This window comes from Camelus bactrianus, chromosome 30 (genome assembly GCF_048773025.1).
Source record: "Camelus bactrianus isolate YW-2024 breed Bactrian camel chromosome 30, ASM4877302v1, whole genome shotgun sequence".
Taxonomy (NCBI): Eukaryota; Metazoa; Chordata; class Mammalia; order Artiodactyla; family Camelidae; genus Camelus; species Camelus bactrianus.
The window spans coordinates 9,627,401-9,766,496 of NC_133568.1; the positions used below are offsets into that span (position 1 = coordinate 9,627,401).

At 40.3% G+C, this 139,096-nt stretch overlaps 1 protein-coding gene and 1 long non-coding RNA gene across 7 annotated transcripts; one reads left to right on the forward strand and one right to left on the reverse strand.

The window, feature by feature from the left end:
• Window positions 1–39,872: 39,872 nt before the first annotated feature.
• On the reverse strand, window positions 39,873–112,231 carry SMAD2 (SMAD family member 2). 3 transcript variants are annotated; one of them, XM_074355381.1, is made up of 11 exons: window positions 112,094–112,231; window positions 88,317–88,605; window positions 66,987–67,076; window positions 65,762–65,955; window positions 64,799–64,933; window positions 62,051–62,125; window positions 56,053–56,106; window positions 54,636–54,848; window positions 51,740–51,877; window positions 51,436–51,580; window positions 39,873–48,232 (listed from the first exon to the last, which is right to left on the reverse strand). In XM_074355381.1, exons 2-11 carry the CDS (start codon window positions 88,550–88,552, stop codon window positions 48,109–48,111), a joined length of 1,404 nt encoding a protein of 467 aa, XP_074211482.1. In that variant the 5' UTR covers window positions 88,553–88,605; window positions 112,094–112,231; the 3' UTR covers window positions 39,873–48,108. The 3 variants fall into 3 exon arrangements, with proteins under 3 accessions (XP_074211482.1, XP_074211483.1, XP_074211481.1); XM_074355382.1 differs by having other exon boundaries at window positions 112,039–112,155; XM_074355380.1 differs by lacking the exon at window positions 112,094–112,231 and adding an exon at window positions 111,679–111,896.
• A 208-nt stretch (window positions 112,232–112,439) lies between these two features.
• Window positions 112,440–115,544, forward strand: LOC105073965 (uncharacterized). Of its 4 annotated transcripts, XR_012503348.1 has the most exons (5): window positions 112,440–112,567; window positions 112,783–112,948; window positions 113,660–113,734; window positions 115,113–115,214; window positions 115,326–115,544. It is a non-coding gene; the product is annotated as an uncharacterized LOC105073965 (long non-coding RNA). The 4 variants fall into 4 exon arrangements; XR_012503347.1 differs by having other exon boundaries at window positions 113,660–115,214; XR_012503346.1 differs by having other exon boundaries at window positions 115,113–115,544.
• Window positions 115,545–139,096: the final 23,552 nt, after the last annotated feature.

Below are 139,096 nucleotides of genomic sequence, written 5' to 3' on the forward strand. Positions count from 1 at the left end.
GAGGCAGTGAGGCTGTTTGATTCCTGATGTCAGGTTAGAAAAGGTGACAGACCTTCCATCTGTGTGTGTGTGTGTGTGTGTGTTTGTGTGTGTGTCACCTCCTTGGAACTCAGCTTCCTTGTTACAAAGAAGCCCAGGCCACATACATGTTCCAGGCAACAACAAGCTAAGGTCTCAGCCCACAGCCAGAGTCAACCTCCAGACAAGTGAGGGAGGGAGGCGGAGAGAGGAGGGAGCTATCACATAATTTCAGGTCCCAGTTTCCACACCCAACCAGCTGACAAGTCAAAGAGAGATGAATTTTCCCTGCTAAGTCCTCCCCTAATTGCAGATTCCTGAGATATTAGTTATCTACTTCTGCACAGCAAATTACCCCATAACTTTGTGGCTTGAAACATTTCTTTTCCCACAGTGTCTGTAGATCAGGAATCTGGGCATGGCTTGGCTGGGTTCTCTGTGTCAGTCTTTCAAGGGCTATAATCAAAGTGTCGACTGGGACGTTAATCATCTCAAGGTGCCCCGGGGGAAGGCCACACATCCAAGCTCATTAACGTAGTTGCCGACAAGACTCCGTTCCTTGAAGCCTGTTAAGTTATCGCCTTCAGCTTCTTGTCACGTGGGCCTCACGTCACGTGGTGGCTTACTTCATGCAAGCCAGGAAGGCAATAGATTGAAAATGTAGCAAGATGGAAGTCACCGTGTTATCACCTAATCACAGAAGGGACATCCCATCACCAATTCTGTTCTATAGAAACAAATCACTAGGACCAGCCATCTAAGTGATGATTGTATAAGGGAGAAAAAACCAGGAGCCATATCAGGAAATGCTTTTGCACTGAGCAAAACTAATGGCTCGTTATTTCAATCCACTAAGTCTTGGGATGGTGGTTATGCAGTGTTGGAGAACCAGGAAACGCCAGAACACAGGAGAGGGAAGAACTGGGTAGAAAAAGCGTCTTCATTGACTATTTACCACGTACCAGGATCATTTGGCAAAACTGAGGCTTCGAGAGGTTCAGTGACTGGCCAAAGCTATTAGTGGCAGAATGAAGATGGAAATAATTCTATCAGATTCCACAGCCCACGACCTTTTCACTTCTCCACTCGACTTCCTGTCCTTTGAAGAGAAATAAACCCAAACCATTTGAATATCAAATAGTGTTTCTCTGATGGCTTTTAGTTTTTCCAAATTCTTAAGTTTAACCAGCAGAGATGATTTCTAGGTGGGGTCTCCCCGCCCTCACCCTTTCAACTCTCAGTTATGAAGAACTTTCCTCTTAATCTGTATTTTCATCAACTTCTGTATTTTATAAAGCTGGCAGGACCAGTCCACCATGCTTAGCTGGATTTTCCTCCATAAAAGCAAGCTTTCTGGAATATTATTGCTTGCCCATGGTGAGGACATAGATTCCAGGAAGTTAGTTGCAAATGCTAAAAAAAGAACATGAGGCAGACATCGGCTTGAACAGAGAAGAATGAAAACTCCAGCTGCTGGTGCCTCTACTCGGCACCCAGAATCCCCACCAGTCCCTCAAGAGGAGGTTCAGGCTGGACACACAAAAACTTTGTGCTCATTGTTTCAAGGGTCCAGGATAGGAGGGAGACTGACTTTTCACTACAAATCTTTTTGTACGGTGTTTGAAATAGAGAATATGCATGTTAATTACCTTAAAAAATCTGTTTAAAAACTAATCTCAGATGAGAGATCTCTATTAAGGGAAACTGAGGCATCTGTCAGGATGGATCCTGTGATCACCAGACCTCTCTCAGGGGCTGATTCTGGGCTGTCCCACATGTGGTTAGGACCGTGTTCTAAGCATCCAAGGTGAGCTCTGACCTGGGAACTCAGCAGAGGCAGAAAGAGCAGAGAGATGCTTTCCTTAGGAGCACCTTGACTGCTGGGGAGACAAAGATCATTTTTCTGAAAACAGCAGATAATTCAAAGCCAAATCTTAGATGCTCAGCGGTTGAATGATATTCTAAAATATGAAGCAAATCAAAGGATGGCCCCACTCTTCTGCAGTCTGCAATGACAATGATGGTGATAGTAATGAGAATTACTATTATGGGTGTTAGTCCATTAATATTTAATTAAATCAACGATATGATTGGAATTAGGTTTACCATCGTATTATTTTTCATCTGTTTCTTGGGGTTTTTTGTTGTTGTTATTGTTCTTCTGTTTCTCTTTCCTTCCTAATTTAATCTATTCAAATATATCTAGAATTCCTTAACGTATGTATTATTTTTAAACGTTGCACTAGGGATTACATTCTACACCCTTGATTTTTATTATTAATATTGTACCATTTCATATGAAATGTAGAAAATTTACATTGCATTGCTCCATTTATCCATCCTACTCCTCCACCCACTTCAGTGCTATAGTCACCATGTGTATTACATCTATATATACTGTAATCTGCAAGAAATATTATAATTTCTTTTTTAAATAGTCATGTGTATTTTAAGGAAATTGAGAGGAAAAAACAGTTTTATGTATTTGCCTAGATATTTACCATTACGAATGTTCTTTATTCCTTCCAGGAAGTCCAAGTTTTCCTCTGGTATAATTTCCCTTCAGCCTGAAGAATTTTCTTTGCCTTTCTTCCAGTGAAACCCTGCTGGTAAAGTAAAAGAATATCTATTTTGCCTTCTTTTTTGGATATATTTGGATGTAGAATTCTGGGTTGACAATTCTTTCTCTTGGCACTTTAAAGATGTTCCATTATTTTCTAGCATCCATGTTTTTCTCATGAGAAGTTGGTGGATGTTAAAATTATTGTTGTCCACTATGTCATGTGTTGTTTCTCTCTGGCTTCTTTCAAATATTCTCTTTTATGTCTAGTTTTTAGTGTTTTGACTATAATATACCTAGTTGTGGCTTTCTTTGCATTTATCCTACTTCGAATACCCTAGGTTTCTTGAATCTATACATTTATGTCTTTCACTAAATTTGGAAAAATTTCAGTTATCTCTTCAAACTGTTTTTCTGATCCATTCTTTCTTTCCTCTTCCTCTGAAATTTCAATTACATTTATATGAGAACTTCTGATATTGCCCTACAGGTCCTGGAGGCTTTGTTCATTTTAAAAAAAAATTTTTCTCTTTCTCTTTCAGATTGGATAATTTCTATTGATGTATGTTTACATTCACTGATTCTTTTTTCTGTCATCTTCATTTGCTGTCAGTCCTGAGAGTCAGGCCTTTCACTATTGGAGAAAGAAGTCACAAATAAGCAAGAGAAGAAGGCTAGAATAAACCCTGTTGCATTGGAAATAGTGTTGGAAATCAGTAGAAACTCATTTATGATGATGATGATGATGATGAGAGAGAGAGAAATAGATGGGTTCCCATGAGTTAGTATACGTACCTACATTCCTAACTGTTCACTGAGAGGATTTAGAAACAATAACATCCTTGTAGCAATGAACGCACCTAATGCCCAAATCTTGGTTTCTAAGTACCATTCTCTAATGAAAGGAACAGGGCTCCTTGGAGAAATGGTTGATTCCAGGGCTATGGCTGAGAAAATGCAAGATGAACTTTGAGCATCTTGTGTTACTAAAAAGTAAGGAGGGGAGTGCTCAAAAAAAAAAAAAAAATTATGGGGGCTTGCCAAAGGACACAAGCCACTCTGAAAGGGCTCCTAATATATTATATTACATCCCAGATAATAAATAAATATTTATTGTTCCATACTGATATAAATTAATTGTTGAATAAATGGGGAAGGTGAGACAATTCCTCCTTCATAAGGATTCCAACTAATAAATGTAGAACAAAAGAGGAAAACAGAAAACCACTATGAAAACATCACAGTAACAATGGAGCAGGCAAGATTACCCAAAGAATGTTAAAAGTAGCAGGTGAAAGTTGAGGAAAAAACAAGGTATGGCTTCAAAACGTCTTCCTCAAAATATATATTAATTACTGTGGTGGAATATGTTCACAAATTCCTTGGCACGTCTCTCTCCAGGAAGGGGAATTTAATTTTTCTCCCTGTAAGTGTGGGCTGGATTTAGACTCTCATCTAAGAAGTAGAGTATCTGAAGAGAAAAATATTAATTGTACAGAAGCCTGGCAGACACCCTCTGAACCAAGTGTGCAAGGTGGACATCACCAGTGGGAAGACATGTGGACACCATGTACCCTCTGATAGGATGCAATGGGGACATGTCACCTCTGTGATAGTCCTCCCCCAAATCATCACTCTAATTCTAAAAAAGCACTCGATCAACCCAAATTGCAGGAAATTCTCCAAAATATCAGAACAGTAATCCTTAAAAGTGCCAAGGTCAAGAAAGACAAGGAAAGATTAAGGAGCTATCACATATTGGAGGTAAATAAAGTAAATGTGAAGATTCGTGCAACATGATGTCTTGAATTGAATCCTGGAACAGAAAAAAATTAACAGAAAAACTGAGATAAACCTTCCCTTTAAGATGTAAAACTTCTTGAGCATCAGGACAGAGTTATTCCAGTCCCAAGGGCTTAATGTAAAGCCTTCAGCACTGACTTCTTGATGTATTCAAGTCAGACATCATCATCATCATCATCATCAAAACACCTGCCATTTTTTGTCTACTGAATATAGGCCAGATACTCAGCTCTGGATTTTACTTACAGTTTGTCATTTAATCCTCCCCACAGCATCATCAACTCCATTCTACAGGTGAAATGTTGAGCACAGAGAAGGACAGTAATTTGCCCAGTGGCACACAGCTAATAATTGCAAAAGCCAAGAATTGAACCCAGAGAATTTGGCTTCAGGACTCAGACTCTCTTAACTTCTATGCTCGGTCTGTGGGAGCATCTGCTGAATTATTGCCTTGAGGAATTAGGAAACTCCATTACAAGAATATTTTGAATCATCCAAAACAAGAACCATAAAAGATTGGAGGAAGAGATGTTTGTGTAATTCTTTCTGAAGCAGCAAAATCTATACCCTTGTTCTCCAAGCTTTAGTCATCCTCTAGGCACCTCCTTGATTCTTGCCATCGCTGACATAACCTGTTTATTCTTAGTCACTTAATATCCTTGAAATCAACTCAATTGTTTTTGCTTAAGTAAATTATTTTAAAAGGAAAGTGACCTCATGTCACTATTGTAAATGGAAAAGCAGTATCATTTACCTTAAGTAAATGGTAACCTAAAAATAAATACCATAGAAACAAAACAATGTCAATAGATTACAGTTAGATGCAGGTGCCTGCCAAGGGCCTGAGCCCGAGTGAGCTCTGTTCTCTCTTTGCTAAAACAGGGAAGATTTCACAAATATCAGAGAGCTGTCCATGACAGACCAGCACCACAAGGTAATCAGAAGAATTACCAAAAAGCTAAAAAAGTCTTCTTTGTAATTTGGGACTAGGTGACAGAAACCCCATAGGAACAGTGGCTTAAACATAATAGAAACGATTTCTATCTCACACAAAAGACCACAGGTAGGTGGACTGGCTGGTATCACACACCTAAGTGCTGTGAAGAAGCGCCTTCTAGCTTGTGGCCCCATCAGCACAGCTTACAAGATCGCTTCAAAGCCCAAGGTTGCTGCTCCAACACCAGCCATCACATCTGCTTTCCAAGGAGCATCAAGAAGGAGAAAGGAAGGAAAGGAACACCTCCCTCTTTAAGAACATTTCCCCACTTTTGCTTACATCTCACTTAGTCACATAGCCAGAGAGACAGGGAAATGTAGTTTTTAATGTCAGGGCATTCAAGTGCCTAACTTAAAAGAAGGAAGGGGGTTTTCTATTATCAGAGGAATAGGCAACAGCAATCTCTGTGATTTTATGATTCTCCATGCTCCAACAGTCTTCTAGGATTCATCTTAGGTGAACCACCTAAGTCAGTCCCAGCCCAGACCTTGAGCTGATCCCTCCACCTGCCCCTGAAGTTGGCCTTGAGCCCGCTGCTCCTCTGCACCCCTTCCAAGCTCAGGAAAGCACTTCTCTCTCCACACTAAGGTTACATTTTATTTTTAGGCCCCTTAAACCTGCTCTGGGCCGTGGAGTGGTGGGGAACCGCTCCGGAGGGTGGAGCACTGCTCAGGGAGCTCATCAGACCCGGGTGAGCTTTCCGACTCCGCACCTCTCTGGCCGAGCCGGTTGTCAACTGATGCACTCTCTTGTGACTTCAGACTCTTCCTCTTATGAATCCAGACTCTCGAACCTGACACCGCAGGAAGAATCCATGGCCCCAGATCAAGTTAGGGGCTCTAACAGCCCTGCCCTGGTACTTGAGGGGCTTCACATCTTCAAGGAAAGGTACACCACATCCAACAAAAGACAGATACAAAAGGCATTCTCAACCTAAAGATATATGCAAAAATTGCCGAGGATGGTCTTGGCACTAGCAGCAAATTGGAGATGGAAACCCTCCAACAACAAATGACCTTGAATTATAATCTGAAGAGGGAAGATGTGACGTGCCCAGGGAGGGAGGGAAGTTATGTGGCACCGCTGTTGACAACCTCAGAGGTGGATCACAAATGCTGGGGTTACCACCCACCTGGACCATCGAGACTGGGGGCTCCACTCCAGGGTAGGTCTGGCAAAACAGGCTTTTAGAGCAGCGGGCAACCTGGAGGCCCCCCTGGCCCAGTAGGTCTCCACGTTTCTAAAATCAAAGGCATCTTTTAATAAGCATCACCCCAATAGACTTCTTTTTTAAGATCGCTTGCCAATTACATTGTACAAATAAAGAATTAATTCATGTTTCCTGTATTTTTTACCCAAGAAGTGTCTCTGCTAGTCAGAAGGTCTGGTGAGCATGGGCAGAGAAACAGGATCAAGCTGAGCTGCTGGACGCTGGACACTTGCCTCCCACTCAGGCTCATGCTAGAGAAAAACCCATCACTTTAGAGGGGAGGTTGAAAAACGCCAGAAAAAGCTGGTGATCCAGCCCCACTTTGGGCATCTTTGCTGGTCTCCAGGTTCCTCCCAGTTTGGAAAGAGCTAAACTTCCCATCCAGTCTGCTCAATTTACTGGTGGAAAAACTGGGATCCTGGAGGGAAAAATGGCTCAGCCAAGGCCACACAGCTACAGACGGAGAGACATGGTACAGACCTCCTGATTGGTGGCCACCGCCCTTCCCACTTCTGCACCCTCCCAATTGCCCAGCTCCAGAACTCCAGCCAGCAGTCTGACAGCACAGTGTGGGAACCAGCTCAGCAGAGTCACAGGGAAGAGAGGGGTTGCTCCCAAAGACAGGAGAACCAGCCACACCCAAGGATATAAAGTCGAAAGGACGTGCAGGAAGCCAAGCCGATGCCAAAATGCCACAGGTGTCACACACGAAGCAGCCAAGACTGGTTATAATTACCCAGCAAGCTGACGGCGTGTCTGAAGGCTGCAGTCTCGTGACAGGTCCCAGGACGTTTATCTGGCTTGGTAGATGATCTTGTATGTGTGATAAGGGAAAGTATGGTTTTCCCCAAACACGATCTAGATCTAACTCAGGCACAGACCACCCTGTCACGCTCAAGAGAAGAGTAAATTGCAATACGTTTTTATTCCCAGCCTCTGATGAGATCACTGACTCACTAATAAAGTGTCAAACCAGCTTGTGACACTGTCAGAGAAACCAAGTGTTAACTCAGCTTTCTTAGCAGCCGTGTGACCTTGAGCAAGCCCTGGCTCTCAGCGGTCCTCGGTGCCTCAGTCGCCGAGTGGTAACATGAGCCCCCGCCTTGGTTTGCTGGGGCTGCCGATGCAAAGTGCCACAGACTGGGGACTTCAACAACAGAAATGCATTGTCTCTCAGTTCTGGAGGCTGGAAGTCCAAGATCAAGGTGTCGACAGAGTCGGTCCCTTTAAAGGGCTGTGAGAGAGATTCTGCTCCGTGCCTCTCTCCCAGCTTCTGGTGGCTGGATGGCCATGTTTGGTATTTCTTGCCTTACAAATGCATCGCCCTGATTCTGCCTTCGTCTTCATATGGTCTTCTCTCTCTGTGTGCGAATCTGTCTCCAATTTCCTTTTTTAATAAGGGCACCAGTCAAATTGGATGAGAGCCCACCCTAATGACCTCAGCTTAACTCATTACATCAGCCATGACCCCATTTCCAAATAAGGTCACATTCTAAGGTGCTGGGGATTAGGACTTCAACATATGAATTTTGGGAGGACACAGTTCAACCCATAACTGTCCCCGTCCCTGCCATCTCGCAGGGCCTGTAAGGTCACAGAAGACTGCACGTGAAAGTACGTAGAGGCGTATGAGGCAGACAGGATGGAGAGAGCTGTGTGGTCTCTTCAGACGAGGGGGACCACTGAAATGTGGCTGTAACTCTGGAGGCCCAACGGGTTCATGGCTATTCTAGGGCAGTCAGCAGAGAACCTGGGTGGCCAGGTTCCCCATGTTTCCCTAAAATGCTTGGTATGAAAAGGCAGACCCAGGGAAGGATTTCCACGGAGGTGGAGCCTCTTGGCTGGTGTGTGACTGGCTGAGGAACCTTTGGTTCCCATCCAAGGGTCTGCTGAAATCTACAGCAGCTTTGCTTTAAGTGGCTATTGTTGGGTGCCCCCCACAACTACATGCATGTTAGAATTGAAGAAGAAAGAACTGATTCTAAAATTCAATCCCCCACGTGGCTTGGTGCATGGACAGAGGTTTGCCATTTCCCGCACCACGGATAAATAAGATTTGATCAAGCTGCGGGAGGTAGCCTATTTCCACATGGGACGAGGGTCCCAGTCCCCTGAGCTGCCCCTGCTGACCTCACCAGCCACAGGAGCCACCCTCTCCTCTGCCCGTGCTCCCTCCATCCTACGGCACAAAGGATTGAAGTAACTCCCAGGTCCTGCAGTCAAGGGGCAGGGCCAGCACTGAGACCTCAAACAGTCTGGCTTCTGAACACGTTTCCTCATGTCAGACTGAGGCTGGACCACTACCCAGAACAGAGGCTCAGATGTCTGCTGTGGTGCTGAGGAAGGAGTTCTGGGAGAGATGCTCGGCCTGGGGCAAGGGTAGAATTTTCCACTTTGTGCTTTAGCGTTTTCCATCCAAGTGCCCTGAAGAAGGGAGGCCAGTGCGGGGAGCAAAGACTCAAGCCTGGGACAGGTGAACCATTTGGAGCAGGAGGGAGCCTTCATGCCCCCTCGCTTTCGGGAGGCCTAAATAGCTTTTTTCATTAATTGATTGATTCTATTGGAAAACATGTCAAACCTACAGAGAAGGATGGAAAATTAAAATGTCCCAAACTTTGTCCCAGTGCAATTATACTGGATCCTTCTCCTGTGCATGCCTTCTCCACTCAGCATTGTATCTTTGTTTGTATCCATGTTAACATATGTGGCTGCAGTTTATTTGTTCTGACGGCTCTGTAAGTAGGCCACAATTTTTTGAATTTATTTTCTGGTTGCTTTCCATTTTTTTATGTTAGAAATGCCTCGCAAGAAGATTCTTGCACCAACGAGGCCCTCATGCTCCTCTGCAGCGTAGACCTAGAAGTGGGATGCCTCGGTCATAGGTCAGAAGCGTCTTCAATTCTGCTAACTGTTGCCAAACTTCTCTCTCAAGTGGCTCTACCGATTGAGACCCCCACCTGTAGAACTTTGAACTGTCCGTGAACTTGCCGACGTGGCATTATCAGACTTGAAATTTTTGCCAAGCAAAATGAAACGGTGTCTCTCTGAGACTGTAATTTGCAAGCTCCTTTATTAGCAGCGACGTTGAGCATCTTTTCATGGCTTTCTTCTATTGGCCTGAGTCGTCAAGTATCTCCACCAGTGAGGTTCAAGGGGAAGGGCAGAGCTCAGAGCGGAGATCTTTGTCCTGGCTCTCAGCGACTCCGCAAACTCCGGGACTCCCTCCTAACCCCTGGGGGAGAAATGCACTGTTGCCTAACTGCCTGGAGGAGTTGATCTTGTGGAGGCTGAAGGGAGAGGCACAGGGGAGAAGAGGCCTGTTCCACGCTGTTCACCCACCCAACGGTCAGAGTTTGGCACAGTGCCCCCAGTGGTGACCTACGGCATGACTCCTGAGGGCACCGGAGCCGACTTCCCTGCAGGAGCCTTCTGGAGGCGATGTGAGCAATAAAAAACAGTAAGATCAAGAAACAGCTGCCCCCTTGAGCAGAAACCATAGAAAAATTCTGTGTGACATATTTTAAGTAAACTCTATTGAAATATAACAGATAGAAAAGCTCACAGATCCTAAGTGCTCAGCTCGGTTGAAGTTTCACAAAGTGAACATATCTATATAATCACCGCCCAGATCTAGAACAGAGTATTACCGACCCCCCAAAGTCCCTCTCATCTCCCATCCCGGCCACTACCCCTCTGCCGCTCAGAGGTAGGTTCACATTTTTTAAAAATATATTATCCCGTTTTAAATGAAAGTTGCCTGGAGGCAGCCCAGGCATCCTCTGTCATGTCTTGGGTGATGCCCTTTGGCTCCTATTGGGCTACTGAAGTTGCCCCTAAGTAAGTACGCCTGAATCCCGGAGCAGCTGGGAAACAGCAGAACACTCCTGCTCTCAGTTAAACATGTTCACCTCCAGATATGTACCTCTGTGACCAGCCTCTGTACCTGGTCAACTCCACTTAATGGATCCTGTCAGACACCTTTGTGAGCAGGGAAAAGCCCAGATTCCTTAGTCTGACCCTTTATGGCCTCCATTCCCCCAAAGTGAAGCCTCCACGGCAAGGCTGCCCAATTCACTGTTTCCCAATGCATATACCACACACAATAGGAGCGGCCTGTGAACCCAGCGTGCACATACAGAAAGCACTTCCTCGCTTCATGCCCACACCTGCTGTCTGGCATGAAAAGGCATCCAGGACGGATCTGAGTCATTTCCTAATCGTAGTAGATTTAGTCTCGCTTCAGGTCTTCCCCCATTCTCTCTTGGTTCTGTGTGTCTGTGTAAATTCTTATGCTTAATGAATTGTGGTGCACCCTGCTGGTCTCTGAAGAAGTCAGCTGGATACTGGGACAAGCACTGGGCTAGGAGTCTGGAGGAACAACTTCTAGATGTATGCTGACATGACTTTATCAAACACGGTCCTACTGTACAGCACAGGGAAGTATATTCAATACCTTGTAATGGTCTATAATGAGAAAGAATATGAAAAGGAACACACACATGTATGTATATATATGTATGTATGTGTGTGTATATACATATATATGTGCGTATATATATATGAGTCACTATGCTGTACACCAGAAATTAACACATTGTAAACTGACTATACTTCAATTAAGAAAAAATTTAAATTATATATATATATATTATATATATATATATATATATATTATATATATATATATATATGTGTGTCTGTGTAAATTCTTATGCTTAATGAATTGTGGTGCACCCTGCTGGTCTCTGAAGAAGTCAGCTGGATACTGGGACAAGCAGTATATATATATATATATATATATATATATATATATATATATATCCCAGGTTCTCTGGATTTTCCTTTAAATCTCACTAGGGAAGTACCTGAAGTCTTCGGTCATCACAATGTGGTATGAATGTTTTAATACTTGACCACGTAGACCCAAACTAGAGCGAGGTCTCTGAGGCCCGTTGCTTGGCCAGGCTTGGTCTGCTGGATCAAGGGGGGGGGGTTGGTTGGGGTCAGGAGGAGCCCTGGGGTGGGGTGTGGCCTGGAAGAGTGGTTACTTACTAACCAGCAGGGAAGTGTTCTGATACGTCACTGTCCAGCCTGGACTTGCCGGTGTGTGGCTGAGTGTCAGCAGAGGGCGGAAGTGAGGGACACAGACCGTTGAGAGCCCTCTCGGTGCAGGCAAGAGCAGGTGACGGCTTAGATTGGCTGTGGAGATAGAAAGAAATGGACTCTTAGCCTATTTTGAGCATATATAGGGGGAATAACTCACAGGGCCTGGTGATGGGCTGGATGAGGGGGTGAGGTGGAAGGAGGTGTGAATGACGATCAGGGCGTCTGGGCGGAGACCAATGCCATTTACCAAGATGGGGTCACCCAGGGCAGGGGTGGGGTTGGGATGGAAATCTTGAGTTTGGTATTGGTATTGGACGTTAAGTCAGGTGCCTCTGAGCCCAGCATGTGGAAATGCCAAACAGAGAATTAGAAATAGGATTTTGGAGCTGAGAGAATGGTCTAGATTGAAGATTTAAACCGGAAATCATTGGCCGATGGAGGCTATTTAAACCCATGGAGTCAATGAAATTTCTGAGGAGACAGAACCAAAAAGGACTAACCAGTTACTGCTAAACAGTCTTTAAGTGTGTTAGTGATGCTGAGGCTTTGATTTTTAAGAGAGTCCTTGTCTTTTAGACAAATACACTGAAATGTTTACATATAAAATAATACGAAGTGTGGAATTTGCCTGAAAAATAAAGCAGGGGAGGGAGGTGAATATTTATGAATATTATGAATATTTAGGCCGCAAATTGGTAATTGTTGAAGATGGATGATGATTATATAGAGGCTCATTTGACTATTCTCTCTATTTTTAATGTATGTTTGAAATGTTCTACACTAAAAGGATTTAAAGGAAAAAAGGACGCAACATGGAGCCCAGAAGACCTCCGGTCTTTAGCAGCCAGGTGGAGGAGGCTGTGAAGGAAACAGAAGTGGGCAGAGGGGCAGGGAAGGAGGGCGGCCAGCAGAGTGGGGGTCTCTGAAGCAAACCGGAGAGAGGAGCTGAAGAAGGAGCAAGATGGCCACGGGCCTGTTGGAGACTCGGAGGGCAAGTCAGATGAATGTTCAGTTGTGCCCGATGGGCTTGGCAACATGGAGGTCCTCGGTGATCTTTGCAAGGCAGTGCCAAGGGAGCAGGTTGAGTGTCAGAACTCGCCCCGAGAGAATGGAGGGAGGGGGAAGGCTGTGTAGACCCCTCCTTGGATAGGCTTGACAGCGAGTGAGAGCAGAAGGGGGAGGAGTTGAGAGAAGGTTTTCTTTCACAAAGGGAGAGACAGAGCAGTTAGATCCAAGAGAGAGAGCTCAAGATGCAAGGGTGGGCCGTGAACCACCAAGCGAGTCTCCAAGCGACCCCGTCCCTGTCACAGGATGGAAGGGGGAAGCTGGTGCAGATGAGCTGAAGGCTTGGAGACCATCGCTCACCTGATGGCCATGCCTCCCTCTTCTTGGGGCAGGACTCTTGGTCATCAGATGCCCAGGAGGAGGGGGTCATGTAGAAGAGTTGAGGAGACTGAAGCCGGCTGGAAACAGTCATGGAGAACCAGAGGGTGGGCTTGTGAAAGACGGCTGCCTCTGCATCACCACTTTGTGGATGCATATTTTAATTCTGTTTTAGACTCTGCAGTCCTGACTGTTCTTCAGGAGGTTCCCCGGATGAGGAAGCCGTGAGGTAAGGCATCACTGCACTCAAGCTGGAAGTCACTGTGACACTGAAGAGAGGGAACTCCTCTCCCTCAGAGCTGGAGGCCACCTCTGAATAAGAGATGGGGTCAGAAGGACTCAAGACAAGGACCCAGGAGTGACAAATGTTCCTGAGCTTGGCAATGGCTGTGTGAAATGCTTTAATTCCATGGAGAAGACAGGGGCCAGTAAAGCGGCAACAATGATATGCTTGATTCAATAGTTCAATGATTTGCTTTCTGTTGATTCCATAAATAAACATTTTTACCATATTCTCTTATTCCATCAGCTGAGTATTTAAGTAATATGGCAGAAGAAAAAAAAATTGGTGATGTTTTTTGGTTAACTATTACTTATCTCCTGATTTTTTTTCTTTATTTTGTAAGAAAATTCATCTTGACTTAAATATTTTTCATTACTTCTCCTTTTAAAGGTTTGTAATCCTCTCACCGACTGTCTCTCCCCAGTGCTGGTATTGCCCAGAGAGGGCCAGGGCTTCAATGTTCAAAATAAAATAGTCACCAGCTTGGATCCGCAGAGTATCTGCCCTGTATCTGCCCCGCCCTTTCTAAGCCCTGTCCTCAGCCTGGCTAACTGGAACTTCCCACAGGCACCTACTCTGTAAGTGAGGTGGCCAAGACAGAGTGGTAGTTTTTAATTTTTTTTTTAAATTCCCTTTTAACAGACAAAGCAGCTGGGGGCCCTGGAGAAGAGGTGACTTGCAAAGACCACCCAGCTTGTTAAAGGTGGGGACTCGTGGTGGCGACAGGACACCAGGATGAGAGCTGTCTTGGGGGCGCACCAGCGACTCCTTGGGCGCCCTCTCCTGGCATCCAGCTTATGAACAGGAAATCTTCTCCAAAGACAGTGGCCCTCCCAGGGCAGAAAGCTGTGGAAAGCACGTCTGACGCCAGAGAAAACCAGAGGCCTGCCAAACTCGGGCCTCTGCTTAGACGGCTCCAGGCCAGAACAGAACTTGGCTTTTACTGAGCCACCAGCAGAGGGCCAAAGAAAACAATTAGGGGACCCCCACCCCTAGAAGCCAGCCCCTAGCCCCTCTGCAAATGGACGCCAGTGACTTAGTGACTCACTCCTCCCCAGGGAGCGGCCTTGGAGGAAGCAGCCCTGGAGCGCCCGGCAGGAGCTCTGTATGGACAGCCCTCGGGCCGGTCCTGGTCTCCAGGAAGGAAAAACAGGATTGAGATCACCGCGGTTGGCAAGGGCGCTGCTCCCCAAGGTACGGGGGGGTGCCGGGTGAGTGGCGTGCAGGAAGGACAGTGAGGGCAGGGGCGCAGGCTCAGCTGCACTCGGGAGCCAGTTTCCTGGCTGTGGCTGGACAAGGATGGAGCTGGATCCAAAGACGCCTGTCTGCTGCTTTAATACAAGATCGTGGACCAACTGATCGCCACTGGGCCAGGAGTGTTTAACCCATCACATCCGCAGGTGTGATACTGTGGCAAGAATCATTCAGATTTTGCCTGCCGTAGGTTAACATTTTTAAGGACTATTTTGGACCCTTTTTTTTTTTAATTGAAGTGTAGTCGATTTACAGTGTTAGTTTCAGATGTACAGCAAAGCAATTCAGTTCTGCATAGATATACACACATTATTTTTTTCTCAGATAATTTTCCATTACAGCTCATTATTTTGGACTTCTTACCAAAACAAAAGCCTGAGGCCTGATTCTCCTCTGGATGAAACGCCATCTTTGCAGAAAAAAACACACAAGGTAATGAGTCAAACAAGGAAATAATGCAGACGTTCAAACCCGTGCTCTCTTAGTGCCGGAGTCCCCCCGAGCCTCAGTCCCAGACCCTCAGAGTTTTACCTAAACACATGTTCGGCTTCTCGGCTTCAGCACAGCCAGGAAAGAGCAATGATGCCTTCAGCATCCCCCCCACTCCGGAAGCTCCAGAGAGTCAGCCTCTGGCTTGAGAGATGGGAGTCCGTGGGTGGAGCTCTTGGGCCACAGAGCACTGTGGCTGGAACTTAAGGCTCTGTCTACCTTCATGGGGCCCCTGGGGACACTGTACAGTGCCTGGTGCAAGTCCAGGAACTCATTCATTTCTTCCTTGGTTTGTGCATTCACTCCCTCTGCCATCCCACAAGCATGTGCCAATGGCCCGCTGGTGCCCACACAAGCTGGGCTCGTGGGGAAAGCCAGAGAGAAACGAGACAGTCCTTGCCTTGAGTAACTGCAGTGGTGGCCATACGACGCCACTCATGGAGCATCTCCCACCCTGGCCCCAGGCCCCTCTGCTGGGATGTCCACTTCCTTGGTTCTTTCAGGTCTCTGCTCCAGCTCCTCTGTCCTGGAGGCCTTCCCAGGCCACATCCAGTCACTTCCTGTCTCCTGACCCTTCTTTCAGTTTCTTCGTGGCACGTACCTCCTCCAAATCACACAGGTATTGACTGTCTTGCCCAAAATGCTAGTTCTATGAAGGCAGAGACGTTGTCCTGATCCCTTTGGAGTGTCTGGCTCCTATACGGAGCTTTTCACAGACGCTGGGATTAAATATTTGTTGAAAGAAGGAAGGGAGGGAAAGAAACTGCTGTGACTCACCAACCATGGCAGATCTGAGAAGGCTTCCAGGTGGAGGTGGCCTAGGGCCGGACTTAGTGCACAGTAGGGTATCCCCAGGTGGAGAAGAGAGGACCAGGCAGCCAGGCAAAGGGAGTGGCACCTATAGAGTTAAGGAGGCTGGAAGGAGGGGAAGCCAGAGAGGTAGGTGGGAACAGCTCCTAAGGGCCTTGAGGCCACAAGGGGTCAGGGCCTTGTCCCTGGGCTGCAGAGAACTGGCCAGAGTGGTTAAGCAGAGCACAAGGAAGGGCGGGGTGTGCTGGAGCTTGGAGAGATGGAGCCTGGTAGGGCGGCTTGACGGCCTTGAACTACTTGATTTAGCAGCTTTCAGACAGTGCCAGCAAAGCAGGGAGGCAAGTTCCAGAGGGAGCCAGAAGGTCCCTGAGCACAGAGGTGAAGCCCAGGTAGGGCCTGGGAGGCATCGTGGAGGACGTGAGCCCTGTGCAGGCCTCTGGAGATGGCAGGGTGACAGGAAGGGGAAGAGCGAGCAAGGGGCCAAGGGCCAGATCTCAGTGGCTGACAGCGCCCACTCCTCCCGCCTGTCTCCCCATGAGCACAACACGCTCACCCAAACAGTCTGATGGACTTCTCAGGCTAATTGTCTAGCCAGGAAATGCCTGTGCAGTCAAGGCCAGGTCTCCCGACAGCCCCCCACCCTGCCCGGGGCGGCCTTGAGTGTTCTCTGCCTGCCCTCCTCGCCTGGTGCCAGCCCAAGGCCACGGACTCGCCCCAGACACAACTCAGCCCTTCACCCTGCTCTGGGCCTTCTTGGCTCCCCCCTCCCCCCCCCACCCCTCCAACCCCCCACTACTTGGAGGAGGCCTGGGGTTTGGGTCTAAGGGGTGCCAGGGCTGGGTCTCCTGCCGGCTGTTGTCTTTTGTGGGCCCCCTCAGCTCCCTTGCCCTCTCCACCCCCTCTCCCACAGCCATACAACGGAGGAGGGCAGGATGCACCCCACATAGGGCCCCCCCTCCGGACCTACCAATAAGCGACGTCAGGAGGAGGGAGACAAACTCCGAAAACTTAGCAAGTCCAGGGGTGCCACCCACTCTCCTTGGTGGGGAGGGGAGACACATCATACTTAGACAGCACTGCAAAGGCAGACTTTGCACCAAAGTCACTTTTTGGTGCAAAAACATAAAAAAAATGTATTATGTATGACTTGGTATCACATTGGATATATTTAGATAATTTTTCAGAAAAGAAAACCAGCAAAACCTCTCTGGGAAAGAAATCCCCTGTCCCCAAAACTTGCAAGTTATTTTCGGTGCCTCCCCGGCCCTGCTCTAGGGAGGGAGGAGGTGGAGACCCCAGCCCCGCCCTGGAGCCCACCCCCGGGAGAGAGGCGATGTGCAGCCAGCTCCTCCCCGGGCGCGCCGCCCCACCAGGGATGTCAAATTGATTAACTTCATCATGGTAGTGAGCTCCCTAATGTTTTTCTTTGCAGTGTCTCGGCTCTAAACGATCGTGACCCAAGGCAATTTACAGTTACTTCCATTTTTTTTAATGAAGTCTGATTTAATAGTCGGAATGGTTAATGGCCTCGTCTGTCACACATAATAAAACAGGGCCTAATTGTATTTTAAAAAGGCCCTTTTGGTATGAACAGAAGCAACAACTTGATTGCATCTGAGAGAGGGCTTTGCTGTGTGCTAAGATGGCTTCCCAAGGGCGCCAGACACTTTCTTCCTAGGTCGTCACTTCATCCTCCCCCACAGCTCTTTCTTCTAAAGGAATTTCCTAATTCCCCAGCCGGTTAAAACCCGTGGCTATCCTGCTGGCTTCCTCAAGGCTGCTGCATCCTCAGGCTCCCAGGGTTTTACACCCCCTTCCATAATTACAGCCCTTCAGGTCCTCCCAAGGAAACAAACGGCCTGACACCCATTTTATACCTGGGAATACTGAGGCTGGCTTGCCCTACTTGCCTAGAGCCCCAGGGCGGTGAATCAGTGCCTCTGGTCGGCCCTGCTGTCGGCTGTAACCACTGCCCTTCCTGCCCAGCCAGACACCGCGCAGGTGCTCCTCCCCTGTGACAGAATAGGGCCCTTGCAAACAGGCCAGATGTCCTGTCCTCTCAGACCCTGTGCTTGACCACTGAATCCCAAAGCCATGGGGAAAATGAGGCAAGGACAAGTGATTCTCCCAAGGGCCCAGAGCTTGTTCAGAGAGACTGAGGTTAAGTTTTGGTTGTTGAGCAAATAACACACTTGCCTTCTATAAAATATGGAAGCTGGGCCCCTCCTTTAGGAGAGCCTGGGAATCCCCACAGAAGCCTGGCCGGGGCTGGCCCTCCCCGATGCCGGGACTCTCCTGCTCTGCCCTCCTCTCCTCAGCAGCCTCCCTCCAGGGCACTGCCCACCCCTGCCCAGCACGCCCTGAATCAGCTCACCCTGGACCCTTGGGCGAGGTTTACCAGTTGGCCCAGCAGGTGTCACAGGGAAGAACCAGGTGATCTAGTTAATGCTATACTGGATGCATAGTGGCCTTCCCCTGGAGGGGAGGGACAGTGAAAACAGAGCCATGGACTTGACACCATGAGCCATGTGACCTTGAGCATGGGCTCCCTCTCCGAGTGCCAGCCCACCAACTCTGAAATGCATCTTAGCTCTCCATGCCCTGCCCTGCACACCCCCTGGCTGTGGGGTCACCTCCATGCCCCTGCCTTCAGCAGGCGCTCGGCCAAGGGCAGATGTGGCCCACAGAGCCCGCCTGGAGAAAGACCAGAGTCCTGTGGAGGAAGTGCCGGGCCAAGGGGGTGGCTCGGCATAGTAGAGGCACGCACCCTGAGGGCTGGGGAGACGGGGCCTGTCCGGACACCCCTGCCCCTTCGTCACGTAGTCTCTTCCAAGTGCTGGTGCCCAAGCAGAGGCTGACGAGCAAATAGCGTGTGGGCGCTCGTCCAGCGTTTGGGCTGGAGGGGTGGGCGGCTGCCCCCCTGAGCTTGGCTGGGCAGAGGGCCTGCAGGCGGGGGCCAGGCCCTGCCTGTTGTCTCTGGGGGCAGAGCCCATGGCTGGGCAGGCCTGCTTGGCTTCTCTAATAAGGAGAAGGAGGTTATGAGAATGGGGAGCCTTCTAGCCCACTGAAGTCAGGTGCAGGGAAAGGTGGGCTTGGAGAGGACAGACTGGGTTCCAGCCTGCTCAGCTTCCAAGATGGGTGATTTGGACCCTGTCCCTGTCTGGAATGGACAGCCAGTGATTAGAACCCAGAGGATGTGGGCCGACCACCCAGGAACATCCTCCCCCGAGCACACTGAGAGTCTGTAAGAAGTCGGGAGAATGGGGAGGGAGCTTGCGTTCTCTCTCTCTCTCTCTCTCTCTCCAGCTCCAAGTGGAAAGGGATGAAAAAAAAAAAAAAGAAAAAAAAAAGCAGGTACCTAGAATAGCTGTGGCAGAGGCTCCGCTGGGGAAAAAAAAAAAAAAAAAAGACTAAAATGAGCCCTTGCAGAAAGAAAGCTCGGTGGCTCTCACCATGGCCAGAGGCTCCACCTGGATACAGAGGCTCATTCTCCACCGGGATGTGAGAGAAGCATTATGTGCTGACTGCCTCTGGCAACCCTCTCCTAACTGCCAGGCAAGGAGCCTCAGGATGAATCTAGCACCCTGCTCACCTCCCTCCTCATCCAGCTCAGGCTTCATTAAATACTGTCCCCTGCTCCCTGTGTCATGTGTCTCCAGCAAAGCACCAGTGCTGGTTAAATCAAGAGTCCATCCTCTCTGGACCCGCACTGAGGAAAGGGCATACAGTTGGAGAATATGCAAGCTGTATTGGGCTGTATCGGTCAGCATAGGTTATGCCACAGTAACGAACAACCCCAGGTCTCAGGGGTACCCCTTCAAAGGCCCAAGAGAGCAGGTCCACTGCAAGGTGGTGTGGCTCTGGTCGCCAGCAGCACTCGACACAGACAGTCACTCTGTCCTCCCTGAAATTTGCTCTCAGGGAGATCGCTACTCCTTTGTTCCTCTCCTATTTCACTGGTCATTTTCTCTCAATCTTCGTAGTAGTTTCAGCTCATCTTTCTGACTCTTAAACTTTGGAGAATCCAGGAATTACTCCTATACCTCCTTCTTACCCACACTCACTTCCTCGGTGGGTCCGTCGGGAACATGGCGTTGAGTACCACCTGCAACCCAATATCTCCTCTTACGCCTTTGGCCCCTGAACTTCAGACTTGTACATCCAGCTGCCAAATCATTAGCTCCCCTTGGATAAATTAAATGTGTCCAAAACTGAACTCTTGATTTTAATCCCCCAAAACTACTACCCCAATCCCTAGTCTCCTGTCCCCATTATTGGCAACTCCATTCGTCTGGTTATTCAGGTCAAAAATGTTGGATGTTCCTTGATGCACACTCAATTCATACCTTCAGAATACGTCTAGAATCTGAAAATTTCTCATCACTTCTGCCACCACCCTGATCCAAGACAACCATCTTCTCTCACTTGAACTATTACTGCAAGAGCCCTTTGGCTGGGCTCTCTGCTTCTGCCTTTGCCCTCCTCCTGGTTGGAGCGATTCCTTAAGACTCACCATGGCCGACGAAGGCCTGCGTGATCTGGCCCATCACTCCCACCTCTCTGTCCTCGTCTCCCAGCACGCCTGTGTCCTCAAACTCCCTAGGCAACTTCCGCATCAGAACTTTGCGCTCGCCCTTCCCACAGGCTGGACTGTTTTTCTCCCAGATACTCACACGGCCTCCTTCTGCGGGTCTCTGCTCAGATGGCACTTTATCGGAGGGGTCTTCCCTGACCCTCTAGATAAAATAGGCTCCTTACAATTTCTGTCACTTTACACTCCCTTGTCCAGCTTGATTCATTTATCACCATGTGCCCTTTGTCGGTCTCTCTCCCCGAAACAGAACGTAAACAGCAAGAGAAGCGATCTTATTTGTTCTGTTCATTGATGCAGCTCCAGCCCCTAGAGCAGGGCCTGGCATGGAGCAGGCACCCAATACATATCTGCTGAATGAATGAACATGTGCATGAATAAATGGGGGAGATAACAGAGCACAGAGACAGGAAGTAACTCACTCCCTGGCAACACAGAGTCTACACTATTTTGAGAATTGTATTTTGTGAGACATTAAGCTTCTTCACTATTTAGGCCATTTTAAATTGGGTTTCTGTTCTTTTCAGCCAAGAGCATCCTAAATGAATCACTGCCACTCAGGCCAATGAACCTGGGGTAAGGGTGCCTGGTTCCCCTGGCAGGAGACCTACCAGAAGGTCTTTCCGCCGCAGCCTGGGGTTGGGGAGCTGCCCCTGCTGGTACGGCTTCCTGGGCCTCTCCTCCAGGTTCACATCTAATATGGTGGGACAACGCCTCAGAATATACCCCCAAGATGGCTGTGCAAGTACAAAACCTGTGGCCACCAGGACTCTGGGTCCCCGGGTAAGGAGCTCGGAGAGGGGGAAAAGATCACAATAGAACTCTGGTACTTTCCCCTTGAACCCTCAAGAGCATCCCCCTCAACCCTGGCCCATTCTATTCTAGGGACCAGGTCAGTGCTAGCTTCCCTCTGGAGAGAGACAGAGGAAGAACCGGGCAACAGCAGGCCATTGCTATGAGCTAAGCACGCTATGTGCATTTTACCTAGAAGGGGGTCTGGCACAGAGTGCCGGTTATCTCCTAACATCTAACCCTCTTTTTTAAATTTTTCCATTGTTAAACTTCTCTTTAACTCACTCTGATCAGGCTTTCACTCCCAACCCTTCACCTTCTGTCACTGTCATCAATAACTTCCAGGATGCTTAACCCAGCTTCAGTCTCATCCAACTTGACCTGTCAGCATCAGTGGTATGTGACAGGTTGACCATTCCCCAAAACGCCACATTCACCTGGTTCCCCTTCTTCCTCTCTGGCGCTTACCCCTCAGTCTTCTTTGTTGGTTCCTCCTCACTTTCCTAATCTCTTGATATAAGGGTACGCAGAAGTTCAGTCTTTGTACCTCTTCTGTCTCGTCTGTAACCAGTGCCTTGAAGATCTCATCTCACGACTTTATATTTACTCACTCCTATGGATTGAACATATGTGTTCCCCTAAAATTCACATGTTGAAGCCTTCATTCCCAGTGTGATGGTATCTGGAGGTGGGGCCTTTGGGAGGTGATTAGGTCATGAGGGTGGAGCCCCCAGGAATGGATTAGTGCCCTTATAAGAAGAGGAAGAGACCAGAGCCCTCTCTCACTCTGCCTCATGAGGATACAACAAGAAGGTGGCCATCTGCAAACCAGGAAGGGAGCCCTCACTAGACCTTAACCCTGCTAGAACCTTAATCTCAGACTTTCCAGCTTCCAGAACTGTGAGAAAGAAATTTTTGTGTTTAAACCGTCTATTTTGTTACAGCGGCCCCAGCTGACTAAGACATCCTCATACTTACCAGTTCCAATGTTCTTCATCCCTTCTACCTGGTATCACTTCTTTTCAGCCTCAAGAACTCCCCTGAGCATCTTTTCTTGTGTGGGTCTGCTGGCAAAATTCTCTAAGCTTTTTTTTTAATCTGAAAATGTTATTATTTCACATTCATTTTTGAGATACATGTTTGCAGGATATAGACTTCTTTGTTGACAGATTTTTTTTTTCTTTCAACTCTTCAAAGATTTATTCACTGTATGTTAACTTTTATTTTTCTGATGAGTCAGCCATCATTCTTACTGTTTTGTCCCTAAATGTAATATGTCTTTTTCCTCTTGCTATATTTAATATTTTTTCTTTATTTTTGGTATGCCGGTGTAGCAGTTAAACTATGTGTAATTAGTACTGGTTTTCTTTGTATTTATCCTGCTTAGGATGCACTGATATTCCTGGATCTGTGGGTTGCTATTTTTGAGGAAACTTGGAAATTTTGGGCTAATATTTTTTCAAATATTTTTCAGTCTGATTCTCTCTCTTTTTCTTCCAGAATCCCAGGCCACACAATCTGATACAAGTCATTGAGGCTGTATCCATTTTTTTCCAATATCTTTCCCTTTGGGTGTTTAGTCTGGACAATGACTTGTCTTCAAGTTCACTGATGCAGTCTTTGGTTGTAACCAATCTTCTGAATTTTTCATTGCATGTATTGTATTCCCCAAGTCTAAGGTTCCCATTTAGTTCTTTTTAGAGTTTCCATATTTCCCCTGAAGTTTCCTACCTCTTTACCAATTAATGCATTATTCCTACTGATTCTTCAAAAGACTTACCAGATTTTATCTTAGAGTCTTTGTCTGCTGTCTGCTGACTGCAACATCTCTGTTATCTGTGTGTCTTCTTCTGTTGACTAATTTGTCTTTGACTGTGACCCACTGTAACTGACTGTATGAGTCATACAGGAATTTTGGACTGTCTTTAGGACATTATAGATGACTTCTTATCGAGACTCGAGATTCTGTTATCTTCCTCTAAAAAGTATCGTGTGTTGCGCTAGCAAACTGTTAAATTACTGACAGATCATCTCAGCCCTAATATAGCTTAATTTTAGGTTCTGTTGTGGCGGGTCTCTTTCGGTTCTGTCCTTAGTCATAGGGTGAGTCCCTTAGTGCTGGGACGCTGCTTTACTCCTAGAGTGGGGGCTTTCTGGAGTTTCAGTGGGAAGCCAGAGACCAAGTCCCTCTACCTTGGAAGGACTTGAGCTGCAGTGGGACGCAGCATCCTTTGCTCAGTTCTTTCCGCCTTTCAGTCACTGTTTTCCTCTGGGCACCTTAGAGTTTTGACCATCACATGCATAGTTAAGGAGTCAGGCAAGGGTTTGAGAAGAATTTATACATAGTTTATGGGGTCCCTTGCTCTGTGACTCCTTTTTGCCTCAATTTCCAGCTTCTCTAGGAACCTCAGTCCTGTATGACTTGTTTTTTGCTTTAGTTCTATTCACTGTGTATTGCACGGGCCACTGAGTACCCTCAGGAAATAACCTGTATAAACATGAATCTCACCCAGTGTGGTTGCCTTCTCTCAAGCATTGAATCTCCTCTAGTGTCTGTCTGTTTTAGGTCACTCTCCCATGCCTCCAGAGTTTATAATTATTATCAGCACAAGAGTTAGTCTGATGCAGTCTACTCTGTGATTATCAGAGGCTGGAGGTTCAGCCTTCTGGCTTTGGACACCCTCTATCACCTGACGACTCTCAAATTTATACCTACAGGATCAGCCTCTCCCTGATATCCAGACTTGTCTATCCAACATCTCCTGGAATGTCAACTAGGCATTTCAAACTATACAGAAAGTAATATCTTGACCGTTTCCCCCACAAGATTACTCCCCCTGCAGTCATCCCCATCTCAGTAAAGGGTACCTCTATCCTCCATGGCAAATTTTGGACACATCCTTGGCTCCCTCTTTTTCCACATCCAGGCAGACACTCAGGCACATGAGCACAGGGCTAAGCTCTCTCAAGAAACACCATTGCAGCATCTTCACCCAAATGGCTTCCCAAGGTGACCCTTCAGACCCTAGTTTCTCTCCCATTCACCCACCAGCATCCTCTTCCACCCACCAGGTTCAAAGCTTGCCCATCCTATTTTCCTCGCTTTGAGTCCGTTTCAGTAACTGATCTAATTGATAACAATTCTACCTGCCATGGGTAACAGGGTGTTTCTTTCCTCATGGCCCTGGGTGAGAAGCACAAAGGGCAGACATTTCAGGCTGCTTCCTTTCAGATCCCCTGAGCACGGGGCTGGGGTGCTCCCTTCCATACTGCCACTGCCCCGATGCATGCCCAGAACGGGACACAGGCCCCCAAACCCTGTGCTGTTTATGCTCCCCATTCTATCATTCTTATTCTTACATTCAAACTAAGAAGTCAATGGATTAATCCTGATCTGGTTTATAAATACCTGCATGTGAACCAGAGACTCTGGGAGCTGCTAACGAGAATAACTAATTATGGGAATGACAGTCACTTGGCAGGCCAACTGGAGTGTTTTTCTGGGACAGGCTCTTACTTAGTTCCAAAGACACTGAACACAACGTCGCTCCACTCTTTTCCTGGAATGTTACTGAGCTAGAGGGGTCTATGGCTTGGTTACGACGTGCACTCCGGAAGTTGCCCAGTACAGACTCTCTTGTTCTTGCACAGACAACACTTTGACCCCATGACGCCAAACACAACCATGAAGAAAAGTAGAATGGACAGGCTTCAGTGCAGGTGAAGGAGAAGCCACAGACCTCAAGGTGGAAATAACTCCCTCGTGCTCACAAGGGCCTGGGCTCTGGATCCTATTGCCAGCTTCCCTGGTTCAGGGCTTACTTATGCAGGGTGACCACAAAGTACACAGACAACTACACATAATAAATGCTTTGCTGATACTTGCTGTGGTCAATGCCATTCCCTGATAGGCTTCACGTGCTGTCCTTCATTAGCAACGCACGGTCCGGCGTGCTGGGCAAAACCACAGCCAACACGTGCACCCCTGCAGCATTTCCCAGCAGCCCTCACCACGCGTCTGGGACACATCGCCTCACACAGTTTGTATCTCTGTTTTTCACTGAAGAAATTTGTGCCCGTAACACATCTAGAAGAGGTCATCGAGAGGGCTCAATCTGGGAAAATAAATGAATGAATGAACAAATGAACGAATGAATACCATTATCTACCTTTTAAAACTGTATGGCCCCTGTCAAGTCTGTGAGGCACTTTTGCAAACATTGTTACTCCTGGAGTTACCCTCCTACCAACTACGGCTCGGAAAGAGAACCTGAGACTCTCACAGACCATGCCCTGAAGACACCAGCCCAAAGGACTCTTCTGTCCAAAAGGACTAGAAATCATTGCTCCTTCTTCTGAGACAGGAGGGAAGGGGGCAGGGCATAACCACTGAAGGAATGACACAGCAGCTGAAAGCAGGACAAACTGGTTACAACCAAGATGGTGGAAGATTCGACTTCTAGTAGACCTTGAGCCTCATGGCGCACCCACAGGTGCCATGACAGTTCCTAGGCTGACCTTAAAATGTCAGATAGTAGGTGGGGGCGGGGGTGGAGCAATTCCTTGAAATCCCTGCGCCTTCCCCAAAGTAGTTGGAATAATCCTCCAACTCATTAGCCTATGAAATTACCAAGCCCATAAAAACTCACAACTCTGCACCTTGTGGTCATCCTCTCTCTTGTCTTCTGAGCCCGCCCACACTCTGTGGAGTGTGTATTTACTTTTACTTTAAACTAAACACCCCCACACCTTTCACTGTCTCTCCCTCTCACCTTCTGAGACGGCCTGCATTCTGTTGATGGAATGTGTGTCCCCTAAGTCGCTTTCCCTTCTGAGTGAGATGGACCGCGCTCTGTCCATGGAGCGTGTCTCTCTCTAAATAAACTTGCTTTCACTTTACTGTGCCTCGCTCTTTAATTCTTTCCTGTGCGAGGCAAGAACTTATTCTCTGACAACACTTCCTCTGTACAAAACCATGTCCCCTCCACCCTGAGCCTGGAGGCTGTTCTGATTACCACCGAGCCCCACCTCCTCCAGGCAGAGGGAACCATGGAGCCAGAGAAGGAAGCTCAGTGGAGCAGTGGGCATAGCTAAGGAGATGAGAGAAGGGGCTGCTACATCGGATGGCTGGGAAAACTCCGCTTCTGATCCTTCCTCTTTCCCATGGCAAACAGGAACCAAACCACCAAAGATGGAGATGAAAGGGCTAAGCAGAGCCAGGCAGCTTCTAGTTCAAATCCCAGTGAGACAGGAGAGAAGGGGACAGGGCACAGCCACACAAGGAATGACAGCAATTTAACACCAAAATGGTGGAAGATTCAACCCCCAGTTGGCCTTGAGGATTAAGATGGCGGGAGGTTTGACTTCTAGTAGACCTTGAGCTTCACTATATGTTCATTGTAACGTATTAGCATGACAAATAACATGCCCACGGGCACCAGGACAGCCCCAAGGCTAACCGCAAACCTAGGAATCCCAGCCCCTTCCCCAGGGTAGTTGGAATGGTCCCACCTGTAGGCGTGTGAAGCCCATAAAAACTGGCAACACCACACCTAGCGGCCCTTTTTCGTTCCCTCCCCTTCAGAGAAGGCCCGCACTCTGTCTATGGAGTGTGTACCTACTTTTGCTCTAACCTGAGCACCCAACTCCCACACCTCTTTCCTTACCTTTCTCTTGCCTTATACTCTATGCAGTATGTCTCTCTCTAAATAAATCTACCTTTACTCAATGGTGGCTTGCACTTGAATTCTTTCCTGCGCGAAACCAAGGACCCACACTTGGTGGGGCACGTCCCACGGGCTCAACTGAGACCTGAGACACGGCCCTCCTTGCGCCCCACATCTGTTTTCCTGCATCACCAGGTCTGCCACTTAAGAGTAAGTGAACTTCGGAGAGTTACTCAGCACGGCTGGGCTTCTGCTTCCTCACTGGGGAACCAAGGACAAACCATAGGTGCTGTACGCACCTTCCACATCGCAGTGCACAGCTCTGTAGAGATGCAGATTGGAAGACAGAGCCCCTGCCTTCGTGGAGCACTGGAATGTGACTAAAAAATACAGTAGTCCCCCCTTATCCGTGGGGGATACATTCTAAGACCCCCAGTGGATGCCTGGAACAAGGGATAGTACCAAACCCCACATACACTATGTTTTTTCCTATAACACATACCTATGACAAAGTTTAATATATGAATTAGGCACAGCTAGAGAATATCTGAATTGCCAGCATCACCGTTCTTGCACTTTGCGGCCACTAAGTAAAATAAAGGACTGTGATATAGCAATGGTTGATCTGATAACTGAGACGGCTACGAAGTTACTAATGGGTGGGATACGCTGGACAAAGGGAGGATTCATGTCCCGGGCAGGATGGAGCTGGACGGTGCAAGATTTCATCAAGATCACAGAATAGGTGCAATTTAAAACTTATGAATTGCTTATTTCTGGGATTTTCCATTTAATATGTTCGGACCATGGTTGACATGGTTAACTGAAACTGTAGTAAGCAACACTACAGAAAGGGGGGATCACTGTAACGTAAACATTCTTAAATCAGTGGAGCTGTTCTATTCCTATGAGAAATGCCCTTCTGGTTAAAAGCTCAAGCTCTGCCCCCACAGGCCTGGATTCAAATTCCATTACATCACATACCAGCTAAGTGACCTGGGCAAGACACTTAATCTGCGTGTGCTTCAGTTTCCCCGTCTGTGAAATGGGGATGTTACTAGGAATGTGTAAAGATTAAGAGAGATAATATGCATAGAGCCCTTACCATAGCGCACTGGCTGCACCTAAGACTACCTACACACCCCAGGGAGCCTTTCTTCCCTTAAAATACTTCTAGACTTTAAGAAGTGATATGAAAGTTCACTTACAAACCACAGAGAAAAGCAGTTTCCTTGCTTCGTTTCCACCTTTCTTGCTAACACCGAACAGCCCCTTAGATGATCATCAGCTGAGTAATCCTTGGCTGTTTCCAACAACGTGCCCACTGACCAGGCCACAGTAAAGCACCACTAAAGGTGTCTCAGGCAGAGCTCAAGGAATAATTCTCAGTAACATTCTCAACAACAGCATTACAGGAACAAGTCTGTCCTCCGGCATCTTTGTGGGAGTGGGTGGCCGGTGGGAGGGAGATGCTCTGTGCTGCCATGGAAACAGGCAGCCTCCAGACTGCAGGTCAGGCCTGAAGCCCTCTGGCTTCTCCAGTCACCATCCCTCTTCCTCTTCCTCTTTATTCAGTCCCCTAAAGCATCTAGCAGATGTCAGTTGGTGGTAAAGGGATGTCACCCTTCTCCAGGCCAGAAGCAGGCAGGGTCGGAGGTGAGGGCGTGGCGGCACACTCCAATCTGGAAACTGAACCAGAAAGAGGCTAAGAAAACCCACGGGGGTTTCAAAGCTGACTAGCCGGTCTAGCTGTGTGCAGTCATGAAGAACGGCCCACCCCTGCCCCCTCTTCCCAGGGGGGTAAGAGGACCCAGAACCAGAAAGACAATGAAGCACTCTTGAGTCTGTGCCAGGTCTCCCAACGGCCCCCACCCCGTCTAGGTCAGAGCTCAAGAACGGGGCGGTGACTCCAATCTTTTAAGAGCTTTGTTGGATGACATCCAACGTTCAGCCTTGTCTGTCTGTAACTCTCTTTAACTCTTCTGAGGGTTCCCCATGCTGAGCACTCCCCTGCCCCTCTCCTTGCCTGATGATCAAGCCGCTAGGCAGATGTCTTTTCTTCCCATCACATACCTGGTATTTGGGTGGAGGGTTCTTCTTAATTCTCAGTCCAAAAGAACAAACTCCTTACTTCCTTTTGCTTCCTGGTCTGAGACATATTTGGATGTGGAGTGGAGTGGACTTGCTACAGAAAACCTTCTAAAGAGAAGACTGAGTCTAATTGAAATGCACGATAGATTTCTATCCCCTTTGCCAAAAGCCATTCTAAAGAGGGCTGATAAAAGAATGTTACATGCTGGTAATTATATAGCGAAAACATGTGACCGTGCAGACATGAAGTCAGAGGGCTCCTGCCATCCTGACTGCCTAGACCAGCTCATCTGAGCACGTCCCAGGGGAGCCACTGCAAAATATCACAGCCAGGTACACAGGACCCATCCTAGGAAGAAGTAACCCGACCCAGGAATTCTAGGAAGCAAACAAATCCCAAATTGTACACATATGAGTATAAACTAAGTGGCCACCAAACAAGTCATTCCCCTGTTCCAAAACCTCCTGGGCTTTCTCTCCGCCCACTCCCCTACCACTCATCCCCCCGCACCTCCCTTTCTCCACACTCACCATCCCCGCTGCGCCTCTGCTCAGGTGATGTTCTCAGAGTCAGATGCTACCCGCCGTCTGTCCCCATCTTGACCCACCCTAATTGCTCCCTCTGGGACCCTGCAGCACTTTACATGAATAGACTGTGCTTTTGATCTGATTTCATACTGCCTTATAATCGGAACTGGTTACATCCACGACAGCATATCAAAGTCCTCCCAAACAGGGACTCTTTCTTCTACAGGACCCACAGTGTAAGGCACAACATCTATGTTTAAAAAGGCTGGTTGATCAACCAACACATTTGATTTAGAAATGTAAATAAAATGGCCCCACGCGCCAGCAGGCGCAGCCCTGGCTGAGCCCTCACGCTCTCGCATTGCCTTTCAGATTCAGTGTCCCCCTCCTTCCCTTGATTTGGGGGATGCCAATCCTGGTTTTCTCACGCTGAAACAACTTTTGTGGCTGTCTGGTGCTCTAAAGACATAATTATTGACTTAGAGGTTGAAATGAGCACTCCTGCGCCCAAGGATTGAAGTGCCATGGGGTGTTCATTGTGCCTACAGCTCTGACTGAGACCAGTCTAACTTCTAGCCCCCAGCCCCGAATGGAAGGTAAGAACTGGTTGCTGTCCACTTGACTTCCAGGGACAGAGTGAGAACCACAAGGCTCATGGCCTTTGCTGCTTTGAAAAAAGCTACCTCTAAAACCCACAGAAGCACCTTAGTCCCTCCAGGTACCACTTACTTCTGTGAGTTGGATTAGGTTGGTCCCCAATCCCACCTGCCCAGACCCCTGTTCTCACCGCAAACTCACATACATTTCAGGGTTTGCAGAGACCTCTGATCACAAAATGAGAGCAGCTGAACAAGAGGGGACCTCATGGAAGCCAAAAATATATATATAAATAAAATTTTTAAAAGGAGGGTGGGAAGAAGCATACCAAGAATTTCAGGGAAAACAACTTAAAAATTAATGAGCTCTCAGGAAAGGAAGACATCACAAGACGATCAATCAGGGTAGGTTTTCTGAGTCCTTGTCAGTCAATCAAGAAACATTTACTACATACTTGCTATGCATAAGGCACTGCTGGAAATATTGAAGTGGACACAAAGACGTAACATATATAAAAAAGAAATGTTTGGGGAAAACTGATTTTAGTCTCTGATCTCAAGGAGGTTATAACCTAAATGGTGCTAATCAGATTTAAACCTCTCTTCCTGAAGGCCCCTGTACCTACAAAGTCGCTATTAAGGTCTCTTTCAGGAGTGCGTGTGTCACTGGCCCCCGGTACACCCATGTGAGTTTTTGTGTGTGTATCTCATGAATGTCCCAATGCTGCTGCCGGCTATTGCTATGGTGGGGAGGAGGTAATTTTCCATCCGATGGTTAGGGAAGTCTTTGCAGAGGAGATTGAATTTAAACTGGGTCAAGAAGAATGGATAAATTTGGAAGCGCAGAGCGAAGACTGGAGAGCTTTCCAAGGCAAAAAGGAGCTCACGAATTCAGCAAGGAAGTTAAGTGTACAGAGGCCTCATTATAATATAATAAATGCTCTCTCACCAGTATAAACAAATTACAAGGGGAGTGCTCAGAAGGGACAATGACATTTGGAGACTATAAAGAAAGGCCTGTGATGGAGGTGATATCTGAACAGGACTTTGAGAATGACTGGTGTTACACCTGGCTGTCAAGAGAAGGACATTCAAGGTACTAGGGTCAGAATAGGCAAACACTGAAGCCAGAAAGAGCAAGTCTGGGGGAAGAATGTCGATGTAGGGCCAACCCTTTGATCATATTAAGGACTCCATCTTCCTTGTACACGCCCCCTCGTACTCTTTCCAACAAAGTCAGGCAATTACATTTAATAACAGCAGGACAGAAAAGGACATACAGCAAAATAATAGCCAAGTCACCACTTGGCTGTGACCTTTACAATCTTTATTTTATCATTTGATTTTTCTTTGGCATCTCTAGGATGATGACAAGGAGTCTTGGAAGTCAGGTTTTATTAAGAATGAAAAGGGAGTTCTAAATTCTGAGAGCTCTACTCTCATACCAAAAGCAAAGCTTGGACAACTGACCATGGAGTTTTACTCTAAGATGTTGAGAGAAGGAACTTGGGATATGATGTAAGGAGAGCCGTTTCCTTAGGGAGAAAGCGGAATGACTACTAGGGCAGAGAGAGAGAAAGATTCGGAAGGGAAGGGTAGGTTGTAAAGCAGTAAGAACACCTGTGCCTGCACCTTCCTTCCTCTCAGGGTTGAACCTCGGATGTGTGTGATGGGGGCAGCATGGAGATGGAGAGTGAGACAGAAATTGCATGATGGGTAAATGGACCACTTTCCCAGGCATAGTCTGGGGAAGACCGCGAGCCACCCAGAGAAGTCTTTCTTGTGACTCAGAGGCGTATGTGATACATCGTGGAGGCGCTGGCTCAGGACTGGTGGAGGGAGCTGTCTAGGTACTCGGAAAATATTCTATTGGCTTCCCAAAGCTTGAGCAAGGTGCTCAGGACATCCCAAAGTTCCAATCTCCTCCTTTCCCAGAACTCAAGCAGGTAAACAGTCCTAAAGTTGGAAAATGAGGGTTGTTAAAAGTGGAGACCTTGAAAAGGCAATGGCAGAGTTGTGGTCAGCGGAGGGACATGCCGACATGTGAACAAAAGCCAAGGAGTCACTCACATCCACCAGCAGATTAGCAAGGATGGTGGCGAACGAACAGAGGTAGCAGGACGGAACCCCAGCAGCAAGACTGTCCAAGGACCTGAGAACATGCACTGGAGAACCCTTCCCCCGTCACCCCTAGGGGACTTCGACTCCCCCATTCGCTAGAGCCACCTGGGGGGAGAAAAATAGGACAATGCTTTGAAAAGCTGAGCATTTATTCCAAAGAGGCCATTTGAAGCCTGAGACGAACTGTTGGAATAAGAGAATGAGTTATCTTTGATTGGCAAGTTTAAGGTCCTCTACCTCTTCCCACACCCTCCTAAATAAAGCCAGATGGGGTTCATGAGGAATTTTAAATTAATGATATGATATGAAGAAAATGCAACTTTCTTTTGCACAGTCTGAGATTCAGTGTGTGGGAGGTGGGAATAGGAAAGAACCTCATTGGGGAAAAGGCTGAAAGCCCACAGGGAATGCAGCCTAAGGCAGGGGTTTGCTGGCTGACAGTCACTTTGGGCCAAAAATGCAGCTCCCAGCGCTCCCCTTCCAGCCCTGCTAAATCAGAATCCCTCAGGGAAGGCCAGGAAAGATGCAGTTTAAAAGCTCTCCTGTGACTCCATTTTGGAAACCAGTTATCTAAGCACTGGTCCAAGAATTAGCTTTGGACAAGACATCGCTTCCTGCCTGAGGGAAAGGACGGGTGAAGCCGCCCAAGGGCTAGTGCAGCAACTGGGGAGGTGACTTCAATGGGTAAGGGGATAGGACAGAAAATCGAGATGGCTGGTACAAACTGGTCTCCACACGCTTGGTGGTGAACTGCAGGACAGAAAGTAATTATGGGGTTGCAAGGAAGTTTGCCTTAATTTTCTCGTTGTCTTTTGAAGTGGGGAGTACTGAGTATGTACGGGCTCTAGGAAGGGGCAAGTGGCAGCTGAGAATTGAAAATCTGAGATGGAATGACTGAGAAGGAACGAATTCTGGAGAAACCAGGCAGAACCAGCTGGGCTCAGAGTCCCTGGCTTAGTCCCGACATAAGACAATTGTCCCTCTGCCACTGGGCTGAGGAGGGGAGGAGGGGCTGGTGGCTAGGAGAATGGAAGTTTCAGAGAGTTGCTGTGGGACCAGCAGGGAGGTCACCTAAGGGATGGTAAAGACACATCTCACCTCTCAGAACCTGGAGATTAGATCAACTTCCCTTGCAAATTTAACTCCCACTCCATATTTAGTAAAGACAAAAATACCCAAAGGCTTTCTTCAGGGAGGGCTGTGAAAGTGGATTGGAATGGAAAGAAATTCAATTTTTTTTTTTTTTTACCGTATCTATGTATTGTTCAGAAGCTTTGGTTTTTATGAAAATAATGTTCTTATGTAACTGTGTAGCTTAAAAAATAAAACTACCAAAAATACCTAAGTGTATTATGACATTTTTGGATTGTATGTAAAACATGTAATACTTTTGGATAATACATTTATAAGTTGGGAAATAAGAAGATAGAACTTGATTTACTAACTGCCTGAACAATTGACCAAAACATTAACAAGGCAAAATGGTTTAATATAGTATTACTAATTGATTAATTATGTTTAATACGTGTGTCCAGTATATTGTCTATGCTCATTGTATCTGAACACAATGCTAGCTGGTCAATAAAATTCTTTGGTACAACTGCACACTTTTATTTTAGGACACTTGCAACAGACAAGACAAATGTTTGGTTCAAAATACGCTAATCAAATTACATAGTCAGTTGAAGGCACATAAAAAATCATGCCTCCAAAAGAATGTCTAAAATCTTTGTATTTAATTTCAAACACCAAATCTTTTGTGTTGCTCAAAGCAAGTAAAAAAAAAAAACATTACATGTCCTTTATGGCTTGCTGAATGGCTTAATGCATTTTAGAGATTTTTCTTATGATTTGTAATAGCTTTCACTAACTGAATGCACTGTTAGAGAAACTTCAAATAGTTCCTGTTGACAATACACATACATCCAAAGTAAGGAGGAGAGGAAAAAATATACACCAAACAGTGGTTTCCTCTGGTGGTTGTAATCTGGGTGATTTTTTTTGTGGGTGTTTTTGTATTTTACAAAAATAACAGGTTTAAGTAAAAAAAGTTCCATCCACTGTGCTGCCAGTAAAAGACCACAACATATTTTTGTGTATTTACATGAATATGATGATCAAAAGGAGTTGTGTGAGCACTGAAGAGGTGTGGGGGGGAGGGGAACTCATTTAAACTCAAATTCGAGGAGAAATAGACTCAGTTCTCTGACAAACGTGGTAGAGTCATTGGGCGCACAGAAGCTGAAGGCTGAAGCCTACTCCAGTTTCTAGAGCTACTGAGCCAGATCCCCAAGGAGACACTCACTTCCTAACTTCTCCAACAGTAGAGACTCAGACTCTCAGACAACTTTGATACCTATAGTAAAGAAACAGGCCCCAGATAATTGTGGGCTTTCCTTTTGGAAAATTTGTGTCAGTTACAACGTACTGGGCTCAGTCACCCGGATCGGTGCTAAAGCATGGTTACTGGTGGCGTTTCCCTGAAGCACTCCATGCACCGGAAGGCGCCAGCAGAAGGCAGGCAGGCCTACAGCTTCTTTGCATATAAGAAGCCCCAGAAAAGCTTTGGAAGTGGCACTGACGAACGTGAAGTCCATCACTGAGAAAAGGTTTCTCTGAATTGGATGCTTCCTTTCACCTCATTTGTGAGGTGGGCTCTTCTGGTTCTAGTTCTGTACAAGCCAGGCTCAGAGCTTAGAGGGTGCTAATTCCGGTCAGGTGACAATGGCCTGGGGCAACCGCAATGACGGACCTAAAGAGTAGACAGAAAATACATCGCTTTGGTTCTGACTCACCTTCATGGCGTATTTACCAGAGGCTTCTGCTTACTGCTCCACGGACTGAAAACGCTCAAACCAGTCAGATCCCAGCACGGGGTCCCCTCAGCTTCTCCCCGCATTTCCCACTCTTCACTGGCAAACAGCACAACTGTCAGACAACACAGTGTGGGGGCCTGCTGGGTGGATTGCAGTCAGGGCCCCGATTTGTCACCCCCTCCTGGGATCTCCTCCTTTGCCACTTCACTGCGAGCATCCTTCCACTCTGAGCTTAGCCACGGGGCTTGCAGCCGGGGGGCAGGAAGCAACCATACAGACTTGAAAGGAGCTTGTGAAAACATGCCTGGGGGTAGCTGAGGGAGGACAGGACACAGAAAAGGCCCAGGGCGCTGCAGTCAAGGCCACATCCCCAGTGAGCCAGGCAAAACTAGAGCTACCCAGAGCTGCGCCATCTAGATCACGGCTCTAACTCGTAAACTAAATGAGCGTTTCTAATTGCATGCCACTGGGCTTTTATGGTTGCTATGCATTACTTTTGTGGCACCAGATAATTGCTACGGTGGGTTTTCATTTATTTGGCTTCTGAGTGTAGATCTCTCGCAGCTTTTCCGAGGCAGGTTTGGTAGCAATGACCTTCGCTGCACCGACTGCGGATTCAGGCACCCACCGCTGAATCTCCGCCCCGTGTGAACTGCTCTCATCTGCTCCTCACAGCCACCCTGAAAGTAACTTCCTTATTTTGTGGAATTTGAGGCAATGAGGAACTTGAAGCAGACTGATGAAATTATCTATCTAAAGTCACTGCAAATTGGCAGAATCAGGGCCCAAAACCAAGACTTCTGATTCTGAGTTCACTTGTACTTCCCATTGCGTCAGAAAAGGTAAGGGCTTCAAACCAGCAGAATGTTATTCTGTCCGAAGTCATCAAAAACAGAAAGTTTGTTTAAAGAAGGCAGTTAAAGTTTTATTCCATTATCCAAGGTAACTGAAGTATCTGACAGGGCTGTTTTCAAGCATTCCACCCTTAGCATTCTCTTTGCTTAAATATCCTTTAAGACATCGCTATTCCCAGTTGAGAAGCAGCCAGACAACCAAAGAGACTAAATTATATAGATCTTCCACCATATCTCAGTTTTATTTTAAAGGATTTTATGTTCAATACGCCTCTTCAGCCAATCACTAATTATGTCAATTGTAAATGTGAAGATTAATTGTTCCCTGGTGGCAATACTGATAATAATAAAAGTATATACGTGAAAATATAGAGTGGATACACAAAATATGCACCCATTTTCAAAGGTGATCTTCTGAAGAATAACAAGCCAGATTCTTAGACATCTCTCGCTTTTGTGATTTTGTCTCTTAAAAAACAGAAACAAGGTGGGAGGGTGTAGCTCAAGTGGTAGAGCGCACGCTTAACATGTATGAGGTCCTGCGTTCAATCCCCAGTGCCTCCTCTAAAGATAAACCTAATTACCACCTCCAACATTTTTTTTTTTAATTTAAAAATGCAACATAGAAACAAATCAATTATTCTAAAATAAGGCAGTTTTCTAAGGGTTACTTTAATTGCAGGAGGTTATAGGGGCAGGCTGGAAATAGGGGGAAGCAGAACACAGAGAATTAAGTGACATTTTGGTGAATGAAAATTGCACCATATGAGATGCTATACAAACGCGGCTACAAACTTTACTCCAAACTTAGTTTTTTACCAGACCTAGCTTGACTTTATTAACATATTTGACTTTCTACTTATGTTAAATTTAAGCACCTGGATCCGGGACTGAAAAAAAAAGACAAGAAAACAATTGTTTCATTAAAAAGTAGTTCAACTTTTAGATGATAACATTTTGTCAGTGGTCGTTGCTTTAGAATCTAAACACTGAGTTTTCCTTTGCATCACACTTCCTTTACGCATGTAATTTGGAGCAGAAAATTCCCCCTTTAACAACTTCAGAGCAAAGCAAGAAACCACAGTGGTTTGTAGGCCACTAATTCTGTTACAGATGAAAGCATTCAATTATCTCTGTAAAATTCAATTCCTTAGAAAATGTGTTTGTGATTGACTAAGAACATTTTAAAAATGTGGTGATACCGCATGCTATTAGCCAAGATCTTGATTTAAAAGTTGGAATGAAGTAGCTTGTGGTTCTTGGGTAAAACAAAGACACTAATCTGTTTTTTTTTTTTCAATATAAAAATATTTTCAATATAAAAAGGCAACCTAGAATACTCTTATTCCAGATGTTAAACTAGCCTTATGTAAATCTTCATTTTTCCCACTGCAGCCCAAACATATTTAAAAACTGCGAACAATCATTTAGAAGTGGGCTATCAGTTATAATAAAATCTTATTTACAAGGCATTTATATTTAAAATAGTGTGATCAAATACTGCCAATGGCAAGTCAATATAATTTAGAGAGAAGATCTCTCATGAAAACCTTAACAAGATTTAAAATCGGAGTTAAATCTGGCTTAAGTTCAAGATGGGTGGTCTCAATGGAGACCGCTGGCAGTGGTTAAGCCTCTCTGATGACTGCTGCTTCTCACCATAGAAGCCCACATATACACTACATTACAGAGTTCTGCATAAAATTTCAAAGGGTTCTCCAATAATCTCCAGCTGTGAGCAGAAAGCTAAATTTCCCTTAATACATACACACCTGCATACGTACATGTTTAAACTCCCGCTGCCACCCCAGACAAGCACCCCATCCTCGGCTGGCATCATGACTGGCATTCTCAGGTCCTTGGCCCCCGCCTGCCAGCTCAGTAGTGCAACCTCTACGCAGAAACCCCAGGTGTAGAGCTATCTGTGGCTTTTACCCCCAGCAATCTAGGTTCTGTTGTTAGATGTGGGGTTCACAGTCGCATCTACGTAGCTTCTGGTTGTCAGTCTTCTGCTCACCATACACAGCAGCTCAGCAATGTTGTCCAGCTTTCACACACATTCAGAGCCACAAGCCAAGAGTTATTTCAAGATCTCATTTTGACTGGCTTCAAAAGTCCTCTCCACCTACCCAAATTCAATGCATCCTTGAACACTGTGCTTAAATGGTATTTTGTCCTTCCTTGTCTTGCACCACATTGTTCAGAAGCAACTTCTCCTTCCTCTGTGATCTCATCTCTTTCCTAAACCACTTCTTAAACTTTTTAAGCAAACTTATTGCCACATAGAGTTAAGGTAGGTGCAGAGGAAGCCAACAATTGATAATTGTAAAAATTATGGCAAATCCATAAACTCCATTTACTCTGTAACAAACAGTAAGGTCATGTAGCTTGGACTGGAGCACAGTAACATATCCTGCGTATCTTCCTAAAGATCACGCTTCAGTCTGTTGTTGGCTTATCACAGTACTTGTTACCCATAACCTGATTCAGTGTTCTTGCCTGCAGTTAATGTGGTTGATTTTAAGAACACAATTGTGACGTCTATCTGCAAACTAGCATCACTTAAACCAATTCTACAAGTATTTCCGTATCTATTCATGGTAGCAGAAGATAGCTTTTACGTATAACTTTGACTTTTTTTTTTTTGGATTCCTGCATTTGCAAACTTTTGATTTTTAGGTTGGGCTCATCTTACATTATTTTAATGAAAAAGATGAGTGTTAAAAAGGAAGCTGGGTAACTGCTTGGTGCAAATATATTCTTGAGCAGCAGATGAACCATCTTCACCCTAGTTCCTGGACACACCTGGTGCCTGAAACAAGTGCACTGGAGACATTCGTTTGAAAGCCCTAGTGTGAGAAGGGTGCCTATTAATATCAATCTATTTTGAAGCAAGAAAAAAAAAGGACTTGGCAAGTGGGGAGAAAACCCAAACATACAAACAATACTTCTCTCCTACTCTTCAGCCCCATGATGAATATGGACAATTATGGACACCAGGGTTGTTATAAAAGTCCCCCGGTGCAGATAACCAGGGTTGCCAACAGCAGGAATGTGCCCAAGGTGAAGTGACAATGGAGAAGGATCTCTTCTAGTCATCTGTCAACTGAAGTGATGTAGTTCAATGTTGGAAGGCTCCTTTTAGATTGTTTATAGTTGTGGTGTAGCAATTTACGTAGGATTTAAGAAGGTTTTCTACCGATACAAAATTGTTAATGAGATTATGCCAGTCCCTGGGCTGTTCAGTGCTGAGTGTGCTTCTGTATTTTAGCTTTTGAGGTCCTGTTTGTTGCATCCTACAGCACGTGTGTTTTAAATGGTTTGGAGGAAGCAGTCTGCTAACCAGAGAAGTACTGATACATCCTAGGAAGTGAGGTCTCGTAAGGCACAAAGTCTGGTTGATCTAAAAAGTTTGTTTTTCAATTATTTCAGGACAATGAGAAAACAAATTACATCTTATATAATGTTTTTCAGTGGAGTCTTTCAAAAAATAGCTTTTGTTTTTTTTGCTAAGAGTACATCTTGAGAGTAAATGTGACTTCCACCTTCTAGTCTGTTGTTTATAGCATAGATTGTACGTATTAGATCATTATTTTGGCATAGGCAAGCTCTGAAATAAACTAAAACGCCTAACTTACTAGCACTGTGAGGTGTTGGGTGTGTATATTAAGCAGTGCATATCTGTGTGCCAGGGGAGTGGGATAAACTTTTTATGTAACACCAAGCTTAAAAAGTAAAAGGATACACTCTTAATATTGTAATTCCATTATGTGAAATACACACAATAAATTTTTTCGTTTCTGTATAATTTAGGGTGTGGTCAGCAAAATATAATCCCCTCTAAAAGATCAGTTTAAATCAAAATCAATGAAAACAATTAAAAATTAGTCTCATAATAACATGGTAAACAACTCAAATGGCTTTTTTTTTTAATGCTAGGAAAAATGTTCACCTTTTCAATGGTGAAAGTACTGTTAACACAGGCAGAGCAAACAAGGTAAAAAGTGAGAGCACATACAGACACACACAAATATATATAAAAATTGACCAGAAATCACAGGACATTTAAGCGATGTTTTCTTAAGTAGAACTATTTCTTTTTTTTTTTCTTTTGTACTTTAAATAGACTAAAATATTTGGTGTGGGTGGAGGGAAGGAAATCAGTATTTCACAATCTTAACTTGAAAACCAGCTGACATAAAGCCTCAGCTCATTGTTTAATTTTTTTTTTAAATGGAACCACATATTTCGACAATCATAGAATTAAAGCTTACAAAGAACACATCTACCATCTACATCACAGTGCACAGAGGATGCGGTCTCTGAGGACTACCACAGGGGAACAGTAACAGACTCTGCATCCATCATATTGCATTACAAAATTAATGCCGTCTGAGAGAAGTCTCACCTCCCGTGGCTGCTGTTGTAGCTGGTTAGAGCACCTGAGGGGTAGGAGGCTGTCAGAACTGAGGGCACTGCTCGGTTTGGGTCAGCACACTCAGTTCCTTCACCCGCCATTGGCTGATGCATTTAGTAATCTCAACATGACATTCACTGAGAAGAAACATAGTAATACCACATTCTGGCTTCTTGGGCAGGATAGTCTGGGGAATGTAGTAGAGAATAGAGCATCAAAAGCCAGATTTTTCCCTCAAGAGAGAAGAAATCCACAACGCTGTTCAGTTTTAAAATTTAAACCATGAAAATTTAAATTTCAGGTTAAATTTAACCCCATTAAGACATGATCTGTGCTTACGAATACACACAGGTTCTGAAGAATTTTGCTATCTAGTGGCCTCTTCTGTTTCATTAGGCTCCCAGTTACCTTCCCTAGATCACTAAGTGTTAGTCTCACTGTAACACTGGTGCCATTAGCTATTATTTGCTATAAAATCTCACATTCCATCCACAGTAATCAGTGATTGGAGGACACATATCCAAGTATCAGGAATGGTGACAGCCATAGGGCAGCTGAATTTAACTGCAACTGTCACAACCATTAAGGTGAGGGTAAATCAGAACACCCGGGGCCTTGCTGGGATTAGCTCTGAACATCCTGCACGCAGGGGACTCAGTCCGAGGCACATCAGGGCAGCCTGTCCCCCTAAGAACACTACTCACTCCTACCTTAGCTTCGCTACAGGAAGGGTAAAAATTTTCAAGGGCACAGGGCTACTTATGAGGGAATCAGCTCAGAAATATTTTTAGGACACTGGCTAATACCTAGTGCTTAGAAGTCCATAAGTACCTTATTTAACAGTGTCGATTTTAAGAATAGTTGGCAGTCCTTAAGCAAATTAGTGAGCAGTATATAAAAGTTCATCCTTGAAACCTGTTTTTAGACAAATCTTCAGTAGATTCTTCTGGTTTTGTCCATATAGTATCTTTTTGAGATTTTCAGAGCTAAATGAGTAATCCAGTTTTATATCTTTTCTTATCTTTTTTTATTTTTTAGCTGAAAACACCGCCAACTATTTCCCACATTCTTGCTTCATATATTAAAAAGAAGACTGCCAACTAGAGATATTTCCCTCAGATTACAAAGGCGTAGAATTATGTTACTTTTAACTGTGCTCTACCAGAAGGTCTGGCCTTGGGAAAAGATGGCAAAAAAAAAACAACAACAACAAAAAAAACCCCTCTGATATGAACATTTTTATTTTGCCTACAGTGCTGTGATCTAGCTCAACAACTGCACAACTGCTTTCATCTTAATCTTTCATTTTTCTTGTTTTGTCCTCTTGTATAGAAATGGTTAGTGTCACAGTTTCATTATCAGTAATAAAAAGACATAAATATCTACGCCTTAGAGGCCAGGGCCAAAAAAGCAAAAACAAAGCCTGAGGTAAAGTTGATCTAAGAAACAACCATTTTGGGTTCTACATTTTGGCAAAAAATAGGGCTTTAAAAAATAAAAGGTAAAATCCATGCATGTTACCTACTTGCTATGTGTTTGACGATTATTTCTTGTGATGTAAATTTAAATTAACCTGTGTGTATATCAGTTACATAAAACCAACAAATGACTACATTCTTAAAGCAGGTACATTACATTCATCAGAAAAAGACCCTAATCTTTTTCACCATTTCCCACCTATTTGAACAATTCAAGAATGTGAATAGAGAGTGAGAAACAGGTAACATATTTTCTTAGGAACTTATTGATAAAGGAAAACCTCTTTGGAAGGAAAGAGACTTCAGTAAGACTTCTATTCCTATAGACAAATGCTGGGAACCAACTTTATGCTACAGCACTGTAAAGGGTAGGACTTCATACAGAACAAGAAATAGAGCAAGTTATCTATAGTGAGTAACATTGTAAAATAGCCAAAAACTTTAAAGCCACAGGGAGTAAGAACAGTAGACTGCGAGATGAAAAGTATATAATAGTTCAGGAATTTTGGAATTCTAAAACTTCACTTTTATCTTTAAATCAATATATTATGGATTTCATGATTCAATAAATTATCATCCTTAATTAGAAAGGAGAAGTAAATTCCTTACCCTCCATCCGAAAGAGCAAACTGGAAATTCTGGAAAAGCTAAGAGTTTGTGGGGTTTTTGCTTTGCTTTATTTTTTTAGAGAGGGTGGGAAGACATCATTTTGGGGGAAATTTAGTTGCAGAAAAATCTAAAATTGCTTTATGTGGAGTTAATGAATCCTCACTCCCAGCATTATTACAAAGGGCCCTTACACATCTCAACCAACAGGGAAATTCTGGGTCTATTATGGATCTCATGGCAGCAAACCAACTGACACTGAAGGCAACAGGCTAATACACTCTGGTCAGATCCTCTGTGAATCAGAAGTGGCCCAAAGAACTCTGAAAATCCATTTCTGCTGAGCACAGCTGAGAAAGTCATGTCTGAACCATCTTCAGGCTATCCTTAAATACAGGGCAAACTGCCTTGGTAGTGGTACTTCCCAGGGTATCTTAAGCAGCAATCTTATGCCAGGAGGAAACAGCAAGGGTGGGGGTCACACACTCTAACATTATTATTTTTTTTAAGTTAACCTTAAGTCAGTACACCTTCCAGAGCTTTCTTTTTTTTGATGTTAGTGAATTCCAGTTATGACTCTTAATTGTCAAGCTGCTTAAAAATGGCATACTAACTGAACCACCAAATTAGGACTCCGGCAGAATAAAAAATTTACTCTGAAGGGCTGCCCAAGAAAGGAAAATGTCCGCAAGCAAATTAATCTTTTACTGAGATCTTGAGATATAAACAACAGAATCATTGAACACTATTAAAATGTATGCAGATAAATAACCCCCTAGTGTTAAGATTTTTCTATGAGTGTATATGTATATATAAATCCATACATACACATTATATATTCCCTACTAAAAAGATTTAAGGCAATTATGCTATATATAAAGTTAGCTATAATATGCAAGGTAAAACAGGTCCTACTCAAATTCTGTGAACACATTAGACAAGTTCTTATCATAAAAGCTATCACGAGGCTATCAATGCCGAGTGTAGCTCACCTTTCCTGGTTGAGGCTCCAAACACAGGAATTCCACTCCAAGAGATAATTTGTCCCTCAGTTGCATACACAAAAGGTAGTCTGAACAGACAAAATATTTATGAAAACTTGAAAAGGAAGACAGAAAAGGAACTCAATAGTATTCTGACAACCTCTAGACATCACACATTATCATTACTACTCTTGATTGTACTAAATACAACAATCCAATAGGCTCCAATGTGGAAACGGGGTGAATATTATGGGGAAATCACTGGCTGCAATTGCCAGAAAAGTTCATAACCCTAAATATAATTTAAAACAGAACCTGATGGTTTATCTATTTGATCATCACAAAGACATTTTAACTGAAGAGAATCTGAGTCATTTGTAAGATTTAAGTGATTGACCAATCTAAATAACATCGACCTTCACGATGAGGAAAGTAGGACCCTGGGCACGAACAGCACCGTCCTTTTTGGTCTTTAGTAAAAGTTCAAAGGAGAGAAACACTGATGTATGCAGATAAAACATGGCTGGCAAGGAAGAGGGCAACCAGCAAAACCACTAGGGATACATGCTGTCAAGGAGAGGAAGAATAAAATTCAGCTGATGAGCATAATGGATTTAGTAAAGTAAGGCTCATGAAGGAAAGAAAATGAGCAATGATTTGTTATGTCTAAACACCAATGTGTTGCATCAGAGTAAGAGAAAAGATCACGGTTGCTTATGTCCACAGACTACTTAGTTATCTAAAGAGACACGGGGAACGGTGGAGGGGGTGGCAAACTGAAACGAATGTTTAGCTATGATAGCAAAGACCATACATAAAGACAGATTTTAAGTACAGTGAGGATTGTCTTATGTTACATTATATCCCACCATCAACCACACCAGAAGGGTGCTGATTATTGAATAAATGCTCAAAGTATTTAGTTATTTAAAAAAAGAGAAAGATGTTAAAGGTATATTTGGACAGCTTTTGGAAGAGGTAGAGAAACCAACTGGGTATATATACTCTTTTATTTGATTTCAACTAACTAGCAAGAAACTAGACTGATTGTTTTTCACCTTCAAAATCTTAGTCTTGATGAAACTGACAATAAAGGCACAAATAAAGTGAACAAAGGAGAAAATCTGGCAATGTTTAAAAGGTAGGTGAATCAAGCGAAACTAGGTATGATTTAAGGTTAAATAAAAGTAGATATTAACAATTTGCAAATACATACTCAGAATACAGAATAAGAGTAAAAGTACAAAATAAGAATATCTAGCTTTCAAGAAAAATTGGGCAGATTTCCTTCTGGCAAAGTGGTAGGTCCTGAGAGAGAAAGTTAACCCCCAAAAGACAGCTTGCGGGTCAGTACCAAATCCCAGTCACATTTCTATTACTCAACATCTATCACACTGGCTGGGGAAGGGACAGGCATCAATAAATGCTTACTGAATGAATATGTATCATGATGTATAATTAGCATTCTAACTAGAGTAGTTCAAACCTAGCCAGGAAAGTCAAACTTTTTTTTAAGCAATAAAACTTTTTAAAAAAAGTAATCTATGTGGAACTCCAATACAGAATAAATATGAAGCTCACCCTGGTTAGACCAGACAGTGGGAACTACAATTCCCTAAAACAGCCCTAAGGTGTACGTAATCCACTGTGAAAACCACCCTTCATCTTAGAAATGGGCTAGAAAACACCATCACTCAGTTCTCATGTTGTTAAACTGAGGAAATTACCCCCACTGTGTACAAGATTTTCTAAATGATGCTGCTAATTTAAATAAAGGCAAAATTCTAGGCCAGAGATCCTATCACGGAAAAGAATGAAAACAAACTCTATAAAGGAAAATAACAATCAGCCAAAATTAGGCCACAGTGGACAGAATAGGATGCAAAAACAGCACCTCATTAAAAAGCAAATAAGATCATGAAACATATTCATGCAAATGTAACCACCACGAAGTCAACTGCTCAACAGGTCTAACTGCTCAACACAATAGGTGTTTCCAAAGAGTTCAGTGCCAGTTTCATACTGCACAGAAGAATCCCACCGTAGCCGCAGTGATGTGTTCTGCCTCTGAAATGTTAGAGATGGCACAGCTTCACAACCTATCAACGCAGGAGTAACTGCCAAGACCTCCCACCACTTCTGAAGCTGTTCTCTATCCCCAGACCTGTTCCCCAACATCACTGCAAGTTCTCGAGTAAACACTTCCAAAGGGCAGAGCCCCCACTGGTTATTTCCAACAGGTCTGACGGTGGTAACACCTAAGACATTTACTCTGCCCACAAGATGGGCTGTAGAAGCAGTAATTAGCGGGCAGCAGGACATCTGGAAGCAAGCAGCTAGTCCCTACAATGCTGAAAATTTGCCCAAGGCAGAATTAAAGAAATGGTTGTAAAATTAACAGGTACTGACTTGGTGCAAACTTTTTACAGTAAGGGCTTGAGGAAGGAGTGTTAGTAAGAATGACGCATGAAGCAGTCTATCACAAATTAAGGCCACCTTCAACTACTATAAACTGTAGAGCTGATCTGGTCCTCAAGTTTGGATCTGTGTAGAGGTTTCTGTATAAAGCATTAATACCCAATAATGAGTTTCCTTTAAAATGAGCCTTTGCATTTGGTGCCATTCTGCATGCCAGGAATCCCTGTTTTCCCTGGCTCTCCACACGGCTTGCTCCTCTCTCACATCAAGTGTTGGCTCAAGCATCACTACCTTGGAGAAGCCGCCTTCCCTCTGCTGTGCTCCGTCACAGTACCCTGTTCATCTCCTTCATAGACAAATAAGCTCATTAAGCGTCATAGAAACTGCTGTCTCAGCAAAGGCAGGGATCGTATCCGTCTTACTCACCTTCACCCAAAGGCCAAGAAACTGCCTGGCACACATAACAGGTGAACAATAAATATTTGCTGAATGAATAAAAAATTACTGCATCAAGTTTACATGAACACATATATGCACACACACATACAGGGAAACGGGGAACATCTAATAAAAAACCAAATGCTGAAAATATTGACAATAACACCTGTAGAGACAGGTGAGTATGTCTTCAAAAAAACAAGTACCAAAGATAATCTGTCTTCAAAAATATGAAAACGTACTAGAAGGGAACCAGGAGTGGTTATTTTCCATTTCTATTGAGATGCAAACAAGAAATGTTTAAACTGCAATGAGTTAACAACAGACATACGGATTATCTGCTGCAGAACGGACTTCTAACAGAGATTCTGAAATCTCCTGTCACTGCAGGGTGTAAAGCATGAGTGGTTCTAACAGTCACCACATATTCGGAGTAGTTAAGAACGACTCAGACTGTAGGTAATCATAATTAATTATAATTATAAAAAACTTGCTTAACTGTTTCTCCCCCAGTTTTTAAAATTTGAAATTCATAATTACGTAAAATAACACAGATTTTATAAATTTAATACAACATACCTTAAAAACAGATGGCCTTTTATCTGCTGATCAGACCTCAGCAGTACTTTTTCTAGATATTCTGCAGAAGCAATTACATTTACAAAAGGTCCATTTCATAATACAATCTGGTAAAACTAAATCCAATGAAACTCAACCCAAAGAGCACTAGGTCTGCTACTGAAATATTTTAAAGTATCTTTTAAAAGAGGTTTCTATATCTATAGATTGAGTTTTTAAACGGGATAAACATATTGAAATAATTGTAGTTTATCCCTGAAAATAATTATACTGCCACCTGTGCATTCTGTATGAGGTGTAGAGATAAATCAAAAGGCTGCTAGGTTACACAAGTCTATTATCTGTTGAAACTGAAATCTGGTGTAAGACAAAGGGACTCAGTCCATGTGAATCCTCCCTGCACCCCAGAGTTACTGGCGCCGGCAGTTTCAGTGCACCCAATATTGGTGCTGGATGTCAGGCTACGCTGTTTTGGTATCAGGACAAAAGTGGAAAAGGAGAAGAGGTTTGGAAAGATTTTCCACAAGGTTTCCCTATAATCAGATTTAGCAGTAAGTAAACAAACACAAAAAGAATGAATATTTAAGACCCACTGAACACATTAAGGTCAACGATTTCGAACGTTAATCCACTTTTCTTCCCCCAACAGTTTATTTTTGGTAAAAGGCAGAAAAAGTAGTTTTTCTACAAGGGAAATCTGCTTCTAAATGATAATTTGAAAATCTTGATATATATTATATATTAAAAAAAGACACACAAAAATAACGAAGAAGTGGGAATAACAGATTAGGTACTGTAACTTTATAAAGGCTTGCCTAAGTCAAGAAGCAGCACGCACACACCTAACTTATGCAAACTAAAAATGTATATAAACAGCACAACACTGATACTGGGTCATGATACATTACCTGTACACATAACTACTGCTGTTATTAATAAACCTTTGGGACACTCGGTTTTATGCCCAACAAGACATCAGCAAGTCTTTAAAATCTTCTCTTCCTCCTTTATGGGAGGATACTTCTAGACACTAATTTTCCCATCTAATATTCGAACATAGGAAACTGATTCCACAAGGTGCTTTAATTGATGAGACCTCAAGTGCTGTTTTCTGTCTTGAATTTTTGGATAGTAAACAGTCCATGGGGACCACACACAAACACTATGACAGAAGAGTTGGTACATTAAGTCTTTTGATGGGACTTGATCGGTGACGAGGCTTTACGACATGCTTGAGCAACGCACTGAAGGGGAGCCCATCTGAGTTAATACTTTGTCCAACCATTGTAGAGGTCCATTCAGATGAAGTTCAATCCAGCAAGGAGTACTTGTTACCGTCTGCCTTCTGTTTAAAAGAATGCAAGAAAATAATCATGAAGTTAAAAGAATAACAAGACTACGTAAGAAATTCAGATAAAAAGCTGTATATACTAAAACCTAGAACCTTCTGAACAAGTACCAAATTTAGGTATCTGTTATTTTGAAAACTGTTCAATCCTCAAAGTCTAACAGAGTACTTCTGATGAATTATTTTCTTTTAAAGAGATTTATAAAAACATTCTTTCCCCCTCAAATTAAAATTAGTCTGGTAACATTATTTACAATCCAAAATGGAACACCTTTAAGAGAGAATGTAGTCACTATAATCACTGCCAGCGCAGAAGACACAAACCAGCACTATCCGGATTATATAGAGTCACCCCACTTACTCATCATCCACAGAACAGAAGAGCGTCAAATAGCAAATGAGGTCTAAATGGAACACGGTTCAAATTTAAAGTGTATCAAAACAAAACAGAACCCTGACCCAAGTGTATCACAGAATGTGAAGAGCTGGAGCTCAACTCTCCCTGGCACAGCCAACAAACAGCACCCCTTTTAGCAGCACCACGCAGGGTTTTAACAGGAGACACCTCCAGTACGTCAACAAAATGAGCTACCCTCTGGGGGTCACAAGCTGTTCAATGACATCCTGTCACTTCTACATACTGATTTTAGTTTTGTCTTATTTATTATATACAGCAAGTCAGTAAGTCTTGTTTCTTGCTCGTTTCTTCAACATGACAGCATTTCAAAGATGAGAAAAGGCCAATAGCAACCGTCCACTTTCAAGTGACACATGCTCAATATAATTTAAAACTCAATATAATTTTCAGTAGCAGAAGGTGTCAGTGCCCCACTATACCCTTCAGATTTTTAAGTGTTCTCTAGCCAACCTCCAACTGTAGGTATCTGCATTTCTGTGCCTGAGAACTTCTCTGTTCTGTCCGCATACATAGCAGACTAACAGTGCCAGGAAATTAACGTCCCTAGGAACAGCCTTCAACCAATGACACAGGAATTGGCATTTAAATGCTAGGTTTCCTTTTTCCTCTGGGCGGGATAGTTCAGTGTGTTCTTTACTGTTTTCCTAAGGGAATAGCTCTAGTGTCCCACCCACTATCGTGATGGCTTAAGAATGGTACTGGCTGCCTTCCCTCCCCTACCTCCCATGCCTACTTCCTCCTTCCTTACTAGCATTCCCTCTATTTCTGAAATAAACCCCCTGCATGCAAACCCTTGTCTCAGGGTCTGAGACACACATGATCTGTCCCCCTACCCGTTTACTCATTTCAGTACTAGTGCACGTAACTGAGACATATTTCTCAATTAACTACGAATTCTTTATACATCTATTATTTCCTGCTTACTACATTTCCTGATTTTTATGCTGACAATCCAGGTGGCACTAAAGAAATTGAATAATAGTTTTAGAACCCAACCATCAGACCTACCTCCTCAGCTCCAGTGTCATTAAGGATAAAGGTTCCATAGTTCACAGATGTATGGGTATCTGAGTTATTCTGATCTATAAATGTTAAAGGAAACTACTCTGTTATCCAAAGTAGCGGTACCTGACCCCATTACCCATGAAAACATACTGTATATTACTCTCTCTCATAATTATAGATTTTAAATTATCTTTGGGTTAAAGAACAGCAGAGTTCACAGTGAATAAAGGGCAGTATCTCTCTCTGCCAATCAAAACTGGTCTTAACAAGAGACCCATAGATATACATGGAATTCTGACCTACGCAGTTCGCATTTAATTTCACTGAATTTCTACCATGTTCTGCAACATTCGAATCTTTTGAAGGAAAAAAAAGTCTGACCTAATAAACTGTTATCAGATAGTACTATTTGAATCCAATTTTAATATCAACTCAAGTCCAAAGGAAAAAAGAAACTCAGCATTCTTTAAAGTTATCACATCTCAAAAAGGAAATGATTAAAACAAAAGAGAACTACAGCAAAGTCAAAAAATGGATTCTTCTACTAATGTAACTTGGGCAAAATAGTGACAATAGTCTTCATTCTAGGATGTAAGTATGTAACACATAACATACTTTTATAAAAGTATTTAACCAGCAGATCTCAAGTCTCACCATCTCAAAAGTCATATACCTCACAAACCTGGTTTAAGACAGGGAGTCAAATTCAAATGAAATGAAATAAATTCTGAAGAGGGGCCCAAACTGCTGGATGAAACAGGAATACTGTTACTATGTGCATATCTTCTTAAGCAGGCATTCAGAGAGTAAGTAATATGAATTAGAGAAAGATTTTGTATTTTACTTATACTTCCATTCTGCAATATGCTGATGAAATCTTCCCTTTCTTTGATGTGGAATCCAATCGTTTAATTTAGCAATAACCTAATCTATCATATCCCGATGACAGATCAGGTTTTGTAAAACTCAACTACGTAACTGCTACTACTATCCTTAGAGAAGAGGCTAAGAGTCAAGGAGAGCTTTCCTCAAGTCCTGTCTCTACCACTTAGAATGTGTCCTTGGGCAAATTATCAAATCTTTTTGAGCCGATTTCCAAGTAAGTATTAGTTTGGACCATTTTTTACCTACAGAGATTGCAACCTTATAAAGAAAGGATAAAAACAGAAACAGTAATTCTTAGCCATGTTGAAAGGTATGAGATACTGCACTTAAAACACAGCACAGTAACCCCTTCACTTAACAAGTATCCCCTTCTATTACTGAATAAAGTTCTACCTTTTAACGTTATACAAATAAGTTGTCTCAACTTATTTGTCCAGCCTTATTCTTTATTTTTTATACTGTCAAACTGAACAGCATTCTATTGCCAGCATCATCATTTCCCAGCCCCTCAAACCTACGACTACTGAAATCCGACGCATCTTTCAGAACCTAGATCCTGTGCGGTCTCTACCTCCCCCAGCCCCCGTGAACCATCTCTCCTTCCATGAACTGACCTAACCCTTCAGGTACGCCATTTATGGTATTTAACACTGCATTCTGTTACAGGGCTTGTCCGTACACGTTTTAGGTCTATGTCTACAATGCCAGCACAGGACTTTGCAACAGTTTTGAATCTAGAGGCCACCCGCTTTCTTTTGTTATTTTACATAAAGATCTGCTGACTCTGTAAACCTCGATGAAAAGAAATGTATGTGAACCCCAGAGGACAAAAAGAATGGAGAAAAAACAATTACACTGTGGAAATTTAAGAACTGAATATGTTATTTCATACCGGTATTCTGCTCCCCACCCTTTCACAAAACTCATTCTTATGGTGCACATTCTAGTTAGCTGATATACGGCTTCAAAACCCTGATTAACAGACTGAGCCAGAAGAGCAGCAAATTCCTGGTTGTTGAAGATCTTCAAATTGCAGCCTATGATTGAAAAGAGTAAAACAAAATTGTGTGAAAAAGAAAATCACTATAATATAAAAGGGCTATAGATAACAGAATATGATCTAATTCCTAAAGTTAATAGCAACTAGAAAAACTCAGCCAGTTGAGAGAAGTGTATTTACGTTGTTGTATCCGTACCTGGTGGAATTTTGCACACTGTTGCAGGGTGCCAGCCGTATCTCTGATTACAATTGGGGCTCTGCACAAAGATTGCACTATCACTTAGGCACTCAGCAAAAACTTCCCCACCTATGTAATATAAGCGCACTCCTCTTCCTAAAACAAAATACGTACGGGATTAGTTTTACAACATTTACTATTTTAGCATGACTATGGAAGAATCTTCCTAGAGGAATACAAAAATGATACAAAGCGTTTTGATGACCCTTCCCATAGTCCATAGCTATGCTTTTCTGAAATCTAACTTCGAAACATACCACACTATATATTTTCCCAAGTATTTTTTTAACAATGACTTCATTGATTTGTAAAGATAATATATGCTCATTAAAAGTACTTAAACAATGTAGAAAAGTGCATGGATAGCAAAATAAAGAATTTCATACAAATTACACATTATTTTTAAATAAGTAAAAGAAATTGAGTTAATCAGAAGTTAACTAATGTTTGAATAAGTATGCCTTCATTATCATAAACAGTATTTCCTAAAAGATCCCATTGAAGTTAAGAAAAAAGGTAATAAAAATTATCAAAAGGTTAGTCATTTTCCCCCTTTAACACAATACATTATGGTGGCTACCAGATCCCTATTTATACAAACAGAATTAAGAAAAAATTATATTGGGATATTTTAATATACCTCTTTGACAGGTAAGTTATATTAGAGACATAAAAATTTGACATAAATTATACTTAAAATATTAGATACAAAAATTTTTTAAAAATTGTGAAAAGCAGAATTCTAAGACAGCACCTAAGATTCTCACCCATGTTGTGCAAACATCATCTCAATTACTCAATCAAATACTAAAACAGACTTTTCAGGTGTAATTAAGGTCTCAAATCAACTGATTGCAAGCTACAAAGACAATCTTTGGTGGGGCTGACTTAAGTGACAGGCCTTAAAAAGGATGGGGCCGGCTCTGGTAAAAGTGATTCAAAGTGTTGAATGAGAGGAATTCCACACAACAGCATCTCCATTGCTGACTGTGAAGATGGAGGGGGCCATGCGGCAAGGAATGCAGGAGGCTTCTAGTCGCTGAAAGCAGCCTCAGCTGACAGTCTGCAGGAAATGAGGATCTCAGTGCTACAACTTCAAAGAAGTGAACTCTGCAATCACCTGTGAGCTTGGAAGAGGACCTCAAGCCCCAGATGAGAACACAGCCCAGCTGACACCCTGACCTCCCCTTGTGAGGCCCTGAGGAGACTCCTAACCCACAGACACTGTGACAATAAATTTGTGCAGTTTCTGGCTGGTAAGTGTGTGGTAATATATTACACAGCAAAAGAAAATTAATAGAACAACCAATAAGACAGATTTAATACATAAATAAATATAGTACCTGGTGCCCTGTTCTCTTATGACTTCAGAATATTTATTTTAAAAAAGAGTCATACACTTCACCATCAGGAAAACATTAAGTCCAAAAAGTAGAGATTTTTCAGGCTATATTCTCTGATCAAAATCACCCAATAAACCAGAAATCAGAAGAAAGATGATGCAACAATTACAGCAATCTAAAATTTTGTAGAAGTAAATAAGGCAGGGTAAACTTTGCTAAATTTTTATGCAGAACCCTAATTAAAACACAGAAAAATCAGAACTACTTTAGTTAAAATGGGGTGGATATTCAGAGGCCTCTCTCACCTACAAGACACCTGAATACCTTAACAAGATAATATAAAGTTTACATGTCAAGCAAGATTTGAGAAATTCCACGCAAAGCCAACAGACTTCTGAAGTCACCAATACTTTGCAGTAACACCCTCACTCTGTGATCAGCATGATTTCTCATAGGAGATGATGGTTAATTAAATGGAAACAGAAGCAAACTATTATTAAAAAGTTACTTTAAGGTGATGAGAACTATGTCCAGGTATATTAGTGGCACTCAAACTAATTTTTTTTACCTCCTTGTCAAAAAAATCCTCAAGATTCCAAGGAGTTGTTGTTTATATGGATTACATCTATGGAAACTTACCATATTACATGTAAAACTGAGATTCAAAAAAAATTAATTCATTTGCAACTAAAAATAATAATCCCACTAAACACTAACATAAACAAGTTCATGAAAAATAACCATTTTCCAAAGCAAGAAAAGAATTAGTGAGAAGAGTAGCAATGTTTTATATTTTTTGCAAATCTCCTTCATTTTTGGCTTAAGAGAAGAGAGCAGAATTCTCTTCAGAGTCTACATTTAATTGCTTGCAAAACTGCAAGCCTTGTAGCCTCTGGAACACTTCCCTGCACAGTCATGAGAACGAGAGTGAAAATGGCCAACGGCACCTTAGTACCATTAGGAAAATAGCTTTCATCTCACAAACCTGCTCAAAGGGTGTCTGGGACCACCATATTTTGGGATCCTCTGAATTATTTTTGAACTATATTAAATGGTAGATCTTTGTTTTAGAGATCTTGCCTCAGATTTATGGTGTGCAGATTTGATTTAGTATATGAAGTCACTGAAAGGAGGGAAAAACTAGGAGATATAAACAAACTGAAGAAAAATTCATGACTTGTTAAAATTACAACCCTAACATCTGAACATGACAATTTTATGACTGGTAGAGACTCAGCAAAGTAAAGTTATTTCAACATGTATTTATTGAAGGACTTCCCAGTACTGACGGTGCCAGATAAAGAGAAGCCAAAGATGAAAGTCTGCAGATGGAAGGATCACCAGGATCTATTAAAAGTTGCGGAGCTGTGCACTTAAACGTGACTGCACTTAAGCTGACAGAGAAGGCAGGCTTTTTTGTACACAATCTCTTGATGTGGTAAACCACAAAGTGCTCACATTATGAGTATATGTCATTGGTTTTTCACACAAGGAAAAAAAAAAAAACATACCTATATGTCTTCTTGTCATTTCTACTGTAGCATTTCTGTTGACATTGGAGAGTAAACCTAGGCAGAACCTCTCTGAATTTGATGGATCTGTGAAACCGTCTACAGTGAGTGAGGGCTGTGATGCATGGAAGGTCTCTCCAACCCTCTGGTTTAATTCATAATATGCTATTGAACACCAAAATGCAGGTTCTGAGTAAGTAACTGGCTGCAAATCTGGGAGGGGAAAAAAACCAAACCCATAAAAGTAAGAAATGTTGTGTGAACAATGCAAGCCAAGCCAAGAATAGATTGAATATCGTCATCTTTACATGTTCTGTGCCAGCCAACACTGGCAACAGCCCAGGAAACAGACTTCACGTCTACATCACCAGCTCCAGATTCCAAAGATCATACCAGATTTCCAATTTCTCAAATTTCCCCCATCTCGTTAAGTCATCCAAACCTCCCAACATCATTTTTAGCCTTTACGGTGGATCACTTGTTCTACTAGCAGTTTTCCCTCAGTTGCACCACAGGTAAAGTCAATCAGTTTGCATTATAAAGGTAACTTGGGGCAGGATAAAGTGGAATAAAGTTGATGCAAGGATTAATGAGTCAAAAGCCACAAGAAAAAAGATTCTGCGTAATAGGATACAAAATTAACATATTTTTGATATTTGTCTGTTTTAACATGAGATTCTCACTGAGCTACCCTAGTTACAAAAACAGAAAAAAACCACATACACAAGAAACAGAAAGTTATAAAACATATAGTATGCAAGTAGAAATAGAATATTAATCAAAAGAATCCACATATTCCAGAGGAAAATGAGGATCACATGTATTTAAGTTCTATAATTTTGATTAAAATGCATTATAAGGAATATCATGAAAAAAATGACAATTCTGTATAAATTCTGAATGTGTAGAAACTGAAGAGAAACTGTGAAATAGCAGGTTAAAATAAAGGCCAAGAATAAACTACAGAAGGTATAGACACAAGTGTACACACACACACACATCTCCCACATCACATGCACATATTTGTGATAATGATATATACATGTATATTTATACACACTTCATAGTAATAATTGTTATTATAGCAATTAATAATTGCAATTACTATTTTTAAATGTTTCATAAAATGAACATAACCTTAAAAATCTAGCCATGTAGGCCATAAATTTTCCATGAATAAAGAATATGATTTCCATGAATAAAATGATTAATTTCTACATTCATATGTGCCAGGAGAAAAGAGCTTTAGTAATACTGAGGCGCATCATCAGTGTCAAAAAAGCACTAATTAGAACAATCATTGGATTATTCACTGAGATCTCTTTCTCATAGATATGGAAAATAATTACAAGAAAAGACACTTAATTAAATAAGTAATATAATATAAACACAGTAGGGAAAAGTATCTGCAACTTACCCAAACTATGATTAACAGGGGAAAGAGTAGTAGGAGACAGTTCTGCTGGAGATCCTGAAACAAAAGGATTCAATTTTAAAATAGCCATGGAAGTATTTCTAGAACTTCTGACCCCAAATAGTAATAAAATTGATTGCATCTGGTTGTAATCAATGATCACAAATAATACACAGATAATTTACATGCCAAGAATTCAACATGCATAACTGCTTTATGGAAGTTTAATTTTGGAAGCGTCAGTATATAAAAGACACAAGAGAGTCCTGGCTTCTAGCTACCCTGTCCCAAAGGCATCCGGTGTTACCAGTTCTTTGTGTACCTTTCCAGAAATATTCTAGGAACCACACAAACAAGTATTACTGTGTTCTGTGCCTCCCATTTCCTATATACAAGTGGTAATACACTTCTAAACTGTGCTTTTATATTACTTGTTCTATCAGAGATGTTGTGTCTCCTTATTTACTTATCAATCTATTTATCCACCAATTCATCCATTTATCTATTAGCTGCATAGCATTACATTATGGTCTATTATGATCCCATATTAATGGATATTCAGGTTATTTTCAATTTTTTGCTTTAAGAACCAAGATTCTAATGCCTAATCTTGCACATTTTGCATACTCTCAATCTTACCAGGACAGACTCTAAAGAAACTGCCAGATCAAAGGGCTGTCCGTGTGTGATTTTCCAAAACTGCCCTCTATAGAAGTTTACAGTTTACATTCCCAGTAACAACACGAACAGTGAAGGCAGGCTCATGTGTTAGTTTTGATAACTGAGAATGAGGTCTTAACAAGTATAGTTTTAATTTGTATCTCTCTTATAAACGACAGTGAGTAGCTTTATACTTGTTTCAATTTTATTTCCTTTCTATGAATAGTCTGTTCTTTACCTTTGCTCAATTTTCTATTGTGGTGTTGATCACTTTTTTCACTGACTTATAGAAAGGTCTCTGTATTTTAGCAATAATTAGTCCTTTCATGATATGGGACACAAGTATTCGGTCATCTGGCTTCATCCTAATTTTGATTAAGCAGTATTAAAAAAACTTTAATGTGATTTAATTTATCAATCATTTTGGGTATGTCATATTTTGATAAAACAGCGGTGACAGTGGAAATTCCTGTCTTACTCCTAACTTAAAGGGAATACTTCTAGTATGTGTTCATTAAGTATGAGGCTTGCTTTGAGGATGAGAAAGATAAAATTATTTAGGAATTCTGCATCAATAATCTCAAGCAATACTAGTCTGTAGATGCACACTGCAAGTGCAATGTTATAAAGACAAGCTGGAAGCTTTACATCTTCCCTGTAACAGTTTAAATAGCATTGGAATAACATGTTCTTTAATAGTTTGCTAGAATTCCTGTGTGAAATCGTCTGCAGTCAATAATTTTCTAGAGTTTACTTCAAGATAGTTCTCTGTTCCTTCTATGAAAGTTGACTGTTAAGATAGCTCTATTTTCCGGAGTCAGTTTCAGCAAATTATATTTTCTTAGAAAATTAATTCATTTGTCAGTTTTAGGTAAAGTGGGTAAATCTAATCAAGCAAATAAGGAGGGGCACAAACACATAAAATTAGAGAAAGAAGGAAGAAACACAAACACAAGAAAAAAAGAATGAGATTACTTCACTCAACTCCATGCAACTAAATTTTAAAACATATTTGTTGTAAACTGCTGTTAAATAATCATTATGTAATTGTAGTATATAAATTTTGTTTTCTCATCATCATTCTCCACATATTTTGGGAATGTTATCTAAAAGAGCACGACCTACAGCTCCCACGCTTTAAGCACACAGTAATACCACTCTAACACAGACGCAGAGTAAGACAGATCAGACGCCCGTGCGCATCTCTCCCCTCTCCACACTGCTGTAACCACGACACAGAACACCAGGCAGCACAGGTGAACGGCAACCCCAGATAAACAAATGATCAAAAATAGAGAAGAGGTGATAATAAGCTGGTAAACAGCAGCCTTTCATAACAAAGTTCTTATGTTCTTTTTTCGTTCCTCAGTTTGAAAAATCTGTTGGCAAGTCACAGCAGGTACAACTCAGAAAGGTCAAAATATATTTAGAACAATGAACCAAAACTCACTGCTGTTTCCTGAAGCTGAGATAAAATAAACAAAGCCACTATTAGAAATGGAGGAAACTGCCCAATTTTTCATATCTTTTAAACTGTTTACTCCATTAAATACTTATTAGAAGCAACCAGCAGAGTCACAGTAGAAAACAGGAGAAAACCTCTTCCAGTGTATTTTGAGCCCACGATTACTACGACATTGAAGCTACAGAAAAACATGACAAGAAAACTAAAGACCAAAGTCTCTCATAAACATAGAGGTAAAAACACTTTAAAAACATTAGCAAATCAAACCCATAAATATTTTCAAAGTGTTAGTTATCATAACCAAATAAAGTCAAAGTGGGTATGTTATCAGAAAAATCACTTAGTGGAATTCACTTCAAAAAGGAGTAAAATTGTATGATCCTCTTAACAGATGCAGTCTGGATAAAATTCCACAGCCATTCATTAAAAACATTCAGAACACAAGGAACAGAAAGGATCATCTTCAGTCTCATAAAGAGAATCTATTAAAAATCCATAATTAACATCTTACTCATGGCAGGGAATTATTAAATGTGTTTCCTCTGTAACAAAAACAATACAAAAATGTCCATTCTTAGTATTTCTTTGGTTTTTTAAAAATTTTCTTGTGGGGAGGGGCGTAATTAGGTTTGTTTGTTTGTTTGTTTATTTATTTTAATAGAGGGACTAGGGATTGAACGCAGGACCTCATGCATGCTAAGCATGCACTCTACTACTGAGCTTACCCTCCCATCTTTTCTTAGTATTTCTATTCAATAGTTTACTGGAAATCTTAGCCAGGATAGAAAAAAATAGAAAGCAGAAAGATTAAAAAAACAAGACATAAAACTGTCTTTGTTTGAGAGATGACAAGGTATACAGAAAATCTTAGTAATCTACAGAATACTATATACAAAAAGTGACCTTAGCAAAGTTGCAAGGAAAAGGATCAATATACAAAAATCAAATTTTATTCTACATCCTAGGAAGAATTAAAAATAAAATTGAAAATAACATTTATCACAGCACTAAAAATGTTAAAACAGTAAAGAATGCACCTAATGACAGATACGCTGTATGTCTATGCTAAAAACTGAAAAACAATGCAGAGAAGACACAGCCAATATGATCACTACCCTAAAGTTCTCAAACCTGACCCTTTATTCTTGACAAACATCCTCACTTCCCTATTTTATTGAGGAGATCCTAACCATGAAGATGAACCGCTTCTGCTTCTGGATCTCAATCCCTCAACTTATTTCTAATCTTTGCGCAATCAACCTTCTTCCTTTTTCTTAATGGTTAATCCATCTTTTTATATTTTCTTTAAATACACTCATACAGTATTTGCTATGAGTTAAGAACATTTAACTGCTTTACAAAAATTGACTCTGTTAACAACCCTATGAGTTAGGATACTATAATTACCCCTAATTTAGAGATGTGCCTAGGTCATCTAGCTCATACATGGTAGACAGACAATTCAAACTCAGGTAGTCTGGCTCAGAGTCCGACCATGCTCTCCTGATGGCACACATTTGGTTAGACAAGCCATCTCCTAAGTGGGGCTTGTAACCCTTGTCTAGGGGTACACAAAATGACTGGCTTGCAAGACAAAAACTTAGAACTAAATCAAACCGATTTCTTGTTATGTCCACCCTGATTGCTAATATCCCCAAACTTTAAAGAATAAAGTCTTGATCAGAAAATTTATTTAAAAAAAAGAAAAGGCAAAGCAAAAAATAATAGGTACTTGTTCACATAGTTCTTTATTCTGCTTTATCTGGCCTCTGGTTACCCTTAAAAAAAAAATTAACTCCTTCTATCCCAGCAGGGATTGACACATTAATTGAATTATGTCCTTCCCTCTGGGAAGGTATGCACCAGAGTTTAAAGAGAGATCAATTTTGTTCTAAACTGGGACCCTGCATCAGTCAGAAAATTCTTGCCATGGCACTAAGAGAACGAATTAGATAGCGGGTAGAAGACTCGTATTTAAACCAACTTTTAGCATCTTATAAATCAAATATTCACACTGTCATTGTCATTAGAGTATTTTAAATGTGTCATTTTGAAAAAGACAGTACCATTTCCCCACTGAAACAGAATCAGAAATATTAGGTACAAAGCTAGCTCCACAACACGGAATTCATTTCAGCTGACTCAGCTTATTCTCCCCTTTGGATCTTGACCCATTACCATAACCAGTGATTATATTCATCTTACTGCTCCTCCCAAGTTTCAGCTATATTATCAAAAAGGCATTTATACACTAACTGGAACCCTTAGGGCCTTGTGCGCCCAGCCTCCCTCACCTAATACAATGCCGTCTAGGTCCATCCGTGCTGCAGCATGCATCAGTACTTTATGCGTTTATATGGCTGAGTAATATTCCAACGCGTGGATATAACTTATTTAATTTCTCCATTAATGAACTGATGGGCAATTGGGCTGTTTCCACTTTCGGACCCCTATGAATAATGCTTACATGAATATTTGTGTACAAGTTTAGTGTGGACATCCTGTCAATTTTCTTGGGTATATACCTAGAAGTGATATTGCTGGGTCATATTGTTGTTCTATATTTAACTGTGAGGAATAGCAAAATTTTCCAAGGCAACTGAACCATTTTACATTCTACTAGCAATATATAAAGATTCCAGCTTCTCCTAATCCTCATCAACAGTAGTTATTGTCCTTTTTTGATTACAGCCGTTCTAGAGGGTATGAAGTGGTATGTCATTATGGGTTTGATCTGCATTTCTCTGATGACTAATAATGTCATCAGGGCATACTTTCATGACATTCACTTTGAAGTGTCACAGTAGCAACTGTCCATCACGGGTCAAAAAGGAACATGGGTTGATTCAGGAATACAGTTCTTGACATATAGGCATGTTAGGAAGATCTATTTGGAAAGCCAAGTATCATTTGCAGTAAGACATCTGCATTAAGATGTGCATGTTATTTGCAATGATCATTATCTACTTTTCTTGGTTATCTACTATTCTGAGAAACTGTAAGTATAATTAGCTATAGCAGAAGCTTCTTTACCTGGAGTCTAAACAATGAAAGAATTCAAACAGCAGAATTATTGTAAAGGCAACCACCACCCCAGCATTTGAAAAATAACTTAGATTATCATAACTATACGATGCTTTAGTATAAACTGTTTAGAAAAGTGGATGCTCTAACTTGTCAGATTGTGATGTTAAGGTGTCCAATCCCTAAGATACAACCAGGGTGAAACAGATCAAACAGATAACTACGATGACATCACAGCTATTTCACTGGAACCTACCAGTTCCTATGAATTATGTACATTTGATTACATAACAACTGTTTTAAAGCTTTGATGCGTGTAATATTTATTACATGTTAAAATTTTTCTTCATTGTGTTTGAACTTGACAGCTAAATATTAGAAATTAATTGTATTAGGTCAGGTACAATATACAAGGTATTCCCTGTAAACAATCTACCATAGTTCACAACTCACTACTGAGTTAAAGGAGCACGAAAAAGTTGATCCCCATCTCTTATCTCCAAACTCCTCTGAAAATGTTACTGGGCTAATTAGCTTTATCACAAAGACACTTATTCACAGACATGTATTCATAAAACTTTAAACAGAAGCAAAGAATACTTAAAAAGTACTGAGTGTTCTCTAATTTTTATTTACTTTAATAAGAGAAAACTTAATTATTCTGCAAAGTAGCATGTTAATCTTTCACTGACAACAGGGTCCTCCCTTTGATGGTTCAAATATGACTAAATCAAGATAAAAGATTCTTTTTTTTGATATGTGTCCCAACTTCTCTAAATGTAAGGGTTATAAATCTTACAAACAAGGCAAAAATGTGTATCTAATTACTGAGAAATTTTGAGTTTTTTTTACCTGTATCCATACTTTGGTTCAACTGTTGATCGCTTGTTTCTCCATCTTCACTGATATACCCGGGAGGTGGCGTTTCTAGGAAAGTTAAGAGCAAATCAAGCACAGCTTCAGTTTAATCTCATTGCCTGTTCTCCCAGGTGCCAAAGATAACCAACAAACCATCCCAAGTAACACATATAAACGTTATATAACATTATTATAAAACACAGTATTGGACACTGAGGGTTTATGATTCAGGTTCTGATCCAAAACTTACAGGTGAATCCTTAAAACCTACTTGTAACGCAACTGAGCTCTCTGGGCATATCTTCATAGCTATTATTTACATATCTGGCTCATTCTATTATGTATATTACCTGGGGCAAGAGCCAAGAATGTAAGTTCAAAGATGCCTCAGTTCTCAATCAGTATGCTTCAAAGAAATTAATATCGACAATAATTTTTTAAACTAATGGCCATCATGGATGGGTACTTAGAGATAATTAAAGGACACACACCACACGCACACAAGATTTCAGATAACGAAGTAATACAGCATTACATCTTATACGGGGTTCAACAGGGCAAAATATGGTAATGTAATTCAGGACTGTTTGAATTTTACCTTAAAAAGTGTGTTGCTCCAGGGATTTCTAACCAGTAAATCCTGAGTGCTTGAGGCAGAAAATTAAATTCACTGACAACTACACAAAACTGAGGCAAACTACTTCCTGAAAAGATGTAAGATTCTAACGTATCATTTCCAATATGGTTTGTGAACAAAATGTTTATATTCAGGAGGGATCTGAATATCTGAATAAGATTTATGCAAAATAAAAACATTTATACAATTCTACCAATTATAATTTCAAGGAGAAAAAATAAGTTTAAATGATTATCAATAGTCTTAACATTTTATATTGCTGTACAGTTGTAAGCAATGTGGATATATGTATCTAAAAGAATTTTATAATTATCAGGAGAGGAGAGAGAAGATGTGGGTTGAAGGTCTCCTTCATTAACTCTTCACAACCTCTCTTCAATAAGCTAACTATAAATTTTAACTTAAGTATAAAGCTTTTCATTTAAGTGTCAGTACCCCCAAATTTTTAATAATGAAGTTCTAATTTAAAAAACCCTTCAGATACTCAAACAACAAAGAATATAAAAATAAGGATAAAACATGCCATTATATGCTATTTTAAAGGTTACAGTAAATAAAATTAAAAAGAGCTACTAAGCTTTGCCAGTTTAACCACCCATATCTCAAAGGTCTAAATAGGAAGAAAACACCGAACTTCTAAATACTTTATCCTTTTCCACTTTTCTCCATTATTATTTATCTATAAAATAATAAACAAGCTATTAGCATTTTGGAGGAAATGTTAAAATTTCTTTTGCAGTGGAATAAAAAGTGAACCCGAAGGTTTTGCTGTCACTTGGAGCTGGGTTGAAGCCCCACTGTTCAGATAAGCAGAGAGGTGTAATAATCCACTTGTGATTTTCTGCTATGTAAAATAACCAAATCCAAACAAATAAAGATGAGAGGGAAAAGAAGCCCAAACATCTCCACAAGTGAAAGCCACTGAACACTTTGACTAACAGCCTTCCAAGGAATTTTTGGGTAGGCTGTCTTACAAGAGCATATGCTTACACTTCAGTTTCCTCAGAATTGTTGAATAATACTAATTTCCACATCGCACACTTAAATATGCCCCCACCCCAACTCACAGATTTAAATCTGCTTTTTGGAATAAAATAGTAATAAAAGAAAAAAAAATTAAAATAATTAGAAACACTTTCAAACTTTAAAGTTAGCTATTTTAAAAAAAATCCTCTCTTTTCCTTATCTTTTCAAAATTATCTCCAACAAACAAGCATTATGTCCATGATAAGACACATTAAATGTTTTTAATATCCTAGAAACTGAGTTATTTACCTATTTTCAGTTGTATAAAATAAACATGAGTGGAACAGAGAAGTACTACACAAGGAGAAAAAAAGAAAAGACACAAAAATCCAATGTGTAGCTAAATGCTCATCTTAATATTATACCTTTAGTTTGTGCTTCGAAAGAAACCAAAAATCAAAAAAGGGAAACAGACAAAAAAGTAAGAAATTATTAGTTGCTCTCCTAACAAATAGTGAAAACTAAGAGTAGCTCCCATATCATGGAATAGCACTGGACACATAATAAAACAGCAGAATTTGAGAACAATGTAGTTGAGTGCATTTATTTTTCAGCATTACTGAGGCTCAGATGAAAAAGAACTAAAATAGAGGCTTTCTGATTTTTCAGTACAACATACGTACTGCTGTATTTGCAGAACTAAAATTTTGTATCTTCTACAGAAACATTACATGTCTCTTAAACATTATCAAACGAGGTACAGAAGTGATTATTTGGTCGATTTTTAGTTACGCCTGTTTCAGAAATATTTTGTTCTTGTACCACTTATTTTGCTTACATTCTGCATCTCAGCTTTAACAACTTAAGACAAACTTACTAGATCTCTTCTGCTGCTCATGGTGCTTTAACTAAAGCTAACACAAAAGAAAATGAAATACAAAGGAAAACATTCCTCCTCCAGACAAAAACATTTAAAGTGGTAGGCTAATACATTTCACAAAATAATCACACAATAAATCAGATTTTTGTATTCAAAATCCAGAAGCTTTTTTTTTTTTTTAAGTCAAACCATACTTGAATGTTTATGAACAAAATTTGTATCTATCTCAAGTTTTAGGAAATTCAGAAGACAAAAATACCTGGGATATAATTACTCTGTGGCTCAATTCCCGCTGGGAAGTTAGTGTTTTCTGGAATGGAGTGGGTATAATCATCCAGGGGTGGCAGTTCTGTTAAGATCTCAGTGTGCCGGGGCACTAAGACTGGAGGCAAAACTAAAAGAGCAAGAGAAATCCAAGTTAATGGCAGAGCAAAACAGGGAGGGGTACGCCTTTATTAAAAGCTTTCACAAAGAATGAAGAAAGCCTGGTTAATTTTTAAAGTTTAAGGTCTGCCTATTTACTATTATTTGGTTACTGAGAAATTGACAAACCTCATTATGATTTTAACACACCATAAAGTCCAGGATCTAAATTTCCAAGTCCCAATTTATCTTGTACTTTTGAGGACAAAGTGATCCTGGTAATATCATATTACCATAGAGGTTCATAAATTCCCATTGGAAAGGTTGCAGAAACATTTGTAAAATCAGATTTAAGGTTATTTTTTGAAAATACAGCTGTCGTATTTTAGAAAACTCCAAGTATAAAGCTAAGTAAACTTGAAGTCTTGCTATGAGTTTTACCAAACTGCTTAGATCCAAATGATGTCATAAAAGTACATCAAAACAAAAAACAAAGAGCAAAATGACTGAAAACAGTTAATGCAGCAGAAAGGTAATGAGCAGTATCATTCAGTTCTAAGCAGACTGTGAATGTGTGAGATCAGAATTTCCTAGTATGTACTTTGATGTGAAATAGTACGCTATCCCAAAAAGCTAACATATCTTTTCCTCTAAGATATTTTTTTATAATATATGTAAAAACTTTTAAAGTACTTTTAATTACCACCAAAAAAAACCCCAAAAAAACTAAATTTAAGGTAATTTATTAGAGTTTTACATAAAAACTTCCCTAGGTCAATTAGGTATAGGAGTACCTAACATACTTAAGTTCAAGCATTTAATTTAAAACAAGAGGGAAAAAAAAATCTAATATTCCTACCTGGTGTCTCAACCCTCTGGTAGTGGTAAGGGTTTACACATACTTCATCCTTTTTAAGATTAAAAGCATATTCACAATTTTCAATTGCCTTGAGTTCATGATGACTGTGAAGATCAGGCCAGCGCCACAATCGGCAATATATAACATGCGGCAGTCCTTTCCGATGGGACACCTGAAGACGACCATCAAGAGACCTATTGGGAAGCAAGGGGAAAAGAAAGGTGAGCACTTAAAAAAAAAAAAAAATACACTCAGTTGGGCTAAATTAGTACAATACGAGCATAAAGAAAGGAATGACGGACACTTAGTTAGTTTCAGTGAGGACAAGAAGAAAAACGTACTATCTAATGGATCTGATAAAACAGGAAGCAGCAGCACAGCATGTCTCTTACAAACATGCTACATAACAACCCAAGTGTCAATGGACGGGTAACCATTTGGGGAAAATGATTTTTTAAAGAGTATCATATAGTTATAGTAAAAAAAACTCAACTTCTATCTTTAGTGAATCAAACTCTTTTTCAGGGAGGCTTGAAAGGGCATTAATTCTGCAGGTGACTGAATTATCAAAAAAGGAACTAGTGTGAAGAATGATAAATCCAACAATGATGTAAAAGTAACTTACTAAACTAATGTAACATATTACCCAGTTGTGATTGTTTTGAGTACTGAGGTATATTTCTGTAGCTCACACATAAATACAGATGGTGATGAGTATGATGAGATGAAATGGACAAATACCAATATGCTCAAAAAAGAGAATAAGGTGGTTTAAAAAAAAAGATAACATAAAACAGAGTTAGCCTAGCATTAACTGTGATAAGGGGTTCAGTAAATAACTATGTAATTATTAGTATAAGGATGAGATTTAGATGATAGCAAGAAATTTAGCAAAAACTGGTTATGTAGCTACTTAAAAATTAGGCCAACAACAGATTATAATCTAACCTCAAACTAAAATGAGAATATAGTCATCAAAGCTCCTATTCTTTAGGGGGTGCAATAATTTAAAGAAGATTCAAAACTAGAATTTCATCGATCAAAACATCAGCTGAAACATTTAATATATTTTTAATACTGGCAAGCAGTTACTTTAAATGCCATGCCTTATTTTACATTAAGGAAACATCCTAGGCAAAATATACTAAGCAACCCACTATAGGTCTTCCAAAACACCCTCCCTCCCACAAGATCTCTAGGATTCGACAGAGGGCAGAATATTCACCTGGTTTGTTCAGAGAAGCTGTAAAGGCCTGTTGTATCCCACTGATCTATCGTATTTGGTGTACTCAGTCCCCAAATTTCAGAGCAAGTGCTGTGCATAAATTGAAAAACAAAAAATTGATGTGAACATGGAAGCATGGTTATTCAAATTACCATGATGTAAAACATGGAAAATGTACAGAATACTTCCTTCACCCAGAAAATATACACTGCTTCACTTTTTCACAGGCATTTAGTACTGGTTTCTATATTTTCTATATGAAGGAAGCCAATAAAATGGAACATGTGACTCCAGATAAGTTATGATTATGTTTTTAAAATGTGAACACCAACGCTCTCTAGCTTAATGAAATCATACCTATGACTTTTCCAATTTCCTCTACTCACAACAAAAGATCTAATACTTACACCATTAGCCTTACTAACAGTGCTTCATTTTATAATTCAGTTTTTTAAACAGCTTATCTAAAAACGGATGTCAACTGGTATTTTTAAAATAGGAAAAATTCCAATTAAAATAGACATACAACCACAGTTAAGATTTTCAGAATATTTGTTTGAGATACTTGAATATTCAGTTTTACTGAAAATTATTATTGCTCTCCTTACTTCTAAGGACACGAGAATGGATTATGAAGTCATTCCAACATAGCACACTACCTTAAAAGTTTTAAGAAATTGCTGTGAGGACTAAAGACCTGTGAAAGCACTAAATCCTTAAGATACAGTATGAATACGACAAAGCTGCTACATCTAGTTTTCCTCATCAATACACTGGAAGATACAGACCAGAAAGACCTCAAAATTTCCCTTCCACATTTCTTTCCAGGACATGGGCAGCCCAGATATAAGTCGGCCTATTTTCCCTGCCATCATTTCATTCCAAAGTTAAGTTCTCATCCATGTGAGAAGGGAAGAAAACAGTCTGGAATGGAACTTCTGACTGCCAGAGGTGTCTCAGGTCACAAAAGTTGTACTTATAAACTTAGAGGCAAAAGATAATTTCTGAAACTCAACTCCATTTCTTACATACTACAAAAGCATCACTTCAAAACAACTTCTGAAAACAAAATTAAACAACTGATTAAATTCCAGATGTATACTTTGCTAATGAGCTAACTCAATCAGCAGTTCAAAGGGCCGTGGTGAGAAGTGCGGTCTTCCTGGCGGGCGACACACTTCACGTGGGCGGCTGGGATTCAGTGCTCCAGGGCCTCCTGCACAGCCACTGGGCTCCAGCAACATTTCACACCACGCTTTGGGGGCTACAGTAAGTACAATACTGGATGGCTTTTTAAAATTTCATTTTCAGACATTTTCCAACAGCTTTTTGTGATATTTTACAGATTCTCTTAATTTTTAGGTGTCAGAAAACTAACCTCCTTTTCTCAGACTATAAAAATAAGTTAGAAAAAGTCAAGAAATTGGAAGATAATTCACACCTTTTCTATTTTCCCTGAAGGTGTACTGACTAAAACACCATGCCATAAATGGTTCTTGTATTTAAGATATTTATCAAATATCTACTGGAAACATATAGCACCATGTAGTTTAAAATACAATAAAATCAACTAAATTCCAGCATCTCATAAATCTGAATTTAAACCTCAGAAGGAACAGTACAGGTCTTACTTTTCTCTCCTTAAAAATGATTTGAGGAAAATGACTGACAAGAGTAGATAAAGAGGCTATTCGGCTCTTATGAGATTAAAGTGAACATTTCACTCAAGTAAATCTGGAGCTGTCACGAGAACCATAATGTAAGAGGGCACAAAGAGTTTAAGCTGTGCTTTATTCAAGCCTTGAGATTAATCAGAGAACAATAAATAGTAATCAGTTGTTAAAAACAGGCACTCTAGAGGCAGAAAGATCTAGATCCCAACTCTAACCCAGCTACTTTCCAACTGCCATCGTAGGGTATATTTAAGCCTCAGTTCTATTGATTATTTTCTCTCTCACAAACTGGAAGTTTTATTTTAAAGTGTTAAATTTGTTCTAGCTAGTAAAATTTTTCCTTGTTTATATTAGAATTTTTTTAAAGAATCAATTTACCACAAAATATACAAAGCATCTAGAATAAATGTAATTATAAATGCGTCAAAACTATACAAAGAAACATTTTAATTATTACTAAAGAACACAAAGTAAACTGAGTAGAGAAAACACATCTTCCTAGAGAGGAACACAACATCAGAGCAGTATCAGTTGGGCCAAATTTATGTATTTGATGTGCTCTCAATAAAAAATTAAAAAAATTTTAAGACCCAGACAAAATTATCCAAAATATAACCAACCAACCAGGAAAATTCTGACAAAGAGACTGGCCCTATCAGATCCTGAAACACATTATGAATCCTCAATAACGCAAGTAGCATGCAATTAACAAAAGAATACACAAACAAAACAGAAGAGAGGTTCGGCCTGCAGAGCAGCCTCAATTAGGTAAAACCTCCTCTGGATAAAAATGATACCCTCTGAACAAAATATAATAAAATGAACTATTTGAAAATATAATAAAATGAACTATTTGATAACAAAGGAGGAGACCAAAAACAGATACAAATTGAAGGCAAGTAAACCTTTGTAAGGGGGAACTGCACTGGATGAGAGCTGCATTTACGTGGCTCTGCATCCAAAGGCACCCCACAATGTAAGCTACCCAGGGCAACGAGACCTTAAGCAGAAAATAGTGGTTTTAATGACCTGCAGAATTAGAGAGTGGATTGGGGGCTGCCGGAAAGGCTGGAAAAAAGAAGGGGGAAATCCCATAATGAAGGAAGCCACAAAGGGAAAAAAAAACCATCTAAATAGGGGTATGAACTCTGTCCAGACCCCTAAACTATACATGTGGGAGACTGGAGGACTGCTGAAAACCAGCACTTCAAAATCTGAAAGAACAAGCTGAGATTTCAGCTGTGGCTTTCTGCAGAGGCAGTTTGGCCTTAGAGGTCAGCCAAAACTATCTGTTAGAATAAAAATCAACACCCTTCAGAGGAAGATAACAGAATTTAGTCTCTACAATGTTTGGTCCCAAATCAAATATCCAGTATTGAAAAAAAAATCACAAAAAACTAAACATAAAGCAATAGGAGAATGTTACCCCGAGTCAAAAGAAAACACAGTCAGCAGAAACAGACCCCCAGGGAGCACTGACAGGCAAGAATTTTAAAGTAACTATTATAAATATGCTCATGGACTTAATGAACAGATGGGAATCTCAGCTGAGTAATGGAAACTATAAAAACGAATGAAATGAAAACTCTAGAACTGAAAATTACAAAATCAGACATTAAAAATTAACCCAATGGTTGGAGAAGACAGAAGAGTAAGTGAATCTGCAGATGGATCAACAGAAAGTATCCAATCAGAAGAACTGAAATAAAAGATTGAATAACAAAATGAACAGTCTCAGTAACATGTGCAAATCCAGAAAGATGGAAAGACAAGAAAATATCTGAAATAATAATGGCTGAAACATTTTCAACTTCAGTGACAAACTGAACTTATACTTTCAAGAAACTCAGTGAATACCAAGCAGTTTCAACACCCAAAAAAGGGCGTATATATATATATATATATATATATATATATATATATATATATATATAATACACACACACACACTCCAAAAACACACTTGGGCATATCGCATATCACTCTCAAACTGCTAAAAACAAAAGATGAAAAGAAAATCTTTAAACTGGTAGAACTACAAAAATTCTTGGCACAAAGAACTCCATCCAAACCCCTGCAGTAAGAGATGTGACCAGACTCTAGCATGGCTACTAGCAATGATATGGCCTAGATCCATTTGAGTTCCTGTCTGGAAAAGCTCAAGACTGCCAAAAGAATTTACCATTTGCTCCAGCTAACACTCGTCCATAGGCCTTGACCTCCTTTTCTTAGAGCATCCATTTAAAATGTTTAAAATTGCAAATCCTTCCTGTCTCTTTGAGATGTATATGTGACTTCTACAAGGTCTTTCTCAAGGACCTGAAAACTATTCCTTTGAAATGTAACCGATCATTAGGAAACACAGGGTCTTCATCTATCCTCTGAGGGAGGGTAGAAGTCTAACTGTGGATAGATAAATGCCAGTTAGCAGACACAGATGGCCTAATCACACTGACACTGACCAAGCCTCTTACCTACTTTTTGGGTAGTTTTCACTTCCCTGACTCTGTTCGAGACCCCACTCATTACCCTCTTGCTACTCCCCTCATTCTGCCAGTTACCTCTGTGCAAGTTGGAACTGAGCTCAGATCTCCTTCCTACTACAATGCTTACTGAATAAAATCTGTTTTTACCACCTTTACCCAAAGTCCAGCTTTGTTTAACTTTGACAGCAGCCAAACCAGAAAAATTCATCCATGCAGAGGCATAAAGATGTGAATGACAATTTCTCATCAGAGATTTCCAGCAGACTTTGCACAAAGAAATGCTAAAGAAAAGTTCTTCGGGATAAAGGGAAATGTCAACAGATGGAAACTCTAAATCATGGGGGAAAATTAAGAAAACTAGGAAGTATAGGTATGTAAATAAACAAAAGACAACATTCTTTTCTTCTCTTAATTTCTACAAAAAGGGGATGATCAACTACAGAAAAAAATTGTAACTTTAAAAGTATAGAGATGTCATTTATATGACAGCAGCAGCAGAAGCAACAGGATGCATTAAAAACCACTACATTATTGCAAAACCAAAGATGCACACTGTCCGCGGGGAAAGCAAATCCCCTCCCCCAAGGGCAAAGAGATATAACTAAAAATATAACTAAAAACGAAAATTAAAAACTAAAAAATAATCCCAAAGGAAAGAAAGGAGAAAAGAACAAAAAACAGATAACTGAAAAGAGTAAAATGTGAAGAAAAGACTAATTCCAAACCTATCAATGATAACATGTACATAAATACACCAGGTACTCCAACAAGAGGCAGACTTGTCAGAATAAATGCAAGATGCAAAATGTCTACAAAAACATGTACTTTGTACATAGTATATAGGTAAGCTGAAAATACAAGAATGGAAATACACAGTGCATACAAGCAGTAGGTTTAATAAAGCATAGTGCCAGAAATAATAAGACTGTAAGTCTAAGAATATTGCCAGAGATAAAAAGAGACGTTTCATTAAGAGGGTCAATTCATCAGAAGACATTAACAATCCTGTATGCATTTAACAATACAGTTTCAAAATACAAGATGTTAAAACTGACAGATCGAAAGGAAGAAATGAACAAATTAGCCATCAGAGTAATCTCAGTAACTCTCTGGACAGTTAGCCTACCAAAACAAACAAACAAAACCTGTATGTAATAGAAGACCTGCACAATACTATCAACCACATCAACTGACATTTATAGACTCCTCTTTGGGTATACATGGAATATTTTAAAAAGAAGTGAAAAAACAGTGCCTGACAATCAGCTGGTGGATAGGTACTTGGTTCTTTAGGAGAGGTTAGAAAATTGCCTAAATTTTTCTAGACATGCTAATTTCTTCCCATAAATGGCTTTCAAATTACATCACTCAAAAAACTAGACCAAACTCAGGACAATTTTCTCTTCCCTTCTATTCTGTGTGTAAAGGGCAAGGTGTGAAGCAGCAAGCGCTGAGGTAGAAGGGCCACCAAGCTACACAGAAGATGTAGCTAAGACAAGTAATGAAGGTGGAACAACAGACTTTCAAGGTGGACGAAACAGCCTTGATGCTACCTAGGACTTTCATAGCCAGAGAAGAGAAGTTAATGCCTAGCTTCAAAGCTTTAAGAGACAGGCTGACTCTCTTGTAAAGGGCGAATGCAGCTGCTGACTTTAAGTTGAAGTCAGTGCTCACTGACCATTTGGAAAAATCCTAGGATCCTTAAAAATTATGCTAAATCAACTCTGCCTATGCTCTATAAGTGTAATAACAAAGCCTGGATGACAGCACATCTGTTGACAACAAGGTTTACTGAATATTTTAAGCCCACTGTTGAGACCTACTGTTCAGATAAAAAGACTCCTTGCAAATTTTTACTGCTCAATGACAATGCACCTGGTCACCCAAGAACAATGATGATGTGAAACGACATTAATGTTGTTTTCATGCCTGCTAACACAACATCCATTCTGCAGCCCACGATCAAGGAGTAGTTTCGACTGTCAAGTCTTATTATTTAGGAAATACATTCTGTAAGGCTACAGCTGCCATGAATAGTGATTCCTCTGATGATCTGGGCAAAACAAATTGAAAACTTTCTGGAAAGGATTCATCATTCTAAATGCCATTAAGAACATTCGTGATCCACAAGAGGTCAGAATATCAACATTAACAGGAGCATGGAAGAAACTGATTCCAACCCTCAGGAATGACTTGGAGGGGATCAAGACTCCAGGGGAGGCACCAACAGCCGACGTGGCAGAAACGGCAAGAGAACTAGACTCAGAAGTGGAGCCTGAAGATGTGACTGAACTGCTGCCTCGTCATGAGAAGACCTTCACGGATGAGGAGCTGCTTCTTATCGATGAGCAAAGAAAGTGGTTTCCCGAGATGGAATCTACTTAATCCCGGTGAAGATACTGTGAAATGACAACAAAGGATTTAAAATATTCCATAAACTGAGTTGATAAAGCAGCAGCAGGGCTTGAGAGCACTCACTCCAATTTTGAAAGAAGTTCTACTGTGAGTATAATGCTATCAAACAGCACCGCACGCTACAGAGAAATAGTTGGTGAAAGGAAGAGTCAATCAAAGCAGCAAACTGCACTGCTGTCTCGTTTTAAGAAATTGCCACAGCCACCCCAACCTTCAGCAACCATCACTCTGATCAGGAAGAAGCCATCAATATCGGGGCAAGACCCTCCACCAGAGAAAAGATTACCACTCACTGAAGGCTCAGGTGATGGCTAGCATTTTTTTTAGCAATAAAATGTATTTAAATTAAAGTATGCATGTTGTTTCTTTTTTTAAAGATATAATGCTACTGCACACTTAACAGACTACAGTGTAGCATAAATGTAACTTTTATATGGACTGGAAAACCAAAAAATTCAAGTGATTCGCTTTATTATGACATTTATTTTATTGTGAGGTCCAGAACAGAACCCACAGTATCTCCCAGGTTTGCCTGTACTCTATTATATATTTGAAAGCTGTCAAGAAAGCAGACCGTAAAACCTTGTCACCACACATGCAAAAAAGGTAATTATGTGAGGGGATGGAAGTGTTAACTAACTTTATTGTGGCAATCATTTTGCAATATATATCAAAATGTATCAAATCATCACATTGTACACCTTAAACTTACATTTGTTATATGTCAATAAGCTCAATAAAGCTGGAATAAAAACTCCGCTTTTCCTGAACAATGGCATCATTGTTTACACAGAAAATCTGAAGCAACTCTACAACTCATTAGTGAATTTAGCAATGTTGCAGGATTTAATGGGAGGTTATAAAAATCCATTATATTTCTATTATAGCAATAAACTATTTGAAAATTAAAAATTTAAATTCCATTTACAATAGTGTCAAAACGTAAAATACTTAGACAAAAGGTTTAATGCAAGATGTGTAAGACCCTTGTACTAACAACTAAAAATCTTGCTGAAAGATATTAAATAAATCTAAGTATGTACAGGAATACACTACATTCAAAGATTAAACAACTCAATACTAAGATGTCTAATTCCCTAATAATATTTGGTCTATTTTTTCAACTCCATTGCAAAAATGATTTCAGCAAGATATTTTCTAGCAACTGATAAGCTGATCTAATTATGTATATGGAGATGCAAAAGACCTTGAAAAGCAAAACAATCTGGAAAAAGGATTACTGACACACATGACATGGAAGAATCTCAGAAATACTCAGCCGAGAGAAGCAGAACATGAGAGATTCTATTTACATAAAGTTCTAGAAGGTGCAAAACAAACCAAGAGTGAAAAAATTCAAACAGTGGTTGCCTTTAGATGGAAAGAGGATAAAATCAACTTCCTGGGAGACTGAAATGTTGAGTATCTTGATACACACTGTATATGCACTTGTTAAATCTAATCCTACTAAGCACTCACAATTTGTGTACTTTACCATTTGAAAATTTCACCTTAAAAAAACCAAAGGAAAAAAAAGGAACTTCAGATAATGAAACAATAATCAAAATGGACAGTAGCAACAAAAAATACTCTTATGGTAATTTAGTATATGATAAAACTCCCCATGAATCAATATGGAAAGGCCACTAAAATATAATAAAGTGAAAAAAGCATGCACAATATTAAAATAAAAATGCATGTACAGCTATTCTCTGTATAAAAAAGACAAGTGAAAATCTCTGTAAGTATTTGTGTTTATATGCGGGAAAGAGACACACGCACCATGAACAGTAGTTACTGGAGGTGGGGAAGGGAAGGGAAACTTTTCAACATGTTTATTTACTATGTTGTTTTTATGTGTGCATGCATGTGTATGTGTACACATGAAATACAGATTTTTAAACCACATGAATGTATTGCCTTTTACCAAAATTAAACAAATCAAACAAAAGAAAATACTGCCACAGAATTAAATGTAAGTCACGCTGTCTTGACATTTCCATTAAAAGATATGCTTCTAACCTTAGATAAGAATAAGAAGTACAGACTGTTATTTTCTATCCTGCGACGTCTCAGCTCCCTCTGGACAGCTCACTACAGGAGATGACGAAACGCCAGCCCAAGCCCTGTTCATGCTCTTCCAGCAGAATGTCCTCTCTATCTGACACGGGCCTTAGGAACCTGTTTTCTTCCACACACATCTATGTCAACAGCCCCTTCCTAGCCACCTTCTGACTTACCTACTAATTCCTTAGGTATGCTTAGCAAACCAGGCCAATTTTTAAGACCTAGGAGTTCAGGGGAATTAATCAGGCAGTTTTATTGTTCCCTCTTCCTTACAGATTGATTCTTTCTAACCACAGTTTTTATTTATGGGGAAAACAATTCCCTCTAACACCTTGGGCTCCCAAAGGTCTTTGTACACCTACACCTAGCAAACAAGGTACCTAGTAACTAAATTAGTATTTTTATAGCATAAAAACTGGATCACAATTTTCCTAGTCACACTAAATCATAATATTTTAAATAACAGTGGGGGAAAAAAAGTATCTCCCTGGTTTCCAGTTTGTTAACAAGGAGTGGAAAGTTATAATTTCAAGTTCCTAAAAGATATTAAAAGAAATGAATGCAGGAAAAAATGTTAGAAAGATAGAACTGCTTATGACAACTATTTTATAAAAGTCCTCTGCACATTCCCTATTTCAATAAATCTAAAATGCAAAAATTATCTTGCATTAAACTTAAAAAGAAAAACTTCAAATTTTATTTATATGATTCATCCCACAGTGAAAAAAGTACATTTTAGAACCAGTGAAATGAAATATGTAATAATAATTACCTTCATAAGGTGGCTGCTATATGTCAGGAACTATGTGAGATTTCAAATACATTATGGACCTCATAATCACCTGCAAGCTATGTATTATTACCACATTTTAAATTTGAGGAAACTGAGCCTCAGAGGAACAGTAAAACAATCTCACCAAGGTAATACACTTCACAAGTGGCAGGGCCAGGATTCCAACCCGCTCACGTCCAACAGCACTTTCCATTCTACCAGGGGCTTTCTGAGCTTTTACTTTCACAGCGTCTGTATCAGCATTTCTGTGGCTGAAATCTGGGGATCCCTGGGCACCTCAAATACAGTACTGTCAAGGGTCTGTCTGGTTCCTACAGTAATTTTTTAAGTTACATTTTTATTCTAAGTAAACAGTAACTTACATAATCTTCTAAACACATATCCTGGGTAACTCAGACAAGCACCAGCCTCGCTCTGCTTCATCACCTCTGTCTGGGTCTGGATCTGGGTCTGATAATCACCTCAGCACCAAAGGTAAGTAGGGAGACTGACCTACACGTAAATGATGGCATCACACTGAAAAGGCTAAGTGAGATCAGGCTGTGCTAAATAAACTACGTTTCATAGCGGTTTTAGAGAAAAGAGGTAGAGAATTTAGCAACACAGGACAACATGGTACTATACTGACCTAAAAAGAGCTTCAGTCATGGGTAGCACTCAGCACCACAATCACAATGGGAACAGAAAATCAGTATTAACAAAAACGGCCTCATTCATTAACTTAATGTTAGAATTTTCTTGGTTACAGAACTCAGTATAAATTAGCCTTTTCATAAGCATTAAGTTTACAATAAAATATGTTTCTATACATTTAAGCAATATTAAGGGAGGTCCACAAGAAACGTCTGTACATTACTAGAAGATGAAAAGCCTCAACCTGCACAATATTCAGCTGCTGACAAGAGTAAGGAGGAGAAGGATGGGTCTGAAAATGGTAAACCAATAAAAGTACTTGCTAGGTGAAATCTATATATCCTGAAAAAGTATTATATTACATTATCGACTATAAAATTAACCATAGTGATATCACCATCCCACATACAACAGCTCGACATTTAGTGAATTTATCTGACTGCCTGACTTCAGGACAGTCTAAAAACTCTTCTAAGTATTAAAAAAAAAAAAAAGCATTTGTTATGTACCTGGTACTATTCAAAGTGCCTCAGATGTATTATCTCATTTATACTCTTATCAGCCCCATAAGTGAATTAACTGGACCATTATTTTCAAATAAAGAAATAAATGTGAGCAGTTAAATAAGTCAAAAGGCCACAAAGCTATTGAGACACTAGCCAGGATTTATATCCACTTCTGGCTGGCTTAAGAGCCTAAATTTTCCAAGGTACACTTTTGAAGAATGAAGGCTGAAAATCCATAGTTTCATACTTTATTGAAATATGTATTAACTGTCTTTTCCTATTTCCTCTATCCTTGATACTCAGGCATTTGGGGCTTTGACCCTGGAGAAACTGCCCCTCCCAGGTCTAGAGACAGCAAGAGACTCCATCGAGAGCTCACTTTGAAACACAATCAACCAGTCCAGAGCTCACAACCCTAGCTACTTAGTCAAACTCCCACACCAAGTCTGTGTGCTTCCGGCCCTACCTCGCCCTAGGGCTAGGTACTAGGCAAGCAGGAGCCACCCTACAGCCCAGAGACTGGCCGAAATCCCTCGCACTCCCAGTCCGAAACTTACTCAGCAAATCTACCCAGCACTGCCATTATTTCCCTGGAAAACTCCAATAAAGGCCCTGACCTATGCTGTTCTTGCTTCTATTTATCAAAACATCTCATTTTTTGATACATTAAAAATTAAGTTGCAAATACTTCAAACTTAGACACTTAATCATGTGTCTATTGTTATCTAGAGTTCGTCGTTCACTTTTTGAGGTAAAATTTACAGTGTAAAACAAATCTTAATTATACTATTTTGTGAGTTTTATCAAATGCATAAATTGGGAACCCTGAACCCTGTCAGGAAGCCCTTCCTATCCTTTCTCAGTCAATCTCTGTCATCCCCTCCCCTCCCCTCAAAGGCAATCACTGATCTGGCTTTTTTCAGGGTAGGCCATTAGCGTGGTTGTGCAATGGTATTTCATTGCGGTTTCACAATTAGCGTTTTCCTGATGCCTAGCAATACTGCACACTTTCCGGCTGCTCAGTGGCCCTTTGTTTATCGTCTCTTGTGATGCATCCAAATCTTCTGCCCATTTTTAAAATCAGGCTATTCTCCTTTTCACTACTGAGTTATAGCAATTCTTTATAAAGTGTGGGTACAATCCTCTTGTCAGAAATTGGTGTGCAAATATTTTCTTCCACTCTATTCATTTCTTAATGTTTTTTGATGAAATGCTTTTTAAACACTGATGATGCCTAAAACTTAGTAACTTCCTCTTATTGCTCTCCATATCCTTTAAGAAAAAAGCCCTTTGCCTACTTCCTAGTCACAAGTATATTCTCCTACAAAAAGCTTTATAGTTTTAGCTTTTAGATGAGAATTATGATCCATCCGGAATTAATTTTTTTTTGAATGGTGCAGGGTGGGGCCAGTGTTTACTCTTCCATGTGGATATCCAGTTCTTCCAGTATTATTTGCTGAAAAGACTTTCCTGTCCCTACTGGATTGCTATGGCATCTCTGTCAAAAATCAAGTAACTACCTAAGTATAAGTATCTATTCTGGGGTTCTCTATTTTATCTCATTTATGTTTGTTTTTATATCAGAATCACAATGTATGATTACTGTGGCTTCAATCGAAAGTCTTGAAGTCAGATAATTTAAGTCTTCTAATTTTGCTGATCTTTTTTCAAGATTGCTTTGGGTACTCTAGGTCCTATATATTACCACGTAAATTTTAGGGTCAGTCTGTATAGTCTATGAAAAATAAATTTACATTTTTTAGGGCTTCATGGGAAATAGATTTGATTTTGATAAACTGGGAGAGAACTAACAATACTATTGAGTGTTTCAATTCATAAATATGATATTTCTGTTAATTTATTACATGGTAGTTCCAACTTGAAGGTTATCTCAGGGTTGGTCTCCACTGGTCTCCTCCTGAGAGGGCTACATGTTCTTTGTTCTTCTTATGTTTATTAATTTATGACTGTATGCTAGACACTGTGAACATTACATGGTGGAAGTACCAGATTCCATTATATTCTTCCGGTAAGTGTTAATTGCCTCTGTTTTGGCATGCAATTAACTTGTTTGCACTCAAACTGTAAATTCTGTCTTTGAATAATTCAAATCAGTTTTTTACCTTCAGTGAGACTATACTAAGTCCACCCCACACACGTGTGGATTTAGGGGTCAGACTAGTGACTTTGGCCAAGTTTTTAAGCAGAATCTGGGGCTCCTCTTCTGTAGTTTTCTCCATGCCAGAATTCTCCCCTCACTCATCAGCAAGGTTTTGATTATGAATTCAATTTCTTTAATTGATATAGGGGTTTCCAAATATTCCACTTCCTCTTGCACTTGCTGGGGTAACATTTTTTAAATAAATCTGACTATTAATAAATTGGCATAAAGTTGTTTAAGTAATTTATGGTTATAGGCTCTCTCACTTTTTTATTCCATCAATATTACAGGAATTTATCAATTTTATTGATCTTTCTAAAGAATCAATTTTTGACTGTCTCTGTTGTCCCTTTTCTAATCATCGATTTTCTGCTCTTATTTTTAATATTTCTTCTACTTCCTATGCTCTTTGACCTTTTTTCCTAGCTTTTTAGGTGAAGCCTTAGATAATTTTTCTTCTTTAGTATAATTTTTAAAGCTATAAATTTCCCCTTAAGCACTGTTTTAGCTGTATCTCACTTATTTGATACGTTGTTGTTTTATTATCAGTTAGTTTGAAAAACATTTTCCCTCATGGTTTTCTTCTAAATAACCCATGGGTCAAAGAATTGTGTTAATCCCCATTTTTTAATACATATCTTACTGGCACTGATTTCTAAGGTTGTTCAATTGCTGGCAGAGAACATACTTGCCTCCTACTCAATCTTTTAATATTTACTGAGACTTGTGCCCTGCAAACAGTCTTTGCTGGCGAGGTTACCACGAGCACTTGAAAGACTGTATTATCTTGATTTTAGATTTAGTATTCTACAAATATCAAATAAGTGTTCAATAGTATAATTTAGGTCTTCTACGTCTTTACTCATTTTTTTTGGTCTAACTGAATTCTCCAACTATAATTGCAAATTTGATCCATTAATTCCATGAAGTTTTATACCATGTATTTTGAAGCTTTCTTTTTTTTTTTATTAAACAAATACACATTTATGGTTATGGCTTCTCAAAGACATCACTTTATAATCTTCTGGCCCCCTTGCTTCTGATGAAAGGTCACCTGTCCTCCCCATTCCCCAGTAGGTAACACTTTTCACTAGCTGCTTTCAAGATTTTCTCTTTTGTGGGTTTGACTATGATGCACCTAGCTGTGGTTTAATTTTCACTTATCCTGTTTAAGTTTAATGAGGAATGGGACTCCATTTCTGATACTGACTGTTGATAGTTTCAAGCCCCCTCCCTTGGGGCTAGCGGGAATTTTAAACCAGGCAAAACTTGGGCACACACAAGAGGTGGGAACTGCTATCCTAGCCCCACGTCTATCACTGTTTTCTCAAGTAATTTTTGGACCAGTTTGGGAACCTGCCCTGCTTTCCCCAAGAAAACCTCATTTACATGAGCAGTAATCTTTTTCATGCCCTCTCAGTACATGTTTATAGCTTTATCAGTCTCACATCAAAATCAAATTTGGGAGGGATCCATCCCACATGTAGTTCATACTAACTAAGCACTTACTATGTATTAGGCATAGCACTAAGCCCTCATACATATTAAACCACTTAATGCTCCAACAACTCACAAATTAGGCATTGTTACCCCATTTGACAAGTGAGATAATGGAAGCACAGAGATAAAGTAACATGTCTAAGGTCATACAGCTAGTAAGTGGCACGGAGAGAGGCTGCATTCTTAATTAGTAACACTATTCTGCCTCTAATATAGTTTACTAAAAATAAAAACACAGCCAAAATTTAAATAACTTTGGTATAGTAGCCCAGATAAGTAAAATATTTATAAATGTGCTTAATTATAAAAACTAGAGATTTCTTTATAAGATTTATTTTCTCAGGGGAAAAAAAAAATTCTTGAATGTGTGAATGAGGAAATAAGTAGAGCCACTCCCAAATTAAAACGTGGGGGGCGGGGGGGGGGCCGGAACCACAACACAAGAGAATTTCCAAAGTCAGAGTTCTGTAAGATAAAACTGATACTCTTATTCTTTGGTTTCAAATAGCTCTTAGAAGCAAAAGAAAAGACCAGGTAATGACTAAAAAAAATTCCACCTTGTTAAAAATACTACTGAGATTTTGCTAGATGTGTCTACTGTCTTTGGAAAAATTAAAAAAAAAAAGTCTCCCAAACAAGTAAACTAGTCCCTATCACTGAAAAGATTTAAATATCAATTCTAAAAATAGCTGCTTCTGATTTTGATATTTCAAGTCCTTCCAAAAAACAAGCTTTTTACTTAAAAAAAAAAAAAGCTAACACTAAAATAGGCCCAGGAATACTTATTTTAATATATATTTCATGTTTCTAATAATTAAAAAAATATTATCCTAAATGACAAAAGAAATCCTAACAGAAAATATAAGTATATGGTCATTCTAATCTCTTAAATTAAATGCACGAAACATAAAAATTAACTCACATTTGTATAGCACCTTAAAGTTGACAATGCGCTTTTACATGTACAGGTTAAAATGTTTAGGTAATGTACACAGACTAACGTTTTACTGTTAATGCAAATTATATAAGCCATCACATAAAAACTATGGGGAAATATTCTTTTAAGTTACTTGTTATTTTTCATTATAAATTTGTGTTCAGTATCTGACTCTGAACTTTTACAACATCCTTAAAACAAATATAGCCTTCCTTAACCTCCTCTCCCCCACTGGCCTAGCAAACTCAGAGTAAATCAAGTTAGGGAAAAATTACACCCTCTTACATAAATATAAAGCCATAAAGATAAGCAAAGCTCATAAAAGAAAAAAGTCTGGGATGAGGGAGTTAATCAAAAATTGTATATATTTCAGTTCTAATTTAAGCATTATTCATGATCATAGTTTCATAAGAGCCTCAAGACAACTATTTCACAGTGCTTCCCATTTTAACTCAAAAGCAAAGCTAAAGAATGTTGGATTTGGAGGAGAATAATCTAAGTTCAAGGGGAAAAATGTGACGGTAATAGAAGAAAACTCTAGTTATAAAATAGACTCTTTAGAAATAAAGTGTCATTGGATAATTTAACAGGTATACAGTCAGATACTTTATGTTTAGAAAAAGATGTTTTGTTTTGTTAAAATGGTACATACTTTGTGCAGAATTCCTCCTCTCCCCAAATATTCTACCTGTCCCCAGCAGCACTAAATTTGGATTCCCAAGTTTTCCAAAGGAGAATACAGACAATTTATTCAAAATGCTGGACTTTGTGAGCCCTCCCATATCACTACCCTCAAACAAGCTCTTCTCAAACTGTTTTCCTCCTTTCAACATAAAATCTCAAAGAGATCTCATGGCTACTCTATAGTCATACCCAAGTAGATATATGTATTAACAATAAATCTCTTTGCAGAAATTAAAAATTTACCTGGATCTAAATCAAAATTTTATTCTCTCATTTAATTTTGCTACCCTCACCCCCTCTAGGACTCCTAAGCTGTTATTCTTAAGGGCCCTGTAAGTTTCTGGAATAGCAAGAAGGGGCTTTAGAGGAAAAGGGAACAGCCTTATCAGACTGACTTGACTGAAATCTGATGTGACAGTTAACAAGGTGATCGGGTAACCTGGTCAACATCAGAAGCCTAAATGCTACCTCTTCCCTGTAGTTCGTTCCTGTTGCAAACTTCTCTAGCTGGCCAGCATGGGTCACTTTGACTCTCCAAGTCGATCTTTTCAAGACAAGTCAACTTCAGCTACCTTAGGAAAGTGCACCTGGCCCACGGGAAACTCCTGCATCACTGACGCACTGAACGCTGAACGTGCAAGCCTTTCCCACAGCGCCCTTCCTTCATTCTGCTGACACAGGAGCACCTCCAGCTGCTCTCTGATTTTTTAGTCTTTTTCAGGTGACAGCAAGGTACCAGTCTATTTGTCTCCCAAACCTCATGTTCAACTGAGAATCTCCCCCTGAAGCCCCCCAGTCTGGATGAAGGAAAGGGGAAATATCACAGCATACAGTACTCTCTTCAAAGTTCTCACATGGGATCCCTCTCATGAACTCTTGTATTTTCTTTATATGGCTCAGAGGTGAGTGATGGGTTAGCTGTAGCAACAGTCACCTCAGGGAACCCTTTCTGCAAATCCTGCATGAATGGTATAGCACCACAATGCTAAGTGTCAGTTACTTGCAATCTATTGTTCTCAGATTTAGGGTCGCTGAATAAAGTGAGAAGAGTTCCACTTTAACTACCGTCACAATTTTACTTCCAGGTAATATAAGCAGGTCACAGCAGGCTAATGCTCCCTGTTGCAACAACTACGGGGGAAAGATAACAGCAACAGCAACAACAAAAAAACCCCAGTTCAAAGCCAATGGAGAGCTATCAAAGTATATAGATCTAAATGAACAAAAACTGTGAGAAGAGGGAACATTTCTAGTCAACTGACTGGTGTCTGTCATTTCCTTCCCTGGGGTCATCTGCAGATTCTAGGCACAGGCTGAGGATCAGGCTTGGTCTGGGAAGAGAAACTCCACTGAAGAAAATAACCGTCAAAACTTTGACAGTCACAAGAGTCTCCTCCCTCAAAGGTGTCTGCCTGATTTTGAAGGCGCAAGCAGAGGGGGGCTTAACAGCCAGACTTCAACTACGGAAAAAAGGGTAGAGGTGAACCCCCCCATAGTGTTTGAAGGACAGAGACCTGCCAGGCTTTCTTTCAAAATCCTAGGAGAGCCTTATTTGCAGAAAAGGTATGTGCCAGGGGTAGACTAAATCAAATTAAAATGGCCACCAAGCCTCAACCCAGGTCATTCCCTGGTAAGATTGAGGTGATCAGCCTCTCTATCTACCTGACATAGGAAAGGCCAATTACTCTTTGGGGAGAGTATCATTTGCAGCATCTATAATTCTCTTGTATGCAACATATGACATACAATCAAAACTGCACCGCATATGAAGAGGCAGGAAAACGTGATGATAAAAGAACGAACAGACAATAACAGAAGCGGACTGAAAGATGATCCCGATATTAGAGATGACAGGAACCATAAAATAACTATTCTAAATATATTAAGAATTCAGGAAAATAGGAAAAAAACACGAATTTCAATAGCGATTAAGAATCTATAATGCCAAAGAAATATACTAAAAACGAAAAATAAATTTGAAATTAAGAACTTATGGGATGTGTTTAACAGAAGACTGGACACAGCACAAAACAGGACCAGTAAACTCAAAGTGAAGCCAACAGAAAATATCCAAACTGAAACAAGAAAAACAAAAAGAATGTAAAAAACAGTGTACGAGACATGTGGGATCCAGTCCTTTTAGCCTAAATACCAGATAAGATGTAAAGCAAGACTGAATTGAAGGCTACCACTGTTTGGATTTTAAAAGACTTTTCTGTAATTCTTCCTGGATTATCCAGAGAAGTAAAAGAGTAGGAATACAAAATTAAAAACAAAAGTTGACAATCTGCATAAGGTTTAAGTCAATTATGTGTATATATATTTACATGCAATATATTGTAATATGTGCAGTCAAACTGTAACAATTCTACCTAATAAACTGAAATATGAAAAAAAAGTTTGCATCAATTACTCTGATGTTTAAAAATTTAGAAGATGGAAAACAAAATCCAAACATCAGTGACAGCATTAAAAAGAAACACATTCTCCTGGAAACATATACAAGACACCAGTACCACACCTGGGTGAGAAGGGTGACAACAGGTGTAGGAGGCAGACAGTTTTCCACTGTATAATCTGTGTTTGGATTTACAATCATGTACACATACTACTTTATGTTGTTAAGGAACATACTTTTTTAAAGAAAAAACAGATATAAATACATGTATTAGAATGTTAAGAAAATAAAAATAAAAATATAATTGCCCATTAACAGAAAAACTGACTTAAAGGGTAAAAAAAGGTAGACAAGAATAGTCTAAGTATTGCCCAAAAGTCCTATTTAAGCATATAATTGTGCTGACTATAACAGTAACACAGACTTTTATATATAAATATTAGGAAAAAATTACAAGAGATTTCTTTTTTCAGGTAATCTACAAATAACCACTATTAATAATTTGGCGTATTTCTTAAGTTTCATATTAAGTGTTAACATTTTTTAAAGTATGCTTTATGAAGTTAAGAAGACTCCTATTTCTAATTTGTTAACATCAATAAACACTGAATTTGATAGAAAGCTCTTTCTAGACCCATCAAGATGATCAGTGTTCTTAAATACACAGTTTCTCACATTAACGGATCTCCTGTAGTGGAATCACACTTGCATTCCTGCAATAAACCTTACCTAGTCATGATTTTGTGATTTTGGTTTTATAATTCTAGTTTTTGATACATTATTTATAATTTTTGCAGTTATTTTTATGAGTAAAAATGGCATAACCTTCACACACACAGCCTTTCACACCTGCCATGTCTCCCCTCTCCCACTTTGCCCTCCCAGGACACCCTTCACCAATTCTCCCCTCCCACCGTGCTCTCAATACACAGCGCCATCTGGATGAATCGAGCTTCTCCTGACTAAATTCCTCCTTTACATCCATCAAGATTCAACCAATCTCTGTCCAGGAGGAGAACTTTCCACAAGCTGCAGAGTAGGCAAGGCTCCCCTCCTCTGGACACAGCTCCTTGAGCATACATACATCTTTCAGAACACTTACTGCACATTACGAGATGATCTTCCTTATTTGTTAAAGTTTATCTCCCTTACTAGAGAGTAAGCAACTCAAGAACAAAGACTATACTTTAACTCCAGTCATCACACATGGGGTGGGCACTTAATAAATGTTTACTGAACTGAAATACCTGAAGTTATACAATGACAAATCAACAAATACAGCTTGACTTACGCTTAGTCAATTCATTAGCAAGTCCTGTCAAGTTCAACTTCCATCCAAATCTGTCCACTTCACGTGTTAGCACCATGCCACCCCAGCCCAGCCTCTGGCATCTCTATTTTGTATTACTTTAATAGCCTCTTGATTTCCTTGCTTCCAGACCACTATACCAGTCTACTGCACACGTGAGTGCACACGCACGCGCGCGCACACACACACACTTTCTCTCTTCCCTGCCCCAACCACTCGTATCCAGCAGCCAGAATAATCTTTGTAAAATATAAATGTAAAAAAAAATCCTTTAAAAATGGTTTTAAACTTAAAAAGTCCACTTAAAAACTATATTTCCACTTTATTTGCTTTCTATTATATTTAGACTAAAATTCAAACTCCCACAGTGCCCTATGATGCCCTATATGACCTGACTCCTTCCAAGCCTTGTTCTCATTCTGTACCACTTCACCTCTACTGCAATGCTATACATCCTCCAGGCCCACCTCAGCATCTTTACACTCACTCCTCCCTCTGCCTAGCAGACTGCCCTCAGCTAGCTGCTACTTCTGAAGGCTCAGCTTAAGTGTCACAATCCAACCCGAAGCAGCTTTTTTTCAGTCATTGTTTTCTTTGTACTCATTACCATTTCAAATTACATTAATTTGTCCACTTGTTTCCTATGTACATCTATCCCTCAGGAGGGTAGGAACTTTGGGTTTTGTTCATACTGTATCCCATGTGCCTAAAACCAGTCTCTTGCATACAGCAAGCACTCATAAGCATTTCTAAACGAAAGAATAAACTAAGAAAAGTGACTCATTTAAAAACTACATGAAAACAAGTAAGGTAAGAGAAATGGATAATTAATCTACCGAAAAAGGCAGGACACATTTTAGTGTCAGGATTTGCAAGCAGACAGGCTGGCGTTACTGGGATCTATTATCAACAAGCACCCAGAGTGTATTTCCCAAAACTCATTAGGAACATGTCAAGTAGAATGGTTTCATATGCCATATGCTAGCCTATTTCTACGACACTGCAAATAATCGTTTTCGGAAATGCTATAAACTGTCACTGCCCAAAACCCTGTAATGTAACAAACAGTTGTGCACATTAAAACACTTAAAAACCACTAGCCACTTTATTTTTAAAAAAGTATTTCTGATATTGATAATGATCTATAAATGATTAAATTTATACTAATAAAACTTCAACCTCTTAAGTAACAGATCTTTCTAATACAAGAGGTAGGTCTTCAAGAGAGGTTCTAACTACCTGTGACACCTAGGAAGCTGCCTAACATACTGTTTTCTTAGAAGTAATGCTGAAACTCAAACAAAACTATATAAAATTCATCGCAATGTTAGCAGCTTCTGTTAACTCCTTACTGACTAAAGTTTTGACCAAGGGAGGAGAAAACTGCCAGTCCCTACTGCACTAGTGATAGAAACATCTTGGAATCTTTATTCAAAAGTCATTCTATCAGAGAGATTAGGATAACATACCATGAAGCCTTTGGGCAATGAAGGTAAATGAAGACAGTGAAGATAAAACTTAATACAACCTAAGGGTTTTATTTTGCTTGATTAAACTTTCTCGCTGTTCAAGAAAATGATTTACAAAATAAATAAGTCTTAATGAGTCAAACAAATTAATACGACAGGTTAAAAACAGCTGTCATATTTTAATAATCACAGTTGACAGGTGACTTGAAAAGTAACAAAATTCCAGTAACTTTCCTTCAGATTCCTTTAAGCAATTTTCAACAGCATGGCCATCAAACTTCTGCTCTAACAACACTTACCTTGGTATGGTAACACATTTAGTATTACAATTTTGAGTGGTGATGGCTTTCTCTAGCTCATCTAATCGTCCTGTTTTCTTTAGCTTCTTCACCAAACTTTTAACTGCTTTCTCACACCACTTCTCTTCCTGTCCATTCTGCTCTCCTCCACCTGCTCCTCCAGATCCACCGGCTGACTTCTTCCAGCCCAGCAGTCTCTTCACAACTGGTGGAGTGAATGGCAAGATGGACGACATGTTCTTACCAAAGGCAGTGATCCACACTAAGAAAATATCCTCTTTAATCTAACCTAGAAAAGATATGGAAAGGGTAATTTAGAGACTAACTTTACAATCAACAGTAATTTCAACACAGTGTCAAAATCAAATTACAAAATGAAACAGAAGTTCAAATTATTACTTTCACAACAGACTTACAGAAGTTATCTTTTTCACCCACGAAAATGTCTTTACTAATTTAAATGAACTGTGGAAACAAATCATTCTAAAAACAAGACAGTGTTCTAAGTGGGCAAATATAATAATTTTGCAAGTAAAATCTCTTATCAACACTGGACAAGTTTATCATCACCCATGCTACTTTATTTTTAATTTTTAATGGAATCAAGAAAATATTTTCACCAAAAGAAAGTTTTCCTCACTTTTTTTTAGAATTTCAATCTGTTCTCAAAACTGAAAAAAAAAATATTTTAAAAAATTTACAAGCCCAATTTCTCCAGTTTTAAACTTTCATAACTAAGTATCATAAAGTAAAATCTAAAGTTGTAACAAAGGAAAAGGCATAAGAATAAAAAACTAAAGGTAAAGAGAGTCTGTGAAGAAAAGATTTGCTTCATTTTACCAACCCTTGAGAAGATTTTTAATTAAGGCTCTTTTAAAAAATATATTTTCATTTTTATCTAAGTAACAATATGCATAGTGAACAAAGTCAAACATAGCTCCTCTTCTCACATCGTGATACAATTCTTTACCATCTTTCAACTTTCATTCTTGCTATTTATACCTCAGTAATGGTAGCCTTTGAAAATATCCAGTTTAGATATCGATTTTTCTATGGAAAATGAGGATTATTTTTTTGCTTTCCTCCAACCTTAAAAATAATTATCTCCCAACTGTAGTTTTGTACCTGATGATGTTAGTAGTAAACTACTATATAACGATGTTTCCCTTTCTGTACAACTCTTTCTTTTCCCCAGAGTTAATTATGCCATTTTTTCATTTTCCTAGTTTTCTAAGCCTCTACCATAAATTTTACCCACACTCTTCACAAGCCCCTCAATTAAAACAACGTCAATGGCTTTAATCTCAAAGTAAGAGACAAGATCATTTACCACTTGAGGATGAAGTGGAGAGTTCAGATTTGAGAAGAATGGAAAAGATTTAGAAACCTAGCTCCGCGAAACACTGTAGAAAACCAACTAGAGTGAAGTGAGATAACAAATTTTATCAGGTGTTTGCCAGACTGTATATCAAAAGTACTCCACGAAGGAGATCCACTTCTAATCAGCATGTAGAAAGCCACAGCAGACACTCTAGCAATCAAAACAAGTCAGATAAGCTAATAAATTATGGTTTTTCTGAACCCATCACAAAGTTAAAGATGCAAAGTAACCTCAGTGGAACTAATTTCCAGAAAGTGTTGAGTCTTGATAGAAGAGGGGCCCACAGATGGTCTCTTTCCTGGTGGAGTGGCTAGGAAGGAATAATCCTACCACAGATGAGGGTAAGGAGAAATCTGCCTAGATTTCAATACATTTTAACAGCAACGTGTAGGCTGACAAGATACATCAGAATTCTAAGGATTCCATGGAACAAATATGCCCCACTCAACCACTCAGTCCCTCAGGTCTCCACCAAGCGTTGGGCAAAAATGCCAAAAGCTGGAGGACAAGGCTGGAAAGCTGTGAGATACCCTACGAAGCTTAAGGTCTTCCTCAAATGCAACGCATCTGTCTTTGAGGGGGTTGGGGGGAGGTGAGGGGAGAGGAAATGGACAGGAGAAGTGAGAGAAATCAATCCAGGAGGCTCCAGACATTCAGCCACCAAGGAATGAGGTGGTACAGGAGAGCTAGAGCTGAGACAAAAACTTCTACCCACTCTCGAAACTGTACCACCAAGCCTGGGGTAGGAAAGGACTGCCAAGAGGGAAAACTGGAAGGTATTAATAGCAGAGAGATACCCCACTAGGCATAACAGCCCAGGGCAGGACTGGGGAGCAAAAAGAACTCCAGAACGACCAAGGACCCAAGAGCTGGGCTGTAAAACAGAGAAATCACCCACAATTCAGAAAGCTGAGGACTCAGATATAAAGCATAAGGAGACAACTGAAATTACACTAAGACAGCCAATCGTGCAGAAAGTAAAGCTTTAATTCTACTCTCAAAATACCTGAACTAATCAAACTAAAGTTGCAAATAAGCCCAGAAATTGCACGACTACACACACGTCTTATTGACTTAGCCCCATAGTAATGATGGGCCATTTGGGGAAAGTAAATTAACATATTCTTCAGTCTACACTGGTTTTACACAAATATTCAGCACCGAATCAAAAATCACAAGACAGGGAGAGTAGCAAACCAAAGTCAAAAGATGGAAGTATTAATATAATCAGATCAGGGAGGGCCCAGATTTTTGGATTATCAGACATAGACTTTAAAATAACTGGTGAAAACTGATGGAAGAAATAAACAAGAATAATGAAACAGAGAATTTCATCATACACATTGAAGTTATAAAAAAAGATCACAGACAAATGCTAAAAATGAAAAATACAGTATCAGAAATTAAAGATTTCTTTAGACGGATTTAGTAACAGACAGAAGTGAGCAGTAAACCTGTAGACAGGCCAAATTAAAGTGCCCAGATTGAAACACAAAGAAAAAAAAAAGTATGGAAAAATCCTAGAACATCCAAGACCAAATGTCATTTGGGCCTTAAGTGGAGTTTAATCAGAGGCTCAGAAGGAGATGAAGGAGAGAATGGGCAGAAAAAACCTAAGAGATAATGGCCAAGAATGTTTCAGAAATGATAGCAGATATCAAACCACAGATGCAAAGGAAACATACCACAGTCAATCTGCTGAATATTAAAAATAAAAGTAGAGATGACAGATGAGTGTCAGCTAGGATGGCAGTTAAGAATCCCAGGAAGACCCAGGCAAAAGGGGAATCTGCACTCACTCACTTCTTTTCCAAAGACCTCAAATGAGTTTTCTTGAAAAATAATGGCATGTAACAAGAGATGGGAGAGAGCTCCTCCCTTTTAAGTGCTACCTTGTATGAAGCAAAAGCCTTCAACCAGGAGAGAAGATGCAGGAAAGCCTCCCACACCCAGGGCCCGAGGAAGGATCCTCTGCTTCAAAGGGAAGAGCAGAGCAAAAGCACTGCTGATGTGAGTATAAAATGGTGCAATACCTTTGGAAAACTGGCAAGCTCCTAAAAAGTTAAACAGCTACCCTACATAACAATTCCACTCCTAGATATATATTCAAAATAAAATAAAAGTAAAAACTTCTGTTCACAAAAAGAGACTTGTACAAGAATGTGCATAGTAGACATACTCATAATAGCCCCAAACTGGAAAACAGCCCTAGTATCAAGAAAACTGAAAAAATAAAACAGTGGTTAATTCATACAACGGAATTACTGCTCAGGAACAAAAATGTGTGAGCTACTTATACACTCCCACAACATGGATGAATCTCAGTAATATTATGTTGGACAAAAGACACACAAAATATATACTGATTCCACTTATGACTTCCAACAACTAGGGAAACTAATCTAGTAAAAGAAGTCAAAACGACGGTCTCAGGAAAGGGGAAGAACACAGAAATGCTTGATCAAGGGCACAAATACCCTCCTGGGACAATAACATTTTTTCCTATTTTATTCTGAGAAGTAATTATATGTGAATACACAATTAACAAGACTCACAGAACTGAACATTTAAAATTTGGGCATTTATCACACGTAAATTACAATTCAAAAAACAATTATAAAGCATCTGGACAAATACACTAAGAAGTTCCTAGATAATCGAAGTTAAAAGGATTTCTTTATTTAAGAACTTCTCAAAGCTTTAATATGCCAGCGTATACTATAAACCTCAGAAGGGAGGAGCTGGCAACTGACCAAAGATGCAAGCCTAGAGGTGTCTGCCCACAACTTGGGGGCGAGCCTCTGCAAACCCATCTAGTATATGCTGGGATACAGTGCCGGGGATGTGTGTGTGTAGGGGGAGGATGTTAAAATTATTATTTGAGAACAAAAATTGAGCCCAAATGACATCCAATCACAAATATATTTGGGGCAGTGGTGCCAAGGTTGCTGTAAAAAAAAAAAAGTAAGTATAATTTACTTAAAAAAAAAAAAAGATATGTACATAAGTAAGTGTATACAAAAATGCTATACATTGTAGTATACCAAATACTATGATTAAAAAATGCTACAGTATGTAAAACTACAAAGTGGCAAAATAAAGCAAACAAAACTACATCAAACACATGTAATAATCCACCAAAGCAGACATCTGAAACAGCCGGGCAGCAAAAGCTGTACTCGGCTACCTTTGACCTCAGCTGAACTCCTACTGTGCCACAAAGTATGCTCTGGTGGAGCCAACTGTGTGAATCTCAATACCATGTGACAGTCTTATCCAAGCACAAAGAACATGCTTATTAATTCAACCTTTGGAAGGGAGAGGCATCACAAAAGTGACACCACAGCAGAAGTCGGAAAGAGACACATGAGAGATAACACCAAGCAGAAAGTGCAGCACATTTTCTAAAGACAGGAAACATTTCACAAGTTACCAAAGAAAAATGTAGGTATTGCTGGAACATGGAGTACAAGGAAGCAATGTGGGAGGAGAGAGGGGAGAGTCAGGCCAGCCCAGATTTAAAAATGGAAGACAGAAGTTAGTGCTAATGGTTAGAGTATTACTTCACTGATTTCAGAAAAAATTCACATTACATTACTGGCCAAGGAAAAGGAAGATTCAAAGATAACTTCTCCTAACCAATGTAACTGAGCAGTGCGGAATGGCGTGGTAATCACTATTCAGAACGCAGAGACAGAAGCAAATCTGAAGGCTAAGATTACAGGGTCAGTATTAATACATGGCTTTACATAAATAACTGCGTTCACCACATGACCGGGGGCAGCAGAAAATATGGCAGAGGCTCAGGAGAGAGGGTAGTCAGCACAGAGATAAGAGGGTACACCCAAGCAAGGCACAGACAAGAGCCCTGCAGAGCGGTGCAGGTCTCTAGGCTTGGTGTCTGCGGACCCTCCAGGCACTGTTTCAGCCCCATGCCAATTTTATCCTTACAACACTTCGTGAGTTATACGAGATCCCTGTCCCTTGTGAAAAACTAATAGAACAAGCAAACGTAACAAGAATCTGAAAGTGCTTAAGCCTTTAGTTCAATTAATCCACTCACGAGAATTCAGTCTAGAAAAAGGAATAAAAATTAAATTTTTATATGATCAGTAAAAATGAAAGCGATTCCCAGTGTTAGGAAGAATCTGAGTACACAGGCTCTCTGTTACACTTTTGTAGGAGAAATGTTTCTTCTGAGTTAAGATGTATTCTTGGGGATCTGAAAGTCGGGCTATAAAACTTTTACAATTTTTTTCTTCGTGGAAATGAAAATACAAAAAGTTTAAGCCCATTCATCTGAACGACCTCATGACCTAGTAATGCCGCATGATTTCAGTGTCTCGTGTCTCAGAAAAGCAGTTATGACTACTTTGAACTATGTGATCACTTGAAGTTACCAGCAGTAACTTGTCATGTTAGTAACTATGGCTGGCTGACTCCTGGCTAATTATATCTGGAGAATTTTTCAATTATGCAATAAAATAAAGACTTTTCAGTAATGCTGATAATACATTTTAATTAGTTGAGTGTTTTATTTTAAAAAGCTAAGGTATATCATATTTGGGCTATGGTTTTGAAATGTAAATACAATGAATTTAAAAGGTTTTTACAAGGTATCGATTTCTCTGTGTTCCAAGCTGAAGACAAAATGGAGTAAGAAAATATGAAAATTAGATTTATGATCAAGTTGTATTCAAAAATGTGAATGAGTCATTTATATAACATACAGATTTCCTTCAATAGCATGGCAGCAAGCTCTGTACTAAAGAATTTTTTTTCCAAACATCTGTAAGAATTGAAAAATAGATTCAGACACTAGCTCTGTTCCTAACTCCAGCAATAAGTGATACTTACACAATGCAGGTTTCAACAGAATAGGCAGACTACCTTTACAACTAAATAAGAAAGTTTATCAAGTGATACTTTAGTAAAATTGGTATTCCAAGATTACTCACTGGAAAGTTTCAGTTAAGTAAGAGGTCTGATTATCTGGAACCAGCAAATAAAGCCTTCAAGCTATTAATAACTGAATACAAAGTTTTGCAAATAGCATCCTCTACATTTCTTATTAAACTACAGTTCATTTTCTTTGCAGTCTTCAGCTGTGCTGTTCTCTGCTTACTGTTTATATTCTGATATAAACCCTATCACTGAATATACATTACAAAAAAAACCCTCCAAATACTTAGAACGTTTTTTTTACAGTCTTTTAGCATATACAAATTTATATTTTAATCTAACATCTTTTATGACACAACTTTGCTTCTTTTTAAAGAAATTCCTTTCTGCACCCAAATATAGTAGGAAACATTTATTAAGTGTTTATTCAATGACACAAGACACTGGTCTAAGAGTCAGGTAAGCATTAGTTCATTTAAATCTCCTAAGAATCCAGTGGTGTGGGTACTATTATTTACAAACGAGGAATGTGAAGCACAAAGAGATACCCTGATCTTATGAAGATACTGCTCCCCGACTCAGATATTCTTGCAGATATTTCAGTTTTGCTTTTCACATTTAGGTTTCTAATTTATCTGGAATTTGTCTTTAAGGGGTGAGATGGTGATCTAAATAGCTCCTGTAGGGACAGCCTATTGTATCAGCATCATTTATTAAATGTTCAATTTTTCTTTAATAATTCAAAATGTCACTCTGTCACATATCAAGCCCCTAAAATAAATGTCTGAATCGTGGGCTTTACATTCTGTTCACTTGTGTACTTGCTCATATCGACACTACTACTGCTTTCAAGTAAGTGTGGTATCTGAGCCTTGCCTTATTTTTCAAATTCATGTTATATATTAGCTTGTCAGTTATCTGAGCTTGTCAAATTCCACTAAAACCCTATAGGACTTTGATTGGAAGTGCAATGAATTTATATTAATTTGTGGAGAACCAACATATTTACATTGAGTATTCCTATTTACGAAAATGAGATCTTTCCATTTATTTTGGACTTAATACCCACCAGTAAGTTGTCCAATTTTTCTTCTGAATTATGGTAAACAAATTATTGATAAACACACAGGGAAGACTCCTGCATCCAGGAAGACAACTTTTCTGCATAAAGTTCCTACACATCTCATTAAATTTACTTATTCCTCAAGGTATCGTAGTTTTATTGTGAATGGGGCATTTATTTTAAAAAATTAAATATTTCAGTCATAGAAAAAATACATTGAAACACCTCTGGTCCTCCCATCCAGCTGTCAACTCTCAGCATTCTGCAGTAAATGATCAGATATAAGACGTAAGACATGGTAGATGGAGATAGCTAAAATCCCTGAAGAACACCTTTATGACCCCACTCCCTTCCCTCCTGCTTCTCAGAGATAATCACTATCTTGACTTTCCCGCACGGTCATTTAATGGTTTTGATATGTGTCACAACCATACAATAAAGTTTTGCATATTTTATAAATTTGTGTGGAAGTTTAATACTGTTGATGTCACTTCACTTTTTCCACTCGCTACTATAACTATCCATGCTGATACATACCTAGTCCTCACCTCCAGAGCACTCACTTTAGCTGTCTTATAGCATTCCACTGTATGACTCTATCACAGCTCACTGTCCATTCTTCTTTTAATGACTAGATTGTGTTCAATTTTCCACGCTTACAAACTGCCATGAGTGGCCTGGCATATACGTTCTCATATGTACATGAAAGCTCTTCAAGGGCAGAAACCTCCAAACTTCTTGATCAAAAGAGAATCCCCGAAGTGAGAAATTTTACACTGCAACCTCCCTCTGTCTCTGGCTCTCTCTCTCTCACACACACAGACACACACACACAATTAAAACAGATATTTTACCATATATTACCCTCTGCTATTTCTCTAAACTGAGGATTGTGAACCATTAATAAGCATGAAATCAATTTAGTTTATCCTGAGAAGTATCTTTCTAAAAGAATAGAAAAAAAATAGAAAAAGAAAATACAGTAGAAAACAGCACACTCAATTATTTCAAAAATTTTAATTCAGTCTGTGTTCTCACGTAAAATATATTTCCCACCATGGGTCTGTCAAAATACACATGAAAGTCACTGTCTTAGGACATATACCAAGGAGTGGAAACGCGGCACAGTAGGCCATGCACGTATACAACTTCACCAAGTACTAGCAACGTGGTTATACCAACTGCCATTCCCACCAGGGAAATACCAGTTCTCATGTTACCCAGTATCACCAACACATTGTCTGGTGCCTCAAACTTCTGTCAAAAGGATGGGTGCAACACAGAGGGCTGTCGTTTAGCACTTCCCCCACTAAGAACAGTCTGAGGATATATGTTCATGTTTATTGACTTTTCAGGACTCTATTCCTTCGAATCATTTGTTCACACACACCAATCTTTTCTTAATTCACAGGAATTATTTATATATTCTGGATAATACTTTTATTGATTACACATGCCACATACGTCTTTACCCAGCAAGTGCCTTTTGATGGCCTTTATACTTATTTCACTTTAATATACTCAAATTTATCAGTATTTTAAATCATATGTACACATTTGTACCATCTTAAAAACCCTTCCATACACTGTCACCTTTTAAAAAGAGTCAATGTGTAAAGCTTTGCTTTCCATACTTGTAATTCATTTTTGTGTATAGTGTGAGGTAGATACCTTCCCCTTTCCTAAAGAAATAATCAAGTATACCAGCACCCTGTATTGAATCTTTTCCCTAGTGATGACAGCTGCTGCTTGCGGTTCCAGGATTTCTTTCTTTCCTTCCATTAGTCTGTATCTGAGACAAATATCATCATGTCTTAACCACTAAAGCGATAGAATATGTCCTGGTATCCGATAAAGTGAATTCTCTTTCACCTCCTGGGATTTTCATTGGAATGACACTGAATTTACAAATAAGCAGAAGAAAAGTGACATTTATGATACTGTGTCTTCCATTCATAAACACAAGTATACCTTCTTATAATTTGAATTATATGGGCCTTACAATTTCCTCCATTAAGGTCCCACATCTTTTTACTCTTTCTTAGGTATTTCGTAGTTTGTGTTGCCATTTTAAAGGGTGGCTTTTTACAATTAAATTGATCCTTGCATAAAGAAACACAATGTTTTTTTTTCTTTTCCATTATGCTTTATTACAAGATACTGAATATAGTTCACTGCACTATACAGTAGGACCTTGTTGTTTATCTACTTTATATATAGTAGTTTTTAATCTGCTAATCCCAAACTCCTAATTTACCCCTCCTCCACTCCTTTTTTCCTTTGGTAACCCTAAATTTGTTTTCTATGTTTGTGAGTCTATTTCTGTTTTGTAAATAAGTTCATTTGTTATTACATTTTAGGCTCCACATGTAACTGATAATATATAGTATTTGTCTCTTTCTGACTTTATTTAGTATGATAATCTCTAGGTCCATCCATGTTGTTGCAAATGACATTATTTCATTCTTTTTCATGGTTGAGTAGTATTCCATTGTACATATACACCACATCTTCTTTATCTATTCATATGCCAATGGACATTTAAGTTGCTTCCATGTCTTGGCTATTGTAAATAGTTCTGGGTAAATGTATCTTTTCAAATTACAGTTTTCTCCAAATATATGCTCAGAAGTAGGACTGCTGGATCACATGGCAACTCTATTTTTAGTTTTTTTAAGGAACCTCCATACTGTTTTCCACAGTGGCTGTATCAATTTACATTCCCACCAACAATGTAGGAGGGTTCCCTTTTCTCCACACCCTCTCCAGAACAATGCAATGATTTTTATATACAGTCAACCCTTGAACAACAAGGTTAGAGGTGCTACCCTCCATGAATCAAAAATGTGTCCATAACTCAACAGTTGGCACTCCATATCAGTTTTTCTGCTTGTACAGATTCAATCAACCATGGATGGTGCAGTACATATTTACCAAAGGAAAAAAAAAAAACAAACAAACCCATGAATAAGTGAGCTGGCACAGTTCAAAACTACATTGCTCAAGGGTCAACAATATTGACTTTTTAAAATCCACTTTATTAAGGCATAGCTTACGTACAATAAAACGCACAGATGTGAAATATATAATTCGGTGAGTCCTATTAAATATCTCCATATAACCACCACCCCAGTTAAGACACAGAACATTTCCATCATCTCAGAAAGTTTCCTTGTGTCCCTTTGAGGCAATCTACCCTTTACACCTCTGACTGCTATCAAAGTAATCTTATCTGTTCTAGAAATTCATAGAATTGAACTCATGCCATATGTACACTTCTATGTCTAATTTTTAACCAACACCCTTTACTCAAATTAAGCAAGTCCTCTTATATTCCTAGTTTTCTAAGAATTTTTGTCAAGAATAGGTGCTGAATTTTATCATACACTTTTTCCCTTCACCCACTGAGATGAACATAGAGCTTTTCTCCTTCGATGTGTTAATGTGATGAATTTCACTTACAGGTCTTCTAGTGTTTAATCATTTTTATATTCCTCAGACAAACCCTAATTAGTCATAGTGTTTTTTTATTTTGAGCAAATACTAACATTTCACTTAATATTTTATTGCCATGTTCATTAGCGAGATGTGGCCTGTGTGTTTCCCTTCTGATACTACACTTATCCTAAGGAGGGAGGTATCAAGATTACGGTAGCCTAGCAAAATGTTTTTTTCTACTGTCTTCTATGACATTTTGTATGCCACTGGAATTACTGATTCTTCAAAAGTTTTCTAGAAATTGCCTATCTGGGATTTTCACTTGGGGTTTGGTTTTTTTGCTTTTGTATCTTTATTTCATTTTGGTACAGGTAATTTCCAACTATTAATTTAAATTTTAAAATTATAATCTAACCAAGTTTCTTATTCTTCAACCAATTTTGATAATTTATTTTGCTAGAAATTTCCATTCTACCTGTTCTTCAATCTAAAGGCAAAAAGCTGTTCACTGCATCCTTAGTTTTAAAATCTCACTTTGTCTGTAGCCCTAAGCCTTTTTCATGTCTCATACACTTGTGCCTTCTTTTTCTCCTCTATTGATGTTAGCAAACTTAGTTTTTTCAACTTAGTACCTTAGGCTTAGTTGTCCCAATTATATCTCTTTTTTCCTTCACTAGTATTTCTCAACTTTACTTCCTTCCTTCTTCTAACTCTTTACGTTGTATAGTTAACTCATTAATTTTTAGTTCTTTACTAAACATTCTTAATGCTTTAATAAACATTTAGGGTTCTAAGTTTCCCAGATAGACAGATGGATTTTTGTTGTATCTCAGTTTCGACAAGTAGTATTTTCATCATTTTATTCTAAACATTTTCTAATTTTTATGAGTTGTTCTTTACCCCATAAATTAAATTTGTTTTTCAGCATACAACTATGGATTTGGGAGTTGTTGCTATCCTCCTGTTACGTTTCTAACTTAACTGCACTGGGGTCCAAGGCACAAATTCTTAGGCATTTGTCAACACTTGCTTTGAGGTTTAGTACATAACCAAGCTTTGTAAAATTCCATGGGTACTTAAAAAGACTATAATTGTTCTGTAATTGTTGCCTGCTTGCTAACTGCACCTTTCCAACCCTATATAACCTTATATTTTAATCTATATTTTCTTAAATTACTGTAAGGTATGTTAAAATCTCCTACTATGATTATTATCCATTTGCTAATTTATCTTTGTAATTCTGGCAATGTTACCCTATAAATTGCTATAGACTGTCCCCACCGCACCCACCCAGCCCTGCACCCAAGTTCTTATGTTGAAACCTAATTTCCAATGTGATAGTATCTGGAAGTGGGGATTTTAGGAAGGGATTAAATCATGAGAGTGGAGCCCTCATGATTTGGATTAATGCCCTTATGAAAGGCACCCCAGGGAATTCCCCTGCCCCCTTCTGCCATATGAGGTTACAGCAAAAAGTCAGCTGTCCATGAAATAGGAAGTGAACCCTCACCAGACACCACATCTGCTGGCACCTTAAACTTGGAGTTCCCAGCCTCCAGAACTGTGAGAAATAAATTTCTGTTGTTTGTAAGTCACCCAGTCTATGAAATTCTGTTACAATAGCCCGAATAGACTAAGACATAGATTATGCCTCGTATATCTTTTCGCATTCCTTTTACTTTAAAACTATCATAGTTTCAGGTGTATCTACTAAAAAAGCACTTGGTAGGTTGTTTTTTTTTTTTTTAAGTTTTCATTCTCCTCTAACCAGCAAACTTAATCTAAAATTATGTAGTGGGTTCATGGAGATATTTAAGCTTATTTTTTAATCATTTTATTTTTGTCTTCTAATTCCTATGCAATTTCTTTGCTTCTTTTTTTCTCCTTTCCTGCCCTCTATTGGAATGATCAAATATTCTTCATTTCCACCCCCTCCCTCATCCCCACTGATTTGGAGCTATCCAGTCTATTCCAATTCTTTCAGGGCCTTATTTTTTTTTTTTTAAAAAAAAAAAAAGGAAAACTTTAATCAGTGGGTTGCAGGTAAAGACAGAAAAAAAAAAAGACAATCTCATGAAGACAGGGAGAAGAGCATGGAGAAAACAAGCAAAATTTTGATAACTGGAAAATGAGAGGAGGGTATAGCTCAAGTGCTAGAGCACATGCTTCCCATGCACAAAGTCCTGGGTTCAATCCCCAGCACCTCCTCCAAAAAGTAAATAAGTAAACCTAATTACCTCCCCCGACAAAAAAAAATTTTTTTAAATGGTAACTGGAAAATGGATGGATGAGTAATAACTATGAACAGATCAGAGACTACCACTAACTCTAGGCTAGCTATGGGGAAACATCCTAATTTACACAGCAGAATCCTCAAAAGGTTAAGTAACAGACAAGCACCAGTCGTAGCAGGAACTGAGGGCCAGGAAGGAGGAAGGAGATAAAACAGGCAGCACTGGGTGAGAGATATTTGAGAAGCAATTAGCAATTAGATCCGCTCCACCACTCTATGCCACTGGGTAACTGCTCCCCTCTCTCTAAATGTTTATTCTTGGCAGAGTAAAACAGTCTACCTGGATGGACTAGGAGATGGCCTGGGTACCACCAGGAGCAGAGAGGGTGTAAATGAGCATGAGCATGCTAAATGCAGACACTCCCCAACCCCTTCCTCCACCAAGCTCTGACTCCCAAAATACTAGTCAGATCAAGACTCCTCTCTGGGGTACCTGATCAACCCAGGAGGACAGACATACAGATACTAATATTGAGAGTTTACCAACAAACAGCCCACTCAGATCACTCTACAATGAAACTGAAAGGAGACAAGCCTCACCCACATGCTTAGTTTCCAAGCAGCTTTTTCGACCCCTACCTTCTTAATCAGAGACTACTTAGATTATCCAAGGAAAAGTACAAACAAAAACAGAAAAATGCAACTTCAAGAAGTTTGAGACTATACAGAGAAAGAAAACATTGTCAAAATCATCATTGTATCTAGCGAAATAAGAGAAGGCATAGCAACCCTGAAGCAACAGCAGCAGCTTTACAAATGAAACATGTACAAAGGGAACATTCAAAGAATAAAGGAAGAGCTCCTGGACAGCTTGACAGCTCTAGATAGCAGAGATGGGGGGAGGGGAGCAGGGAGCAGTGGAAGGGTTGGAAGATAAAGTAGCGGAAATCTCCCAGAAAGTAGAACAAAAAGAAAGATGGAAAATGGTGGAGAAAAATGAAGAAAATTGGAGGACCAGTTCAGGAGGTCTGATGTCCAAAAAGGACCTCCAAACAGGCATCAGAGATGACAATGGAGGCAGGGCAGGGGGGAGATAAGAGAATTGACAATCAAAGGATTCAAGGAATATCCCCTGAACTGAAAGATGGAATTTTCCAGATTAAAAAGGCTCATCAAGACCCTAGGACAATGGATGAAACACATCAACATCAAGGCTGCTGGCTAGGAAACTTCAGAATGCTCAGGACAAAGGAAGTGCCAAAAGTCTCCAAAGATGAATCTTTTAAAAGGTCATTTAGAAAAGAATCAGAATAGATTCGGTTTTCTCCACAGTAACACTAAGTGAAGTCAAAAGAGCAATGCTCTCATAATTCTGAAAAACATTTATTTTCAACCTAGAATTCTATTATCCACCCAGCATCAGATAAAGGTAATTTCAGACATGTGACATCTCCAGATATTTACCCAACACATTCTCTCTCAAGGAAAGCCTTGAAGGATATGTTTCATCAAAAGAAGGGAGAGAAAAGAACAGGGGCTCAAACAAAGGAGAAAGGGTAAGGAACCCCATAAGATGAGAGTGACGGGGATCCCAGGACAACTGCTGTGTAGCAGGTGTAGGCAATGGGTGCAGACTGGCGCAGGTTCAAAAACACGTAACAAGAATAATACCAGGCTTCTCTCCAAAGTGGACAAACATCTTAACAGTCAATGGAGGCATGACTTGCACTGATAAGACTCACAATGATCATGGTAAATGGCTGAGAGTGAATGTGACAATAAAGAACTGCCTGGCACCTTTGAACCAACATTGAGATTTCTGACCCTAAAGATTATAATGCAAAGGAAAAAAACTCTACCTGATAAAAGGAATTCTCATATATTTAGACGTGTTTATATATATATATAGAATTTCTTTAGGCCAGTGCCGTCCAACAGAGATAGGATGCAAACCACACAGGTAACTGTACATTTTCTACTAGCTACGTTAAAAAAAAAAAGTACAGTAAAAATAGTTACAAGTTATCAGTTAAATAATTTAATAAATTTACCCCACTAAACCTAAAATACTATATTCAAGGTATAATCAACACGAAAGATGGGACTATTTTACACTCTTATTTTCTTAATTAGGTGTTATAAATCTAGTGTGTATTTTACACTTGCAGCCCATCTCAATTTGGGCTTGCTACATTTCAAGAGTTCAAGGGCCCCATGTGGCTAGTGGCTACCTACTGAATAGAGCAGCTCCAGAAAGACACACAAGAGCCTAGTAACAGTGGTTACACTTCCAGATAGTGGAACTGGGTATGAGGAGGTAAGAGATCTGAGGGAGGATTATTTTCATTATTTACTATTTTGTTCCTTTTGAATTTTGCACCATATGCACTTACTACCTTCAAAAAATGAATAAAGTACATTCTCTAAAATAAATACACAAATGTAGGTATTTCTGACCTGCTTCCAGAAATCTATCCTATCTATGTGGATAATGATGTATAAACAAAATTATTTGTTGTAGCACTGTTTTTAATACTGCAAGACTGGAAATAACCGTGTCCATCAATAGACTGATGAAATATATTATAGACACTCATAAAAAAGAATACTGTGCAACCAAAAGAAAAAGTAAAAAGGTACTCAGTAAGTACTAACATGGACTAACCTACGAGACGCATTATTAAGCAAAATATAGGACCATGTGTACTAACAGGCAATATATGCACAAAGTTGCTCCTATTATGCATAAAATCTCCGGAACAATACAAGAAAACCTAGTTAAGCTACTTGCCTTTGGAAAGGCAACTGGGTGGCAAGGGACAGGCTGGCAAAGACTTTTCACTCCATATCCTTTTTTATCTTTTGGTGAATAATATATTACCTATTTTTTAAAAAATCCACCCTTCTACATCCAGCTAGTGTCTGCTTTTTATTTTACCCAGCTTGGCCTTCATGTGATTCTAAGTCCATCTACAAAGACTAGTGTTTTTCTAGTTCTTCCATAGAGACGCGCGCACATGCATGCGCGTGCGCGTGTTTGTGTGTGTGTGTGTGTGTTAGCATACTGTTCCCAGTTTTATCTCCTTTTGCACAGCTTTTCCTTGCCACTGATTTTCTAAGTTTCTGTTACCTGGAGACTTTTCTCTCTCTCTCCCCCTCTAGATCAGCTATACACATAAGAGAAAAAAAACATTTTATCCAACATTTGTAGCAGATGGAATGAGCCTAGTCTATGCCTGTTTGTGTGATCTTAAGAAATCTAGATAAAGAGAGTATAGTCAATGATGGCAAACACTGAAGAAACCAGTAGGATAATTGAGAAAAGACTGCTAAACTTGGCAATTCTGAAATCAGTGATGACTTCTAAAAGGGCAGTGGGAAGGGGGATATGAAAAAGAGCAGTAAAAGACACTTCATGAAGTTCAAGTCTGGAACAAAGAAAAGTCGTCAAATACAGAAAGCAAATGTAGATTTCAAATGTCTTCAAACTGCAAATACAAAATATTCCCCAAATACCTATATATTTATTTCAAAAGAAAATCAACTTATACATTTCAACATAAAATACTTGAAATGTGACAGTGCTGCCCCTTAAAGAACACCCAAGTTCTTGCTGATATAGTATATACAACCACTATCAGATCTTTGCCAATTCGTGTTCAAACATGCATCACCCAAGGTAGGGAAAAAAGCAAGATTACTAAGGACCTGGATTTTTACAACTGTTTTAGTCAAAGAAACCAAGATAATAGAAAGCATTAAAAAATAAAAACTAGTTTATTAAAAAAAAAAAAAAACAGATTTCTCAATTCTCACTGTAACTACGCTATTTTTTTCCCCATAGTTGTACACTAGTAAGGCCAGACACTGCCAACTGGAAACCAAAGTTGGCCCCATGGAGAGTGATGGGTGCTTTTAAACAAAAGCAAATAAAAAACATTCATGTGTTCAATTTTATGGACTGTTAAAACCTAATGTCAGAGCTTGAATTTAACCCTAAAAGCAGGTCATTAGTGTAGTGCAAGTCCGCATCCTATGGGGACTGCTGTGTGAACAGTCTATCTGTTCTCTATTTGAGTTACATTCCTTTCACCTTTAATGCACTGTGTGAAATCTATAGGTCTATATTCAGCTTGTAAACATAAAATTACATACTAGTTTATCATCTCCGGATTATAAAAAAGCATCCAACTATTAAGAGACTAAACAAGCCCAGATTCAAATCAGCACAAATATTCAGTACTCCAATTTCTCTTCAAATTCCCAGAGTTTGTACTGACCTTCTGCTAAACAACAACTTACACTCACATCAAATGGGTACAGTCCTCAGAGTGTAAAAGTGCAATTAAAGTAAAATCTACAGCAGCTTTGCCCAATAGAGCTTTCTGCTAGATTAAAATTTATTTAAATTAAATTTAACAATCATTTCCTCAGTCACAGTAGCCATATTTCAAGTGCTAAACAGCCACATGTGGCTAGTGTCTACTATACCGAACAGCGTGGGTCTACAAGCAAAGATTTTTCTCTACGATCTATTATTCCTCAGTAGAGCTTCAAGCGCTTCCTGGGGGTAAGGGTGAGAGGAAAACTAAGCAGGCAACTGCCACTTTTCTTACATTTTGAGATTCTGCATAATGGTGCTGCTGTTATTATTTGAAGGGCCTTCTTTCTGGTTGCTGTTATGTGCTTTAGATTTGAAAACTGGTTTAAAGCAGAAATGGACAATGCACAAACCTCAGGCCAAAGCAGGACCCTCCCTATACCTAAAACATTGTATAAAGAAAAGTTTAACTGACCAGCTTACATGAACTACAGCCTAACCTCCTATCTATAAAGTAAAAGGTTGGTCTTAATGTGGAAAATTTGCATTCACTGCCACAGACAGAGCATCTCCAGTCAACAAAAAAGTTTCCATAGTTCATTCAAATCAAGGGAGAAAGCCCATGGGCCTGCCCAGCTTCCGTTGCACCATTTATCAGGAGTTTATTCTGTGAACTTTGAAAACCAGATTTACCACCCCACATTTTGTAATGAAGGATGTGATTAAGACGGAGCATTTCCTTAATATTTACAAGCCCTTAACCATTATCTCTTTATACAATTTTTGGAAAAAGCTGAAGTAGCATATGCAAACGTATTTTATCTTAAACAGGCAAATTACAAGATTACACATTTACTATGCTGCTTCCTCAGAGTCTTTGAATAGAAAGGCTCAACATAATGAACCCAGTTATTCTTCCTTACTAACTGAATACATTAAACCTGAAATTATGCCCTCCCCTCTAAAAGAGAAGGGAGGTCAGGGTAGGACACTCTAGATGAAGGAAATGCAGGTTTTTCAGATGCAAATTGAGCATGTGTACTGAAGAGATCAAAACTAAAGTCTGTGTACACTTACTTTCCATTGCTCTAATCTTGAGCCCAAAGTAATCCCAATATTTTGAAAAATGACAGAACTACCTGGAACTATTGATGACAAATTTTAATGAGAATTAATCACTTTCAGATTTCTGTTTTCTGAAGAGCACAAACCTTAAGACAGATTGAAGTAACAGGGCACCTGTCCTAACAGTGTGGCTCACTTACATCTAAGAGGAACCCATATACTCCGGAATGTAAGACAAGTATGTAAATCACAATTACCTTACATACATACAAGCCAAAATTATTTCTGGCTATTTAGCCAAAACAGAGGCAGTGTCCAAATCCATCTGCCTGGCAAATTTACATTCTCTATGTGAAAGTACTGAAACTGAAGCTCAGAGCTATCCTTGACATACTTATCTATAATCAGCATTGAAATACGTCCTAGCTGAACACATCTCAATTATACCAATCTGGAGAAATGATCAAAATTCATCAGACATAAGCAATATGCCTAAACTGTGTATTACTAAACAAAAAAGACTAGACCACTTTTGTACCACTGGTTAAAAAAAAAAGTCCTTTTAAAAAAAAAAAGCTAAGGCTACCTACAAATTACAAGGTCACCAACTAATATTTGATGGAGTAGATGGTTTAGAAACTAACCCTCAGATAGGAAGGCGAAGCATCCAAAAAAAACTATCAAGCTTAATACTGGACAGAAGTCACATACAAGAGGAAGTAAGCCCTCAACAGACCAGCCACCTATTCACACTTGTTCAGTCCTAGAAACCCCTAAGCACACCTAAAGCCTGAGTGAAAAGTTTTACATGACACTCCTGCAGACTGACAAAAAGAAGGACTTATTCTGAAGAAAAGGTGTGGCATGGGGTACTACACCACTTAGATCAGCTTTCTTTATTACTGGCCTAGCATGAAAGGCTTTTCAGTCTGGAATCACAGCACTCTGAATGGCGAAACAAATGAAAAACACCCTGGTCAGAGTAGGCAACTTTCAGGAAATAAGTCACTACCTATAGAACAATGTTCTACCCCTTTAAGAAAATTTGTTAATTATCCTGAATAACAATCTAAGGTATATTATGTAGATTATTGTGCCCTTTAAAATTTTTTCCCAAATATGATTTAAGCTAATTGATGAACATTCATTACTACGCTTTCAGGTCTGGTCCTGCACTTAATGGTCCCAGACATGCTGGTTAGGCTCTGAGTATTTGTTTTCGTGTTATCTCCATTATCCTCACCAGGCTGTTACGTGTTTTTCCTTACAATAGACAGACTTAACAGTTCCCCATCCTCCTCCCCCACCCCCGGCTACACTCCCCCAAACCTCCCACATTACCCACAATCTACTTGTCTCTAATCTACTGTGGGTTTAAAAGCCAGAAAACTTTGCTCGTTAGAAACATTTGAAATAAACGTGAACATGTTCTAACTAAGGGTGGCAATGGCTCTCCGATGACTACAGCTGTAAGATGTAAGGATTTGGACAATTTGGCTACCTTAAGCCTTTTCGCTAGTGTCTGTTCCTCAAACTCATTTTATAATAGGTCAAGGATAAAAGAGTTGGAAAATCATCTGGATTAGAAAGAAAACAACTGAAAGCTACAACCAGAGGAGAACAAAAGAGATCATGTGAGAAGACCCTCAAGTCTGAGGCTCTACTCTAAGTACTTTAATCACGATCAATGATGATTTAATCTTTGTAATAATCTTAAGAGGTAGGTGTTATTACCTCCATTTTCAGTCAGAAAACCAAGGCTCAGGAGTAATTTGCCCAACACATTAACTGAGGAACTGACTGTAAGCCTAGGTCTCTCTGCTTCCAAAGCCCATGGCCTTTCCACTACACAAGAGTGCAACCCAATCCTTATTCTCGCTTTAGCTAATTGTATTTACACTTTATTTCTGATTCGTTCATTGGAACCTGACTGATTCAGGTTTGCTTTCCTTCCCTAACCAGTTTCTATAACTAAAAGGCAATGGATAATCAAACAGTGGCCAAATTAGGCTTAGATCGGCAAGAGTTCATCTGCTCAGCAACTAATGTGTCTGAAAGACTGGCTATATCTTCAGTTTGTACAGATTATGCAAATATGATGACAAGTATCTCCACCATCACATACACTAACTGTGCCCAGTGACAATATGGGTTAACACTCGACACCTTCCCTAATGCTGACCTCTACATTCAAAAGAAAGCAATGTAAGCATACTTTAGAAACTAGCTCAGTCATGTATTACAATCCCCCTCAATTTGCACACTAACATGAATTTCTTACTCTAAACACTGGAGGACAGGGCAAGGAGATATGAAGACTTCCTACTTTTCTAATGCCATTAAAGGTCTGGGATATATTTATTCCCTGTTACTTTACTGCCTAGTCCAGAGCCTGACACACAGCAAAATGCTATTTTACTGCTGGTTAAATGAATAAACGCTGCTTGTTCAATAAATATAAATTATTTATTGCATAAATGTGTAACCTCTCCTGAACTAGTTTTGAAACCTCTGTATTTCACATTTTCTAACATGCCTTTGCAATACTTAGTGGAAAACATCTTTTCTCTTACAGAAACTAAGAGCTTAAAAATGGTTCCTCTGCTCCCATCAAAAGACATGCCCCTCTCCATCCTCTAAAAATGACTCTTGTCCCAAGAATATGAATAAGCCTCCATCTGCCAGACTGCACTAAATACAGCTTTTATATGCATTACAAAAACACCTGTATAAAAAAGCTGCTACAAAACGAGGCCTTAGAAGTCCTCAAGTACAAAAACAACAGAATCAAAACCAAGTAAGAATAAGGAGAGCTTTCAGACCTTTATGAAAGTCAAAACTGAAAATATCTGCAAAATGTAAAAATTCAATAGGTCTTTGATCAGCAGGTTATGTAAACTGTTTTTCACTCACATATTTTCCACAATGTGAAGTAACAAGATTATAGCAACATATTTGCAATATTTATAATAGGAAATTGAAAAGAGGACTTTTGTCATCTTGAAGTAGAAACCACATTTGTTCCTGGGTAAGAGATTTTCTGCTGAAATATACAAAGCTATCCCCAAATTCCAACTTAAGAGTTAAAACACATACCAAGCCTGACAACCACAAACAACAGGAAATTACTCTGCACAGTTTCTTACAAGACTATTATTTCATGAACCTTACAGATTGTGCAGCGATTTGAACACTTACGGCTAGGTCCAGGTGAGTAACAACCTTGAAAAACCAAACTTTTGTTGAACACCTACAATGTGAAATCACTTTAGAAGGTACAGCTACAAAGTACAAAAATTAAGTTCTAACAGCAATTTCTTACTAAAACAAACCCAGAAATGGATGTTTCCAATCATTACATTATTATACAGGCCAATGAACTATTTTAAACTCAATTAATTTTAACATGAGTATAAGTGGATACTCACCCTAGAAATGCCCACAGACTTGAACTACTCTTATTTACTACCACAACTAATTTTATGGTGAAAAAAAAAAAAGACTTAGGAATTTTAAAAATAAATCAGTGTTACTTTCTGATTTTAATACGTTTGCTAAGTGACCTTTTGGTGGATAAAATTCTATCAATATCCTATACGGCTTTCTTTTTAAGGCAAATGAAAAAAGAATTCTCAAATCATGATACATTTATGAAATCCATTTTACATTATTTCTTCCATCTCTGTATATATTTGCTTCACTTATTTATTCATTCACATTAAAACTCAAATTTCATGTAACTATTTGCCTTACACATCTGTGTAAGGAAAACTTTTCTATTTTAAACGGGTCAAAACTAGAACAAAAGCTACTGTATTTTCAGAGTAACCGAAAATTTATTATCTTCTTAGTCTCAAGGAAAACAGCTTACAATCAGTGAAGGTTCAATTCATATGAAATCAGAAGAGAGAAAATGAAAAGGAACTAAGATTATTTAAAAGAAATTCAGAATTCTGGAAATTAATCAAATTTCAGGGACCATTTTTGAAAAGATGTAATTAATCCAAGTAAGTTTGTGTGATCACTTACTTCACCTGCGTCGTTTTATAAGTTTAAAACACCAAAATCTAGGATACTCCAAACTCTTAACAAACAAGACATGACTTACGGAGAAAATACTATTTTCAAATTCGTCTTACCTGGAAACGCTTTTTAAAGGTTTAGTTGACAACAAAGTGGTAGGATTTAGCTTTTAAAGGGACAAGAGGAAGGAATAACAAAACCGACCTAAGTAATGTTCTTCTTTTGTTCAGGATCAAAAGGATACCACAACCACAAAAGGGTTAAATAAGTAAGAGACAAAAGTACCTAACCCAGCCCAAGAGCAGTATCCCTCAAGAGAGAACAAAACAATTGAAGTTGCAGATCTGAAAACCAAGTTTGAAATACATGAAATCAATTAGCGTGCTCTCTAAAGGCGTGTAATAAAAACTAATAGGCTGCGCTCACAGGGCAACTTTCACAAGTGAGTAGAGAAGGATCTGCACAGAGTATGAGACGTGTGCGTGTTTATACGAGAGTACACACAAGCGATTCTGAACCCCAAAACCAGAATGGTTAACAAAGGTTACAGCACCAAAAAAAAAAAAAAAAGTGGAAGCAAAGTATCTCACGCTCCTAACTCGGCTTCCCAACGACTCCCGAAACCAGAGCTCTGTCCCTCTGGCTTTGAAAATCAGAACCACAAACTACAGAGTGTGTTCTCGGCGGAGGGGACGGGCCACAGCCGGCCCCCGCCCCGGGCGCGCGGGCGGGCTGGCAGCTCCCGGCGCCGACCCCGTCCCTCCGGCTACCCCGCCCCGCGATCCCGCACCCCGAGGGCCCGGCGCCCCGCGGCCCCGACCTCGCCACACCCCAGCCCCGGGTCCCCGAGGCCATGTGACGCGGCCAGCCTCGCGGACCCGGGCCCCACACCGCCGCACCCCAGCCCCGAGGGCCCGCCGGGCGCCGCGGCGTTACCTGGACCGAGGCTCCGGGTCCCGCCCCGTCAGAGCCGGGGGTCCGGGACCTTTTGTTCCTTCCTCTTCCGAATGGGATGAGGGGCTGGGAGGGGAAAGGGGAATGGGCGATTGGAGGCGGAACTGAAAACACTCTCGCGGCCGCCCGGCCTCCCGCCCCGCCCCGCCCCCCAGTCGGAGTCCGGCCCGCGGCCCCGGCTTATGGGGAGGGAGCGCGGGCCCGGCCGCCGCCCGCGGGAAGGAGGGGGTGGGGACGCGCGTCCCGCCGCTGCCCCTCCTCCCCTCAAGCGCGCACCCGCCTCGCCCCCACCCCGGGCGGCCGGGACCGCTGAGCCCTCGCCCGCCGCGCCCGCCGGCCCACCTCCGCTTCCGCCCTGCGCCCTCCGCCGCCGGCCGCAGCGGCGCGGCGCACCCACCTCCGGGCGGCTCGCTCGGCGCTCGCTGGCTGCTGGCTGGGAGCTGCTCCTCCGCCGCCGCGGCCGCGCGGTAGACCCGCCTCCCACCCCGGGCCGCGAGCCCCGCCGATTCGTCGGCGCAGCCCCGGGGCTGGCACCCTGCCGCCCGCTGATTGGAGCCCCCGGCCGCCCGTTAGGGCGCGAGGCACGCCGGCCGAGCGCAGCGCTCGGCGCGCACGGAAGACGGGGCGAGCGGAGGAGGGAAGGAAGGAGGCCGAGCGCCCGAGAAGGGCCGTGGCGCGAGCGGGGCTCGGAGAGTCGCGGGCCACTACCTCCCCACCTCCTTTCCCTTCGGACGCCCCGCCCTCCCGGCCGGACCGGCGGCGGTCGCAGCCAATCAGCGCGTGGGGTGCTCGGGGTGTGAGCCGCGCGTCGGGGGCCTCGAATCGGAAGGGAGACGTCGCTCGCTGATTGGTCCCGCCTCCCCCGTAGAGCGTGAGGCGAGGCGCGGCCGGGCGGGCGGTCAGGCGGGCGGCGGGGCGGCGGAGGACGAGGTGGGGTGGGACGCCCGCGGTTCCGGTTGGCTTCGTCTCCGGCACGCTTCCACGAGAGGCTCTGGGAAGGGGAGGGGAAGGCACGTAACCTGCTGGTCTAGCGGCCACCCATCCCTCATTACCTTGGCCCTGGTCCCCCTCCCGGTCTCTCTCCAGAGCCATTGGGTGGGGCCTGTCGAGGGCCGCCGCCTCGCCCACCTTCCATAGTCAAGCCGGGAGTGGATAAGTGCTCATTCCCGGGGAGGCCCCGGGGACCGGACAAGCCAGGGGCAGAAGAGGGTTCTGCAGAAGCCGGGGTACCAGACCCACACTGGGCGCGCCCGTATGTGAATAAGTGGGCGGGGCCCTCGTGGTGGTAAACGGGGGCGGGGTGCGAGATGTAAATAAGCCCTGGGCGGAGATCTTTTCTGAGCATTAGGGCCTGGGAAGGGGATGCCAGGTATTTTTCTTTAACCGAGTCCTCAGTTCTGCCTTCGTTGAGATGGTGCCGTTTATGCATGCTCTGAATGATTCTTGTGAAGGCTAAAGTATAAGTGCCTGGCACGATGACCCTTAATTGCTGAGTTATCGTCCTTTCTCATTTCTGCACTGTTCAGGCAATGCTCTTAGGCCCCAACATCACGCGTCTGCAGTACAAGCCGCTAAGCTGCTGGCTGCCCAAAGCTGGTGGGGTCATAACCGCACTTATGTAACTTTATCGCTTTTGCCTTTCGGACACCCGTCATCTGCTGAAACACTGAACCCAACTAATCACATCAAGCATTTTATTAAGCACCTACAATGTTAGGCAGGGAGCACCATAGAACTAAAGTTAAAAAGAAACTTAGGTCTCACGTAGTTGGTGGCAGAGACAAGACTAGAACAGAGTTTTCTGGGTTCACTGTCCAGCACTCCTTCTCATGTACTCCATACTTCGTGGATTTAACAGGGGACTCAAGATAAAGCATCACTACCAATTCAAATCAGTAAGCAGGAAGTACCAAACGACCATTTCAAACAGTAAGAGTGCTTAAAATATACTCTTTCTTTTCAGAAGTGAAGGCTTCCCTGAGGAGAGTGCCTTCAGTTGGACCTGGAGAGAGATTTGGCCATCCTCTGAGTCTTACAGGTTTTCTAAATATCCTTTAAAAACTCCTTCATTTCCACCATCTTGCTCCTCAAACTTGGAAATACTTTTCTCATCCAAAGTTTGTGATGAAGAGAGTAAACCCTGGAGTTAGGCAGATTGTATTTGTGAATGCAGCTGTGCGCCAACTTTGTAACCTTTGGCAATTGAAACTCACCTGCAATGATAGCTACTTAAATATAGTTGGGTGCTGATTAAATAAAATATGTATATGAAAATGAATAGCACAGGGCTTTGAAATTAAAAGAGAAGCAGTAATTGTGATCCTCTCTTCCCTTCTGTTGCCTACAAGCACGAATGCTAAAATGAACCTACTGAGAAGAAATTCTTCCTTCAGAAGTGTCCCTCCAGGAGGGTGTCTCCCATGTCAGTTTAGAGGCAGCTCTACTCACCCTTCTAAAAATAGCTTCTGAAGGAGATCCAGGAAGCCAATTGGTGGAGCTGTTTCACCTCCTAAGATTTCTCTTTCCACTTCTTAGAGCCATCAGGGAGGATGGTCTGGGGCAAAGATTGTTCCATTGAGAAGTTGGAAGGCTGTTTATGATTTTTTGGTCCTTCTTCCTGCTAACACAAGCCAACGATTTTAATATGGAATGGCCTATAGAAAGCCACCCTGAGTCACACAAATATTTTCTCATATGTAACCAGGGTATGCATTTGAGTGTCCATTTTGGGTTAGTAGAAGTCAAAAAAGAAGCAGATCTAGCTGGAATTCCAGAAGAACCTGTTCCCAGGGAGTTAGATACTTTGAGGGGCACATTAATCCAGTGGATAATGTGATTGAGGTCTAAGTTAGACCATCTCTCCAAAGCATCAGACTTTGGGTCCCTAACTTTTCCAGTTAGGAAGCCTTCCAGGATCTGTAAGATTGAGGAAAGGGGAGGAAAGGCAATCTGGCTACCAATGCAGTCCCCAAAAAGCTTAGAAAAGGAGCATGCCTAGTGTCCCCTCAGCTAGAAATTCATCTAAGCCAAAGTGGGTCAAGACAGAAACTAAAGGCAGATGGAGCAGGGATTGCCGTGGCAACAATCAACTTGGAAATCCACTCGGGTACCTCAAGACTTATCAGTAGGTCCCTATTGTATAAATTATATTGAGTAAGTCTTATTTTTATGAGGCTAGACACCAAGTTTAACCCTTCATTATGCATGATGTTGAAAAACCAAAATCAATTCAGAATCCATTTAAAAGTAGTAAAATGTATTGGAAAGACACATAAAGAAAATGGTAATGGTGGTTGCTTCAGAAAGAGAACCTTGAAGTCAAGAGTGGAAAATTTTAATTTTATTAATTCTTCTGTAGTTTGAGTTTAAAATATATACATATGTGTGTGTGTGTGTATGTATCTTTTTTTTTTCAGAAGATACAACTCATATTCCATCTTTACTCTGCTAAATCTATGAAGCCCTTCATGGTTACTCCAGCCCAAAGGAATCACTCACCTATGAGTTTTTTTCTCATGGTCAGAATTATTTACATTCCACGACTTTGCTTTGATTAATGTCTTGATCTGTTAGTTTAGTCTTGAGCAATTTTTTAACTTCTCATGTGTGTGTTTTGTCTGTCCATTTAGATTGTAAATTCCTGAAGGACAAGGACAATGTCTTGTTCTCAGTTGTTTTCCCACACCCTAAGATAAAAAAAACACCACGTAATTGAAGAAATGTGAAATGCAGCATTTGCATAGCAGAAGAAGGCTGTATATGTGTCAGGTCTGCAAGCATTCTACACAACTTTGCCCCGTCTTTCCAGTTTGTAGTTGCCTTCAATACAATTATTGAGTATCTTGTGACCATCTGATCTCTATATTTGCTCATCCTCTTGGAACTAAGTTGCAGTGAACATTATATTTTAAAGATCCAGTTATTTGCGACTGAAAGGACACTGATTAAGTGAGGTAATCTAAGTAAAAATTGTAAAGAGCAAATGTGTGGGGTTACTTTTGTTGTAAATGATAAAGAAGAAACCCAACACCAGCTGGATTTTTATCTTAATACAATGAAATTTCATATTTTAAATGAACTCATGTTGAAGATGTGTACACCTGCCTCTACAAACATACACACACATAGAATCCTCATTCACATGCTAATTTTTATTAATAATTAAAAACATTTAACATCTGATGGGAAATGCTGGAGGCAAGAATAAAGCAGATACAAGACAAAAGATTAATTTCAGCAAGTATTTATCAGGTATCTGTTATGTGCCTATCATAAAAGCATTGGTTGATCATGGTGGGTAATTCTCATTCCATGGCCAAAATCATTCAAGAAAACAAAGCATGCAAGAAAGGTTTTTTTTGTTTTTTTGTTGTTTTTTTGTTTCTTTAGATTTAAAGAGAATGAGATTGGGAGAGAAGTTGGCTCTGGTATAGAGAAAAACATTTGGAGAAAAACAAGTTATTTTTCTCATCATTCTCCAGGCATCTGATAATTAATATTTCTTTACATTTAAAAGCATAAAGAATCATTTGATAGTTTATCATTGGATAGCTAATCTAATGATTGTTCAAACATTACCTGGAAAATTGCAATACAATTCCAATGCAATGAGCACTCCCATAAAGGCATTTAAACAGTATCTGAAATCTACATATTTTGGAAAAAACTAAACAGGGGCCAGTATCTAAACCCTGGAAGAACAATGGACAAATTTTTTAAAGTTCTGTTGTGAAGGGGATAATTCAGTAGTCATATGTCAACAATAAGACCTTATGCCTTGTTTATAATTGTCTGTGTGACAATATTGACCGAGCCAGGCTGCTGCTAGGCAGGATAAGCATGAAGCTATAATACTCTTGGAAAATTTCAAGCATATTAGCATAATTGCTCTGATGAAGACTAAAGAGCTTATTTAACATAACTGACGAGGGTAGACAATAGAGGCATAATCAGTGTCCTAATGATTGCATTAATAAGCCCCAATTGTTTGTCCTTACTGTAAACAGTCCTCAGCTATGAAAAAGACATTTTGCCAAAAGAGTCTGACAGTTGTGTTAGATGATGAGTCGCCAGGATGTAATGAATGATGGGAGAGAGCTGATTACTGTTGGGTCATAAAGACTTCAGAAGTCTTTCAAGAGGTGAATTATATAGCTCTGTAGAAGTTTCTTATCAGCTCCTCCTTGCCTTCGTACAATAATGGAGCCGGATCAATGCTCTTACTCTGCAGATAAGGAAACCGAGAGCCAGGCTTTTCCAAAGTCCTATGGCCACTTAGCGCCAGGGGTTATACATACAGTGTCTACCTCTCCTGCTCGGACACTGCCTGCTGACCCTCTTACCTGTCCCTGGTCTATTCCCTCACCCATGCCTTTGCCACCCTCTTCAATCTCCCTTTTCTCTTCTATGCATACGTCCTGACCAACTATTTTGCAGTGAAAATAGGGGCAAATTTCCTCTCCACACCTAAACCCCAACCCCAGACAAATATGTCTGTCTCCCAGTCTGTTCACCCAGCCATTTCCTGTGGGTGACCAGCTCCTCCTCTTGGGGAAGTCTTTCGCTTCTACCCATCCTCTGTTCCCTTGACCACCCAGTCTACATTAGAACCACCGCCCTCCACACCAGTCACACTGTCATATCACCTTTTAAAATTTGTCTTCAAAACACTTATCATTATCTGGACTTACCATGTTCATTTGTTTCTGTACTGATTTATCATTTGTCACTTCTTCCTATCGAATGTAAGCTCTATAAGAACAGGAAACATGTCTGTTTTGTTTGCCGGAGCATCGCCACTCAAGCATGTCTATTTTGTTCACCATCTTATCCCTGATTCAAGCATACATGGAGGCACTCAATACATATTTTTGAATGGATGAATAATTTTCCCTCAAATTCACTCAAACTCAAAGCATGTGAAAAGTGAAATCATCTCCTGTCTTCCTCTCTGGATGTGTTCTAGCCCAGTCCCCGAGAAAACAGAGCCTGATGCGAGGATGCTGATGCTTGATTTAAGAGATACTATCCCAGGGCAGGGACAGGGGAAAGGCAAGGAAGCCTGGGAAGCAGTGCATAGTGCTGCATTACTGGGCTGAACACTGCTTCATGATGAGCCCTGAGGAGATGCAGCCAGTCCCTTGACAGGTACAACCAGTTGACCAGACAGACACTATGGAGGAATCATGCCTTGGAACAATCTGAGGAAAGGAGGAATTTTATCTTTATGTCTCCTGTCTCCGCTTGGTCAAAGCTTGATTCCACAGGGAGCAAACTTTCCCATACTTACCAGTTTTGCTATCCGTATTATTTAATAGCCATTTAGAAAGCCAGATCCCTCCCTGCCCTGGAGTCCAGAAGAGATGGAAAGAAACTACTGGTATGTGTTTGGTCTGCCTTGGGCAGTCAGACCACACCCTAAGTCACTCATGGTGGCAGCTGAGTCAGAGCAAGAGACCCAGAAAATCGAAGACACATAAACAGGGCCTAACATAGAGCTGTTGTCACCACAGCAAAGGTAGGAGCGGGTCTGCCTCATTCACTGCATTGTACCCAGCACCTCCCACAATGAGTCGCTAATTAAATTTTTGTTTAAGGAGTAGTTGCATGCATACATGACGTCACCATCTCTGCCTTATTTAAGATAAAACCTTGAAGTCATGCATGATCTTCCTTCTTTCTTAATTCCTGTGTATCAAAATGAGGACAAAAATTCCTCTCAGCTCTCTCTCCGTAATACATCGCAGACCCAGTTCCTCTTGCCCAAAGCTCACTCCCTTGATTCAGACCTTCAGTATCTTTCAGTGGAATGATTGCTGGAGCCCCTTAACTGGTCTTCCCATCTGTAGTCTTGCTGTCCTCCAGTTCATTCTCCTTCTTGATTCCTTTTTTTAATAGCATATTTTCTAAATGCAAATCTGATAATGTCACTATCTTGGTTAAATTGATAGAGGTTTTTTTTTAAGGTAGAATCAAAAATCTTTAGCATAATGTAAAAGATCCTTCATGATCTGTCCTAGGCTAGTCTCTCTAGCTTTACACCTCACCGCCCCCCACCTTGCGCTTATACCCGAGCCAGACTGAATTCCTGACATTTTCCCAGTGCACCGTGCTCTCTCATTGCTCAATGCCTACGCTGTGCTCTTTGTTCTGCCTGGAATGCATTTGTGGCTGAGGAACCTCTACTCATACTTCAAAATACTGTCTCCTTGTAGCCCCATTCATCCACTGATCAATCCATCCATCTACCCACTCACGCATCCAGTATTCATTGTAACAGTCAGGTTTTTTGTTGCAAGCAGCAGAAGGAACTGACATTGCCGACTTGAGAAAAGAGATTTTGTGAAAGAATATTGGGTGGCTGACAATATTTCTGGGAAGTCTGCAGAAACAGGCTCAGACAGTAAGCAAGAACAAGGAAGCCTGGGCAGCAGCTGGGATCACAACCAATATCACAGCAAACACATTGAGGGAGGTCACCACCACCACTCAAAACGGGATACCTCAGCTTACCTTCCGGTTCCGTGGCACTGGACACAGGTACCACCCACCCCTGGCACTCCCAGCTCTGTTGCTCTGGAAACCGGATGTCACTGCAGTGCCCATTACTGCCACCAGAGAGGATTCTCCACCAAACCTACGTTGCATTACGGGAGCTCCCTCTTTGAAGCTTGTGGCAAATCCATTAGGTTTACTAAGCTTAACGTGTTCCTTGCGCTAGTTGTTGGTAGGTGTGGCAAAGTACGGAGCTGACATTTTTTGACTTCTATGTAGTAATTGGGATCTGCTTCTTTCCAGCAAGGACTAGATAATCCCACCCAAAAAGGAAAGAGGGTCAGATTTGGGGGATCCCCCAAATGACAAATGTCCACTATGTTCTCAGATTTGCTCAACAAATAAATTTACATCTGCCCGTGCCAGGTTGTCTTTGAGGCACTAGGGATACAGAAATGATTGTGGTGACTGCACCCACTGTGATGTATGGTCAAAAAGACAGAAAATATCAAGTGTTGGCAAGGATGGAGAGAAATCAATGGGAGGAATATAAAATGGTGGACTTTGGAAAACAGTCTGAAGTTCCTCAAAAGACATTAAAGAGTAACCATATGATCCAACAGTTCCACTCCTAGGGTACCCCCAAGAGAAATGGCAGCATGTGCCCAAAATCTTACCGACAATCATTCAGAGCAGCATTATTCATAAAAGCCAAAAAAGTGGAAACAGCTGAAGTGCCCATCAACTGATGAATGGACAAAGACCCTACAATGCAATATTATTTGGCTATGAAAAGGAATGACATTCAGAGGCATGCTACCACATGGATGAACCTTGAAAACATTATGCTAAGTGAAAGAAGCCAGTCATGTTGATAGGAAACATCCAGCATAGGCAAATCTACACAGACAGAATGTAGTGGTTGGCCAGGTCTGAGAGTGGAGGGGGCTCGGACTGGGAGGATTGCTAATGGATACAGAGTTCCTTGTTGGAGTAATAAAAATACTCTAAAATTAAATTGTGGTGTTAATTGTATAAATCTATGAATACTAAAAACTATTGCATACTTCAAATGAGTGAATTGTGCAGTACGTGAATCATGCCTCTATAAAGCTTTTAAAAAAAAAAAATTAGATAGAAAGCCTCTCTTTCCTCAAGTAGCTGACATGCTTGTGGGACAGCAAACAACCAGGAAACCATACAACTTCAACTAATGGTTAAGCCTCGTCCTCACTCTGACCTCTTCTTTCTTTATTCCTGGAGGGGGAACAGGTCCCCTTCTCCCCAACACAGCACTTTCTATACTTTTTTATCGCCTTTCTCTGAAAAATGGCACCCTTGAGATAGGGTGTGTCTCTTTGAACTTTGAGTCAACAGGGCTAGATACAGTGCCTGGCTTGTAGAGGACTTGTAATAATCGTTTGTTGAATGGTGAATAAATGACAGAGCCAGGACTGGAATGCGGGTGTCCTACCTCCCCCAACCACACCGGTGCCTGGAATGAAGACTCCCCAGATCAGACAGCTAGCAGGAGAGGTCTCCACAAAACTAATTGTGCTTTCACAAGCTGTCAGTTTCCAGGTATGTGTTCACATTTTACACCACAAACGTAATTTTGCTGTTTCCTTCCTCATTATGCTGTGTCCTTTGAATACTTTGTACTCACCTCATTTACCTCTTTCTCCCTTCAGTTCATCATGCTGTGGCAGCTCAGCTGGCATCTTTAGCATCTCGTAATTGAGACTCAATCATTGGCAGGTCAGCCATAAGTGGGGCTTCCTGGGTGTGCACACAGGGGTTCAAAGGGCCAGATTTTAGAGATCTGATTTTTCACTTACCAAGAAGCACCAACTAGAACTATAACCAGTAAAGATTATGTAGAAAATTAATTTTTTCCACAGTCAACTGAGGTATAACTTTTCAACAAATGTTCTCTACTGCTTTTCAAAAACAGCTTTGTTGAGATATTCACAAACCATGCAATTTGCCCATTTAAACTGCACAGTTCAATTTTTTTTAGTATATTCACAGAGCTATGCAGCCATCATCACAATCTAAGTTTCAAAGATTTCATCACCTCCAAAATAAACCTCATACCATTAGCAGTCACTCCCCTTTCTCTCTTCACTCACCTCAACCCTACCAACCATTAATCTAGTTTTTTGCCTTTATAGATTTTCCTGTTATAGATGTCTCATGTAAATGGAATTATCCAGTACATGGCCTCTTGTGACTGGCTTCTTTCAGTTAGCATAATGTTTTCAAGGTTCATCCATGTGGCAGCATGCCTCAGAAATTCATTCCTTTTCGTGGGCAAATAATATTCAATTGTATGGGATGGGTATGCCACACTTTGTTTATTCATTCATTCATCACTTGATGGGCATTTAAGTTGTTTCCACTTTTTTGGCTCTGAAGAATAATGCTGCTATGAACATTATATAAATTTTTCTACTACTTTATAGATCATAACTTTATTCTAAAATTTCCTCTCCCCTTTTGTTCCACTCTAAGTATGCTGCCCCTCAGTCTACAAGATTCTGCCAGGCTTTTTATAAAGGATTTTTAATGTATATTGAAAGCTTGGTAAACATACAGCCTTGCTGCTATTGGAATTGGCTGCCAATATATAAAATAGTTCACTAAGCTAATGAAACAATTATCTTTCCAATGACATTTTGTGACTTCTGTCCAAAGATGCCAAGGAGGCAAGTTTTCTGTTCATTCAACAGAGCTGTGTGTTCCGGGAGATTCTACTTTGTGTCAGGGACTTAGTGCTGTGCTGGGAGGAGAAGGAGCCGGAAACAGTCCTTGCCCTGCAGGAACCTTTCTTTTGTTAGAGGAGACAGCTGTGGGGGAGGCAGCTCACCTGGTTTGGTCAGGGTAGGCTTCCCAGAAGAAGAGGCATTTATAACTAAGATGATACTGCCAGGAGTTATCCAGGCAAGGAGTCAAAAAAGTGAAGGAAAGCAGATGTGCAGAGGCCCAGAAGTGAGAGGAGGGAGGAAGGAAGAGACAGAGAGAGGAGGGGCATGAGGAGTTGGGGAAAGAGATGAAACTGAATAAGAATGCCAGGTTAAGGAAAGATCCATGGCTTGAAGGGGAAAGATTCAAAATTCAGCAGACTTAAGCAGTCACTGAACGTCTGACCCTCAAAAAACAAAACATAAACACAAGAGCTTGTTGAAAAATGTACAATATGAAAAAGAATTCATGAAATGCTACTTCTCTGTCTTGTTATTAGAAGCAAATATGTTTCCTTTTAATCAAAATTTTCAAATTTGGTGTCAACTTGTAATACTAGTAATGTTTTACATTATTTTATCATTCAATAAATATGGATTTAGACCCTCCTATATACAAGAAATTACTCTGATCTCTGAGACTATAAAATGTTTCCTTATGCTTGGTTCGTCATTTCCAGGCATTAGATAGTAAATCAAGTAAGACATGAAGAAAGAAAAAAAACCCCACAAAGATATATTGTATATATTTAATGAATTACTTATTTAGAAGAGCAGGCACTACAAAATAATTCAGTCTCAGCACAAATCTCTTTCATTAGCACAATTATAATAATACAATTTTTTTAAAAAAAGAACCCTATATCAAGAGGCCTTCAACTAAGAGTCTTTTAGATATTTTTGCTTTGGAAATCTTTGTATCCTCTGGTGCAATTCAGGGTGGAAAATTGGGAGTGTAATAAATATGCATTTATTAAACATCACAGGCAGAGCACTATCCTATGGGCTCTGAAGATGTGAAAGATACAAAGGATGGCAGATGTGGTTCCTTCTCTCAGTGAACTTCCGCTTCAACCAAGGATAAGGGAGGTCAGGGGGAGGAAGACAGCGAAACATCATTGTTAGTCCTGTCATTGTGCAAGGCTCCTAAAGCTTACTTTGTCTCATTTAATTTCCAAATGACTCCAGAAATAAAGGATTTTTCTTATAAACAGCAAAGTCCCCATAGAGATAAAAATAACTTGCCTGAGATCAATAAGCCACAGTGGATGTTTCCAAATGAGGTAAAACCCAGGAAATATGCACCACGTGCAGACATGTGGGCAACCTCCCGGCTCAGCTGAGCAGGAATGAGGCTGGGTTCTCTGGTAACTGACCTTCGGGATCTTGTTTGCATATCCACTCTCTGGCTCTAGGGAAAGCGATAAAAAGGCCGTCTGAGACCTAGGCTTGGACACTGGCAGTCACCAGGGAAATGCAGGTGTCTTTCTGCAGGGCCTCGGTTCTACTTCTGAGCCTGGTGGGGATGTAGCACAGGGGGAGGCATGCTGCTGCCCAGGCCTGGGTCCCTTCTCCACACCCCACCTAAGCCTGCTCGGACCCCCGAGATGGGGCTGTATCCTGGGGTGCAGGGGGAGGATAAGAGATGCAGCTGGAAACAGAGTGCTCTTGCCTGGATGTAGGAGCACTGTAGCCCAGAGGCTCCAGATAAAGCGGCAGGGCCAAGTGGCCTGCAGGCTGCATTTTAGCGGGATCAGAGATGTAATCATGCCGGACAAGGAGTTACGGAAGGCTGCGGCCCGTCAGGCTTGCTGTCGCAGGAGGCTTTCTGTTACGGGGTTTCAGCCGGGCCTAGCCTGGAATGGAGTGGCTAGCTCATCCCTAGAATGGAGAGCGTCTCAGTCTAAAATATCTACGAAGCATGTGCTATGTGTCCGGCACTATTCTAGACGCTGGAAAACAGCAAGAATCATTCAATGAAACAAATGAAAATCTCTATCCTCTCCAGGCTTGCATCTAACTGGGGGGTGGGGTTTAGAAAATCAGAACAATGAGTAGTAAATATCGGGGGTGCTAAATTTGGAGGCGAGAAATAAAGCAGGGAAGAATAGGACGTGCCGGAGTAAGGGTGGAGGGGTTGGTTAGAGAAGTCTATACTGAGAAGGTCACATAGGAGCTGAGACTCGCGGGAGGTGAAGGAGCCAGCCACACACAGGTCTGGGGAAGGAGGCTCTAAGGCAGTGGGACAGTGAGGGCAATGGCCCTGGGGCAGGAGCAGGGCAGGCAGGCCAGTTAAGGTAGAGCAAGGAGGGGCAGAATGAGCAAGGGAAGAGCAGGGGAAGTGGGGTGGAGGCTGTTTTAGGGACTGTGCCTCTTAACCTGGGTAAGCCTAGCATTTCTGGTATATTCAGCTGTGAGATTGCAGGTGTGGAATAAAGGGAGAGTTGGATTAGCCAGGGTTGGGTTTTTGCCACGTGAAAATAAAGAACTGGGAAAAGGGCAGAGGAACTGAGGAGTGATTACAATGATGAATCATTCCAGTTTTCACTGTTGTGTAACCAGCTACCTCAAAACACAACGGCATAAAACAACCACGGGTCTTGTGTGTCAGGAACTGGGGCAGGACACAGTGGCGATGGCTTGTCTCTATTCTATGATGTCTGGGGTCTCAGCTGGGAACCCCAAAGGTTGGAGGGTGGGCTGGCTCCACTCATACTGGCATCATCTGGATGCATCTCCACTCCCATGCTTGGCAGGTGGTGCTGACTGTTGGTCCGCACACCTACACATGGTCTCTTCATGCAGTCCCGTTACTTCACAGCCCAGAGGCCTCAGCAGCCTGAATGGCATCTTAAGGCTCCTAAGGTGAGTGTCCTAAGAGAAGGTGGAAGCTGCCGGGGTCTTAAGGCCTGGGCCTGAAAATCGGCACAATGTCACTCTCCAGCTGAGAGCTCCCTGTTGGCGTGTGTTCCAGGCAGGCCAGACGTGCTGGGACGTCAGTGCCCCCAGGAGTAAGCTTCAGCTAGTGATGGATGGGATGCCGCCGTTTCCTTGTCCCTGAGAGGGGACTAACCCGATGAGTGCTCTACACACCTGCTCAAAGAATGCCCTTCATTCAGTTCTTTCCCCTCCATGTCTGACTATCCTATACTCCTACCAACGCTTTCTGGGATCACCTCTCAAATAAACTATTGCACTCAACCTTTATCTTGGGGTCAGCTTCTAGAACTTGTTGCCAGAACAACTTTACTTCTCTCGAAGAATTGGCAAAGGTTTTCTTTGTGGAAAGAGAGAACTAAGTAAGCAATTGTGTGTATTCACTTTGGCTATCCTGGAAGCTTAGAGTCAAAGATACAGCTCAACACACATGCTTAGCATGCATGAGGTCCTGGGTTCAATCCCCGATAACTCCTCTATAAACAAACAAACAAACAAACAAACAAACCTAATTACCTCCCCCTACAAAAAAAAATCAAAAAAATTTTTAAAAATACAGCTCAACATGTAGGACCTTATAATCTGCGTACGTAACTGTGTGAATTGTATATTTTCCTCATAATCTTACTATTGTATCCTAGTTTATATTTTCCTTAAACCTTATTTACATTTTACTATTTTATTATATTGTATAAAAAATCCTCAAATTATTTATGGAATAAAGTATAAGTAAGTACATACACTAGTATTCAATCTGAGGAATATCCCTTCCCCTCTTTACTATAAAATGATGGAGTTAAAATTTCCAGTAAATGGAGATGGTAAATTCTGAAGCAACCACTTTACTCCAAAGTATTGCAGTTACAGAGGAACATAAAAAATAAAACTAAAATGACACAACCAGGTTCAAAAATGAGATAAAAATCTCTACGACCCAGAAACAAAATAAAAAACATCAAGAAGTAAAAAGGGCTGAAGCCGCAGCTTGCTGGGCTTCTGCTCCAGAGGCAGCAGCCGTGGCTAGGAGTTCAGCCCCTGCAGAATAATGAGGACCAAATGCACTCCACGTGGGATGGAATACTGAAGCCAGGAACACTTACCTGACCGTGAAGGGAAGCTGAAAAAGAAAACTGTTGCTGACTAATGCATGAGCTTACAGCTTTTATAAAGGCAGGAAGGAAGCCTAGGGAGATAGTAGACAGAACACAGTCCCCCTACCAGGGGCTAAAACAAGCTGCTCACTGGCATTGTGACTGGATCTGAAGCATCGTCAGTACCACTCTAGGGCAGGAGCCCTCAACCTCATATATAAGACCTGGTTACACATGACCCACATTTAGGAGACTTAGATTGAGATACTGGGGAGAGGGTGGGGGAAACACGTAAGAAGAAATCACAAACTTACTAAATAAGGAAGAAGGAAAGAGAAACAAACATCCCTCTCAAAATGAGTTTACAAACTAAGAAGTACTGCAAGGCATTAGAAGAAATCTAAGGCTAAGAAGACCACAATTAAATTCACTAATTAAAATACAAGTTTGCTTCACTAGAAATCCATATTAGAGGCTATTCAGAAAAAGATTTAAACATAAGTATTTTGGCATGCTAAAATCATATCCATAAAAAAGAAAGAAAAGCAAATAGGCAAAAATAAAAACAGTTAACAACAAGGATTTGCTGTATAGCACAGGAAACTATATTCCATATCTTGTAATAACCCATAATGGAAAAGAACATAAAGCTGTATATTTGAAACTAACACAATATTGGAAATCAATTACAGTTAAGTAAATAAAAGAAAGAGAACAGCTATATATGGCAAAGAACTGATTAGAAATTTTGAAATAAAAATATAGATTTTGAAATTTAAAACTTTCTAGGCCCCCAGATACTTTTGAAGAACAAATTAGTAAATTCAATGACAGTATCACAAAATTCCCTCAGAATGCAGCACAGAACACATAAAAAGTCTTAAAGAATAGTTAAGAAACATAAAGAATAAAATGAGAAACCACACAATACATGTAAGAGTTCCAGAAGAAAAGAACAGAGAAAATGAAGGAGAAGCAATAAGTGAAGAAGTGGTGGCTGAAAATTTACTAGTATTAACATGATACACATTCTTGGTTTGAAAGTATGGAGCACCAAGTAAGAAAAATAAAATTAAATTTACACCTAGATACTTTACAGTAAAACTGCAAAATAAATGAAAAAAATTTTAGGAAGTGTTAGAGATAAAGATAGAGCACTTGAAAATAAATGACAATTAGACAAACAGCAGGCCTCTTATTAGTAACAATACAGGCCAAAAGACGATGAAATAATATCCTCTAAATGCAAGAAACTATATTCAGTGAACTAGAATTTTATTCCTAGCTAAACTGTCATTCAAGATGCAGCAAAATATTGACACATACATAGAATCTGAGAGAGTTTATCATCCACAGATTCTCACTAAAAGAGAACAGTAAAACTTTGTAATTTAAGGAAGCAGGAAAAGAAGAAGAGAAAGCAAAAAGGAAGAAAAGAGTTAAAGAAAGAGAAGCAAAGGCATGGAATACAGGCCTCCTCCAGAGATGTTATGGGTTCAGTTCCAGACCACTGCAGTAAAGGGAGTGTCACAATTAAACGAGTCACAGATTTTTTGGATTCCCAGTACATATAAAAGTTATGTTTACATTATACTGTAGTCTATTATGTGTGCAATAGTATTATGTCTAAAAAATCTCCAATGTACATACCTTAATTTAAACATCCTTAATGGCTAAAAATTGCTAACTATCATCTGAGCCTTCAGTGAGTAGTAGCAGTAACATCGAAGATCACTGATTACAGATGACCATAACAAATACACTCTTCATGGAAAAGTTTAAAATAGTGCAAGAATTACCAAAATGTGACACAGAGACATGAAATAAGCAAATGCTGTTGGAAAAATGATGCCAATACACATGTTACCCAGAGTTGCCACAAACTTTCTATTTGTGAAAAACACAGTAGCTGCAAAGCACAATAAAACGAGTTGCAATAAAATGAAGTATGCCTGTACAAGAAAAAATGGTGAGTACAGAATGAGAATGTATACTTCCAGAAATTTAATTAATAGTGACTATAACAAAAATAAAAATAACTTATTACATATACAATATGTATATTACATATATAAAGGGTGAGTAAATTAATATTCTAAACAATAATTAGAAGATTGAGGGCACAGTATTCAATAGCTAAAGTGTATTCATGCTATTATTATTTTTAAAGAAGGATAGAAATATTGAATAATTAGTTATTCAATATATACAAATTAAACATTTCGAGTAACGACTTTAAAGAATAAAAATAGATCTACAGCTTCTCATAAAGGGGATTTAAGAAAGGGAATATAGAAAATTTTTTCTATATACAGAAGCCTGCAGTGGAGACAAAAGCAAAGAAGAATATGGTAAACAGAAAACACAAATTAAGATGGTAGGAACAAAAACATTAATAATTTTAATATATAGGAAAAGATTAAATTCACATAATAAAAGAGATTATCAGATTGGATTTTTAAATCTATGTATATGCAGCTTATAAGACACACCTAAACAAAACCACATAGAAAAGTTAATAAAAGGATGGAAAAAATATGCCATGCAAATACTATCCAAAAGAAAGTGAGGACAGTAGTAATGATATTAAACAAATAAAATAAAGTCCATATACTGCAAGGGGTATACCATATAATAATAAAAAGTAATATAATATACACCATATAATAATAAAAGTAACAATCTAGAAAGAATATATAATATTCATGAACTCATGTTCATCTAACCACATAGTCGTTACATATACAAAATAAAACTGATACATTTATAGGGGGAAATTGACAAATCTACAGTCACAATGTAGAACATTAACCTGCCTCTTTTAGAAATTGCTAAATCAAGCAGACAAAAAATTAGAAAAGTTACAGAAAATTTGAATAACAATAGTGAGAAATATGATCCAATAGATTGTTTGGAAAACCCTGCTGGTTGAGAGGTTGGTTAACAGGCTCTTTGGGAGAAGGTTAGAGCAAGAACCCACAGGCTTGAGCTTTGGGACATGGGGGCATCCTCAACCAGCAAGCCCAGGCCCCACAAATTGTGAACTGAAGGGCAGGGTCCCAGAGGCGCCCATTGTAGGGCAGGGACTTAGTAAAGGGGAGAAAGCTCAAGACATGGGCTTCTAACTTGACTCAGCCACTTCGGGCAAAACACTCTGATCTTTCTAAACTTCAGTTCTACGAAATAGATAATAGTAAGACGTAGATCTCTGGGTTTTGTAATGAGGATCAAGTTAATGTCTGTAAAGAACTTAAAGTGCCTGCCACATACTGAGTGCCTGCTATGTGCAAAGCATGATGATAGTTGTAAAAATTACAAAGACAATGACATAGACCCTTCCTGTAACTTTGTAAGATGATGATGTCCAGCAACATTAAACATTTAGAGTAACCACTTTAAAGAAAAAAAATAGATCTACAGCTTCTCAAAAAGGGAATTTAAGAAAGGGAATATAGAAAATTTTACCAGGACATGGCTTCATCGCTTAGGCAGACAAACACATGCTTTGGTATTACACACCCAGCTCCACAATTTTCTATGTGCTTTTTCTTCCTACTTTGTTAAACTGAGATAATAATAGTGCTTAATAAATGGGATTGTTGGGAGAAAAAAATTGATAATACATTAAGCATTGTGTTGGACACATCAAAAATATTCAGTAAGCAGCTAGTAATATTACCTGTAGGATTCAGTAAATAACTACTGTCATTAATAATATTAATAAGATTAAAAAGTAGAAAATGGTGCATAGTTAAGATAAATGAAGTTGAAGACTAAAGAATTTGGTTGGAAAATGTACCTCAATGTACCTGAGTCCAGAATGATTGCAGGAACAGTATGAGTTGGCCCTAGAAAAGTACTTCTCTCCCCTTAGGCTAATGTTTTTGATGTAGGAGTATCAAATTTAACTAGTGATTGTTTTTAATTCCCCCATAACAATGGTCACATCACAGTTTTTTTTTTTTTACAAGAGCCAGCTGATAGAAGTATAAAAGTCTGTAATTAGGGCTCTTTCTTGGATTGCAAAATCAGCAAGAAGAACCTGTCATTTTCTGGTGGAAGTCACGTTACCAAATAACGCCTTGAAGATTAATCGTGATTTTCCAACACAGATGATTACATTTCCTATGTTACCAACACTATTTACGTTATTAATTTTGCTCTTTTGGTTTTACAACACCTTTCTGAAATAGATCTGGGCACAAATGATTTTCCACACTTTTCAGAACTGACAGAGATACAGAGAATTTAAGCACCCACCCTAAGGTAGCTATCTGGTCAGAATCTTGTGTGATAGTATAAAAGCCAAAGAAACAGGTACATCAATTCAATGAAGGTGTTCCACACTCAGACTAACCATCTAACAAATGAATTGATGTACCTATTCTTGTAACAAGTAGTATTTGCCCTGGCTCTGGGAACGTATGAAGCCTCAATCATTGCCCTATCGGAGTCACTGCCCTATCAGAGCAAAGAAGGAAGGTAGAGGCAAGAAATGTTTTCAAAGGAAAGAGGAAATGTACAATAGACTCGCAAAACTGCTCTAGCGGTATAGTGGGCAATTAATATTTTGCCTGCCCCGAACATTCCTTTTTTTTAGGGAACTGTACCTCCCTTCACTACAAACTGCTCCTCTTTCACTAATCAGGATCCCACAGGGGCTTCCATGTCCTTAGACGACCTCAGACCTATGGCCACAATTGATTGGCCCGGAGGTGGGGGGCATCTGACCTAATCTGTGCCAGTCAGAGCCCTGTCTAGGGCCACTACCAGCCCATGTGGCACCTTCGTGGAAATTAGAAAAGATACCCCTTCTCTTGGGACACTTTATGTCCATCTGTGAGGAAATCATTGACATCTTCAATGTTTATGGGATGAACAGTGCCCCTAAGTTTGTGCAGTGACTTCCTCCAGCAGGATTTTTGAACTTCAGACTTAAAAACAGTATGACAGGCAGTGTCTCTCCAGTAGCAGAGATGATAACATTCAGAAACTGAGGACAGACATCCACTCTGACACATGGAGAAAGCTGGTCTGCAGCGAGACAGAAGGAAGTCAGTTGGTGGAAAGAAGCCAAATGTAGAACAGAAGGAGATGGTTCTAGTCATACTGGGAGCCATGATTCCAATGGTTCCTGGAAGCCCCACTGCATCCCTGCCTCTCCTATTGTTCGGATGTTCAGCTCTTTCTATTTTTCCACAACCAAAACATTCCTCTTTTTGGCTTATGCAGGATCAAATAGAATTGTTTTGTTACTTACAGCTAACGCAGCTGTGAATTTAATTTCACTAATTTCCACACGCCTCAATTTTAAAAGCTAATGTGGGAGGGCACATTAGCTTTAATCTCAATTTGATCAAGTATGATTTTTACACAAAGGGAAACGGCTCTGTCTCTATCTATTCCAACCCAGTAAGTAGTTTCTCATTCTATGTCCATGCCTAAAAAGAAAATTGCATGTTGGCCACCCACTTTAATTGTTTGTAATCACTGGAATTTGCAGTCCGAGCCTGTGGTGTGTTCTGAGACCTCTCTTCGTGGGGCATTCTTTCAGTGTGCTTTGTTGGCAGTAGCGGGAGCAATTAGAAGATTGGGAAATGTATAAGATCCAGAGGGATATCAGTTTTGGCATTTCTTTCCTTTAGTCAGTGTTGTTGTTAGACATGTGTAGGGCCCTAGAAAAGATTAAATGGAACCATGGGCTTTACAACTGACATGCAGAGCTCATCCTATTCCAAGAATCACACATTACCCAAATCAATGAGTTCAATTCTAGGAGGAGGATCAGGGTCCAGTGAGTCTCTTCCTGGAGGGAGAGAGGACCACTGAGTTTGTTTACAAGCCAATATATTTAAAACGCCATCTTCCTCCCAAGTGCACATGACTCTTTCTTATACTTCTTGTCAGATTTGATTTCAATTTATAGTTACAGCCAACTATACAGAGCAGAAAGGTTGAAGCTCATTTGTGTACATGCATACACACATCTGACCAAATATAACTATTAAGTCCAAAGACTAATTTTAAAACAAACATAGAAAAACTGAGGTCCATCTTTTCCCCCATTTTCAACATGCTTCAAAGGTGTATTTTCCCTTTGGAAAGAGGGAGGAGCTATTTGGAACCACATTATCTGGCCAATAAGATGGGTAATCAAGCTGCAGTATGGAATTTTAGGTTTGTAAAAAGTATTTTTAAGGTATAAGACTGATTTTCTATGTGGTGCAAAAGTTGCTTCCAAAAGAATTTCCGAAGGAAATCAGCAAAGAACTTTCCAGCGATGGAAGTACCCTTAAAATAGTTATGTAATCTACTAAAGAGATTACTCAGAAGGGGAACCACTCATTTGGATGTAAGAGATTGTATACGCTTGCCATTTAAAAGAAGTTAAGTGATGAAAAGCATCATCTAATGCATCTGCACCAAATACAGCAATATAAATATTTATTTCTAGAACATTCACCAAATGATTCTGGAAAAATTAGCAACTTAGAAGTTGTCAAGTTAGATCTTCACTTTACACTAAATCCTAAAATAAATTCCCAATATATTAAAGTGAAAACATAAAATCATACAAATTGTAGTGATTCAAAATGTGAATGAAATATAAGCAAATATTTTAAATGGTCTTGGGACAGATTTTCTAGGCATGAAATTATGAAAGAAATATAAATGCAAGAATGATATATCTACATAAAATATAAGATGAAAAAATTTTATAGAAAAATTGTTCATACATAAAGCAAAGAATTAATACCCTTACTACATATAAAGCTATTTTAAAGCAATAAGGAAATATGTTAAATTTATATAAACATGAGATTTTTTTTTAATGTTCAGTCTTACTGGTCACAAAAAAATTTGCACATTAAAAATTTTGGAATTAGAATAATATTTCTAAGTATATGATTAACGTGATTTTTTTTCCTTAGTCGGTCTATGCATCTGACTTTCACCAGCCTGTGAAATCCATCTGTGTTGGGTTAAGGGGAAGGAGAGGAGTTAGGAGGGCAGAGAGCAGGAGGAGAAGATAGAGTTCTTACTGTAAGAAAAAGGAAGTTAATAATTTGCTTTTTATATATAGGTTTTACAAATAGGCTTGCATAACATGGAGAAAATCTTGAGAGACAGATTTTGTCAGGAGGAACAGGATTTCTAAATTCCTGTAGCTCTTATTTAACCAGATTAGGGACTAATCCAGGAGGGCTCAGAGCATGCAATTTCTTCCACTGAAACTTCCATTTCAGCCCATCGTGGCTGAATTCTGTGACAGGCTGACTTAGGGACAAGGAGGGTACAATACAGAGGCAGAGGGGAGTGCAAAGACAGATCTTTCCTGCTCAGGTGGAAAGAACACTGGAGAAAGACTGGTATTTTTTCTCCCCTCTTATGCCAGGCAGACACTCAAAAACACCCAAATAAGTTTCGGGGGGCCCACGGATATTGGAGGTAGCAGCTCACTTGCAGGATTCAGTGTAGGAAAAACCCTACCCGTGGCTTCTTCAGGTCTGAACCTGAGAGGCTGAGGCAGGATGGGCAGGAGATGGACAGTTAGACAAACTGTGTGCTCCTGGTTCTCCATGGCCAGCTTGCAGCAAGCAAAGGATCCACCTGAAGCCATGTGCCTTGGTAGAGAAAGCAGCAGGGCCGATAGGGTCAGGGGACCACAGAAGCAAACTCAAAAGACCCCAGCAATGGATGCTAGTGAATCATCCCACGAGGCCAGGTGTGTGCAGGTGTCCTTCAGCAGTACCAGATTCAGGGAGCAGATAGCTCCGGTCCCTGAGCACCTGCTGCTTTATGGAGAATTGATTTCTGAAAAGTCCGAATTTGTAAATTGAAAATATACGTTTAGCCAGAGGACACTGGAATAATGTTCCCTGGCAAGTCTTGGGGCTCCCACCACTCAGGGGCCAGGCGCCCACGAAGAAAATCAGAGCATCTTTAAAGCACGATGAAACTACAGCTTCTTAGCACGAATGAGTGTAACTTGAATAATCTACCACCCTGTTACCATGTACTTTTTTTTATTCCTTGAGTTTTATGTTTTCTATTATGTACGTCTGTATTTTCCGATTTTTAAAATAAAAGCACGCATTACTTTTGAAATAAACAAATGTGATAAACATTTTTTAAAGACACGTTCTTATATTTAACAAGAAGAGAAGTCTAAGAGAATTAAGCAGAAGAAAATCCAGGGTGATGTTTTAGTTAAAATTAGTTTCTCTAAAATTAAGTACAGTCGATCTTCAGTAGCTGCACGTTCCACATCCGCGGTAAGTGGAATCGCGGATGCGGAACATTCAGGCACCGAAGGCTGACTGTACTCCGCCGTTGTATATAAGGGACTTGAACACCTGCGGATTTGGGTATCTGCTGGAGTCCTGAGCCAGTTCCGCGGATATGGAGGAAGCCAAGAAAAATTCTAAAGTTAACAAAATTGGCCTCCTTAATTTAGACCTTATCTCTATGTGTATCTTTTTTATTTTTTAAAGATGAAAACGAGCCATCTCCTGCACTGATTTTAATCTTCTGTATTTTGGAGGTCCAGCACATCCTTGCCTAATTAAGCATATGCTTACTAGGATTAGCGCTGGAGAAGAGATTTACCACCTAGCGAGGCTCGCGACGCTCCCAGCGCCATCTGTGCAGTGAGCGGGGCCTGGAGGAGCCGGACAGAGATTTGGTGATTCACTGGAGCTGGTAAAGATTCTGGCGAGACTCAACAGAAAACAGGATATGGTAATTCTCTCGAGGCTTAGCTCAACTCTGCTGTGGTTTCCTTGATATGCTCTCTGATTTCCTAAGACCAGCTTTGGGTTTTTATTGCTCTGCAGTGGTTTTTCCACACACACCCTGGTTCAGACAAAATGAATTAGGTAATGAATTTGTGAGCTTGTTACTTCTCCAGGAGGCGGAAAAGAGCAGAGTGGCTCACCAAAGGTCACATCGCTGGCTGGTGGCAGAATGGGGACCTGACCCTGGTGTCATGACTGCTCATCCAGGAGTCCAAGAAAGATCCCAGAAAGAAGAGGAAGATGCTCACAGCCCAAGGTTACACCACTTGTTTATTTATCAACAGTCATAAAACCCTTTTCATTTTTATGGTCATTTGAAGGCGGCTTAAATTCAAACTATTCTGATCTTACCTGGAATTCACCATAGATGATTTCTAAACTTGGGCAGGGACGAATTGTATTTAAAACTGATCATTTGCCTCCCTGGACCCGCAATGGCTGTCTTTGCAGAGTTCCTTGCACCTGCTGCTAACAGGGGTTTCTCAGTAAAACAGCTAAAGTTTTTTTTTTTTTTTTTGATAGGTAATACAAGTACATTACACAGAAGTAAGTAAGTAAATAAATAAATAAATAAGTAAAATAAAATAAAATAAAATAAAAATCCCCTCCTAAAAATCCAATTGAAAGTAATTCTCTTTCACACAGTCACTTTGTTTTCACCATACACAACCGTTGTTATCAGATTTTTGGGTATCTTTACAGAGTTATTCTATGAATATGAAAGTGTATGTATGTATATATATGTATGTATGTATCTCTATATGTTATTTTTTAAATGAATGGAGGTATGCTACTTACACTGTTGCCCCTTGCTTTGTTTTCACTTAATATTTCTTGACTATTGCTCCGTATTAGCACATAGAAAACAAAGCAGCTACGTATTTTCAATGCCAAATATATGATGCATAAAGATCTATCTCCAAAGCCATGATATTCTGTGTTCATTTACATTCAACTGGAACTTTTCTTTCTATTCCTTTCAAGATTACAACTGGGAGGATTTTTTAACAGTGAATGGGTATAAAAACACACACACACATACCTAAGTGCTGGATACTCTCCACATACAAGTCCGGGAAATTGCCATATTATCGAAAACCACAGAATCCAGCACCCCAGTAATGGAAGGGACCTCGAAGGTCCTATGGTCTGATGTTTTGCCCAGTAAAATAATTCCTTTCACATTCTCCCTGACAGTTTCAGATAACCTCTGTTTGAGGTAAGCTCTGCAGGGATCCCATTTCCCCCCAGTGTAAGCCATTCTACCTCTGGGGTGTTTAAGGTCTTCTTATGTCAAGATAAAACTTAACTTCCTAGTGATCCTTTCAGGAATTTGATGGCTGCTGTCTTGTCACCTCAAGCCTTCTTTCCAGACTGCCATTTTCTGGGACCTTCCACTGCTCCAGGACCACCCAGGTGTTCACGCCACCCACCTTCCTCGGCAGGCACCTTGCTGCCTTCTATCTGAAAGAGAGGTTCTCAGACCAGACCAGGGCAGGGCTGCAAAGCAGGGGCTTGGCCAACACAGAGCAAAGGCACAGAGTCGTGCCTGGGGACTAAAGGATATTGCTTGGGACCTTGCTCACCTCTTCCAAATATTTCCCTAGTTTCCTTGAAAACACCCAGAACAAGTGTTATCCTATGGATTTAACAGCCATATTTTCTAAGCCCAAAAGTACACACATCAGCCACCAGCCAAAAGCTTGCGTGCTCTGCGGGGAAGCCCACCCCATGCCCACTGCGCAGGAAGGAGCAGGCACAAGCGTAGACAGGCAGGCTGGTACTCAGCCCAAGGGCTCCCACTGGTTCTTGGAAGTTTATGGAGAAATGTGGCCACCATTAGGAGGTGTGTTTTTTTTTTTAAAGAATATGAATTTATGATATCAACTTGGAAAGAACTAACGTGATGATTATCCATGTTTGTCTTCGGTTCATAGGGGCATCAGTAATACCACCCCTGATTTTGAGGACAAGCCTGGATACAGTCATTTCCTGAAAGTGCAAATGGTACTAATCAATGTGTAACAAATGAGAACAACCAACTACAGAAGTCTCTCCATCTAACTACAGCTACTTACATAATATTACATGTAATTTATATGCTTATGTAATATGTATTTATATATTATATAATATTTATATTTTCTATATAAAATAAGATGTAAGTACATTTATATTTTATTATTATATATTATATTTATAATACGTAAAATTCTATATTAATTTAAATATTTTGTTATATATTACACATATAAAATATATTTATAATATGTATAAATATATAAAAATATATTTATATATAAATATATAAATTGTTATATAAAATAAATAGTATATTTATACATTTATAATATTCATTTATACTATTAATTTTATATTATAATCTATAATATAAATTTAAATAATTTATATTGTAACATAATATTAATATATTTATGAAGTACATAATATAACTTATTTATAGTTATAGCTAAATAGCTACTGAGAAGACAAGGGATGCACCTGCATCAGAGCTGCCCAGCTGACCAGTGGATATCCTTATGCTTGGATATCCTTATGCTTGGATCACAGCATGAGGAAGGCCATAGCCCAGGCAGCCCTCAGGGGCTCTGCATGACTGAAGAAAGACTTGGGGATCCAAGTTGAGAGATGTGCACACAGCCAGACAAAGGGCGGCAGAAGGGAATCCATCTGCACCATCACCCCTGGACAAGCACACTAATCCAAGCAGGAGTGCTTTCATTCTGGCGCTGAGCTCATCAAATGATCTCTGACTGTGGATCTGGTTTCCCAGTTACCTGGATACCAGGAAAAGGGGGCCAAGAAGAACAGACATAACTCTGAGTGCACAATCCAAGAAAAGGTATATTTCCCACTAAGTCAATAGGCACATGGCTTTCTAGGTCCAGATTTATTAATCACGAGAGTGGTGTCTGTTTCTGAGCACCTGGCCAACTATGGAGAAATGGAAACTGAGTTGCTGTGATAGCACCAGAACAGGACTGACTGGTGAGACCCTGCCTGGGGCTGGCTACTATTCTCTTTAAATCCAATACTCATCCTCCTCTAGGGGACCCACTCCTCAGCTCCTACACACTCTTGGCACCTGATTCTCATTCTTTCTCTCTGCCTTGCCATTATCCCAGTAACTTTCAACAGTCAAGCCAACAGCCTGACAAGTGTGTTGACTTCTCCCTCCTCAACTCCATGGACCTCGTCTCCACTCCACAGAGATGCCCTGCCAGCCTCGCCATCTCACTCACGCCTCTGCTCTGTCTGAGCTTGTCCTTAGAATGCCCTCTCTGCCTTCTGGCTCCTTCTGTAACTGTCAGCAAATGACCCTTTTTGGTGCAAACACTATTCCCTCAGCCTATGAGATGCTGTTCTTTTCTGGTTCTCTTCTTAGCTATCTGACTTTTCCTTCTCTCTCCCTGGGCTCCGCTATATCAGCTTGGAATTACATTTAGCCTCACATAAGAGTAACCTTACTACAGTAACTTAAGAAAACAAGGATTGTTTTTTCTTATTTCAGAACAAGTGCAGAGATAAACAGTCCAGGACTAGTGCAGTGGCCCTGCAGTGTCCTCAATCTCCCAAGCAACTTCTTTCTGCTCTTCCATCCTTAGCATGTAGCTGTCAACTTGGCTAGCCTTGATTTCACAATGGCTGTTCAATCTTTTGCCTCCCGTCCTCTGTACAAGCAGAACAAGGAAGAAGGAAGCCACAAGGAAGAAAGGTTGTCATCTAAATGAGGAGGGCAACAATCTTCCCAGAAATCCCCCACACATTTCTACTTAGGTCTCATAGCTAGAGACCGTCACACGATTACCCCTAGATGTGAGGGAGCTGGGAATGTATTTGGGGGGCAGACATGGTGCTGCTCAGGATTAAAGCCGTAAAGAAAATCAAATGGATGCTGGGTAGGCAACTAGCACATTTTGTTTATCCATTCATTAGTCGATGGGCATTTAAGTTGCTTCCATGTTGGGGTTCTTATGAGTAATGCTGCTATGAACATTCATGTACAAGTTTTTGTGTGAACATACATTTCCAACTCTCTTGGGTCCTCCATTACTTCCTTCTAAAACAGAGGTTAGCAAATTTTTCCAAAAAGGACCAGATAGTAAATAATCTAGGCTTTGTGAGACAGACAGTTTCTACAGAAGCAATTCAACTCTGCCACTGCAGTAAAAAAGCAGCCATAGACAATACATGAACAAACAGGGGTGGCTGTGTTCCAAGAAGACTTTACTTATGGTCACTGAAATTTGGACTTCATATAATTTTCACATCATGAAGTCGTGTTCATCTTTTAATGCTTTTTTTTTTCCAGCCA

Bases quoted from the DNA above. Each gene is read 5' to 3' on its own strand.
- SMAD2 (XM_074355381.1), bottom strand. From the start codon at position 88,552: ATGTCGTCCATCTTGCCATTCACTCCACCAGTTGTGAAGAGACTGCTG. The intron at 56,107-62,050 runs GTAAAAAAAACT...CTTTTGTTTCAG, and splicing joins GAACCAAAGTATGGATACAG to GATCTCCAGCAGAACTGTCT. The intron at 54,849-56,052 runs GTAAGTTGCAGA...TTCCCCTCCCAG, and splicing joins CCCTGTTAATCATAGTTTGG to ATTTGCAGCCAGTTACTTAC.